Below are 116,633 nucleotides of genomic sequence, written 5' to 3'. Positions count from 1 at the left end.
AGAAAAAAAATATTTGGTGCAAATAAAAACAAGCACCATTTCTTTATATATCTGTTTATAATAACAGTTAAAGATCAGATCTAGCAATACTGTTTCAGTTGAAAGATTGACGAAAGTTTCGTCTAAAGCAACTCAGTGATACGAGAAAAAAATATTTGGTACAAATAAAAACAAGCACCATTTCTGTTTATATCTGTTAAAGATCGGATCTAGCAATACTGTTTGAGTTGAAAGATTGACGAAAGTTTCATCTACATCAAACCAGTGATTTTTCTCAAGTTCAACAATTGTCCCCTAAAAAATGAAATAACATAAAAAGAAACTATAACAACATATAATTCTCTTTGGACCCTCCACTAAAAAGCAGGAGATAGTGAAGAAAACACCTGTGTAGTACATTCTATACAATCACGGTCCTTAAATTAAATAACTCCTAGACTCTCCCAACCCAGATCACTTAAATAAAACAAAATAAACAAGACATAGAGAATGCTTAAACCTTGCAACCCACAAGTCTAATTTGACGTCACTCACTGACTGTGGCCAGCGTTGGTACGGCTGCGTCCAAATAAACATTTATCTTAAATTACTTTAACTATAATAATGTACCCAAACTTAATCCTTGTAATGCAGTACATTATAAACGAAACAACAAATTTAATCTAGAAACATTTTTTTCAGTCGGTACTTTATGTCTGTGATAAACAAGTTTATAAGTTCTGTAAATTTCACAAATGTTTTTGACACAATAAATGTCGGTCACTACGTCAAATGTGTAATCTTGTTTGTAAACGGAAATGATTTATTCTTTGCATATTAATGTATAAACATGTAAAATAACAGCTATTTTTACTGCAACGTTAATATTAAGAGAAAAGTGAATAGTTTTCAATATGTATTTAACTGCGCAGATCTGTTGTCAAGTAAATTACTGAGTTTGAAGCTTCACTGGTTGTTATAGCTGGTCCTTCTTCAAGAATATCCTTGTCCCTAACCCCCCTGCCGTAACACAGCGGAATCTCCGCGGACTTAACAATGCTAGAAACCAGATTTCGATGGCTGTGGGGTGGGAGAGCTCAGATAACACTTTGAGTAGCATTGTGTTTAACTGTAAACAAAGATAAACACCTTCATCAACGCTGTTAGATACCTATGCAGATGCACGTTAGATATTTCTTACAATTTATAAGGCACGCTGTTCAACGTCAGCGGCCCCCCTCCAATACAGCGGTAAGTCTACGGATTTACAACGCTAAAATCAGGGGTTCGATTCCCTCGGTGGGCTAAGCAGATGGCTTGATGTGACTTTGCTACAAAAACACACACACTCTCTCTCAACGTCAGTGATAAATCATTCAGGAATGAACGTGAAAAATATTGCATAAGAGAAAACTATTTGGAAAGATGTTTAATTTCAAACTTTCGGGCCAAGTTGAAATTAGGGTGATAAAAGTGATAGTTTTATAAACTGTAGCATGGAGCAGAATAAAACCGGCAACTGAACTACAGAAAGTAAACATACGAAGACGAGCATATAATAATACAAAGAGACGGAGCACAAGAGAAAGTGTGTTGAAACTTGTTTTCAGAATCTGTTTGTTTGTTTTGTGAATTTTGCGCAAAGCTACTCGAGGGTTATCTGTGCTAGCCGTCCCTAATTTAGCAGTGTAAGACTAGAGGGAAGGCAGCTAGTCATCACCACCCACCGCCAACTCTTGAGCTACTCTTTTACCAACGAATAGTGGGATTGACCGTCACATTATAACGCCCCCACGGCTGAAAGGGCGAGCATGTTTGGTGCGACCAGGATTCGTAATCCACGAGTCGAACGCCTTAACACACTTGGCCATGCCGGGCCCTTCAGAATCTGAGAGTATATTAAAACAAAATGGTTATGTACCTCCTTATCCTCCTAGAAAAATGTTTGTTTTTTTAAATTTCGCTCAAAATTACACGAGGGCTATCTGCGCCCTAGAAAATTGAAACGTAACAAAATTAATTTGTTTGTTCGTTTGCTGAATTTCGCTCAAAGCTACACGAGAGCTATTGTCGCTAGCCTTCCTTAATTCAGCAGTGTAAGACTAGAGGGAAGGCAGCTAGTTATCGCTAACCTCTGCCAACTCTTGGGCTACTCTTTTACTAAGGAACAGTGGAATTGATCGTCACATCATAACGCCGCAATGGCTGAAATGGCGCACATGTTCGGTGAAGGAATTCGAGCTAGCGACCCACAGAGTATGAGTCGAGCGCCCTAACCACCAGGTCATGCCAGGTCACAACTAATCATTGTTCTGACATGCTTCATATGTATAATCCTTACATTATGTGTTTGCCTACCACATCATTGGTTCACTTCTCTTATACTGCACTATTTCATAAAGAAACCTTATTGTTTGTTTGCTTTTTTATTTCGCGCAAATCTACAAACCAAAGAAGGTTATTGTAATACACAAAACTCTATATGTGTACACTATTACGATACATTGTAGTGTTTCTCAGTATACTAAGAACGCATGAAAACAAGCAAGCACTGTGGGCTTCATATTATCGTGATCCCAGAGAGCAACAGTATACTATATTAAAAGTGTGACATTATTCGAAAGTTGTACTCACGTTTTTCTCACGTGCGGAGGAGGGATTCACAGTTTAGCAGCTTTTCCAGCATGTACGAACTGATCAGCTGACGCCTAGGAAACATCCTCTTATATTAAACCTCCTATGAACCCCACCCACGGCAGGGTGGAGCCTTAACCCAAGTAATCTTTTAACATCATATTGCTCTGTGTTACTCACTTGGCAGGATGGATTTCTGCGAATCCATAGTCATTCATATATCACAACGCCAGGTATTACAATACGTGGTATTTGATTTAAAGGAAAAACCCTGTTTCAATTATTAACCAGAAATATAATTCATTAAATAGAGTTATTGTTAAAGGAGCTTTCTCCGAGAGTGCATTACAGCAAACGTTCCTTCAGATTTCCATTCAGAAATATTTCACTATCACTCCAACAAAACAGAGATTTTGTTCTTTCTTTTAGTTGGAATACCGTAACTGAGAACATTAAACTCGCATCATATGTCGGTTCTCAATGAAATTTGAAAGGAAGGCCGTGCTAGCGTACCCACAGTTATTTAACTTTTAATGTATAAGTTATGCTTCTCTGTTGTTTTATTTACAGCTGATTTAAAAAGGTATGTCATCAGGAAAGATATAACTGTTTAAAACAATTCAGCCTGTTCAAATTTGGCTTTATGCCTTTGTGAAAGCAATACAATGGACTGAGAATGTTAAATATGTTTTAAGTGTAAATACATTTTGCACTATAATTATATGATGAAATAAGAAATTCATTTATACATATACATGGGACACGACGTCTGTTAGTTTTAAATACGATTCAGATGATATTATTGAACGAAACCCGTCTATTCAGGTAGGTGCACTGAAATAAAAATAACGAACATATTAATTTTTGTACTAAAGGTTTTAATACATACTCATTAGTGTTTCTCTAAATTCTTTTTGCTAGAAACCCTCTAGCGGTTTGAACACCATTAAACGCATTGCAAGACAATTTCATTTCCTTATTTAATAGTAAACTAGTAATCTCAAGCCTGATGCACTACATCGTGGACTTGTGGGTTTACACCATCTTCCAAAAAGTACAAGGTGAGATTATAAGGTGAGATTCTTTCGTAGTGATGTATGTCGTGTCTTCTATAGGCACTATTTATGTATGTCGTGTCTTCTATAGGCACTATTTATGTATGTTGTGTCTTCTTTTGGTACTATTTATGTATGTCGTGTCTTCTACAAGTTACTATTTATGTATGTTGTATCTTTTACAAGTAATCTCTGTGTATGTCATGTCTTCTACAAGTACTATTTATGTATGTCGTGTCTTCTGCAAGTACTGTTTATGTATATTGTGTTTTTTGCAAGTAATCTGCATATGTCGTGTCTTCTACAAGTATGTTTTTGTATGTTGTGTCTTTTGCAAGTAATCTCTGTGTATATCGTGTCTTCTACAAGTAATCTCTATGTGTGTGTCGTGTTTTCTGAAAATAATTTTTATCTATATCGTGTCTTCTACAAATAACCTTCATGTGTGTTTTATAGAAGTAATTTCAGCGTATGTTGTGTCTGTTACAAGTAAAATGTATGTCATGTTGTTTACAAGAAATCTTTATACGAGTGTTGTGTCTTTTACAAGTAATCTCTGTGTATATCGTGTCTTCTACAAACAACCTGCATGTGTGTCGTATTTCCTGGAACTAATTTTTGTTGTTGTTCATGTCTTATGCAAGTAATCTTTATGCGTATTGTGTCTTCTAAGTCTTCCCAAAAAGGTTTGCCTTCCAGTGACACAGCAGTAAGCCTGAAGATTTATAGTGCTGACAACCGTGTTTCGATACCAGTGGTGGACACGGAACAGGTAGTTTGTGTAGGACTAGAGGGAAGGCAGCTAGTTATCACCACCCACCGACAACTCTTGGGCTACTCTTTTACCAATGAATAGTTATTAAAACGCTCTTACATCTGTTATGAAGGAGAAAAGTATTACTATCTTGACGTAGCTTCATGTATAAAAATAGAATACACAACAGTGGGTTGTGTTAGAATATTAATAGAATTGGTTTATCCTTTAATCAAAAGATTTGGGAAGTTCGAGTCACAAGAGTTTCTACCTGTGTGAGGTGAAAAAGAATTAGCATGACAAACAAATAGCAAGAAAAAGTTCAAATTAACTCGCGAGTAATCTTAACAATAACCATACAAGAATTTAGTATTCGTCTCACAAAAATATAATTTAGATAATTAAGAATAGCCATAGAAGAATTTACTGTTCATTGTACAGATTTGTTAACTGAAAATAGCCATAAAGGATTTTAGTGTTATTTCACAGTTGTAGTTTTTAATAAATAAGAATAGCTTTAAAGAATGCAGTGTTATCTCACAATTATAGTTTTTGATAATTAAGAATAGCTTTAAATAATGTAGTGTTCTGCTAACAATTATATACTTTTCGATATCTAAAAATAGCCTCTAAAGAAGTTGATATTTGTCTCAAGTTACAGAGTCTTTTAACACCAACAAGTAAACTTTTATAGTATTATAAATACTGTTTCTGTCCTACTTAGAAATGTTGTACCAGACCTAGCGGTTAGCGTGTCCAAATTGTGAATCACATGGTTATTGCTTAAGTCCCGTTGGTCCAGAACGTATTTCGTACATTGTAGTCGTGGGTGCGCCATAGCGATGGCCAAGTCTAAGTATTAATCCAGAGAAGAGTAACCCGAAGAGATGACAATGAATACTAACTCTTGTCTAGCTGCTTTCCCTCTAGTCTATTATGCTCAAAATTAAGAACAGTAATGTACAGATAGGTCTTTTAGTTTTTGCACATAATTCTAAAAGAAAAAAAAAAAAGAACTACCAATGATTCATTTGTAAACTTTCTGCATATATTTGCTTTTGGTATGCATTGACTACAGAGACGTCCAGTGCAGACTTTCCACAATCACACACAAGTCACATAATTCCGAGAAACTCAATGGATTTTAACGCAACATATTATGTTTCCTTTTCTCGTGCGCAAAAAGACAATGATCGTGGGAAACTTTTGGTACAGATTGGAACTGAAATAGCTAAGAATAATATAAACAATAACGAAGATAATTGATTATAAAAGCCTGACTAGATATGTAGTAACTCAGGTCACCTGGAAACTAAATCTTCGAACTGAATTATGAAAACTGATATCTTCCATATTTATTCTGGTAGTTCCTGAACAGTCTCAAAAGATTAGATTGGGAAATACAGGTTAGTCCTAATTCACATACATTAAGCCAACGATGCACATTAACCTACATTTGTGTAATTAAAAGTGAAGAATTATTCAAATTGTAATAAATTTTATTACTTGTAAAATACATATAATCGTTAATGACTTACTATTTAGAACCATACAGTTTATTATCGCAAAAAGTACAGGAATATTTATAAGCATTAATGTATTTATAATAATGCACATCCTATATTACAGAATTAGTTAATGTTACACACATTTCTAAAATTTCTAAAACGAGGAATGCGACACTTTAATTTATCTAAACATTTATCTGTTAACCTTTAGCTGACATGAAATATGTTTACCTATTGATATCTAGCTGACACTTGAAAAAATTACCTGTTCGTTTCTGTCTGACACCTGAAACGTTTAGCTATAGATTTATAGCTGACACTTAAAAAAGTTTACTTGTTAATTTCTATCAGACACTTAAAAAGATTACCTCTTAATCCCTGGTTGACACTTATAATGTTTTTTTATTTATCTCTAGCTGACAATTAAAGAGTGTACCAGTTGATTTTTAGCTAACTGATAAAAATGTGCTCACAGATTTTTATCTAGCTCACATTTAGAAAGTTTATTTATTAGCCTCCATCTAACACTTAAACGTTTACTTAACTGATCTTTACCAGCTAACATTTAAAATGTTTATTTATTTACCTCTATTTGACACTTAAACGTTTACTTAACTGATCTTTACTAGCTAACATTTAGAAAGTTTATTTATTAACCTCTATCTGACACGCAAACGTTTACTTAACTGATCTTTACTAGCTAACATTTAGAAAGTTTATTTATTAACCTCTATCTGACACGCAAACGTTTACTTAACTGATCTTTACCAGCTAACATTTAAAAAGTTTATTTATTTACCTCTATCTGACACTTAAATGTTTACTTAACTGATCTTTACTAGCTAACATTTAGAAAGTTTATTTATTAACCTCTATCTGACACTCAAACGTTTACTTAACTGATCTTTACTAGCTAACATTTAGAAAGTTTATTTATTAACTTCTATCTGACACGTAAACGTTTACTTAACTGATCTTTACTAGCTAACATTTAGAAAGTTTATTTATTAACCTCTATGTGACATGCAAACGTTTACTTAACTGATCTTTACCAGCTAACATTTAAAATGTTTATTTATTTACCTCTATTTGACACTTAAACGTTTACTTAACTGATCTTTACTAGCTAACATTTAGAAAGTTTATTTATTAACCTCTATCTGACACGCAAACGTTTATTTAACTGATCTTTACTAGCTAACATTTAGAAAGTTTATTTATTAACCTCTATCTGACACGCAAACGTTTACTTAACTGATCTTTACCAGCTAACATTTAAAAAGTTTATTTATTTACCTCTATCTGACACTTAAATGTTTACTTAACTGATCTTTACTAGCTAACATTTAGAAAGTTTATTTATTAACCTCTATCTGACACTCAAACGTTTACTTAACTGATCTTTACTAGCTAACATTTAGAAAGTTTATTTATTAACTTCTATCTGACACTTAAACGTTTACTTAACTGATCTTTACTAGCTAACATTTAGAAAGTTTATTTATTAACCTCTATCTGACACGCAAACGTTTACTTAACTGATCTTTACCAGCTAACATTTAAAAAGTTTATTTATTTACCTCTATTTGACACATAAACGTTTACTTAACTGATCTTTAACAGCTAACATTTAGAAAGTTTATTTATTAACCTCTATCTGACACTTAAACGTTTACTTAACTGATCTTTACTAGCTAACATTTAGAAAGTTTATTTATTAACCTCTATCTGACACGCAAACGTTTACTTAACTGATCTTTACTAGCTAACATTTAGAAAGTTTATTTATTAACCTCTATCTGACACGCAAACGTTTACTTAACTGATCTTTACCAGCTAACATTTAAAAAGTTTATTTATTTACCTCTATCTGACACTTAAATGTTTACTTAACTGATCTTTACTAGCTAACATTTAGAAAGTTTATTTATTAACCTCTATCTGACACTCAAACGTTTACTTAACTGATCTTTACTAGCTAACATTTAGAAAGTTTATTTATTAACTTCTATCTGACACTTAAACGTTTACTTAACTGATCTTTACTAGCTAACATTTAGAAAGTTTATTTATTAACCTCTATCTGACACGCAAACGTTTACTTAACTGATCTTTACCAGCTAACATTTAAAAAGTTTATTTATTTACCTCTATTTGACACATAAACGTTTACTTAACTGATCTTTAACAGCTAACATTTAGAAAGTTTATTTATTAACCTCTATCTGACACTTAAACGTTTACTTAACTGATCTTTACCAGCTAACATTTAAAAAGTTTATTTATTTACCTCTATTTGACACATAAATGTTTACTTAACTGATCTTTACCAGCTAACATTTAGAAAGTTTATTTATTAACCTCTATCTGACACTTAAACGTTTACTTTACTGAGTTTTACTAGCTAACATTTAGAAAGTTTACTTAACTAATTTATAGTTAACACTTAAAAAGTTTAATTACTGATTTCTAGCTCAATTAAAAGTTTGTATGCAATGTTATCCTTGCCACCAAAAAGTGTTTGAAAGCAATTACTATCGAGATACTCTCTTGTAGTCAGAGTTGCACTTTTGACACACCTGCTGATTGGTTGCCTGAGAGAGAAAGATGATCCGATCATGGACGATGACGTCATAGTTAAAATAATTGTCACCAAAGGGTGCGTTGCTTAGTCGCCATAACAGACGGCCATGATGTTATGGTTTCATGAAGTGGAACCAGTATAAATTTGTTCAAAATGACTATAATCAATACAGTCAGATGATATCACTAATTCATTATTCAATTAATTTCACTAATCATTTAAATCGTTCTGAAAATTATGCTTATCATTAAATTATTAATTACGTTTCCTGACCATCCAAGTTGTCCTAAAAGGATGATGTCATGAAATAATTAAAACTTACTGTTGGGTCTCTCAATGTGATTGTGTTTAATATAATCGGTTTAAAACACTAAATCATTAGTTAATTACATTTTCCTACTATATTATGCATTAAACTTACTTGTTTACTAGTTTGACTTTATGCAGTAACATGAGACAATAATTCATTAACACGTTTGACAAAAGTAGATGGCGTTCTATATACACATTTTTTTTACTAAACCAAATTATTTTTCAATGAGTCTCAGCATGCAATTACATCATTAATAAAATGTTTATTAAATATTATGCAATAATTAAACTTACACTTTTATTCGACATATGATACTTTATATATTTATCTTCCACGAGTTTTGCAAAGGCAGACGCTGTCCTTCCACATATGACCAATATCTATATTAAAAATATTATTTTAGTGACTGTTAATAGGATTTTAACAAATATGTTGTGCCAAAATATTTCCGTTGTTGTTTCTTATGAAGTGCATTATGTCCTACATCAGTGATTGACCTATATGTTCAGATGTAACTTTAAAATATTGTCGTTTGTTTAGTATAGATTAAGTACAAAGTTATGTAGGTTTATATTAGGGAATCTTCGATTACTTTAGTGATTGTCTGCTACGTTTACTCAGCCTGAGACCTCGAGAATGACATATAACACTTAGTTTCTAACTTCGAGAAACTATGACATCATGACTGCCTTTCATGGCGGCTTAACAATACATCCTTGACTTCGTGGAACTATTACGTAATCATCTGTCATGGCCGCCGAGCAACGCACACCTGACAACTTGCCCTCTGGGGAAAATTTGTGGAACTATGTTGTCATCGCTTTGATACCACAACCTTCCCTCTGTGGGAACCAATCAGTGTGTACTCCAAACTATTCTCTCTAGATGGATTTACGATTATATCCGAACAATTATCACCTTTGATATAAGCAATCTAATCTACATGTTCAGCACTTTACTTAATGGTGTTAAAATCCTGTCCAGTTTAGAGTTTTGGGCAGTACATGTCCGTTAAACAATAATTTTATAAACGATAATACGGTTTAAATCATAGATTTAATCAATGCTCAGTGACAACAAGATAACCTTTAAAACATCCACGTTTTTAAACATTCGGAGGTTCAATTAATGTACACATACAGATTTATTACAATGAAAACGAACTGTGTTAGTGTAAACAATCTTAATTACATATATCAAAGTTTTGAACTCGAAGGAAGACACGATTGAATATATATTGAGACCTTCAAGCCTTTTTATTGTGGAAAATAAAACCTCTTTGACACAGAATCTGTAGTGGAACAAAAATATATTCCCTATTTTATATTTTGTGCTTATTAATGACATTCCTAGAGATTAATTTGTCTATTTTCCTCATGTGATTTTCTCTAATAAATCTACGTGCCTGCAAAATTTAAATTAATAAATTATCTTTATTAATTAACTTTATATTTAAGGAGTTATACATGAACTGAACATGTCATGTGTATGACATAATGTAATAAATATAAAATTAAAAAGTTAAGTAGTTACTCCAGAGTTACAAAGTAATGTAACTGTAAAATATTTCAATTATATAAAATCCAACTCGAGTAACATAAATACGAACAATTTACTTCGCATATTTCATATTCTGCATCCATGGTATAATATTTAAAATATGCTACCATTAAACTGGTTACTTATCGGAAAAGGCCCGGCATGGCCAGATGGTTAAGGCACTCGACTCGTAATCTGAAGGTCGCGGGTTCAAATCCCCGTTACATCAAACATGCTCGCCCTTTCAACCGTGGGGGGATGTTATATGTGACTGTCAGTCCCAATATTCGTTGATAAAAGAATAGTCCAGGAATTGACGGTGGGTGGTGATGACTAGCTGCCATCCTTCTAGTTTTACACTGCAAAATTAGAGACGGCTAGCGCAGATAGCTCTTCTGTAGCTTTGCGCGAAATTCAAAAAAAAAAAGAACTTATCGTTAAACATCATTTAAAGACGCAAGTCGTTTCTTGTTTTTGTTATCTCTATTTCAAAGTCTATTAGCTCAGAATTCGAATATGAGACAGTGACAACTCGTTAATACTGTGAAACGGTACTACAAGTTTGGGTTGCTTTTGCTAATTCATTGATGAATATTTATAAATATTTGCACTGTGCATTCAACTCTATCATGGGTATTCAAATACATTTTAATTTGCCACGTGTAGGCATTTATAGCTGCAACAGTCAACGGTTCAAGAAACGTGTGGTTTATATTGTTATAAACCAAAAACATGCTCAACGCCGTTGTTAGTGAGGGTAATTTTAAAATTGTTGGCAAGCGTCTCTCGACTCAATAAGAGATAGAGTTGAAGTGCAAATTGAAGTAAAACAAAAAAGAAGGCGTGACAGATAAAAATTGGAAAAATAAAATTAAAAAATGAATAAATCACAGGTTTAAAGTGTATAGTGGGTGAAATAAAAGTCTTGTCAATTCGTTTAGTATGCTCGCATCTATTTAATTCTAAATATGTGGAAATCTATTCAGTATCGAAACGATCCAGTCTCATTGAACTGAAATAAAATGCATTAAATCATTACTGTAAATAATTAACAAATAATGTTTCGCGCCAGTAAATAATTAACAAATGATGTTTCACGTCAGTAAATAATTAACAAATAATGTTTCACGCCAGTAAATAATTAACAAATGATGTTTCACGCCAGTAAATAATTAACAAATGATGTTTCACGTCAGTAAATAATTAACAAATGATGTTTCACGCCAGTAAATAATTAACAAATGATGTTTCACGTCAGTAAATAATTAACAAATAATGTTTCACGCCATACCGCTGTTTACCTTCTCGTGCATGTGTCGCTGTTTAATTTCTTGACATACGTTTGAGCATAACTTAAGTGTCTGAGATCTTAATGTTACTGAAAAAATTTAGCATTTTATCTATTAAAAATTAGGGTTAATAAAATAAGCTGTGATTGTACGAGGAATATTGAAGGCCGTTAATACAGAAACGCACTGAATATGTATTGCCTAAAATCCCATGAAGAATGGAAATATTTCTATATACCCACTACAAGTGTAATCATGTTTTTTCACAAACTATTTTTGCATGTTATTTCTAAATGTAATTGTAACAGACGCATAAAGTAAGAGTCTAAAACGTTCATGTAGATTCCAATGTACTTCTTCTAAGAAATACAAGGTAACTACAATAAATAAGGTGAAGAACGAATGATATCGCTGTGATATATTAACTTGTTTGTTTCAGAATTTGGTGGAAAGCGTCACAATAATCAAATGCGCATACCCGTCTCCAAATTCCAACTGATAGGCTAGAGCAGGGGTCACCAAACTACGGCCTTCGAGGTCATTTTGTCCGGCCCGCCAGCAGCTAGCCGCTTGGAAATAGAAAGTGACATTTCATCATATGTCCGACTGTCATGACAAAATAAATCACACCGATTGTCGCTTTAAGCTGGCAAACACAAGACGTTATGATAAAAAGAAACAAAGCTGTCACGCGCATTTTTAACCAATAGGAAAATTCTTCTTTCGTCCTTGCTGCCAGTTTATTCATATCGAGGCACGTATATATGAAAGTATTAGGATTTCGAAAACAAGTACAGACTTAACCCTCGTCCTATCAACTCGTCTTGTAAATTCAGTGGCCTAAGGGTTACCGCTTCAGCAAGCCCATTTCTCTTAGTAGTCGGGTTATGCGCTTTTTGTAACTCGTTCTTTGATAAGTGTCGTGACAAACGTACGTTTCAATACATTTTGTTTGTGCGTTCTTGGACCAGTACAATACTTTTCTCACAGCGTTCTATGTTTTTTATTTTCAGATCCTGTTTTTTTTTCCACCCATCGTTATGGCTGCTTTTAAAAGAAGAAAAGTGGACTCTGAGTGTCGTGAAGGATGGGGAGAAAAGTACTTCTTTGTGGAAACAAAAAACCAGAAAGTTACTTGTGTGATATGTACCGAAAGTGTTGCCGTTTTGAAAGAGTACAATCTTCGGCATCACCATGAAGCAAAACGTCTATACATATATTTGAAATTTTCGGGAAAGTTCCGTTCTGAAAAATTTGAATCCATGAAACGTGTTTTTGAATCTCAAAAGAATCTCTTCACGAGAAAGTTTGCTGAAAATGAATCTGTCATTCAAACAAGTTACAAAATAGTGCATAGGATGGCAGAGCGAGGAAAACCTTTTACTGACGGCAACTTCATCAAAGAGTGTATGATGGAAGTAGCAAATGAGCTGTCTCCTAAAAAAGCCAATTTCTTTGAAAGTATCAGCCTTTCAGCAACTTCAGTTGTACGGAGAGCAAAAGATCTTGGAGAGAACATCGCATTACAGATATGCCAAAAAGCTAGAAACTTCCTATGGTATTCTCTGGCACTGGATGAGTCTACTGATCTCTTGAGTACATCACAACTTTTAGTGTTCATTCGTGGAGTTAGTTTGGACTTTCAGATCACGGACGAGTTGGCATCAGTTTGCAGCATGCACGGAAGAACAACTGGAGAAGACATTTTCATGGAAGTGCATAAAACTTTGCAAGACTATAACCTTCAGTGGAATCAGCTTAGAGGGGTAACAGTTGATGGAGGAAAAAACATGGCTGGAGTAAAGAAGAGTCTGGTGGGGCTGATCAAGAAACAGTTGGAAGATCTTCAACTCCCAAGCGCTCTGTTCATACACTGCATCAAACATCAGCAAGCACTCTGTGGAAAAGACTTAGATATTTCTTTCGTACTGAAACCAGTCACATCTGCAGTGAGCTTCATTTGGGGTTATGCACTTAATCATCGCCAGTTCAAGGCGTTTCTTGAAGAAATTGATTCGGATTTCTGTGACTTGCCTTATCACACGGCGGTGAGGTTGCTCAGCTGCGGTAAAGTCTTGTCTTGTTTTTATAAGCTGAGAAGAAAAATAGATATATTTCTTATCTAGAAATACAGAGCCGATCCACTTCTGTCAGATCCAATCTGGTTGTCAAAGTTGTCATTTTTGGTTGACATCACATCCCACGTGAATGAATTGAACTTGAAACTTCAGGGGTGAATAACCTTGTCTGTGATCTCTATAGAATCATTAAAGGATTTTGGAGAAAGTTGTCATTGTTTGAAGCACATTTGGAAGGAGGTAACCTCTCTCATTTTCAGTGTTTCAATGAGTTTCATGCTGGAATCACAGACGATGTCAACCTGGAATTTCAGTAAAAGATTATTAGTGATTTAAATAAGCATTTTTAAAGAGATTTTCGGATCTCGACAGAATCGAAAGTGACATTCTCATTTTTCAGAATCCTTTTGATTGTGTCATTGATGACGTGCCAGTGGAACTTCAGCTGGAGGTCATCGATTTGCAAGGAAATGACTTGTTGAAAGCAAAACACAGAGAGGGGCAACTTATTGAATTTTACAGCTGCATACCTGAAGATGATTTTCCAAAGCTGAAGCAGTTCACATCTGGTATGGCATCAGTGTCTGGAACAACTTATGTCTGTGAAAAAGCATTTTCAAAAATGAAGTATGTGAAGTCGGTACATCGATCAAGGTTGACTGATGAACATTTGAAAGCAATTCGCATGATTGGATGTATCAATTCAAAACCGAAAGTTGAAGATATTTTGAAAGCCAAGCGCCAATTTCATAAATCTCACTAACTTTTTTGCATCTTAGTGAAATTCAGATATGTACTCACTATGTGCGATGTGACAATTGTTTTTGCTAATGTCACCTTCTTTGATAACCTCTTGGTAAATAAAAATGTTGGTTGTATTTCTGTTTGTTTTTTATTATATGTGTGTATTGCATGCTACTCCCACATGGCTAATGTGGCATCCTAAACTTAGTGTTAAGTCTTTTACAGAGAGCTTTCGTTCTAGCTTATGAGTGTTGAACATAATGATCATGTGGCCCGTGCTTCTCATTCCCCAAGTAATCTGGCCCCCTGTGAAAACAGTTTGGTGACCCCTGGGCTAGAGGGAAGGCAGGTAGTCAATAAAACTCATCACCAGCTCTTCGGCTACTTTAACCTGATAGTGGCGTCAAGTTGCGAAGCACGTGTTTGCTGCTATGAGTTGTAAACCTCGAATCCTTGGATCCACAATCCGCGTACGCTAACTACTATGTAATACCCAAGTTCTCAAAGACTATTATATATGTAGACGTTGGTTTTAGTGTCATGTGTAAGCAGATTAAAAAAAGAAAATCAGTGGAGTTACATCGAGAAGTGAACAGGTGTGTGATTAAGTGTTGTTATTTGTTTTAGAGCATAGCCACATTGAGCTATTTGCTTAGTCCATCACGAGGAATCGAACCCTGGATATCAAGTTGTAAGTCCTTGAAATTTCCATGTCATACTGGGTAAAATGATCAAACTTATTTGTAGTCTTGCGAGACCTTCAGAATCAGTCGTTTGTTTCTATTTGCTTCCATGATCCGTAAAACATGCACACATTTCTTATTCTGATACTCGTGTCTCCCAGTGGCACAGCGGTATGTCTGCGAACTTACAACGCCAGAAACCGGGATTTCGTACCCGTAGTGGGCAGAGCACAGAAAACCCTTTATGTAGTCTCGTGTTTTACTTAAAAATAAATTTACACACAAGACAACTTTTAACTTCTGCACTTGTAACTGATTAACTTTTTTTCAATAACTAACGTATAAAAGTAATTGTTTTCCACATTTTCTTGTACAGCCTTTATGTGTCTAAAACTGTCATTTTATTCACATCAATTTTTTATGCTTCAATAAATATTTAGTTACACGTACCCAGACACGTCCATTCTGAAGTTACGTACCATTTTAGCGGGTGATTTTGAAACTATTATTCGTATAGAGTCGTACGAAAACTTTATCATTAAGTTTTTGGTTTTTTTTCACTTTCTACAACTATACAAAATAAAATTTTAAATTATGAGAAAAACTCTCAATGATTTTTGTGGTTCGGCAATACTTTGGTGGTCAAATTCAAAGTATTAATTCAACTACAGCTCTAAAATAAACAAGATGTTGTCAGAAGTTTTCCTCAGGGGACATTACTCCTCTGACGACCCACAGTAATTCTGCAACCTCACGAAGCTAAAATTCGGGTTTCGATAGCTGTTGTAGTAGGAGCACATTGTGTAACTTTGTACTTAATAGTAACTGAACCAGCTTTTTCTGATTAAATTTTCTATAGAGCCGTAATTATCGTCGGAGAGTTAATGGAAACTGAATGGACACTTTTAATTAATAACTATTGAATCCTCTGGGAACAAATGTACCACAACAGGTAGGTTTTACTTATTTTACATTAATTTATTTACTTTTGAACTACCATTATTTCTCAAGTACATGAAGGTATTTTGATTAATAATACGAACCCTGAAGGGTCAATAAGTTTATGGACTTACAACGCTATACTATCCCGAGCTCACTTCCCTACAGTGAACAGAGAGCTGTTAACTCATTGTGTTGATTTGCACTAAAATAAAAATGGCGACAACAGTTAATGATATGCTCTGTGGAATCTCATTTATGTTAGCATCCAATTAAATGTAAAATAGGGTGATGTTATCCAGTTGCTGTACTATCAAATGGAATTTGTAATAAACACTATTTCACCATAAAACTAAAATTGTCAAAGCAACACACTGAAAACACAATAATTTATTAACGTATCGTATAGTGTGTTACATGTAATAACTAAGATTCTAAAGATATATATTTCAGTTACTAGCTTTGAGTCATGTTTACGTATAAACTAGAACCCTTGTTATGTAAAATAATACATATTTAAAAGATATATTTCTTTATCTCTTAGATAACTTCTCATAATTACTACAAATTTTGTCTAAGTCATATATTGTTATAGGTTACATATCGTTATTCACACGTTTGAACTGATTTTGTTTATATTATTGTGTTTTTATTATTTGCCATAGATGAATATATTACCTGCCCGATAAACTCATTCTGAAGCCTCTGGACGAATTCGGTAAATAGGGTTCCATAATGATAAGAAAACTAAGTAGATGATAAGGCATAGTATTAGGAGGCCCTGAGCCATTGGCCAGAAGGTAAAGTTGCCTATGAGTGTATGTTGTTGTTTTTTATAGCAAAGCCACATCGGGCCATCTGTTGTGTTCACCGAGGGGAATCGAACCCCTGACTTTAGCATTGTAAATCCTGAGATCTACTGCTGTCCCAGCGGGAGACCCGCCTGTGAGAGTATGGTTTAATGATTAACTTTTATGATCCTGAAAGTATAGGAAAACAGTTCAACTGAATAAAACACGAGTTAGGTTAGAATATTACCATATAGCGAGTCTGTTGCTTAAGTTTTGTGGATATTGAATTTCTATTTTCATTTACTAGTCATCACACACTGACAAACTTCCTAATTTTGTGATTAAAAACAAAATACTCCCACTAAGTTCATATTCACGTGAACGTCCGTGTGCTCTACGTTGATTGAATTATTACCCGAGGTGAACACAAACTGAAGAAAGGCCGAGTGAGCTACATAATTATTTAGGGCACTGCTATCAACATTGAAACCGTATGCAAGTTATTTATGAAAAGGCACTCTAGAAGAATGGAGCATGCTAATATATTACTACAGTAGTGCATACATGCACGATAGGTAATGGTTGATATGTCTATTATACTAATGTTGTACATAGCAGTTTAAATTATTAATACAAGTTAACAAGTAATAACTACTTTGTATGCAGATAATACCGGACTTTACTATAATAAAACACATATTTTGTGTTAATTTAAGTCTAGCATCAGAATTATCATTAGTTAATTTTTTATTGGATGTTTATGGATTTTTTGTGAACAGCCAGGCAATTGTTTAAGCTATATTTTATACAAAATTTCTTCCAAATTTTACCTCACAGCCTCCGCTATTTTCTGGGGGACATATTCTTAAAGTTTTATTTCTTACGAAATTTTAGTTTTCTTTCTCAGGAATTATCAGTCATTAGTTTTCACCTGTTTAACTGAGGCCTCACATCACGCGATTTTAAACAACTTCTGATAAAACTCAGCTCCGAAAATAGCTACAATAAAAGTTTAAATACCCTTGGATAGAGCAAATTTTAAATTATTTAAATCATTGTACTGTGAATAAAGTGGTTTAAAAAGTTATATTTTAGTGGGGGGATTTATTAGGTATAACTTCCTTAAAGAAGAACCATAGAACTTAATGGGACACCTACAAATTCAAGAATAGTTTTGTTTGTTTGTAATTAAGCATAACGCTACACAACGCTATCGAAACCTGGTTTTTAGCGATTAAGTCCGCACACACACCACTGTGTCACTGGGAGGTAATTCAAGAATAAATTACAGATTTGGGAATGTTTTTGTAATTTCAGAAATATCTTCGTATTAAATCCTATTTGTTTGAAAGATACGGAAATGTTCTTGTACAATAAGACATCAAGAAAGTTTAGTTACGCTTAGGAAAAATGGGAGGTTTGTTTGGTTTGAATTTTCGTGTAAAGCTACACGAGGTCTATCTATACTAATTTATCAGTGTAAGAGCTAGTCATCACCATCCACCGCCAACTCTTGGGCTACTCCTTTACCAACGAATAGTGGGATTGACCGCAACATTATAACACTCTCATTGCTGAAATGGCAAGCATGTTTGGTGTGAGGGGGATTCGAACCCGCGACCCTCAGAGTACGAGTCGATCGCTCTAACCACCTAAGTACGGCAAAATATTTCAATGAATCAGATCCTTACATACTGATGTTATTTTTAAGTTTATAGAATTCAAACACCGGAGATGAGTAAAACAAGCTTAATTTTGGAACAAAAACTATTGATTGATATTTACATTCAGATGTCTTTTATTCTTCAAAAACAGGTCCACTGTACCTAGCCAAGTACCTCTAAGATTTGTTTTTTTGATGAGAATTTCACCCCTAATTTCGACCAAGAATATTGTAAGCAAAATTATTAAGTAGATGTTGCCTGATGGCGAGATGTCTGGTCGTAAGTTGCAGATAATTTTTGTTACTTTTGCAATGTACTAACGATTTATAGCCAAAAATTATGATTATTCCAAAAAGTTAAATTATCAAAATAAATATGCCCACGAAAATTAATCAAATTAACACTAGATATATTAAATCTTTCTGACTAACAAAAATTAAATTATAAAATCAAAATAATGTTTATGTTTTTAAAAGGGTGTATAACAAATTTTAGAACATCAGGTGATAAAAAGTGTAAACAAACTTGTGTGATTTTCAAACCGAAACTAGATGTTATGTAGTAAGTTTTCATGCAATTTCATTGAGTATTTCGGCTTGTTTTAAGTCAAGCACAATGTAACACAATGTGCTATCTGTGCTCTGCCCACCACGGGTATCAAAACCCGAATTCTAGTGTTGTAAGTCCAGCAGAACATACCAGGGGGCAAGTGTTTCAGTGTGAAAATGAAAAATGACATATACACTATCTCTTTCCTCCTAACTCATTCAAATTATTTCAGAGGAGTGACTTGAGGAAGTGTCTGCAACATGTTTAAGAAACATACTTCAGAATAATACTCGTGTATTCTGAGGTTTTACTATTTAATGCATCTATTGCTAAATTAAACGTTTCAAATTTTAATCAGACAGATGAGAAAAACATGATTTTAAATAAAATGTAGATTGGATTATTTGGGTGTTTTTACACATTCAATTTCATATGTATGCTACATTTTCAGATTTGGCAAAATAAGTATCTGCATTTACATAGAAAGTAATTGGTTTGTTTTGAATTTCGCGCAAAGCTACACGAGGGCTATCTGCCATAGCCGTTCATAATTTAGCAGTGTAAGATTAGAGGGAAGGCAGCTAGTCATCACCACCCACTGCCAACTCTTTTACCAACGACCCACTGCCAACTCTTTTACCAACGAATAGAGAGGTTGACCGTCACATAATAAAGCCCCACAGCTGAAAGGGTGAGCATGTTTGGTGTGACGGGTATCCGAACCTGTGACACTCGGATTACAAGCTGAGTGCCTTAACCACCTGGCTATGCCTGGCCTATGTAGAAAGAAAACAGTACAAAATCAAATAAAGTTTGAACTCTTTCACAAGTAGATAAATATGTGGTAATTACAGAAATTAGGATTTAGAAACACGTGTAGTTGTATAACATTTTAGTTATAAATTTTCTAAAACACTGAATTAATTCAATTTAGTAGTTATTTAAACTGTAGACATCGAATAAGCTAAAATATTTCTTTCCTATTCTCTGTTTTTGGCTGTAAATTACTTACTCAATTAGCCTGTTATTATATAGTTTTAGTAATTTTATACATCTGTATAAGTGAGTAATTGCACTGTAAAACAATAACGGTGGCAATCAAAATACTTTTTTAGACAAACATTTGAAATGTTTGATACGTGACAAAGTATTTTCTTTATAATAATTTAATGTGCTTTAGTGTACATGTAAGCCATTATACAAAAGCACACAGACCAAAACGTTATTAAATATTCATTGAGCAATATTAAAAGTTATTTATTTTGTTAATGCCCGTAATATGTTTTTCAAATAGAAATACGATACATTCAGCTTCTCATATTTGCTTCACTCAGACTTAGCTTAAATAGCGTTTTCAATACACAAAATTAAGCAAGACCTTACTGCTCTGACATATATATTCATTCAATATTTTGTATTTCTTCCTTAAATAATAAAAGAACCACTAAAGAAGCAATACATATACAGGCCTTTCATTTCATGGGACATGAATGGGATAAAAAAATAGAAATGACTGGAAATTTATAAGTTCTGTATTTAGGCAATAACTAAATTTGTTTCAACTAAAGTATGAAACAAGTTATTGCACTTGTAACTACAAGGGAATGCTTTTAACACAAAAACAGTATTTTGCATACAACAAATTTTTATAGCAATATACATCGGTCTTAGAAAATACAAATCTTTATTGTTTCAAGTTTAATATTTACCATTTATGGCACAAAGATATTAATATTAACATTGGTTGTTTTCATAGATCTCAAATTGTGGTAAAATCATACAATAATTAAAGTGCAAACCCTCAGCAAAACATATATTCCAAGAAATGTTGTTGAGCAAAAGACAATCAACAACCGTGGCCTGTATGTATCTTGCAAAATGCCTCCCCCAAAACACAAAAACATGTTATTATTGAAAATATCTTAATATCTGCAAAGATATGTTTTTAAATATTAATTTCAGTATTTTCATTAAGAATAAATTTCTTCAATGATAAGTTACATCCACTTATAAAACTCAGGATGAATTTGGTTGAGCACTTAGAATGTGGTAAGTTTAAAACTTACATCCATATTACACACACAAAAGAAATAAAATAACTTCCTACCAACTATTCTAGCTGCAGTAAGTTTTTCATAACAAAATACAATATTTGGAAACACAAAAGCTAAAACCTTTAGCCCATCAACATATTTTCTTTAAGTTGGTGCATGAATTCTTGAAGTTCCAAGCAATAAAACAAACAAAAAAAAAAGAAGTAAAAAAATATATATAAACAATAAAAGTACCAGCTGTATTATCATATAAATAATAATGAACTTTTACAAAATCAAGTGATTTAAATGCTGTTTGAGAAAATGTAAAGAGCTTTCGGAAACACAATGAAGCACGTTTTACTGAGGCATGTAAAACTTGTTCCTGTGGATTACATCAACGTAAAAATAAGTTCAACAATTAGAAGTAATTTTAATGATGGATAAGAAGGAAAAAGTAAACACACAAGTTGGTTGAAATTATGTTTTTAAACCTAAACATGTGTTTGAAACATACTTTGGTGTGTCCTTTTATGACTTTTAATATCTATCTTTCAATTTCTTGTAAACATGTACATACCAGTTCAAGGAAAGAGTTCATTTCAAACAAGGGATAATTTGACTCCATATTGAAGTAGACACTTTGAGATTCTTAAGCAGACACGGAGAATGAAGTCTACAAATTCGGTCTTTCTTAGCTAAAAGACCCAAGTTTTATGAACTTCAAATGTGAAGTCTTTAGACATGATAGTTGGCTAAAGCAAAGTATAAATCAACAGACTTAATTTAACAATTTTTGCAAGTTCCGTGTGTATTCATTGAGACATTATGAAAGGAATTAGTCAGATACAAGTTAATAAAAGATAAACTGTACAAAATATAAAGTTTCAGTTACTCACATAGGAAAAATAATAGAAAAAACAGGATAAGTTATATACGAGATTCAGATAATACAAAAATACACTTTTGTAGTATAATTTCAAAATGACAAAATATTTAACTGCTTCAAAAATATGAAATTAGGACATATAAACAACATTACCAGAAAAATATTAAAAATTCACTGAATTTTCAGGGTTATAATACATTCTAATGGCAGATTAATCAACAAATATTTTTTCCCAGTGAAAAATACAGGGATAATGAATGAGGTATGATATAAAAATATGTTAGTCAAAAACAAAATTTAATACTAGAATTACATTCACAAACACATTAATTCACCAGATACTTTTCTGACCAACCATATCAAATGATAACTAAAACACAATTTCATTCTGTAGAGAGAGACTCATTTTTCTGTTTAAAATGGACTGACTTGCTGCTAATGTGTATTGACTATTGAAAGCCATGCTCATCTAGTCAGTTTTAAACAGAAACTAATATAGCTGACAAAACTGCTTCTTTATGAAACTTAAGGGTAGATAAGAAGAAACTGTGGAAACAGAAATACATTCAAGTTTACCCTAATATGAATACAAAAATAAACAAAGATAGAAAGTATCAAAAGTCTCATTGACTACCTAATACATATGAAAAACCAAACTTTTCATTATTGCAAGTAATAGAAAGAGATGTATATCAGCAAACAGACTAGTTAATTTCACACTACTCCATTCAACATTATTAGCTTGACAAACTAAGTATGGTGCTTCTTAACATATCAACATTACTTGTAATGTCACCATATCAACCTCCAATAAAAGTTCAGCATGGTATTAAAGTCATGTTTTAGAACTGAGGAAACCATAACGTTTCATTTTTCTGCAATACAGAATTACTATCGTTTATATAAAAAATCCTAAATGTTAACTTATGTTGGAATAAAACAAGTTACAGTGTAAAAAAATTGTAAATCCAGATAAAGTAAGAGCTTTCTTTAATTTGTTCATTTAAAACACAAAACAAAGTTTTATTTTTAGGGAAATTTGTAAATAATTATAAAGGAACATCTATATGTTTATGATTCTGATTTACAATAGACTGAACAGCACACACAGAAATTATGCTCATGGAATGTACAATTACTTCTGGTCTACCCTGCAAGTTTCAACCAAAAGAAAGTTCAAAATTATGTACAATTTACAAATTGCTTAACTAATAGGTAGAAAGAACATTAAACTGAGTATTTTGTTTCTTGGCTTATTTATTTGTCAATACAAGCAAATATTATCTGATCATTTAGATATGGCAAGCAATGTCAGCTTTTGTCAGGCACCTGAGAAGACACGACAGGACTGGCATTACTTCCTGCAATGTCAGTCTCTGGTAATACTGGTTCTTGACCAAAAAGACCTAGTTTTAAGAAATCATCAGTAACTTGTGTTATAAAAGTTTCCTGGTTATTGGAAAAGCTACACTGATTTCCATAGCTTTCAGTACTAGAAGAAAGTTCTGAGTGAGATCTAGGTGGCAAATTCCAAGTGGAAACATCTGAAAACTGATGTATGTGGTCCCTCTGGTGGCTCCCAACAGAAATATCAGAAGAGGATTTTTCATTACTTGTTAGAGGTAGGTCTAGCATTGAATAGGGTTCCACTGTTGTTACAGGGAAGAAAGAAGCAGCAGTACTCATACTGTTAAGTCTCAAAGGTAAAGTATCAACATTGTATGAAGTTGTAGTTAGAGGTTTTGATGTTGAACACAGCAGCAGATGATTCGGACTGAGATTCCCATTAGGCTGGGAAACACCAGTAATATCAGAAAAATTATCCTGAGAATTATTATAAGATTTGGACATTTCTGAGCTTGTTAAAGACACTGAGTTATTGATTCCAGCAGACTGTTGCTGTTGTTTCGAGCTGCATTCTGCAAAAGGACTGTCTAACATAGAACAAGGCTGAATGGATTTTAAAATTAAGTTTCCAGAAGTATTGGAGCTTGCAGTAGAGTCCTTTCCTGTTAACTATTAGAAAAAAAAAATCTCAGTTCCAAAAAAATAAAATAAAATTATATACCTTAGCCATGACATATTTTATTACAATTTACATTCAGTATGTTTAAAATGGAAAAAGAAAGGATGATAAGACAAATGTTCTAATTCATCCTTATTTCGTATTACTATAACAAGTCGAAATTAAATAACAGAATATATACATATATATATGCAAAAATTAAATTACGATATTTTGGATATATTCATAAGATTTTCAAAGTTAATAACTCCTCCCATATGTTGTTTGGATTATTACTGTTTTTCAATTTCAACACAAGATTGGTTTATATAGGGTAATCACTAAATGAAGGAAAGTTGAGAAATAAGTTACAGTTTCATACAGAGCTTGATGGCCTTTGACAAGCCAGAAAACAAAACCATACAATTTTTTAGTCATTTTTTTCTTATCATTATTAACATTTTAATAGAAGCAAACTACATTCAACAAAGAAAGCACACACCTGATGAGAAGTGACTCCACCCAAAACACAATGTTCATCTGGTTCCCACTGGTTAGCTTTCATCTCCAGTGCTCGAATGTGCTGTATTAAATTCTGAACGTGCTCCAACAGCTCTTTATTGTGTGCCATTAACTTATTGTTGTGGGACTGGAAAGTAATAGAAAATATGAACATTCAAAATTATAAATATTCTTCTTTATAATACTAAAAGTACATGTTAAACATCTTGTTTCATCAGCAGTTTGAGCAACATAAACACTGTACGACTGGAATTTCTGATGTACTGCAGTAGAAACTAGCTTAATGAAGTTAATTTCTGAAATAAGCTTTTTACAATCCAATGGCTTTGCCAATTTGATTTCAACCTTAAAATAAACAGGACCTACTAAGCTTGGGCAACAACTCAAGATCGAGGCCACAGTTCTCTTCATTCCAGAATTAACTTACATAATCAGAAAAATTACTGCAAATTCAACATTTAAGTGTATTCTGAGTTTGGTGAAACTCTAAGGTACATTTTAACATTACACTTTATATACAGCGACTCAAGTCTGTTACTGAATGAAACTTCCCTGGATTTCTTACTGGAAGGGTAATATCTGTATTCTATGTTTTAGTTAGCTCCAGTATCTTATTCACATGATGGTTAACAATACCCCATGATTAATGGTGATGTTATGGAGTCTTACCATTATTTCATAAAATCAAACACATATTATTCACATACATAATTACTGTACTAATATCCACAAGCAAACATGTGAAACTAACTTCCACTCTCAATCTGTTTTTAAATGCCACAAAAAATTCTTAACAAACCATGTATTTCTGATTTAATACCATAATTTTTCCATACTATTGTAAAATATACAAGGTTATGATGAAGTTTACGCAAACAATAAGAATAAGCTAATTTATGTAATACAGATGAAAACCCAAACCATAATCAAAATGATTTAGCTTTACATAGTTAATCAGAATAATAAATACCTAAAATTGAAAAATAAAGCTGTAACAGAATAGTGCATGAAATGATTAGCAACGTTTTTGATTGTTAATTTCAGTGAAAAATAAAGCTGTAACAGAATAGTGCATGAAATCATTAGCAATGTTTCTGATTGTTAATTTCAGTGAAAAATAAAGCTGTAACAGAATAGTGCATGAAATCATTAGCAATGTTTCTGATTGTTAATTTCAGTGAAAAATAAAGCTGTAACAGAATAGTGCATGAGCTGATTAGCAATGTTTGTGATTGCTAATTTCAGTGTCATATTAAATAAACAAAATTAAAATCTTACTTTAAGTTTCAGGAATACTGTTTTCAAAATCTAGTGTACATGATTTGGCAACTACACTTTTTTTATATTTACCATATTTTGAACAGACTATTCATTATTTGTACTACTTTATATGACTTATCTTAATATTTATTCTCCAAAAGACCAAACATAAAAAACACAGCCTTGAATTACATTGTAAAAAACAACAGACAGACAGACATGCCATAAACAAAATTATTACTCACTTGTGCTTCCACTCGAGCCGAGATTTCCGCAGTCAGCTTATTATTTAACATGTGGACTTGTGAAAATGCAACCTGAGTCTGCTGGGACTGCTGCTCTAACTGTTCTTGGAGTAACTGTATTTGATGACAAACACTAAGTGGCAATCCTTCAGGTAGACTACTAAACCCTATTCCATCACACAGTGGAGAAACATACATTTCTCCAACCTAATACAGAACAGTTGTTTTGTTAGAAAAATTCCAAAAAAACATATATATAACTGTATGCAATAGTTTTAAAAAACTGAGATTTCAGTTTGTATAAATAATACATTAAAGTATTAGTTTTACACAACTATTACTTCTATGTAAAAAGTTCATTTGTAAACACAAACAGATATTGTTCAAACCACTTAAATGATTTATGTTCATCTAATAAAAATAATGTGAATGTTAACAAGTTATGCATTCAAGCCATTCACAATCATCTGATGAATAAACATATCTTGTTCTATTACGTAGTACAAATAAAACTTATTGAAGCATTAAATAGAAATTATTTCAAGGCCCAATATAAAAGACAAGCAAATATATTCAGATCTGTTTAATTTACTATAATGTAGATGTCGTTAAGGTGAAAAATATATTAAACATTAAGATGGATGAAAGTTATTGTACTTGAAGATCTGTACAAGGAGGAACTATTTCTGAAGACTGTAGAGAAGTGGGATGTTGTTTGGATAGTGACAGGACAGTGCTGCTATGAATTTGTTCCCCAACTTGAGTGCCAAAGCCACCAATTTCTGAAGTAACATCTTTGTTTAAACAGCCTGGAAAAGATAATCTTAATATAAGAAATGTAAATGCAAGTAAAAAACATTAAAAATTAATATCAATATTTTTTTTTTCTGGTGCAGCAGAGGCCCAAATAATTTGAAATCCACCAATAAATACTACTTAAATGTCCTACAAGAACAGCAAGTTAAGAAATATCCTCTTTATGTAGAACTCAGAACAAAAAAGAATATTTTTGAAACTTGCATTAAAACTTTTTCAACAAAGGCAGTTAATGGATATATTTTAAAATACTCACCAAAATATCAGACCAATAGCATTAAAGAAAACATTTTGCTACAGAAATAAATTAACAATTACTGACATCTGGTTATCTATGCATGAATGTTCTTATCGCTCTACAAAGATACCTAAATGTAACAGATGAAGCAAATTTTTCCTAAAAATGTATTATTATATAAATACTAAAAAATTATTAATTGTGTACATTCCAAACATCTAATTAAACAGAATCTCTAATTAAAATGGTTAAAAAAAACATCTATAATTTCCTGATCAATATGAATATGAAAGAGAGAGAGAAAAGAACAGGAAATATTACTTTTATCTGGTGATTGTAAGACGTCACTACTTTTGTTGTCTAGTTGAAACTCCTCTTGACTGTCTTCACTTGAAGGTGCATAGGTTTTACTGAGCTTATGACAAACTTCAAATGCTTGGCCAACAGTACGCACTATTCTCATGGCTTGTGCCTGGAACGGTGTCAAAAATTTACAAACCTTTAGCAAATTTATCAGTCCTAATGTTTAACATTAATTTATTTAAAAAAAAAAAGCTTTTTTAAAAATAATTTCATAAGGCATGGTACTATTTGTATCAGAAACAACACTTAGCTTGTTAACTGTAACAAAAATTATTACAAAATAACATCCTACAAAGTTTGTATTTTTTTCAAATATGTGCTAATACTCTTGAAAGAATAATGCACTGTCACTACACCTCCTGTAATCTTTTGAGAAATACAACTTGTATTTTAGAACAATCAAGAGAAGTTATAGTGTCACAGCACAGAAAACACACACAACCACCAGGTGTTTCTTTGAAGTCACTTTTATTTTCATTTTAATGTCATTAATACCAACAAAAAAACAGGTAGATGTAAGAAAAATATGCAATGAAATTTAATAGTTCTGATAAACACTTAAACTGAGTTGATGTGAAAATAATGAAACCTTAAACATATTTTTCAAAAACAACAAATGAGATCTAAAGAAAAAAACAGGCTTCGTTCTAACCTTCTTGACAAGTGTACATTCTTTAGGTGTACATATTTTTCAAAAACAACAAATGAGATCTAAAGAAAAAAACAGGCTTCGTTCTAACCTTCTTGACAAGTGTACATTCTTTAGGTGTACATATTTTTCAAAAACAACAAATGAGATCTAAAGAAAAAACAGGCTTTGTTCTAACCTTCTTGACAAGTGTACATTCTTTAGGTGTACATATTTTTCAAAAACAACAAATGAGATCTAAAGAAAAAACAGGCTTTGTTCTAACCTTCTTGACAAGTGTACATTCTTTAGGTGTACATATTTTTCAAAAACAACAAATGAGATCTAAAGAAAAAACAGGCTTCGTTCTAACCTTTTTGACAAGTGTATATTCTTTCGGTGTACATATTTTTCAAAAACAACAAATGAGATCTAAAGAAAAAACAGGCTTTGTTCTAACCTTCTTGACAAGTGTACATTCTTTAGGTGTACATATTTTTCAAAAACAACAAATGAGATCTAAAGAAAAAACAGGCTTTGTTCTAACCTTCTTGACAAGTGTACATTCTTTAGGTGTACATATTTTTCAAAAACAACAAATGAGATCTAAAGAAAAAAAACAGGCTTTGTTCTAACCTTCTTGACAAGTGTACATTTTTTAGGTCTTAGGCAATTACTTCTCAAAGATTTATCCAAAATGGTAAAGTTCAAAAAAAGTTTCAAAGACAAAAAAGTAAATATACTTTTTGGTATTAAACAGGTACTTATAAGAAATTTCATCACATCATTATTATTAAATGAAAACAAAATATTTTTGATGGCTGAACATTAATTGCAAGTTGTGTATATACTGAGCATAAGATTACCTTGTACTTTGAACAAATACTGTTAATTATGTTACCAAATATATATTACAGGTATCAATATTCAAATAAATTTTTAAATCTCTGATTTTTCCTGTATTTATTTTACACACAAATGTCTAAAATCAAGTTGTTAACCTGAAGATGACCTTAGAAGGTCAAAATGTTGTTCTTTACTTTATTTTAATAAAAGTGTTAATACCCATACCAGCAGTCTTGAAATACATTTTTACTTCAAGTGGGTTTCTCATAATCACAAATGGCCTGTAATTTGTACCGTATCATCACAATCCTGCACAATATCGCTTGATACCAAACATTATCACGTTTCGTTTAACTATGTTCTCCAGGAAACACTATTTATTACTATGATTATTCTTCCACCTTTACTTTGCTGTTCAAATCTCTCATCTAACACTAGTATAGCATTTTACTTTAAAGTTTTCATTAAAAGTCAAAAATCATTAACCCTTTCAGCATGGTTGGCGACCACAGTCGACTTGAAGGCTCAGCGTGGCAGGTGATCTTCCTTTATTACTATTATTCTTATGTATTGAATTTAACATATATAGTATTGGGTACAATCACTGAATATTTCAGGGACTTTTGTTAAGTTATTGCCAAGATATCATGCTTTTAGTACTGATACCGTAATTAGTTGAAGTATCAAAAATATATATTCAGTGCCATGCCAAACATTAAAGGTTGTTATTCAGTGCCGAAAGGGTTAGGAACCTAATAACATTAAACAAAATACACAAGTATTGGAAACATAAACGGCTGTGCTCATTTTTAATTCAAAATAGAAGTTTGACAACTACTTTGGAAAATAACATTAGTCTATTTCAGTGATTCTCAACTTGAAGACCACGAGTTATAAGTTGACATGGTAGAGACACTATGATTGCCCTAAACCAATGAGTTATCAACTGCACATGTAAGCCTTTACAACAGAGCCCAATAACTAAGAGGACCTTCAGGTGCAAAGAGTTGCAAAGTGGTAACTTGTACAATTCTACTTGCTTTATTTTGCCTCTCAGTGAATAAACATTTTACTTTTTTCTTTAAGAAAGAAGACATGCAATTTCTTCCCCCATGTTTTCCAAGAAAAATTACATTTTTTGTAGCAAAAGTGGAAGAAAAAAATTACATCACCTGTTATCAGAAGTGAAAAACACTTATGTGATGAGTTTTTTTACGTTCTTTATCCATGAACTGAAAAATAGCAGTACATTTGACAAGGTATTTAAAAAAAGAAATGCTCATAATTATATCAAATTTATAAATTGTAACTTTTGATACAAGACAGGTAATGTAAGGTAGGTCTTTTACTTTTCTGCCATTTAGCTTCATTTGAATCATTTTTTCCCCATGAAAATATAAGAAATGTATGTTGAAGCTAACAAGGATAACGATTCTTAAATTGTAAAATTCTGTCATCTTAAAAGTTTTTGATAAAGATGCTCCAGGAAAAAAATTTGTAAACCTCATATACAGTCCGAGCCCAAATAATTTTTCACTTGAACTAGGTTTATATAAGGCTTGTTAGCTATTTTGAATCAAGTTGATAGTTTGTATCTCTTCAACTTTGAAAGAAAATTTATGCAAAAGACACATAGTAATTCTGAGCATTCCTCACAAACCTTGTACAATTTTCAATGATGATGAGAAAACCTACTTGTAGAGAAAAATATATGTAAAAGCAGCTGGTATGGGTTGAAAAATTTGTATGTAGAGGAGCGAACAACGTTTCGACCTTCTTCGGTCCTGCACGTAAAAATTTTCTCAACCCATACCAGCTGCTTTTACATATATATTTTTCTTGTACAATTTGTTTAAAGTTTATAATTACCTCATACACAAAAATAGACATTATTTATTACACCTTTCTAATAAAAATATTTATTTACAGTAATCATTTGCACTCAAACTATTAAAATAGTTTAAACGCAACGCGACTTTCATATTAAGTTCATAATTTCAGACCTTTACCTTTTCACATATAGTTAACTTTTAACACTATTTTCCTTTGTGTTTTATTACTTATTATTAATCTCAAGACATATCAATGGTGCCCTCAAGCAATATTATGGTTTCTCTAGCAGACATGCATAACTTCTCAGATAAATATTTTAGCAACATAATATTATAAGCCTTGAGAAATGATGCAGAGTATAATATATATTTTTAAGATGTTTAAACCTTTCAATTGTGAATTGTGAAATTTCATCTCTCTGTATCTTCTCTTCACTAGTTTATTTACCACCCACTCCCACAAGGTGTCAAATTTAATATAATATTTATAGAGTTCAATCATATTTGATTACAGAGCCATAAATTAGAAAATTGAATCCCTCTCAATACACCCACCTGTCACATCCTATCTTGATACTATATCAGTTATAACCATAAGAAAGTAATAGTTTTAATTCATCAAATGACAGGTTGTTTCCTGTACAGAGAATTGCTCATTTCATTTCCAGTTCAAACTTTATTCCTATGAGAAACATAGCAGCGAGTTAAGTTATTAACAGCTCTTATCACACAATTAGAAAGCCAGAAAAACTGTGATAGTTATAGGACATTATCTGCTTTTAGTGTTCTGTGTTGTTATTTAACGAAATAGTATTATCACTGTAAACAAAACGTATTGTTAAATTTCACTGACTATTGGCAAAAAAAAAATTTAAAAACTCAAGTAAGTTACATTTCTTATTTTCACATGTATATCATAGAAGTAACTAAAATATTAAAATTAAAAATTTTAGGTTAGATGAGGTATGATAATTCAATATAGTAACATGAGGTACACATTTGCCAAATGACTCACGTGTGACATGAATATTAGTTAGACACTTCAAAGGGTAAAAAAACAAGATTTAAGTAGAGATTTATGTATACTGTTACAAGTTTAAAGCTGTTTAAAATAAAAATGTTGTTTCATGTTACAATTTGTAGTTATTCCAGGAAAAATGTATGCTACAAAAACTTGTTTACTGAAAGCTTGTGATTTTTTTTTTTTGAAATACACAAAACATCTTGGAAATTGAAAAAGTATAAAGATGAGGTGGTGTCACAAACATGGTCACCAAGCCTGCAGCCAGAAGGTTAAACACTTGGAAAAGTGATCAGTGAAAACTGAGAAAATCTATTCAGTTCGTGTTTTCTCAATTATAAATAAGTAGAAAAATGTGAAGGTAAGAAAAGAAAGAAACTAGATTCTTAGAGAAAAACCACCTTTGCATCACTATGGTAGTATTTTATTTACTTGGTGATATTTTGAACAAACTCTGTTTCAAGCCAAAAACAAACATGTCAGTTTTGATATCCGAGTATACTGTTAAAACCTGAACCTTTTAAAGATTTTTTTTTTTTTTTTTACAATTCATTCCTTCAACTTTTAATTGTTAGTTTAATACTTCTTAAGTTAATAAGAATAAATAACTAAATATTTCAGTTGTATTTTTATAAAATATGGGCTTGTTCACCTGACCCTCAAGTAATTCCACAAGTATTGGCAAGTTTACTACATTGAGTTCATTAAACACTTTTTTTTTTGCAGATAAAACCTCATTCCAGTTACTGTCAATAGGTGACATGGTTGTTTCTGCTTAAAAAAAATCGTGCTTGCCTGAAACATTGCCAAGGGAATAAATTACCACCTTAGTGACTTAAGGATGGTTTTTTTCTAAATGTTTAATAAAACACAATATAGCTGTGTTTCTGCTCCTACTGTTTTACTTTGTGAAGATGTTTATACAAGCTAGCTGTCAATCCACTGAATTTATCAAAAATATTGTAAATAATGAAGCAGTTGCTATTCTGAGCATCAGTAAGAATAACATCTTTGAATAAGTATGCTAAAAGTACAATGCTAAAATACATATGGAATCATTACTAATGCTTTGTTATCAAACTTATAAATTACTTACTTTTTTCTTGGACTTGAATACACTGCATTTGAAAATATTACTTCCACCCTCTCTTGCAATGTAACTAAAGATTTTCAAGTCTTGGGAGTCATGAGAAACATAAAATATCCTAGAAAATTCATAATAAAATTTTTTAATATACACATGTAGACTTATTAATAATTTATACAATAAAACATATTGCAAAACTCATTAAAATTTTATAAATCTATTTTACTATATAAAACAGAAAATACAGGTGAAACAAAAACCTTTATTGTAATACTCCACAAACGTTTCAAACTTAAAATAACTGTTTGACTGAGTACTCCAAAATTATACATGAATTAATAAACAAACTTGTTCATTATTTTGTAATGGCTAATCCTAAAATTTACTTGGCAAAATACATGAAAATACAATAGTTTATATCAACCATACATTGAAGAAAACATAGGATAGAAACACCTCATCCTCTGGTGAATTTTTAAAAGGTTTCAAAGTTACTTCATTTCTAAGCCTAAAAGCTTATTAATATAGAAGCATTTCCAGTACATTATAAAATAATGTATTTTTTATGACAACAATGGAAACATTCAAAGATTTAAAGTAAGAAAAATATAACACTTTTTTTAGTCAACATTCACTTTTTTGATGAATACATAGTAATCAATATACCATAAAATATCTGCAAAACTCTATAAACTGGGTGTTTATCCTAGATAATGGCTATAAAATTATAAACAACATTTTAACCACTTAAAAACATTGTTTTTTTACAGCTTCTGTAAACCTGCATAATAATGACAATAATTAAAAGGGCATAGGTCACTTTAAGATTGTTTAAATTTTGAAGAAAGTATATCAACATGTTTATTACCCTTTCCTTTCTAATGTGACACAGTAAATAATATGAAGTGATATGTTTATGTCATGTTAATTTAATGTGTGTTTGTGTGTACACATTACAGGTGTGGTGATAATATACTCGTATAATTCTGTGAATCTATGACAAGATTTTCTTGTTACATAATCTGATATGATATGACTCATGTAACTTTATGAAATTTGTTAAGCTTCCAGTAAACATTGCAAGTCTTTTGTACAGAAAAAAATCAAACTTTTTGATAAAGTATTTTTGCTAAATATTAATGACTCAATAAAGGAAGATAAGTATTTATAGTACTACATGTTGTCTTCACATCTTTTATCAAAAATATTACATACAAAGTAACAAACAAGTTAACAATAACAAAATAAAGGTATTAATTTTTATTTTACTTCTCATGTCAACTGCCATTTAGCTGATCAAACTTGAGAATTTGAAAAAGCACCGTAAAGTGTGAAATATTTAAATAAGGCAAAACTTCTGTATCTTGATACCTATTATATTGCTGCATCAGTATCTAAATACACATGGTATCAACTGCTATGGTGAGTTTTGTTTTGTTTTTGAATTTTGCACAAAGCTGCACAAGGGCTATCTATGTTAGCTGTCCCTAATTTAGCAGTGTAAGACTAGAGGGAAGGTAGCTAGTCATTACCACTCATCACCAACTCTTGGGCTACTCTTTTACCAACAAATAGTGGGATTGACCATTACATTATAATGCCCCCATGGCTGAAAAGGAAGCATGTTTGGTGTGACAGGGATTCGAACCCATGATCCTCAAATTACAAGCACCTTAACCACTTGGCCATGCCAGGCCCCTACTATGGTGAGATATGCACCCCTAATATATATACAGGGTGTCCCAAAATAACGTTTACACTCTTTGAGTGTGTATAACTAATAAACCGTTTCTTTTGTTTCAGATTTGACTTGTGTCCAAGAATGGCGGATAATCAGCTTACAAACCACAAAATATTCATTCTCAAAACTTTTTGGAAAGTCGAAAACAAAGCTGAAGTGCAAAGATGTTTTACTAGAAAGTTACATATGGATGTGCCAGCATTTCATACATCATCGCCAAGTTTGATGAACAATGTGCTTTAATACCAGATGTGATGGTATTTGATGTGTGTACTTCCATTTCTTCCCATTATGAGATGTGTCTGGAGCAGAACAGATTTCAGTTTGAACACCTAAAGTGAAGCAAGCAAATTGTGACATTTACAATTTCAACCAAGGAGAGTTTTCCTTGGGAAGAATTTTATTTGTTATTTTTTCTCTTGATTTCAGTATCAAATCTTTCAATAAATCCTTTGGCTATCATATGTATCTTGTTTCATTGTTAAAATCAATAAACAAGGCAAGTTATAATGATCCAAAGAGTGTAAACATTATTTTGGGACACCCTGTATATATATATATATATATGTGTGTGTGTGTGTGTGTGTGTGTGTATATAATGTTCAATGTTAAAAACTCAATTTCTTCTGTTTTTTTTATCTGAAGAGATTCATACTCATATTCATACTCATTAAATTTCCAGAACAAATTTAAAGTTAAGAATGAATGAACACAAAATAACTGTTAAAAACAATATTATTACTATGTCACCTTCAGCAGAACATATTAATGAAACTAAATGCACACTTCAATGGGAAAAACTATAATTTTAGCACAACCTGGAAATTTATTAGCATGAATATATGTCAATTTTTTGATATAATTAAATGTTAAAAAAAGTAAATTTAAATTACTGAATATGAATAACAGACCTCATGAAAACATTAGTTTACAACATGAACTTTTTTAACATGTAATTTGATGATCTGGTAGTTGTATAAATTATTATTTTTTTGCAAAATGTTACACTCCTGAGGATGATGCAGTGATATATATATAATATCCAGACTGTTTTCTAGTCTTGTTGGGTTTTTACTGATTTTTATCCAGTACAGTAGGTTATTTGTATTTTATTATAATCTTGATACAGGTACACCACCAATTTTTGAGCACATGTTTATCTGGCACCTTCTTTAATCCAGACAAAATTATGAGAGTGCACTTGAAATTCCCATGACTGCCAGACTAGTTCACTGGGCAACCACAGATAGCACTGCATGTGGTGCATGCTCTTTTGGGATGTGCTACTTACTGACTTTACATGATTTAATGTATTGAAGGAGAAAGTTGTTGTTCATGAGTTATTGAGTATATAAAAAGTTTTACAGGAACTGTTGCCATGTATATAGCAAATAAGCTTCACAAAGAAAGTCTGCTTGAACAGATGAATGTTGACAAAGAAACACCTGTTGTTCATCACTATACTGATTATGAAATTATGGATATTATTCTGAATCCTGATAAAAAAAATGAAAGCAATGAAGACAGCAGTGATGGAGATAAAATAGATGTAGCTGAAAGACAAGTTATTATGGACAAGTTAACTGAGTTGACAGATGAATTAATCAATGGACTAGAGCAACAGAACATGATCTAATGACTCATTTGCTCTTTGAAAAATTACACAGGGAAAGATCAAAGCACATAAAATGACTTTGCTTGGATGAAATGTTTAAAAACATAGGCAAGAAAAATGTCAGAGCAGTGGTCCTACACCTGATAATTCTGTGGCTTCAAGTACCCCCTACAACATTACAAATCCATGATGAAACAAGGTAATCCTGAATGCCCTGAACTTCCAGACCTTTGTGATTAGCTCTACAATTCCAGTTAAATTCTAAAATTTACCACTTTGGAAGCAGTATTACTGCAACATTCTTTGTAAGTACAGTAACTAATAAACCTGTTATCGTTTATACTGTACTAATATACCTGTATCGTTTATACTGTACTAATGTATTTAATTGACATATAATTTACATGTAATATTTATTTAAGTTTCCATCAGTTCCAAGTGCTTTAGGAGATATGGGAGGGGTATAATCAGTGAGACAGAGGAGTATAGTTGTATTATTATTATGTTATTATCTCACCTCTGTTGGTTTGGCAAGGATATGGAACCAAGGGTGTTGAAAAATCAGAGGATTGCCTGTACTGGAAATGGTCTCATTTTTTAGAATTGTGTACAAACTAATAATTGTTTAAAAAAAAGTTTTTAAAATAAAGTGTTTGACTAAGCACTTTAAACCAGGCTACAGACTGGTTTTTCTCTCTGACAAGGGCTAAAGCTTGTCTTCAGAACACACACTATGAAACTTTAAAAGCACACCACTCTTCATACTTCTGTAAATACACAGTCTATTTCCTTTGTAGTAAAGTATATCTTAAGTTCTTGTGCATACATACAATAAAAGAGAGTCAACCAAATTTCCACATCTGATATTCTTCACTATTTCAATGTCTTTTCGATCAACTAAAATGTACACAAACAGAGCTTCTATTAATGTATATACAAGTATGTTTTTCTACGACTCCCAAAATTTTTTCATACACATGTACTGCATATAATATTTTCTTCCTAGAAATATAGTGAATATAAAGAGCTATTTATTTATAATTTGTAAAACAAAATCAAACTATGCCTAAAAAATTTCACCACCAACAATTTCTGGATTCAATGTTTACAAAGAATTTGAAGCTACATGCAATTAAAATTTTCATTTTGTCTCTAAAATTAGTTTCATTATTAACTAATGGTATTCAAAGAATCAATCTCATTTCCAATTCAAGGAACTTTGCACTCCATAAACTCATTCTTAATGACTTTTGACCAAATTTCTGTCAAAAACCAGTGGTCTTCAAGAGCCTGTCAACAGAAACTGCTTTATTACTTATGCTAAATATATTTAGTTATCAACACATTCTATTTCTATCATTAAAAGAATCAACAAATTTCATTTGTTTTCTCTTCCTGCTGTCTGCTATTAATTCAAAATACTTTATTAACCCTTTTGTGACAGGTGAAGGGCAAAAAGCTGTCATTATGTTGACTTGCATTCAAAATTTTATTGAACAAATATGTTATGAATTTATGTCTAAGTTTGGTATCAAATTGTAAATTAATATTTCAAACTTCAATATTATATACGAGTTAATTTCTACATTTAAAAGTAAATATTAAAAGAATGTAGCATAATATCAATTTTATGAGTCATGCAGCATGTTGAATGCAGCACTGGTTAAAATTAGGTTTATGAAGTTAGAATACAGTGTATAGTTTCATATGAATTAAGAACTCAAATTACCAATATTGACAAGCTAGAATATAAAATAAGAATTTCATATCTTTTTATCTTGCTGAGATGTGGCTTATGTACTGAATCAAACATGGTGGTCTTGTTCACCTCTTAAATATTTTTAAAAATGGTTCCTTATTTACACTTCATCAATTTATGAGATGCAAATAATCAAATGACAGCTTAGAATGTTCTATTGGTTTTCTCAGCAATTTTAATCTGTTAAAAGCCTACCACATTTTTTTCCAAGGAAGCAGGTTGTGTCTTTAGTCAACTCAAAGTTTCATATCCTTTTTGTCAACATAAATCCAACTTAGTTTCTAAGCTCAATAAATTATAGTGGAACTCTATGGTAACAATATAGTAATTTATGATTTTTTGGTTATTCAACTATACATAAAAAATACTTTACTTCATATTGTCCACATGCAAAATTTTAAAAGGCTTAGCAACCTAAGTCAAACAGCAACAGAGTTCAAAGGTCATAGCTAAAAGAGATAATTATTTGCTTTACTTCTTTATTTATTCTTCAATATTTTAAGAAAAATAGATTTGATAGCTTATTTCTAAACAGTAATAATATATATACAAAATGTATACTAATTGAAATATGATAATATATTACAAGTCCACTAAAACACAGCCAAGATAGGATCACTTTGTATAAAGGTCAGTTTTATGCTATTGAAAACAGTAATATGAAAGCACATTAGCTACATCAATGCAAGTTATGTAATGTTGGCCAGAACCAACTAGAATGTCAATATAATAAAAAATAATAACTATACACATATATTTAACATTATGAGACTTAACCTACTTAAACTAAGTATCTGTATATTTGTGTTATCATCTGTAGTCATTGTTGCACAAAGAAAAGCATAATATATACTTCCTAATTCTTTGTTTCTTTATGATGGTTACGAGGTCTGTCAATTGGGAGATTCCATATAGTTAGGAGAGGGAAAATAACAGAAAATATAAAATCTTACTGAAAACAAAACTTTGAAATGTATTTAGAGTATTAAGAAATTACACAAAACATTTGAGATTTATGAGAGAAAGAATATATATTTTTTAAACATAACATAAAACCACTTTGCACATGGACTAGTCACAAAACAGACTTGATATTTTCACAAACAAATCTTCAGCAGAAATACTTTAATAAACAATATGATTTTTCATGTACAAAAATACTTGCAATCTTTACTGAAAGCCTATCAATATTGTGAAGATACACATACTGCAATAAAAGTTACAACATATAAACATTTAATTAATATGTGCAAATGTGTATATGAACTTGTGTACACTATACCAAGCTCACTGCGAAACAGTCAATACTCTATGAAATACATAAAATGCATTAGTGTTTAGAAAAAACATATAAAACTTTGGTTAAATAATTCAATAAACATTCATACTTTATATCTCTCATCTAATGCACAACATTCAGTTTTGTGAATGAATGAAAAAAAATTTTATCTTAATTTTAAAAAAATAAAAAATGAGATTTTTAAAGTCCTAATATATCATCACTCACAATGCTATCTGCAATGCGAGTCCCAGCATATCATCACTCACAATGCTATCTGCAATGCGAGTCCCAGCATATAATCACTCACAATGCTACCTCCAATGCGAGTCCCAGCGTATCATCACTCACAATGCTACCTCCAATGCGAGTCCCAGCGTATCATCACTCACAATGCTACCTCCAATGCGAGTCCCAGCATATCATCACTCACAATGCTACCTCCAATGCGAGTCCCAGCATATCATCACTCACAATGCTACCTCCAATGCGAGTCCCAGCATATCATCACTCACAATGCTACCTCCAATGCGAGTCCTAACACATCACTCACAATGCTACCTCCAATGCGAGTCCTAACACATCACTCACAATGCTACCTCCAATGCGAGTCCTAACACATCACTCACAATGCTACCTCCAATGCGAGTCCTAACACATCACTCACAATGCTACCTCCAATGCGGTCCTAACACATCACTCACAATGCTACCTCCAATGCGGTCCTAACACATCACTCACAATGCTACCTCCAATGCGAAGTCCTAACATATCACTCACAATGCTACCTCCAATGCTAGTCCTAACATATCACTCACAATGCTACCTCCAATGCTAGTCCTAACATATCACTCACAATGCTACCTCCTATGCGAGTCCTAACATATCACTCACAATGCTACCTCCTATGCGAGTCCTAACATATCATCACTCACAATGCTACCTCCTATGCGAGTCCTAACATATCATCACTCACAATGCTACCTCCTATGCGAGTCCTAACATATCATCACTCACAATGCTACCTCCTATGCGAGTCCTAACATATCATCACTCACAATGCTACCTCCTATGCGGTCCTAACATATCATCACTCACAATGCTACCTCCTATGTGAGTCCTAACATATCATCACTCACAATGCTACCTCCTATGCGAGTCCTAACATATCATCACTCACAATGCTACCTCCTATGCGAGTCCTAACATATCATCACTCACAATGCTACCTCCTATGCGAAGTCCTAACATATCACTCACAATGCCTACCTCCTGCGAAGTCCTAACATATCACTCACAATGCTACCTCCTGTGCGAGTCCTAACATATCACTCACAATGCTACCTCCTATGCGAGTCCTAACATATCATCATTCACAATGCTACCTCCTATGCGAGTCCTAACATATCATCATTCACAATGCTATCTCCAATGCAAATCCTAACATATCATCACTCACAATGCTATCTTCTATGTGGTAGATATCAATGTTACTTTACATGCTGCAACATGCTGGGACCTAAAAGCTGTATCTCTCAACACTTAACCCAAGGACCCCAAATTTTATGGTTCTCAAACTCCGAAGCTCTGACCAATTCACATCAATAAAAATAAATAAACAAACTTACCTGTATATAGGATGATGCATTAATAAAAATCTGTTGTCATTTAATACCCAATGATTTTTCTAGGAGAAATAAAACAACAGTATATCAGGTTCATTTCATTACAACAAAAACATACTACAGTTGTGTAAAATGAGTATATAAATATTTATTGTAACATTCAAAATTGAGATTTGTTTAAGCATTGTTTTTAAATGTTAAAAAACAACCCATTGTTTTAAATACTGAAATAACTTTCTAAGTATATAGAAGTTTACTGAAATACATACCCCTATATGGTGATATGTCACAGTTGAAGTTTACACATGAAGCTCACACTTTGACAATGATATGCCATTCTCTTAAGGTTAACATTAAGAAATAATGCACATTCTTTCCCATAATAAAGTCAACTGTTATGGTTGATATTCACATAAGGTACACAGAATACACCATATATGTTGGAACTGATAATGAAATACAGCTTTTATCCACTAAAGAAATTTGTTTCAAATTTCATACAAAGATACACAAGATTATCTGTGTTAGCTGTCCTTTATTTAGCAATGAAAAACTACAGAAAAGGCAGTTAATCATCACTACCTACCACAAACTCTTGGGCTATTCTTTTACCACCGAACAGTTGAACTGACCATCAGATTATAATGCCCCCATGGCTGAAAGAACAAGAATGTTTGGTGGAACAGGAATTCAAACCCACAACCCTCAAATGGTGAGTTGATCACCCTAACCACCTAGCCATGCTGGGCTCAGCTTCTTACAGTTAATATAACATTTAGACAATACATAAATACTCTATGGCACTACAGACTGTAAAAGTTAAGACTATAGCTCTCCATCAATAACAGAGTGGCACATCCTCCATGTGCAGTAACCAGGGGTTAAATTCTCAATAAAATATAAATACTCAACTGGGGAAAGTGGATCTGTTTTTGAAAAACAAATGAAATCTACATGTAAACATAAACAATAACAATAAATCCTGGTAATGGTACCACCTTTAAAAATAAGGTTTCGGTACTTAGTACTGGGAGTAATCCTTATGAGCACTAGCATTTGAAAACAGGCTTATTCTTGATGAGGCAAACTAAATACAATGTAAGTGGAAAGAAAGGGTGGGAGATGGTGGAGAGAGGTGGGTATCCATCTGAAGTACATTCCCAAGTATGGAAACTGCTAATTTCAGAAATGCTACTCACCTATCTTTATATCACAATAGCAAGAATCCCATATTAAAAGAGGTAGAAAAACCATGCACATATACATTACAAAGATGAGCCCCTTTCTGAAAACATCAACAGAAAGAGAAGGCCCACAGTGAGTAACATCCATCAGTGAAGCAGCTCTAGGTGTTAAACTGTATTCGTCTCAAGCAAGGAATACTCTTCATCCAACAGAGGTGGCAGAGCAGAAGAAATTGACATAAGAATCTTATGCTAAGTGTTAATGTGTCACTAAGGTTGGCAGATAGCTCAACCATTCATTGTCGTACAGACAGACAACTAAATATGAATGTGTAATGTGGCTGGGGTTATGAATCTGACCTTTTCATATTGTAAAAAACACTTATGTAAGATATTTAACATATAAATAAGATAAAGGAAATAACATTCCATACCAGTGTACCAAGGTGAACTCAAAATCCATCCAGTTGGACTTAACCATAAGAAAAGGCTTGGTTTGGAACAGTGTATGCTGACCTTTGCTACACTATTAGGTCCTACTCCTCAAATAAAGGATATATTCACTCAGTCTTATAATAATAATAATATTAAACTGGCTGATGAGGAACTCTTATACTGACTTCCTCAGTGGCTTGGGACTGGGTAAGCAAGAGTTCTCCAATACACTACTAGAAAATAAAAGGGGGAGTGAAGGAAAACATTGAAGAGATATATGGATCATTGACATCAAGCATAATCATCTGAAATTAGGTCCCACACTGAGATAGTGCAATGGGTTACCACAACTAAAGAGAGCAGTCACAAGCAAGATGTAAGGATGAACACACTACAAATGTTTGTCTCACCATACCGTGTGAGACAACATAAGCTACTTGGTAGGTTCCTCTGTAACCATAATATAAATATATAGTTTGAATAAGGTGGTTGTGTGACCTATAAAAGATTAAAACAAACAATTCACCATTAGAAGCACTTCAAATATGGAGAATTGCAAGTAAATGGAGATGAAAACAAGAACTGGAAAACCCATACATGCTTTACACTAATTTGACTAATGTGTCTGGAGCAACCCCAAACCTCATCTGCAGGATCTCATACAGAAGGCATTGCTAACTTGTAGTCTAAGATTGGATATCACAGGAGTAGGAGCAAGGAATGGAGAAGAGGTGAAAGGCAGTAATGATAAAATGCACACAGTGGGAACAAATCCACTGAATATTATCATGGAAGAAGAAACTGTTCAGTGGCAAAGGTCTAGACTTATATATGATAGATAATCAACTGCCAAAACCTGAACTTTTGAGAAATAACAGATCAACAACTGAATGTGGTGATTGTGGGTTCAAATGAGAAAGTTTAAAGTCCAGATAAATAGAGGTCTTAGCAACAAGTGCCCCTTGTTGGAGAAAGGAAAGAACTCCAAGGGAGGTTTATAAATGGATAATCATAAGAAAACCAAACAGACGAGCCAAAACTGATGAAAAATCTGGGAAATAGCTGCCAGTTCAAGGACATGACAGAGAAAATCCACCCCTGAAAACTAGACACAAGATGCTAGAAGTTGTTCAGGAGTCCAGAATTACACTTCTTTAAGACAGAAAAAGTTGAATTTGTAGAACTGGCTGCAGTCAATCACAAAGTGCTACACTCACCAGGATATGAAAACCTATATAGGTAAGCTGAAGGAACCCATTTACTGACTTCTGAGCCATGGAAGGCTCCAAGCAGATACAACTCTGGATAAGGTAGGGAAAAGAGGGATTTCCATGATCGTGCAGGATTGAATGAGCCATCCGAGCCTCAAGAGATGAGAAAAAGATGGTTTATCTCTGGAGATAGCTGTATTGATAGACCATAAACCAATGAAGTGAACATGTATGGAGACAATTAAAAGTAATAAGGAACACAAAAGAAAAGAATCCTAAAAAACCTCTTGCAGGAAATGAAGAATGTACGAGAACCATTACGTCAAAAACTCCATGTCACTAAGATTTAAAAAAAAAAACTGACTAACCTTGTCCCACATTTAGTTAGAGAGATACTCAAATGAATGGAATATAGGGTGGGGCTCAGATGGAAATGAGGAGCTGGACCAGCCATCCCAAATAAGTCAAGTGGTGTGGTCTGGACATGGCAGTCTTAGAATGTAGCCTTCTGCAATGGATACACTGCTGAAGAGTATGGTCATAGACATGGCAACATGGACTACAGACATGTTGAGACTTTAAAATTATTTTAATACATCTTACTTAACATCTGTTAAAACACTGATTCTCAGATTTTAGGCTTGATTAAAAGATCCTCAGTTTTCAGTTAAACCTCAATTTAAATATTATTATAATACTTCTGGATAAAAGGGCTTGATGGAAAGATATTTTCAACAAAACTTTAAAATTCTAATTTATAAAAATATAGATTAACTTCTCAGTGTACAGCTCAATGCAGAACCACATCTTAACCATTCAGACTAATGGCCAGGTGATCAACATGATCGCCAATGACCATCAATTACACTGATTAGTGTCAGATAAAATACCTGAACTCAGGATTAAATCCTTTGTCACAAAAGTAATTGATTGCACGTGGAGCATCATCACCCTCCTACTGGTGGATGACTAAAGTCTAATGACAATTACATCATTGGCTGGTGCAATACATGTTGACCCATACAGGGATGGGAATTGTGTTCAAATATTGCAACATGCTCACAAATTGATAAATATGTTCACACAAAGTAATGTAGTTTTCTTCACAAAGATGAAAACTCAATACCTATTTTTACAGCTTCATTCTATATGAATTCTAAATTGGATACTAGAAAACTCAGCATTTATGTATACTTGCACTGTACTTCCTACAATCATTGTAAAACGAATGCACTTTGTTCCAGATCTTTTCACAATTGAATTATCACAAGACAAATATAATTGATTTAATGCTGATAGTATAGACAACAATGTGAAAGTCCAAAGTCAACTGAAGATCAAATAAGTAGTGTTTGAAGTAATCCATTATTTAAAAGTTAAATTTCTAAGAAGTAAAGAAAGATCACCAACCTATCTATAACTTTAATCATCCTGGGCTCTTACTGTGTTTTTTAATCAATCAGTTTAATTAAAGGCTAATCTTCTAAAACACAAAATCTATGGCATAATGGTTTTGGTAAACATTGGCTGTCATGTTACACAGTACACTCTTACGGATTGTCAGTGATGACTTTATTTGATAAATGCATTAAAAAGAGACAAAGTACATAATATAAATAAGCCAGGAACACAACCTCATTATTATCACATATTAACTACCCACAACAAATATATAGCTTTTCAGTCCACTCTACACACTACTGGAAAGATATGGACATTTATGTTCATCAACACTGTTATATTGGTATTGTTATATTCAGACTACTGTACTAACCTTTTTTCCTTTTTTAAGGCTAACTTTTATTCCTTCTACAGAAATGTTTATATTGACTTTTCTCTTCTTCATACCTTTGACCTTGAATTCATACTGCAAGAAAAAAAAAACACTCTATAAAACTCTCCCATTATCCAAGAATAAAATAGTTCTAGCCAGAATATATAATAGAGATTAGTAGACCTCCACCTATTCAACTTAACAATTAATCCAGGATCCTTCTGTATACTATTTTTCAAACTTGCTTACTACGATAAATGATTGCTTCTGAAAATGTTAATCATTGAAAATAATCCACAAAAAAGTAAAACATTCTGCAGGCTTTATTATTACATTTTTATACCAATCATATTGTTTACCAATTAGATATTTTATAAAATGTTTAGAAACATCCAAATTTTGTGGTCACTCAATTAAGAAATGCTTAGGTTATTTGAGTAATGTACCTTACATATACTTTTTAACAATACTATTACAGTACTAAAGTATGTATGATGTTTGTAAAACCTTTTCTTATGCTTTATTTATATATATATGTATAAATTTTGAATAGGTTTAACTTTAACAAATATTCACTAAATATTGTTGGTTTCTGTTTAGAAAAAAAATATTAACTTGAAAGAACTTAAATAATTTTTTTTAAATATCTTACATAAACATGTTAAATAATGATGTAGAAAATCTGTCTAACAAAAGATGATGCTTTAATATCGAGACTAAAAAGTAATATAAAAAACTATTAAAACCAAAAGAGAGAATTAACCACATGGCTACTTATGAAGTAGGTTACAACACTTCTTGTAATACTATATGGCTTAGCAGATTCATGAATGAAAGGAAATTGAAGTAATGGCAATTACTTTATCAAAACATTCCCCTTACACCTTCAACAAACACAGAAAGCTATCAACCATAGAAACTCATACATCACACAAGTAAGAAATCTGTAATTTAACATATAAAGAATAAATTGAAGTGAAAATAATAAAGTAAAAAAAAACTCCTGCACTCTGTAAGTTTATAATTGCACTCATAAAACATTCGATATTTTGTGGCAATTACATCAATTGAGCAAGCATTACTGCAAAATGAAAATGTTGTTTTCTGGAAACATTTAACTACAAAAAAAACACCAGTAAAAGAAAATAACACAACAAAACAGTATGTAGGTATAACAGTGAGAGAAAAGGGGTAGGCTACATGCATATTTCTGTAACCCAGCACCAGACAAACCCTACACCTGAAAACTTCTAATAATTTACACATTTCATGAAATTCATTCAGAAAAAGGAAGAAAACATTGATTTCTTGTAAAAATTGAAAAACACAGTAATCACTGATAAATGTATATGCCATACCAAAAATATTTAATTTAGGTGGTATTAAACTTCTAACAAAGAAAAACCAAAGATGTGAGTGCCATATCTCCTTACCCTAATACGCCTCATGACAGCCACTATCTCCAACCTATTACTAGGTCGTGGAACATCCAGGGTACCTATATACTTTAAAAATATATTCACAGTCAACTTCATGCAATATTTTGCTATTACATAAGCAATAACTTTTCAGAAATATACACATTCATTGTGTGTGTGTGTGTGTGTGTGTGTGTGTGTGTGTGTGTGTGTGTGTGTGTGTAACTGAAATTCTTTCTACCAGTTTGTAGGACATCGAATGACAAACTCTAATACTCATTAAGACTTTTTCCAGACTCTGATCTAAGTTTGATCTGTGTGCAGTTCTCTTTACAAATGTTAATTAACTATAACAAAGCTTGAGTAATATATCTTGTTCTGCAGACACTAATCAATGTAACTGTACTCATTACATAAGTAAAAATTAAAGAATTGTCTATATTACAGAAATATATCTTCTAAAGTGATTTCAGTTCATTCTAACAAACTTTCCCTTGATAATGCTGTTAAATAAACACAGTAATGCTGTATTTTCAAATTAAAACTGATATTTTCTTTAACAGAGCAAAATTTTATAAGTGCATTTTCATTAAATTCTTTAATTCTATTTCTTCAAGTGTAAATAGTGATATATAAAAATAAATTGATAACAGCTTAACTACTTTACAATGTTGCTATTTTGTGTTAGCCTTCACTAGATCGTTATAAATGGTAGTAGAAATACTTCAAATAAAAATCATAATAAACGTAGTATAATTATTTTATCATTAAATCTCTAAAAATGATAAAGCTGATGTTTTAAAATCAAGACTAAAATAAAAAAATATTAGAACCAAAAGATATTATTTTCCTACATGGAAAAAATATATTCCCCAAAGATACTTACCTCTAATACAAAAGGCCCAGCATGGCCAGGTGGGTTAAGGCATTCAACTAGTAATCTGAGAGTCGTGGGTTTGAATACCCGTCACATCAAACATGCTCGCCCTTTCAGCTGTGGGGGGCTTTATTATGTTACGGTTAATCCCACTATTTGTTGGTAAAAGAGTAGCCCAAGAGTTGGCAGTAGGTGACAATGACTAGCTGCCTTCACTCTACTTTTACACTGCTAAATTATTGAGAGCTAGTGCAGATAGCCCTTGTGTAGCTTTGTGCAAAATTCAAAAAAACAAACATATTTATTGCATTATAATTTTATTGTTCAGTGCCACCCTCTATAAGAGCAAGTGCTTTTGCTCACCACGAGCATTGAAATTCCCACCTGCCTCATGTTTCTATGTGGCTTAGCTGCACTATAGCATGCAAAATAAGCATATGACAACCATTCACCAATAGGAGCATGATACACACTTTTGTTACAGTTGGCTCCCTCTGTACTGAAGAACCCAATCTTCACTTTGGCAGAAAAAAAAAGCACCTGAAGTGTAAGTGGAGGCATCTATCTACCAGAAATATATTTTCAGTGTAGCAAAATGTTAACTCTCTATACATTATCTTACATCTGTTCATAATAACTAGAATCCCATCTAGAATTTATCTCGATGAGCACTCTTTGGAAAGCATCTGAAAAATGCCCATTGAATATGATTTTGCTTATTCAAGGAGCACACTCATGGGAAACTGCACCATACCTGAACCTGGTATATTCTTCACCCTCAATGAATGCTCACATCTCTAAATGGGCAGCAAAAATGAACATACAAAAATTAGCCATATATACTCTTGGTAAAACATGGATAGGGCACATCAAACTACAACCAAAAAGTCAATTACAGCCCAACACCAGTGGAACTAGAAATGGATCATTTCCTCCACAGTAGGAAAAGATTCCTCACCCATCTTTATTCAGACTGTAAATGTGAGGTAAATTCCATTCTAAAACCAGAGTATTTGGGAGTAGGTAGCTAGTGTAACCATAGTGTACAATGGCTAACTCCAGTCCAAAACCATGCAGCATTGAGAATATATCATCCAGTCCACAGTAAAAGGAGGGTCCCAATCCACTCACATGTGAGGACTTGTATTGGCTGGTCCAGCTTCAACCAATACCCATCACCTGGAACTGACATCCAGGCAGCATTAGGAAGAAGGATTCCTAGCCATAGGGATGAACTGCATATGATGGGAAAATCCAATCCAAAACTGTACAGCATAATAAATTGTGGGTCCACAGTAGGATTTCAATTATCAACATTGGTGGAATACTATTGCCCTACTCTTAACTGATTGGGGATAAGCATGCTCAGGGAGAAGCCTCCATGGTCCTCCACACTAGTTGTTAAGAGTTGGTAAGTGGCAAAGGCTCAAGTACTACACTGGAAGAATGAATTAATAAACAGCATGATAAATATAAATTAAAATAAAAGTACAAACAAATCTTAATACTACTATGTCAAATCGAGAAGTGAAGATTGGGTTCTATAGTATACAGGGAACCATTTGTGACAGAAGACTACTTTCATGTTTCTTTTGGAGAAGGGTCGCAAATTTTTTTTTTTTGTATATTATAATGCAGCTGAATCACAGAAATGTGGAGTAGGTGGGACTTTTATAGCTTGTGGTATGTGAAAAATTAGCTTTGAATCAGTGAGAAAATGCTGTAGAAGCATGATTTGAAACTGCACAGGTTTAACAAACATGGAAAGTCTAATGTGTAAGTGGCAACAGGCATGTATCAAGGCATCAAAGTATGCCAAGTGCAGTCCATCTAGACAAAACATCCAGTGAAAATGCCTTGAAAAAGATATTGAAATCTTTTTCCTCTCAGGTAAAAAAAAAAACATCCTGGGGAGGCACCATTGATACACAGAGTGAAGAAAAAAAAAATACAGACATGAATGTGATTTTGAGGGTTTTCATAGCCATCTCGTTGTCGACTGAAATGTCCACACATCAAGCCATAGTAGTAATAGTAAGCAATGGTTTGGTGCCATAGAAGACAAAATAACTAAGCGTGGTAGGACAATGAATCGTATATGAATAGGCTAGGTGTGGTCCACCTGGGCAAAAAACAATTCAGAGGAAATACCTTGGTTACATAATAGTCAATAAATTGGTCAGTCAAATGTGATCCACCTGGACAAAAACATCCAGTGAAAGCACCTTTGGATACATCAAATTATGCTAATTGTGGTGATCCATCTGGGCAAAAAAACTTCCAGTGAAAGTGCCTTGCATAAGATATAGAAATCAACAAATGTGGTCTACCTAGACAGAAACACATTGTTCAGTAACGAATATAATGACAAAAACTCTTCTTCCCAAGTGGGTAGATGATATATACAGTCTGATTTTGTGTGTTATACAAAATCTTCAAGAGAAAACCTTTGTCTACCACATCAGTGACTGGGAACTGAAAGTGGCAAAGACTCCCATAGTCCACTACAAGAGAAGGGGGGAGAATACTCATTGGGGTATCCAGAAGAACAATATACTAGAGAAAGTACTATGGGTGTTTATGATACTCAATTTTAAAAATCAGAAAGATTAGAAGAATTTCAGATCAGTAGGGATGGGCAGAAACCTCCATATGCTTTACTCATGAAGTCCATTAAGATAGTTCTTTACATATCAAACAATAATAAATATACACATACTACTAGATAAGCAGCCAGAAGTCTTGAAATAACAACTCATCTCAACAATGGGCACTACAGAAGTATACAGATTTAATGCTAATATTAAACATACCTAACCAGTCAACACCCACCACCAGGTGGAATCCTGAAATATGATGTACATGAACTAAATAAAAAATAATATGTCAACCTTCCCCAGTCAAAGATGAACAAAAGTATGTAGACTCAACACACAAGTGTATTGGGTGTTGTCCACACACCAACATGAATAATCTCCTCCAAAGGATGGTAGATTTGAGCATTTAAAGACATAGGTACTGAATGTGGTGCAACAATACATTATATAAACAGCAACCTTCCACAGGCAAGTCAGAATACACCAGTCATATGAGTTGATAAACCCAACCAATGAGTGTAACAGAGAATACATCACTGGATCAGAGGAATTTCATGGAACAAAGAGACAAGAACCACAAGAGGAGGCAGTACAAACCCCATAACATAACAGGGAATAAATTGGACAAAGTTGTCAATGTGGATCTGAATGGGAGTACAGGTGGGAAATAGAAGATAAGGAAATAGGATAAAAGGTTAAACAACATTATTAGGGGGCCAATATCTTGGAAAGGAAGGACCAATCCAGATAAAAGATAACACACGAAAAACAGTAAAGGATGCAAAAAGAATTAATGGCATGAGTATTGCAATGAAAACTCCATGCCAGGAGGAGGAGGAAATAGGTTCAAACAGAAAACCAGACAGGGTATGAAGGATAACATTCAGGTCCAAATCTGACAAAGCAAAAGGATATGGTAGACAGACCAGATAAAAGGAATAGAAAAGGAAAAAATAACTGGAGAGGAGAAGGCATTTCTGGAAGTGAGAGAGTGAAATTGGTTTGACACAGTAACCTTACAACTAGCAACAATTGATCCAAACAAACCCTGAACAAACACTCAGGTAAAGAATTGGTTCAGATGAGGAACAGGAGTACTGGATTGGCAAATGCCACAGCAAATGGACCAAATTTTGAAGGCATACCAATGCCTCTAGTACACTAATAAGGAGGAAGGTCAAAAGGTATAAGCAATGAAATATGCTATACTAGAGGTGAGTTCCTAAACTGAAACTGCCCACACCATGTCTTAAGTCAAAGTGGAGAAAACTGGACCCCACAAAGATGGAAATGAAATAAAAATCCTTAAAGGAATAAGAGATTAAGTGGCATTAAGAATGGACCTCTCCAGAAGTAAGCAGACATGAACGGCCAAGTGGGCACAGAAAGAGGGAAACAGGAGCAAGTTGTTCATGAAAACCAATCTGAAGATCCAACGAGTGAAAATGACTAACAAAAGAGTATATCACTTGACTAAACACATGGAGCCAAAAAAGGACCAAATGGCAGTTCTTGGAACTGGAAGACATGATCCACATGGATGAAACAAAGAAAATGATAAGACACTGTAGCAGTTGAAATATAAGAATAACCATCTGTCACAATGAGTTGTTCATCCAAAGTCCTGTAGAAAACTTCCCAGAAATGGGTGGTAGAACTCCATAGTGAAGTCAGGTGACTTCAAATAAAAGTAACTGGGACAGGTCTATGATGCTCTCCAATCTCCTACATCCCAAGAGACAACAAATAGAAGGAAGTAAAATCCAGGTTGAGTGGTCACCACCCAACTGACAGCCATTTTGTGAAGGAGATCAAGAACAGATTAGGCAATGCAGCTGGAAGAAGTACAATCCCAAGGAGGAAGAAATTTGAAAAGTGGATAAGGGAAGAGCATACCTAAAGGCAGAAACCTTTATATAAAATCCACAGAACCCATGAAATTCTCATGAAGTGTAGCCAAAAATACACACAAGCTACACATACTTAAAAAAAATACTCAGGAATAATAAACTAAGAAAACTTAGAAATTCATGGAGGATACAAAGTACATAAATATAATTAACCTTCAAAACAGTGAAATTCAACATAAAACATAAATCAATAAGCAACACCTAAAGTGCAAAACCACTAAAGGGTCTTAGCTTGTGTGAATTATTTACAAGTCCACTCAAAGGCACAATAAGACAAAAGGACACAAAGGTAAAACTTACTCTGAAGATGAGAATAAAAAGACACCCAGTTAGCAATAAAAATTTGTAACCCAAAACTCAAATTGAATTCCCAATTCGATGGGAGTGGTTGTAAAGAAAATCAGAGCTTACAAATACAATAATAAACAGTGAAAAGAAGTATAAATGAATAAGCAACCAACCCATCCAAAGTAACAATTACCCACACAGTAACTATCATGAAAAACATGCACACATACCAAAAATTAAAAACTGCTAACAATCAAACTCTAAGCACAAATATAAAGTAAGTAGATGGTTGAAGAATTATAAAAATCAGACTTGTCAAATACTAAGCAGAGAAGACATGAAAAACCGAAATTATGTGTAGAAACTAGATCAATCAACACAAGCTCATATAAAAACTTGATAAATGTAGGTATACCTACTGCGAGTGAGAAATACACACTAAAAAACTTACCACAGGTTTTCTGGAAAAGTGAACAAAACTTAACCCAGGGGATTAGATGGATGTGCTACTAAAATTTGTGTTTCCCTAACAAACACTGTTGACCCTGATACACTCTCTACCATTACATCACCTGCTATATTAAATCTCAAATTCACATTAGAATTCCAAAAGCAGAAATACTTCTAAAACAAACGAGTAGAAACAATGGAAATCAAACACAAAAAGTCAAAACTGATATAATTTTTTGTGAACAAGCATAATCAAAATGTTGCATTCACACGGAGAGTTAAAACACACATTTACATATCAGACAGGCCCAGCATGGCCAAGCGTGTTAAGGCGTGCAACTCATAACTGAGGGTTGTGGGTTTGCATCCCCGTCACGCCAAACATGCTCGCCCTTTCAGCCATGGAGGCGTTATAATGTGATGGTCAATCCTACTATTCATTGGTAAAAGAGCAGCCCAAGAGTTGGCAGTGGGTGGTGATGACTAGCTGCCTTCCCTCTAGTCTTACACTGCTAAATTAGGGACGGCTAGCACAGATAGCCCTCGAGTAGCTTTGTACGAAATTAAAAAAACAAACAAACAAACATATCAAACTGTCAATCAAAAAAGTTAAAATTACACTAGAATAGTAGATGGGGTTGTACTAGTATGGAAGGCACAGTACATTTGGTGGAGGGTAGTTTCAGTTCTGAATTGACATGAAACTGATGGGGTATAAAATACTGTTGCACTGTTAGCAAAAAGTTTTAGCTATGCTTCGGGAGCAGTCCAGGATTGATGTAGATTTGGGTGAGAGCGAGTTAAATAATTCTGAGAAAACAGCTTATTATTACATATAGAACTCATAAGTTTACAACCAAAAAGTAAAAAAAAACAGGTATCATGCATATTTAAAAATATACTGACACTCAAATACCACAATGTGAGGTGTCTAAAAATTACATTTTTTTTAATGAACAACATGTATCATAAGACAACATTATTAGGCTTATTGCATTTTTAAACACTTTGATCCCCAGGGTTTTCCCAAAAGGAATCTGTGTAATAGCATTTCAACCACACTGTGACAATTACCTAGATATTATGTTTAATTGCTGAAATTACTGGCAAATAAGCAAATGAAATTTACAAAATAAAGTACTTATTGCATAATCCACTCACTTTTGCTTGAAATGCAATTCCATGATGAAAAGCTTCTTCATTATGCAAAGGAATTCGACTATCAAAAGCATCATCATTCACCAAATTGTATTGCTTCTTAGATGGCATCTCTGAAGGCACTGTGCACAGAATCTTTTGTCAAAGGTTCAGATTAAGATGTCCTGCTCTTTTTTGGAAGTTTGCAACTTTAATACATTTCTTTGCAATACATTATTAATGAATATTTTGACTTTGTGTTTGGATGGAATAATTATATATAAATATTAATATATGTATATATTGCAAATTTACATAAAAATACAATGCAAAAATAGTATTTAAAATATGTCTACACACAATAAGCTTAATATTGTTATTATTACGGTGTTCAGTTTCAATAACTTTGGTCAAGGTTGTATAAAACTAATTTGAAAGTAAATGATTTATATTTTCTCTACTGAATTTTTGAAACAATGTCATATGAATGGTCTTTCCAACACTATACACTTTAATAAACATAGTGAACTTTTTGAGGATCTATGAATATTTTACTCTCTACTCATTCCTTGTTGAAATAACATTCCTGTAAAAAAAAAAAAGAGCAATAATTAAACAATTAAAATCAAGTATTATTTGGGGCATTGTACAATGTAAAAACAAACAAATACAACAGTTAAAAAAATAAAAGTTTTGTATGATGTACAATGTTTCTTATCCACTCTACAAATCACGATATAATATTAGCATACAACTCTTTCCCCTACTACAGGTACTTATCAAAGATTAATGGAAATCACCTGTAATATTCTGATTAAACAGTGTCAGCAAATAATACATTAAGTTTAACTATACGCAAATCAGTCTAAAGTCAAATAAAATACAAACAAATGAAGATGCATTATGTGCATGTAGTAGTAAGAAAATCATTGTGTATTTTACACAATTATCAACAGTAAATTAATCCCAATGTAATCTCTTCTAGATATTTCAGTAAACTTCATATCATGATTAAATATTTTAATTGCAAAAGAATTTGGTAATTATATTTATTTTAATACACATTAATACAGCTTTTTTAAATTAACAGCTTGAAAACTTTCTAATTATTTGATCTGGAAATTCAATTCTTTTTGTCATATGAGTCAGTTTTTGAAAACAATAACAGTATTACCATTAGTACCCATAAAAGTTTTGGTCATTAAAAGAACAAATGGATGCAGAAATTATTTGGTCCTATCTTTCCAACTGTTTTATAGTAAAATGAGAAAGGAATTTAAAATAAAATAAAATGTTTACTTTGCAGATATAAATATAAAACATGAACATCCAGATACATGCACCTACATCCACATGTAACATAATTAACATAGTTTAGTATTTGTTGTTGTGGTATATATATACTCAAATTCAATCATGCACCATAAATTGCAAAACAAAATTCAATTTTACAGTCTTACTTAATACCCTAGTTGTGAATAATGGAATTTCTATTATACCAAATTACTGTGAAGGATATGGTCAACATTCAAGCAATATATATAGAACTTTACAAAGGCTCTTACTGGATGTAAAACATCAGCTGACATCACAGGAATAGCAGACAATGATACTGCATAAGCACTACACTGTTGACAAGTCAGAAATTCACAGTCCACTAAATATACATGTGTTAAACATGCTGTCCATGGCACAAAGCTTACATTTGCAGCAACATGCCAGTGCATTAGCAAAAAGTTTCCAAATTTTTACAGCCCACAATCACAAATGTTTAACTTGATGCATCTGCTACATGGTTTATCACATAACATGAAAAAACTAAAAGATGTTATAATTTTCCTATACTAAAAATATATTTCCAATAGGTACTTCCTTCTACTTAGAAAATTTGTTCACTGCTGTCCCCTATATGCAAACTTTTTATTTATGCATGCCACAAGCCCTCTGCTCCCCATATTAGTATCAAGTGATTCTAATGTGCATCTCATGTAAATCATGCATCACCACTCCCACCAGCAGAAGCATACTATACTCATGTGACACACGTGACTCCCTCTATGTGCCTCTACTAAACTATTGCTTCAAAGTTGGGCAGAAACCATAAACACTAGAAGATTGTGAAGAGGAACGGTAGAAAGTTTGAGAAAAGGGAAGTATCTATCAGAAATACACTTTCAGTAAAGGAAAATCATATCTTATGATACATTACTCCTCTATTCTCACAAGATTAGCAAGGATCCAACATCAATCAAAAAGAGGAACTATTTTGAGGGAGAGCAGATGTACGTCCCAAAAGTATCCAAAGGTGAGTCAACTACATTCAAGACACAGGCTGTTAGGAACCGACACTTACGCAAAGATAAGATGATCATACCATCTTCACATGAAGCCCCAACTACCAGAGGGAAGCTAGACTCACTTCAACCCTAAAGGCATGACATGTTATTTGAGGAATATCTTGTTCCAAGAATCCAACATCCAGAATTAAAAGGAAGTCTAAGTAAATAAAATCTACTCCAACAGTTAAACTGACTACAACCATAACTAATAACGTTCTTAGATAAAGATACACAAGGGATACAAAAGGAATTGAACTAAAACTTTCTTTTACCCCGTTGTGACCTACAACACCAGGGGAGCAAAACTGAGGAAGGAAAACAGACAACCTTAATCATGTATAAGACATGTGCTGATTAATTCACTCTAAATCCATAGCCCAGCCACAGGGTACTAACATCCATGTGAGAATAGGATGACGGCCTCCAATCAAAGGGGTTACCAGCATTTCGACATCTCACTCTGTAGTAATTGTATAAGGCATATTGGAAGATAGCATGCTGTCTATACCAGCAAAATACCATCTCCCTCCTTTGTACTGAATAGTATTATATTTTTTGTGTGTGGAACATATTTTTTCCATGGTTGACTACCCCAGGAGCTTGAAACTGGTAAGTGATAAGGACTCTCATACTCCAGTTGGAGAAAGGGGTGGTGAAAATGTATAGTAGTGTCTGGAGGAATACAATCAATGATCATAAAACCACATCTGGAAAAGCAGAACACAATTTATTTAATCAAGGTATGGAGGGATGGGCAGCTATCCACATCTGCTCTGCCTATGAATTCCATGGATGGTATGGCCTGGATCAGGCAAACATCATGAGGTTATTCATCTTAAAGCAGTTTTGCAAAATACCAAATCTCAGTGTGTGTGTGTTTTTGTATAGCAAAACCACATCAGGCTATCTGCTGAGTCCACCAAAGGGACTAAAACACCTGACTTTAGCATTGTAAATCTATAGACTAACTGCTCTATCAGCAGGTGACTCTCAACAGTGACATATGCAAAGATATAGAATGGGAAGCATGAGTAAAGTGTCAAATTTGATGAAAAGTGACTTTGAACAAATTCCTGTCAGAAGGGAATAATAACACTATGTAAACACAAATTTTGTTCCTGGATAGTATGTTATTTCTTAATTGCTTATGTTGTAAAAGTACAGAAAAAGGTCATTATTACCTTCAAACTTTGCTTCTGTGACCTGGATAATGAAATTTAGAAAATAACCTATTTTCTATGTAAAAACGGGCAGATTTGCACATTTTCATTTACGTAAGGTCTGAATAAAACAATATATGAATTAAGATTTACAGGTATTAATACTACAGTTATATTAAAATGAACAAAAATGTTTAGAAGTGAGTAGTGTTTCACGATTTGTGACTGTAATGTAAATCACTTTCACGTATCAGCTCCCAAATATAGTCTCACATCTTGTTTTTGTTATATGCTCCCAGGTCACAAAAGCAAAGTTTGAAGAGAAAAATAAAGTCTTTTCCCTTTACTTCAGGCATAAGCAACTGGGAAATAACACTTTCTGTCCAGAAACAAGAAAAAGTAAAAATGTTGTTACATAGTGTAATGAATAAGCCAATTGGATCAAATGACAAACTCAACTGGTTAGGGAAGAAGAAGATAGATCTCTAAATGAAGAAGACTGCCATGGTATAAACAGTCAGAAACAGAAACTACAAAAGGAAACTGTTTGAGCAATATAGCAAGGAAGGGCATGTACCAAACAGAGAAGTCTATCCAGATTAAGATCTGGATAAAGATAAGAGACAGGGGGAAGGGAAATAGGTGAAAAGGAGTTACTCTTATGAGCTGCCATGGTTTCGTCTTTCCTTTAAAACATACTTCCTTCTCTTCTTGGCCAGTGATCATCGGTGGTCTAACTTGTTCGCCACTGATGTGACACCCATACTTTGCCACCATACCCATCTTTTCCTTTATCCAGATCATTCCTTCTTCCTGAAACCTAAAAAGAGGTTCAAATGGAGATAAAGTACTGGAGTGAATGACCACAGTAACATCCCAGTCTAGAAAAGTAGATCATCAGAGAGGATGATAAATTTGGAAAAAACAGATTAATATGGTAAGAACTTGTGAAGCAAAAACTCTTTGGTAACAGAAAAGACAAGTAATATGAGATAAGGCTGTTTGATAAAGAGAAATTGAGACCCAAGATTCCAAGTTGAAAACCATGTCAGAAACTTGAATGCAGCAGCTACAGTGGATTGAGCAGATAGAAATCACCCAGCATAGGACCATGTATGAAAGACCTTCCAATTCCATTTATATACTGCCATGGAAGAATAATTTATGGGCAAAGCCAAAATGGAAATCCATGAAATGGGAAAAAAACCAATCTCCTCACCAAGGACTGGACAACAGCCAGGTGTGAAGACAAAAGAACAAGAACTGCAAGATGTAGAACAGGTAAATGGGGTTAATTAGACAGGGCATGAAATAAGTAAATTAGTACAGGATGGTATAATTGGAGTTGGTGCAAATGAGGAAACCATGATTAAGCTGGTTAAAAAGGAGCTATGAGAAGGACCCAGCATGGAGTGGTATGAATTAGAAAAATGACTTGATGAAGCATGCAGATGGGAAGGTAAACATAAAGGAATTTATGGGATCAATCTTGACTGAAGGCAAAGATTATCAAAGCCTGAGGATGAAGCACCAAGGATAAAAAAAAGGGGTAATTTGTGATTCAGAGTGGTGACAAATACATTGATGTTAGGAAAACCCCATTAGAAAATGAGAGGATCAAGGGACCACTAAGTTGGATAAATCTCGTTGGGCAGGAAAGACAATTCACAACATAATTAAAAGCACCCAGAATATGACACGTGGTTAAATAAATGTGGTGTATGTAGGCTGCGTGGACCCATCAGAGGAGATTCAACATACAAAAACAGAGGTATCTCAACTGCATGCCACATTCATGATTGATATATGCCAACACCACTGAATTGTTGGAATGAATCATCACCAGACAAGGCCTAGTTTGAGGTAGAAAGTGATCCAAATCCTGATGTACGACTTGAAGCTTGAGCATGTTGGTATGTAAGGACTGCTAGTCGACAGAACAATAACCCAAAGATTCCTGGTTATCGATCCTTTCACCCCAGCCCTGAAGAGATGCATCCATAAAGAGATGTAAATCTGGAGGAGGAGGAGGAAGCAGGATGCACATTGATATATGAACCTTGTCCAATTATGAAAGCAAATCATCCATTATGGAAAGATGAAGTGCAATAGAAGCAGCCAAAGGTCTTGAACAAGGTTCTTTTGATCATGCAGAGTCCAGTGAATGGATTATATATGTGTTTGACTTATAGGGACCAGTGGTGTCCTGGAAGACCACATCCCCAAAAGTGATAGAACCTCATATGTAGAAAGTGAGGGAGCATACAGGGTATAGTGACCTAAAAATTCCATGAAACAAAGTCACAGACGAGGTTGGGTCTGAATAAGATATATGTTGAAAAAGACACTGAAATGGACAAGGAAGGACAATTTAATTTAGTAGCCCATCCAATCAATGACTTGAAGGAGCTGATGAGTGTAATTGACAGACTCCAGTTCAGAATGGCCCGAAGAAGCCAGTTACCCATATAACAATGGAAACACAGTAACAGGGCAATAAAATGACAAGCAAAAGTCCTGACCACCTGAGAAAACATAAGGTGCAGAAGCAAGCCATAAGGGTAGGGCACATAACTGGGGCATTACTTCATGAAGAACAAACTGGAGATATGGACGAAATGGTTCTGAGATGGGAATATGCAGATAAGCATTGGCAACATCCATAACCCCAGAGAAAATGCTAACCATAGGGTGAGATGGGATTCTATGGTGAAACAGAGAAAGTGAGCAAAGCAACTGAGGAAGGAAAAACTGACGAGAAGCCTCCAGTCCCCAGTTTTCTTAGGAACAACAAATAGTCAGGAATAAAAACCCATTGAATGATGGAGAACAAGTTCAATAGTTTGCTGAGTGAGGAGGTCTTGAATAGCCTCTGACAGATGCTGGAAAACGATGAAAGTAAGAAAATGGTTACAGGAGACAAAAAAGGTGCAGCAAGAAATGGTATCTTGAATCCTTCCAACAAAACTTGAAGATCCTAAGCATTGTTGATCAAAGGGCACATCTGATGGAGAAAGCCTGCAAATCAAGCTTCTACTGGACCACAGCCCACCAAGTAATTACCAGTACTGTTGGCAATGTGCATCATTGAAGCAAATAACAAGCTGTGGCACCTCAAGAAGGAGGAGGGGTGTATAGGATAGAAAGGACAGGAAACTGTAATGGGTGATACAGTTGACTCTGGCTGAGACAAACAAGCTACTAGATAAGAAGGAGCAGACTATAACTGGACTGATGCCATCCAAGGTTCCAAAGACTCTAAGTTTGTATCAGAGACAAAATGCCATAAAAAAACAAGGTCATACACAAGCTGTGAAGATAAAGTGTACATAAAGAGACCCTCAACAGGACAGCATCCCAACAACAGAAGGTCCCAACAACAGAGAAACCACATTTGTAAAGCTAGAGGCAAAGATGATAAATGAGGCAATGTAGAAGCAAGGAGGTTGATGATGTCTCTAGAAAAACCCTCAGGTTTCCTATGAAGAGCCTTAGATTGGAGATGAATAGTGGAAAGACTGCAAAAAATGTTGAGGGTAAGATGTAGGCAGAAAAATTGAGCATGGATAAAACTGATAGAAGATTTGGGCTCCCTCTCAAATAGGCAAAACAGAACCCAAAAGTTGCTGGTCAAAATAAGGACAGTCTGCATGGTTAAAAGTGAAGGGAGATTAATCTAAAGCACATAGGAGGCATGCTGACATTGTCATTTAACTGCCAAAGTTAAGATACCAAAAGTGGTGAAAAGGACTTTTAAATTCTTTCTTCAAGAGTCAACAAAAGGCAAATGTTTTAAAGGAAAAAGGAGACTTAAATGAGGCAGAATTAAAGAAAACTAGGTAGTTGATGAAGTAAAAGCACTCTGTGAAGAAACTGCATCTCAAACTGAAATCAGGTCAAAATAAACATGTTCAAGCACAAGTGCTGTCAAATGAAAATAAATTCCAATAGAAGAGAGCAGAAGACTTGAGGCATGTAAAAAGAAAAAGGTTGACAAATACAGGGCAGCAATGAAGAAGAATAACTATTCTTGTGAGAGGATGGAAGTACCATATCAAAATTCACAGATATATATTAAAGATTTAAATTGCTTTTAATTTATAAAACTGTAAATTTTAATCAGTGTTTGGAGTTAAAAAATACCACAGACCAAGTCACAGTTCTTAAAGTAATTTCCATACCATGGAAATTATTTTTATTGCAACAAAATAAGAAATTAAGTTATTTTTAAAATGAGAATCAGATTATTTCATTCAACACAGTGGTACCTCAGTTCTTGAACGACTCCTTTCTCGAACAATTCAGTTTTCGAACATATTGTTCGAGAAAAAAAAATGTCTCAGTTGTCGAACATAAACTTGGTTCCCAAACTAAACTGTTGTAGCCTGAACACCTGAAATGACCCGAACGACCCTTCAACCATTTTCGGCCCACGCCAAGCTTGCCCAAAACATTTTACCTGCACCTGTCGCTCAGTCCACACACCCACTAAAATCTGCTGTGAACGTTCTTGTTTTCCTTTTGTTGTTGTTGTTGTTTTTCAAAATATTCTGATTAAATAAGCCACCTTGGAATCAAAGAAGGATAATGAAAGCAGCAAACCAAAAAGAAAAGTTGTTAGAGCCACAATAGAGGTGAAAAAATATCCCATAGCAAAGTACGAGAGTGGTGTTTGCGTGTCTGACCTAACTACACAGTTTGGTATGGCGAAGTCTACAGTCTGCACCATTCTGAAAAATAAAGAGGTCATCAAAGGAACTGATGTTGCAAAAGGAGTGACAGTGCTTATGAAACAAAGATCACAAACAATGGAAGAGGTAGAAAAACTGTTGTTGATTTGGGTAAATGAAAAACAGTTAACTGGTGATACCATTTCTGAGACCATCATTTGTGAAAAAGCAAAGCAGTTACATGCTGACCTCCTGAAAAACACCCTGAAATGAGTGCTGATACAAGTGATGCCTTTAAGGCTAGTAGGGGGTGGTTTGAAAAATTTAGAAAGAGAAGTGGCATACATAATGTGGCAAGACATGGGGAGGGTGCCAGTTCTAACAAAGATGCTGCTGATAAATTTGTTAGGGAATTTGAAAACTATGTAGCAACTGAGGGTTTTATTCCCCAACAAGTTTTCAACTGTGATGAGACAGGCCTCTTTTGGAAGAAAATGCCAAAGAGGACCTATATCACCAAGGAGGAGAAGTCACTGCAAGAACACAAGCCAATGAAGAACAGGCTAACTCTATTGATATATAGAAATGCAAGTAGGGACTTGAAACTTAAGCCTTCACTTGTGTACCATTCTGAGAACCCGAGGGTTTTTAAGAAAAATAATGTCCTGAAAAGTAAACTAAATGTCATGTGGAGGGCTAATAGTAAAGCATGGGTAACTAGGCAATGTTTTATGGAGTGGGTCCATGAAGTGTTAGCCCCAAGTGTAAAGAATTATCTCATAGAAAAACAGTTGCCACTCAAGGCCCTTCTTGTAATGGACATTGCACCTGCTCACCCACCAGGCTTAGAGGATAGGTTGGTGGAGGAGTACAGTTTCATTATGGTGAAACTCTTGCCCCCCTAACACGACACCTCTCATTCAGCCCATGGACCAGCAGGTCATATCGAACTTTAAGAAACTCTACACCAAAGCACTGTTTCAAAGGTGCTTTGAAGTGACCTCTGACACAGAGTTAACCCTCAGAAAGTTCTGGAAAAATCACTTTAATATTTGCCATTACTTGAGGATCATAGATAAAGCCTGGAGGGAAGTGTCTTTGAGAACCATGAACTCAGCCTGGAAAAAATTGTGGCCAGACTCAGTAGCAGATAGACTTTGAAGGCTTTGAGGCTGAGCCTGTTGTCAGGATATTGTCTAACTAGGCAAGTGTATGGGCTTGAATGTGAGTGATAATGATGTGGAGTAGTTGGTGGAAGACCACAACACTGAGCTCACCATGGAAGAACTCCACAACCTTCAGAAGGAGCAGCAACAGAAGGCAACTGAGGAAGTGTCTTCAGATGAGGAGGAGGGAAGGGAGGATGTTCCTAGTTCACTAATCAATGAAATGTGTGGAAAAGGGAGAGAGTTACAAAGTTTTGTGGAAAAATTTCACCCTGCACATAAACCTTTTCAATGACAATGCCATTCTTACTTCAGAAACATTTTAAAATGCAGGCAGAAACAAACCCCATTAGACAAGTTTTCAGTGAGAAATAGGTCCAGTGAGTCTCAAGCAGGTTGTAGCAGTGCAACAGAAAAGAGAAAGAACCCCAGAAGGAGAGTTACCTGACATTTTTATGGAAGGTGACTCCCCTTCCAAACAATAATAACCCTCCTACTCTCCACGTTCCTTGCCACCTTTCACTTATGCCATCAGCTGTCCTAAGCACGGGTAAAGTGCAGTTAAATTTTCATTTATTGTTTACAGTTTTTGTGGTTGACTTTATGCATGTAAGTATTATTATACAGGTATAAATAAACAATATTTTTACTTAAAATGATTCATAATGCATAATTTTTGGAGGTCTGTAACAGATTAATTTAAATTACAATATTTTTTATAGGGAAAATTTATTCGGTTTTCGAACAGCCTTCTGGAACGGATTAAGTTCGAGAACAGAGGTACCACTGTATATGTAGTAAGTTTTAAACCCAATTTAAATGTTCAATTAAATCTATAATTTTCTCTGTCCATTCAGGAAGTAAGTTAGATCTATGAAGATTAATGTTAACACAATGTAACAAACTTGATACACAAAATGCATAGTGTTCTAATTAAGCCTACTTTATCTTGTTCTACAACAAACATTTATTTTTTTATTATATTGCAAAACCATAACAAAAAATGTAGTATGAAATGACAGCAAACTTTCTACAAGTCTTAAAACCAGAACTGTACTTGCAATAGAAGTTTTTTGGGTTTTTTTCAGCAAGATACCACCAAGCTACATTGTTATCTCTTCATTCCAATTGCTAAGGTAAATTTGAAGCCAAGAGGCTCATAAAATTGAAAAAAGTACAAAAGTGGTTTTATGAAATGTTAAGTATTTGTCTTCTCAAAGCTGAGATGTAGGTAATTTACATAACATCATGATAATGAAGGTTGAAAATACAATGATTAGTTTAAATAATAAAAATAATTTATAATGAAATGCAAAACTTGTATTATCAAAATGAAAACTTTTCTATTTTCCTCTTATGGAGTTATGAGTGCCATATGAAACACAGGAAAAAATTCTGAAAAATCACAAATATTTTTTTTATCAGTGTAGACTCAACATTAAATCAAAATCTCACCATTTTTTATTTTTATGTAAAAAATATTTTTACTGGATACACAACTTCATCATTTAACAAAAAGCTATAAAAGGATGATCACAAGTATATTCTGTACACATTGTTTAATTCATTGGTGCAATTCCATAATGGATACACTGCTGAGTAGTAAACAAAAATCATTGATAGAATTTCTCTTTTCAGATGAAAGCACTCCTAAAAACTGTGCAATTTGATTTAGAAAAAAAACTTTAATAAGGTGCCTGAAAAAAACCAACTACATTATATTTTACACAATTTTGTAAACAGTTAAAAGTGATTAGATAAATTTCTGTAAACTTAAACATATGTTTTTCAGATACTGAAGTGTGTTGATATTTTCAATTACTTTATATTTTTATTGAATAATTTGTAATTAGTTATGTTTAAACTAGTTTTTTGGGGGTGATCTCCATAGACCATTTTTTGTCTTATATTATTTTGAAAAAGGATAAAAAAGATATAAAAAGCTTCAAAATTGAAACATTGTTTATTCTGTAAGTACAGAACAAATTAATTTGTACATACTTATTGATACCTAAAACCTTTGGCTTGTGTATTTTGCTGCAATAAAAATGAAATGAAAAACTGTAATCTTTGTGAAATTATTACAAACTTCTACAAAACATTATTTTTAAAACAGGATGATTAAGTTACAAAATCAATTCACTTCAACAGTAATGGGGTTCAAGGAAAGAAACAGATTATATAGTCACAAAGTGCAAATTGAATTTATTTTTTCTCAGGATCAGGAGCATCCCTGAAGAACTAAATTGTAATTTTAAAAATTAAATGGGAGAATTTATGTTTCCATTGTACAGGGTGGCCCATAAGTCCATACCCATCTATATGTTATTATGTTATATTCAATTTTGCTTGTATTTTAATGTTTCTTTTTTTCAGAGAAATATGGCTAATGTAAGCCCATTTACACTTGAAGAGCGTATTGTGACAAGTATGCATAATATTATGCAGCGAGAATGAGGGACAGCACACAGATACACTGGATACACAAGATATATGAATGGGTATGAACTTATGGGCCACCCTGTAGTATAAAAATAAGTATTGGCACAATACAAAGAATTCAGAAAATGCGACTACAAATACTCTGTATAAGATCCAAAATAAGTGCTTAACATTGTTAAGAGCTTGGATCAAATGCTACTGAGAGATATGTTTGAATTTGGAAATAATTTCTGTGTTTAACCCACTAACTGCCAATTCGCTGTGTAAGACATAATCCACCTTCACCAGCTGAATCATGTGTGCTGTATATAGTGTGCATCTTGCAAACATTCTGCATGTTTAAGGCAGATGTAGTTAAGGGTTAACAATGTTAGAGACTTGGATCAAATGCAACTGAAAGTTGTATTTGAGGAGAGAAATAAAATTATGAAAAATTAAATATTAACCCATTAACTGCAACTTCATTGTGTAGTGAATGGTCTACCTCTGGCAGCTGAATGCATGTGTGCCATACATGGTGTATGGCTTGGAAATATTCACATACATTTAGAGAAGCCACAGTCAATGGGTTAATGGTAACACCCTAATAAGTTTATAATTCTGTAGCTCTGGCTAAGAGTTTTTCTACTACAATTTTTGGTAGAAAAATTCTGTTGGATTTAAGTTTATACATGAACGCGATGTAAAACTAACATTATATCAGTACCATAATTTGCCTGGTAATTTGGTGTGCACTTTGAATCGAATGGCCTTCTGTCATTAAGCCTAAGCTTTCTCGCGTATTCTTGCTCTCTTGTATCTATAAATTATAACTTTTAAAAATCAAATTCATAAACACAGATATTAATCATAATTATTAATTTAATTACTAAAAATATAAAACACAACAGAATCAACCTAGATTCCAAAATGCATCAAGACTCTGAGGCTGTACTGTAAGGGAGTGCCTTGGAAATTTCACTTGCAAACTTTGTGGTAGTTACTTGTCAAGAGTATTGCTATTGATTTAATTATATTTAGACTTAGCGTTTACTTTTGACATAACTAACTAAAGGTACAATACCTTATTGTAAACATATAATTTCAAAACTTTTCTTTATAAAAACGTATTTTACGATAAGCTTACCGCCACACACAAAAAGAAGCCGTAATCAATTCCACACCGATAAAACTAGGTAACTATGTTTTTTAATCTATTTGATTTGGCGTCTCCAGTTTGAAAGCGACATCTTCCAGAAAGTTCCATCCTTTTGCTGATACCGGAGAAATATTACAATCACAACTATTAAAAGTTTTGTGTTGCTACAACTTTGAACTGCAAAATTCTAAACAAGCTATGTCATATGCAACTGATCGTGTTATATTGATTATCCACAATAAGCATCATGTGATGCAATGTTATTGCGTATAAAGTTTATTGGCGTTTTTCTAAAGCAGCTTGAGGTAAATCTGTACAATTATATGGATTGAAAACTAAGTAAAGAGCTTTGGAATTTATCTCATTTTGTAATTTTAATTTTAAATATTGATGTTATCACTCGCTTCATTGTAATTTACTTTATTTCTTAGTATTTTTTGTTGTTTTGCTCATGTCTTTGGCAAAAATTGCATGAGAAGTGTATATAATAGCTTTGCATTCCAAAAAAGAGTATATCCTAAAAATCTAATGCAGTAAAATAAAGTGTAATGTCTCTCCTGGTAAATCAGTTGTAAGTTTACAAACTTACCAAACAAACAAACCAAAGCGATAGGCTATCGCTTTCAACATATGAAATTTAACACCTGTGCTTTATAACTATCAAAATCATAAACTGCCGCATATATCTAACACAGGTAAAACCGATTTCTCGATAAATATGAAATAGGCAAATCCACAAATAACATAATATTTCATGAAGAATCAATGTGATACGGAATCTAAACATTTTTTTAATTTCTATGCTACTAAAGCAATTAAAAAACATGATATTTTAAACGTGTTTTAAAATGTGTGCATATCTTTCTTGATGTATAAGTTGTTAGTTTTTGCAACATGTTAATAGGAAAAGTTTAAGTTTAGGAAAAAATATAAAAAACACAATGTTATTCATTTTATGCACGTAAGCTAATATACATATTACACGTGGCAGGAATTAATGTCTAAGATACATTTTTACCACGAAATTTCAAGCGGCCACTAGATTATATATATGATTTTGGTTTTCTAAACCATAGAAAAAATATATTTTTAATATAGTTATAGAACAAACAAAGTTGATATTAAAATGTAAACAACTTTTTCTTATTTATTTTCTTTTATGGCAGTGACGTAACTACGATTTTAGTTCACACCCCTTCCTCTTCAACGTGGATCTCAGCCGCTCCGTAGTTACGTCACTGACATAAGGCCTCCATTGTAATCAAACAAAAATACATAGCCGTATAACCCAAATGCTTTTGAAAGGTGGATAATTGAATGTTTTTAAATCTATGTGATTCCCTACCACCATAAAACCAAAGTAGATAACAAAGATTTCAGACGTTGCATTGTGAAACAACATCTCAAACAAAGAAAATACGTGCTCAACGAAAACACGTCATTTCTTCATCAAACTTTTTATATAAAATTCACTCAACAGTTTGAGAAAAATCTCGTAATTGCAAGTATTATTAACATTGTAATGCTAGGTGTACATTTTAACTGAAAGATAAAAGAGATTGAGGAATACCAGCACTGATGAAGTACAGCACTAGCAGAATTGGCAATCCAAAATTAACACATCAGAAGTCGGAGGATTTCTTGTTTTATATTCATACAACTGCTATTTTGGTAACTAATTTTCTCGTAGGAGCTTTTCTTTAGAAAAATTTCGAAAACTTTATAAGTTTCTTCAAATGTAGAAACATACTATATAGCGTGCCCCCCGCTACTACAGTAGTATATGTACGGAATTACAACGCTAAAATCAGGGGTTCGATTCCCCTCGGTGGGCTCAGCAAATAGCCGGATGTGGCTTTGCTATAAGAAAACACACACACTGTATAGTGTTATGATCAGCTCTGAAGTTGTACAAGTAAATTCATTTTATATGTCAGTCAAGGTATTTCCTTTTGAACATCATTGCAAGGTTTACCTAGACCTACAACTTACAAAGTGTATAAGCCTGTAAAGAAAAAATAAAATGGAGGAAAAAATTAAACTGTTGTTTGATTGCTTTTCTCCTTGTTGGATTTATGGGTTTGTAGATCAGGGAGGATTAGGTTCGATTGGACCTCTTCCACCGTTAAGATTACATGAACTGGACTTTATTGTCAATAAATGATTTAAAAGCACACATCAAGAAAAGAACAACGTTGCAATAACACTTTCACAATTACGGTGAAATGCAGTGCAATTAGAGAAAACGAAAACTAAATAATTCAGAACTGTGAATCACCACCACCCTTGAGAAAAAATAAATAAAACCTGAAAGAAAAATACCTAGTCTTGGAATTATTGAATTTGAGCTTAATTCTAATGTAAACGTATTGAAAAAGAAGTCAGATAGAATTTTTTTCATTTATTACCTAACAGCAGGATTAGGCTTATAAATAAACCTTAAATCTCGGTATTGTAATACGATAATATTGGACAACATTTTTGAAATTTGACTTTATCCGATAATTATATGATAAATAATATCTTATCTCCCCCACCCTCAGTAGCACAGCGGCATGTCTGCAGACTTATAACCCAAGCAATGGGGTTTCGAAACCCGTGATGGGCAGAACACAGATAGCCCATTATGTAGCTTTGTGCTTAATTTCAAACAAAAGAATATATCATTTAATGTTGTAGCTTTTATACCTAGGCCAACTACCAGTACAGTGGTAGATATGAGGGTTATAATGCTAAAAACCGAGTTTCGATACTCGTGGGGGGGACAAATAGCCCATTCTGTAACTTTGTATTTAATTATAAGTAAGCAAATAAATTTGTAGTTGCGTCGAAATTGTTGTATGTAATAACATTTAAAATTAAATATAGACAAGTGCAAATATTGTTTATAATGTGCAGGTTAGATGGCAAAAGTATTAAACCTTTTCCTGAGGGCAGAATCAGAGGACATCTGTAAACTTACATTCCAGAATTTTATTGAACTATTATTTTGTTAAGATATGCCAACTGATATCAAATTTTAATATTATGGATTAGTTGATTTCTTACTTTAACTGTAGATATTAAAATAAATTCCAAAATGTTGATTTTGTGTTTCATGTGGTATATTGAATGCAGCTTTTATTCAAATTAGATCTTTCTGATGTTTTGTTTGTTTTTGGAATTTCGCACAAAGCTACTCGAGAGCTATCTGTGCTAGCCGTCCCTAATTTAGCAGTGTAAGACTAGAGGGAAGGCAGTTAGTCATCACCACCCACCGCCAAGTCTTGGGCTACTCTTTTACCAACGAATAGTGGGATTGACGGTCACATTATACGCCCCCACGGCTGGGAGGGCGAGCATGTTTAGCCCGACTCGGGCGCGAACCCGCGACCCTCGGATTAGGAGTCGCACGCCTTACGCGCTTGGCCATGCCAGGCCTTCTGATGTCCAAATACAAAACCTATAGTTTTTAAGAAATGGATACTCAAATTACTGACAAGCTAGAAAGTGAAATAAGAACTCCTATCTTTTCTTTTTGCTGCAATATTATGATACTTTAGCGAATCAAACAAGTTAGACCTGCCAACCTCTTCCATCTTTGAAAATACTTTTTTCTAAGCACACCTTCTGTGAAGTATTCATAACCAATCGATAGCTTAGAATTTTCTCAAAGTGTCTTATGCAAAGTGTGTGTATTCGTCAGAAAAACCCATCTTTTTCGTTATAAACTAACAGTGAAAAGGTAATATAAAATGATGCTCGATAGCGTTATTTTGTTTACTTAAATACAGCTTAGTTAGTAATCCTGATGAATTACAATGAAATTATGTGGTGTTGATATAGTAATTTATGAATTTCTGGCATTTCAATATGTCTGTAGAAACCCCCCCAAAAAACGTATTTTGCTTTACACATTACACGTACGAAATTCGTTAAGGTTCTGTGAGTTCATACTTCGTAAATGGAATAGATCATTGTTTTTAATGTTTTTTTATTTGCTGTTCTATGTTTTAAGAAAAATAACTGAAATATAAAAAGGTATTTGTAAATAATAATAATCATATATACGTATGTAATATATTACAACCGAAATGTAATTGTATTCAACAAAATAGTGGTCCATTAGAACAAAGGCCAGTTTTACACTACTGAATACGATAACATGAAGCTGCACGTTCCTGTGTGCAGTTATGTAATATTACTATTAGCCAGACACAGGTTAAAGGTTAATAAAATAAAAACAAGAAATGCTGTATAATGTCATATATTTAATCTATTTAGAATAAACATCTGTAGTTTTATGTTATGATTTGTAGTCATTATGGAACGAAAAAAACTCATCTAGATCTATTTCATAACGTTTATGGTGTTTTATGAGATCGGTCAAATTGACTCAACTTGTATAGAGATAAGACATATAAAAAACACATACATAAAGTTTTAGTGGAAGAAAAAAAATTATATTTATGAAGGACGTTTAGGAGGTTACACAAGCGAAATTATAGATTTTTGAGACAAAGAAAAGTATCTTTAATCTTAATTCAAAATTCAGCATCAAGACTAGTAATAAAATATTCACTATATTTCTGAACAAATCTTTAATAAAAAGCTAATTGATTAACAAATTTTTGACACAAATGTTTTTCAAATCTACTAACTTTTGTAAAGGTAAACATAATTTATTAAAAGTTATAGTATGAACAGTTTTAGTTCCAGTGAAAGTAAACCCATATTGATTTTTACTTATGATATCAAATTTCACCAAATAATTTTCTAAATTTTTTTCAGACTCTTCATAATTTTTTCTACTACTGACGTAATATTAAATGATATGTCATTTCTATGGTAGCTTTTACTCCCATTTTATAAATAGAAGTAATATAAGGAACTCTCCAAATTTTAGGCACCTGCTAAATTCTTCAATGACCAACTGAAAATAAAGCAGGGGCTCGCTTATCCAATTTCTGAACTCCTTTAGGATCCCGAGAAAAACTTTATTTGTTTCTAGTGCTTTATATGATTTTTATATTTTAATCTTTCTACATATCTCCAAGAGATTAATCTACAAAATTCAATTTAATTTCAAAATTTCCCATAGAAGGTATTTGCTGGTTCATGACATATTTTTAAGGATAAAAATAAATACATTAATTAAGATATATAGCTATCTGTTGTGGTTGAAACGTCTGGCTGTTTGTAAGAATATTTTACCAGTGTATTTATTGTTATCACACATTATACATTAATTAGCTCTTATTATTTTTTTAATGTGCAGCTTGTTACAAAACAAATGCAACTGAAGATGTTTAAAACACATTTTAAGTATTTATAATAATCTTTAAATCCTTTTTCAGAAAAAAAATAAACTGTGGATTTATGATGATTAACGTAGGAAATTAATTACGTTAAGACTGAATTTATACGCTTTAAATAAGTTTTAAAGTTTACTGCTCAGAATGCTGGGTTGAATCTTTCCTCGAATTGACAAATTTTACATTATATAAATGGAAAATTAAAAGAGACTACAGACAGTTTTAAAAGCATGGCCTGCCTGGAAAAATTAAGTATTTGTAAGCACTCCTCCAAACGTTAGTATCAGAGAAGTTTTGTAGATTATGGCTAATTGAACACTATTTGTACCACAAAAATAGGCCCGGCATGGCCAGGTGGGTTAAGGCGTTCGACTTGTCATCTGAGGGTCGCGGGTTCGAATCCCCGTCGTACCAAACATGTTCGCTTTTTCAGTCGTGTGGGCGTTATAATGTTACGATCAATCCCACTATTCCTTGGTAAAAGAGTAGCCCAAGAGTTGGCGGTGGGTGGTGGTGACTAGCTGCCTTCCCTTTAGTCTTATACTGCTAAATTGGGAACGGCTTGCCCAGATAGCCCTTGTGTAACTTTGCGCGAAATTCAAAAACAAACAAACAAACCACAAAAATTGATTTACGTAGCGATCGAAGACAGGCGGCGTATAACGACTAAATTATTCGGGTTAATTAAATAATTGTTTGGTGCAAAACTACGCAACGGTCTATCTGTACTTATTATGCCCACAACAGATGTCGTAAACCTAATATTTTGCGTCATAAGTCTTTAGACTTACCGCTGAGCCACTGAAGGGCGATTCGGGTTAGAATATGACAGGTTTAAAATTTAATTCGGAAATTGTTTGAACTCTCATTTTAGTATACGAATTTATATTTATAAAATATTCTAAATATTAATAAATAAACTAAGTTTTTAAGATACTTATTAGTGTGTTCGGAAAGTCTATATGTATATTTTTTCGAACATTTTCTAATTTAAATATCTTATGGGGATTGTTAGTGCGTGAAGTATTATATTTTATTAATGATGAAAATCTGCGCCATAACCTCTATGCCAGCTGCAATGTACGTCATTTCAAGCGATAGCATGCTGATATCTCGATGACGTCATAATCTCGAATGTCAGCGCCGAGTTTGAGATGACAAGTCTGGTTACTGGGGTGCAGTAAGAAGCTGTCGGTAATTGATTCTGTAAGTCGAATCAGGTGGTCTGTAGTTTGGCGGTTTTTTCGAAATCCGTTTTGAATTTCTGGTAATTTTGAATTTTCTTCTAAGTAAACTGACAGACGATTACTAATTATCCTCTCTAATACTTTGCCAATACAACTGGTTAAGCTAATCGGGCGGTAGTTGTTAGGTTTATGAACATTAATACTATTGCTTCCTTCCAAGAAACGGGGATATATCCAGCTGATAGTGAGAGATTAAATAACGCTGTTAGGTGTTCATATAATCTCTGAGTGCCTTGTTTTAGGAGGATAGCTTGAATACCATCTTCTCCAGGAGCTTTGTTTTTTGTGTTTTTAATAGCAGTTACTACTTCTGTAACAGTGATATGTTTTACCAGTTGATGAGTGCTCCAGTCTTTTGTTTTTTCTTGGTGTGTAATATTGTTGACTGGAAATTTAGGTGTAAAAATGCTTCTGTTTTGGTCAATAAAGTTTGTGACTGTATTATAAAAGTATCTGTTCATGTCTGGTTCATGACGTGTTTTGAACGTGTTTTCTAGGTGTTTTTAAATATCTCGGCTTTTTCTGTGTTAGTGTATGCTGTTTCTCCATCCAGTTCCAGTGGTGGATATACTGTGTTTGTTGTTCCTGTGTTTGTAAATCTTTTCAAATGTGTCCAGAATTGTTTAGGATCAGTTTTATGATTTAGATCGGAACAGAAGGTGTCCCAGTTTTCTTGTTTCTGTTGTCTGATTAAGTTTCGTATTTTATTTCTTATTGTGTTTATCTGAGTTTTAAGTGTGGGGTTTCGATTTTGAATGTACTGTCTGCGGAGTATACGTCTGTTTTTAATTAAGTGTATTATATCTTTATGTGGTTGCCATGAATGAGTTGTTGTGAAGTGTTTTGTTTCGGTATCGAACTGTTGGCTGCATGTTTTAGACACTCAGAGATGATATGACAGTATGCATCTATATCTGATGCGTCCGCGGCAATATGTAGTACTTCTGGAGGTAAGGTTTCATTTAATATAGTTTGGAAAACTGGCCAATTAGCTTTTTTGTAGTTCAGTTGGTCTCTCACTATGATTTTATTTAAGTGGGGTGAGATTGAAGATACACCAAACTGGAAGGTGGTCACTATCTATATCGTGACCAACATGAAAATTTACGAATTTGCGACTCATATTTGACGAACACAGGCATAGGTCCAGTATTTCACTGGTGCCATGTGCGTACGAGATATGTGTCGGTGTTGCATCGTTTAATAAAGTCATGTTTGATTCGTCCAGAAATTGATAAAGTAATTTGCCATTTGCGTTTGAGCAACGACAGTTGAATGCTATATGTTTACTGTTTAGGTCGCCGATAATAATAAGATTACAGTTGCTATTATACAATATATTCAATAGATTTACATCTAACACGGTACTAGGCGAGCAGTAGATGCCCGCCACAGTAACGTCTGTCTGATTTTGCGTTTTACATTAATAACTATAGATTCATTACTGGAAGGGATAGTAAGTTCCTGAACTATAAGTTCAGTCTTATACAATAATAAAAGACCTCTGTTTGGATCTCTATTATCCTTCCTGTCATGTCTAATAGTAGAGTAGCCGTTTAATTTAAATCTATGGTAGTTATATAGAAGAGTTTCACTAATTATGATTACATCAGGTTTTATGGAGCTTGTTGTATCTTCAATCTCATGTTTCTTGGAAGCAAGAGCACCCTGGATATTGATGTGTAGAACTGTGAAGTTATCCATGTCTAGTACAGTTTATGATGGAGGTTAAAATTTGCGGCAAGAACTTGTGTATGTTTTTCAATATGATTTTAACAATTATGTCTGTGAGACTGTTGGTGTTTGTGGGATTTGTATATTCTGCCATTATTTCCGAGAAGGTGGAAGTTATGGCAGTTGTCAATGTTGTTTCAATTGTTGTTGGTTGTGTATTTTGAGGTGGTTTTGGTATTTCCTCTTCACTTGGTAATGGTTTTCATGTCGGGATGATGAATTTTTAACCACTGCAGCGTATGTGTTTGTCTGTGTAGTTGTACTTTGTGGTGCTGGAGTGGTAGGTGTGGGTTCCTTAATTGTTCGTGGTGGTGGCGGCTTGTTCATGTTGGGATTTTAATTTCGTATAAGTGTGTCTTTATGGATTTATATTTCTGGCAACCTTTATAATTTGCCGTGTGTTCTTCCCCACAATTGCAGCATTTGGGTTTGGGGTTCTGTTTTGTACACTGTGTAATGTGGTGATTCTCCCACAGCCCACACAACGCGCATTTGCTTGGCATGCTGCTGCTACATGTCCAAACCTTTGGCATTGGTAGCACTGTGTGACAACCACTGCTGGTGTTTTTGTTTGTTCCACTGTGTACTTATGATACCACATAGTGATACCATTATTTATGAATTGTGTAATATCCTGGCTGTTGTCTGTGACTACTTTGATTAGGTTTGTGGGTCTTTTAGTAATATTTGAAATTATACGCTCAACTGAAATGTGTTTTATGTTTTGTGTACTTAACTCTTCCTTAACGTCTTCTATGTCTATTGAATTATGTACACCTCGTATCACAAAAGATTTCGGTGTTGGTTTAGTTCCTGGTAGGTGTATTGTAATACTTCCTGTTTTGAATGCGTCTGCAGGCCAAGCTTTTAGTAGACTGTTTAAGTCAGCGGGTTCCTGTCCTTGAACCAGAACACCGCCTCTGGGCAGACGCTTAATATTAGTAATCTTTGTATTAGGTTTGCACCTGTATATTTCTTTGGCCAATTGTGGTTGGTTGTAACTACCAGGAACTCCTTGGATTATAACTGCGTGCTTAGGTGATTTTGGTGCGATTTGTGTATGTGTGTCTGTGGTGGTTGTTCTTTGTTTAATTTGTTTTTCTGACTTCGAGTCTGCACAAGCGTGAAGCCTTCGTCGTCAGAAAGTACTTCGTCTTTGTCTGAACATGTTTGTTTTTGAATATCCAGGGTGGGGTTTGGGTTGCTAGTACTGCTAGTTTTTGGCATATTAAAGTCTATAACCGTAGTCTTAGGTACATTGTCTTCACATGCTGAAATCATAATATCTTTTACTAGTTTTCGTTTTTTTCGAGTCCTTACAGTATTTTCTTTAACCGGCGTTAACTTAGCTTTTAGTTCTTTTTCGGCTATGAACATTAAAGATTTTAATTTTAAATTATCATTATCTGTTTGGCCACAGTCACTAGACTTACATTTTGTCCCTGAAACAGACGGGCTTGCTCCCTCAGTCTCAGACGCTACTTCGCTTTCCCTGGTCTCCGACTCCCCGACCGGCATGTCGCCTCGTTGTTTAGCGAAGGGGTATTTCCTGTCTTGGGCCAATTCAAATAAGGTCTTCTGTCTACTGGCGTAAAACTAAAATTCGAAAGTGAAAAGTAAAAACACTAACAAAATATGAAGCAAAATATAACACGTAGAAATCTAGAGCCTTTCAGAGGTATGTCCTTCCTTTACCCTGTCCAAGCGCAGAATCTCAACAAAAAAGAATGCACTGTAGCTTGCTTTCTCGACATTGAGAAAGCATTTGACACAGTGTGGCATAACGGCTTAAGACATAGATTGCTTGAAATGGCATTACCCCAGGAAACTATTCGCTGGCTGTCCAACTTTTTGGATAACAGAATGTGTAAAGTAAATGTAAATGGGGCCCACTCAGGGTCCTTTTCACCCAAAGCAGGAGTCCCGCAGGGAGGGGTTGTTAGCCCAATATTATTTATCATGTACGTGAGTAATATGCCTCTGTCGGACCTAAATTTAGGTTATGCATCACAGTTCGCTGACGATGTAGCAGTCTGGAAAAGTGCCCCCACTCCGTCAATAGCAGCAACGAACCTACAACCAGTCCTAAATAACATCGAAGAATACTGCCAGAAATACAGAATCAAAATTAATATTCCAAAAACCCAAGTCATAGTATTCAGCAGACTGAATAAGCTGAAAAAAGATCCACCAAAACTCTATATGAATGGATCACTTTTACTGACTGCTACTTCTGCTAAATTTCTAGGTCTAACCTATGACTCAAAATTAACGTGGCTACCACATATTAAAATGTACTGATACGAATCTGGAAAAGAGCAAACTATGCAAGAAGTCTTTCAGGTAAAATCCAAGGAACATCACCAGACAACATACTTAAAATCTACAAAACGTACATTAGACCAACAATAGAATATGCATCACCTGCCTGGATTAACATAGCACCCACACATGTACAGAAACTTCAACGTATACAAAATTCTGTACTAACTTCAGCATACAAAGTACCACGTAGCACCTCAACCACATTCATGCACAAGTATGCAAACATAGATACAATAGCTGAAAGACTCTTGCATAATTCTCTAAAATATTTCAATAAGAATTGGCACAAAATGACTTAATGTGTGATCTCGACAGATATCACGTACATGATGTAAATGGTACTAAATACCTCTCCCCTTTTAACATATATTTAAGAAATGTAACACAAGCTGGCCACTATGCACTAGACACTTAGTCCTTGTTTCTTTTTATTTTTATAATTATTATTTTCTTTTTTTAATCATTATTATTATTTTTATTTTCTTCCCTTTTTGAATTATTATTCAAGTATTGAATAATAATAATTATTATTACTTTCTTTTCTGTGTGAGTGTTTGTGTTACTACAAGTAGTAGTAGCATTCTCTCAATCGAGAAAAAGGAGAAAAACAAAAACAAAAAAAAAATATATATATATATATGAAAATACAAAAAAAAAAATTAAATGGAAAAAAAAAAAAAAACTTCTTGTTCGTCCATGCATGGACTGAGCCCTGAAATGGACCTGAGTATGATGTTATACTTTTACTCTGGCCCAAAGCTTTAAAAAAAAACCAAAAAAAAAAAACCCTAAAGACAGACGCTATAATCGTTCGGGAGGGAGGAAGAGGTCAAATGTACCTGACCCTCCTGGGTATTTAACAACATCAATACCCAAATACCCACACAGTCAAACTTGGTGCAGTAAGAGTTTGTTTATTGTGAGATGACGTTAATTTTCAGTGTTAACCTGAGTTAACCTGAGAATTTTTGTGAGTATATCAGTACTTTTAATTTATTGAAGGGCTATGTAATTAATAGTTTAAAATTCAAGCATTGGAATGTTATGGTTGATTTAACGTGAATTTTATCGCTTTAAGTTATGAGAGTAAATTTATTTTTTTTCAAAATACATCTTACTAGTAGTAGCCCTAGTGGCACCGAAGCTATATGTAAGTAATTAATTAAAAGTAAACTACCAAACGAGTTTATAAAATATCAATTGTTACTCTGTTAAAAATTATAGCATTACGTCTTCGGAAATATATTAATTATTATGCGGCATTAATTGCAACTTTTCAATTTAATTTTAAGCAAAAAATGTAAATAATAAACGCAAATATAAATTTACGAACTGTGTACCAGAATTTACAAAAGTACATTTTGTTTCAGTAACTTCATATATTGTATATTTACTTTCCTCCATCACAAACCGTCATTAAATCAGCTTTGTAGAGTGTAATGAACAGTCCACAACTTTGCCATTAAATACGTAATGTTATGTTGATATAATAAGCACTATGTATCAGGTCATCCAATAAATAATGCCCGAAAATTTAATAAAGAGAGTGTATCGTCATTTCTGTCTTTGTAGAAGGCTTTAATGACTAAAATATGTAGTAGGACATGTATAAAAATGTTAAGACAAATAAAAGAAACTAACTCAGCTCTATTTTTGAGATCATTAATCAAGTAAACACTTATGAAGATGGATGTGTCTGAGGAGCACATTAAAAATATAATTCTTTATGAGTTTTAAAAAGGCAATAGTACAGCAGAAACTACATCAGACATTCATGGTGTTTATGGCATGGAGTCTCTCAATGAAAGAAAATACCAAAGGTGGTTTTAGAAGTTCAGGTCAGGTGACTACACCTTAAGTAATGCGCCACATTCAGGTCGTCCTGTTGAGTTTAATGATGACTTGCTGCTGGCTGCACATGATGAAAGTTGTGCTGTAACAGTTGCATAACTAACACAAGCTTAATTCAACCCATTTAACAGTTCATCATCATCTGCAACAGCTTGGAAAGGTGTCAAAACTTGGGAAATTGATCTCCCATGATTTGACAGAAGCCAACCGTAGAGCAAATGTGGACATTTGGACTTCTCTGCACTCTCGTGAACATAACTCACCTTTTTTGGGCAGGTTAGTGACTGGATATGGAAAATGGATATTTTATAAAAATGTTAAGTGCTGCAGACAATGGCTCGGGGCAGGTAAACTGGCTAAAGCACAGCCCAAAATGGACCTCCACCCTAGGAAAGGGTGTGGGATATTGTTGGTGTGATCCACTTTGAGTTGCTGCCACTCGATGTAACGATTACATCAGACTTGTATTGTCAACAGTTAGAGCACTTGAATGTTGCACTGAAATAAAAGAGGCCAGCTGTGATCAATTGTAAAAGTGTTGTGTTACACAAGGATAATGTACGGCCCCATATGCATTATCACATCTGCAAAGATTGAAGAGCTAGACTGGGAAAAACTTTCACATCCTCCTTATTCTTCAGACCTTGTCCCATCTGATTATCATCCATTCTGAAATTTGCAGAACTATCTTGATGGAAAAGAGCTTGGAACACATGAAGATGTCAAGACTACCCTCTCTACATTCTTTTCCTCCAAACCTCAAGAATTTTATAAAAGTGGCATTCAGGAGTTTGTGAATTGTTAGCAGGAAGTAATTAATAATAATGGAACATACATTATTGATTAACTAACATTAAAAGTATTTGAAATCCTTTCTCTTTGCTGAACCTAAAATCAGACATTACTTAAGGGATGACCTGATAATACGTCATGGCATAGGTATTTTGATCTTCATTCTGGAACATGAAGTTAAGTTACAAAATTACATTTTGTGTCTCATACAAACAGTCATTTATTAATTTTTGACAACTTTAGTTCAACTTAGAATTTAGCCATAATTTATCATTCCTTGAGATTTTGCTGTTCAGATTTTAGTGTTCTCATGGTATTTAAATTGAAGGATTATGAAATTAGTGGTGAAGAAGTAAATTTACAATGGTATAATACTTGTTACCTGTGTGCATATTTTAAATTCTAATTTCAAGGACATAGTATTTATATTCATAACTGAGATGAGTGGAAATGAGAGGCTATTCTTATTTATAAATGTAACTTACTGAACCATTTATTACTTATTAAGCCTAAAATGATTTTATCTGAGTGGGTCCTTCAGTCCCACTATTAGTTAAGTAAATGATACTGATAGCCTCTTGGACAATAATCCTTCTAAATTCACTGATCTTATGGTGTTGGAAAGAGGTTTATTATGTTAATAATGCTGCTGCTATTTCAAAGAACCTTAACAGTTTAGTAAATGAGCCAAAAAATTAAATTTTATATTGAAATAATGTAAATTTGTACATTTTGAGTATGGAAATTAATTAGTTCTCAAGCAAGAGGAGTGATGGTGGTGTGGATAGAGAGTTTATATTGTAGCTCAAAAATACTTTGCTGAAGGTTTTGTTATGGTAAAAGAAATATATTTCACCTTTTTAATTATAAGAATTTTAAAAATAAGAATAACTTATTATCATCCATCTTTCCTCTAATTTTTTCAGTTCTTGTGCAGAATGACTGATACAGATGTGTGCTACCAATTATGTTTTTGGGCATGGGTGGTGTTTGTAGACCATTGTTTCTGTTGGATTATTAGGCCACTTTGTAATGCTACCAGTTGGTTATTTGGTCTTTAGGCTTATCGATTGTCAGGGTCATTTAGGCCATCAATATGTTGAGATTTCTCATCAATGAAGTGTGCATGGTATTTGATTGGTTGTTGTGTGACTACACAGTTTAGAGAGAACACTGATCACCAGGTGAAAGAATTGCTACATCTGGTAATTAAAGAAAAATAACTGAATGTAAGTTTAATTTGTTACAGTTAAATAATCCATGTGCAAAAGCATCTTTTATTGAAAATGAAAAAAACTATAAGACAACATATAGACAGGATGGATATATTCAGGATTGACAGCAGTTTTTTATTAGGACTTACTGTTTATTTTATGAGGTGTTATTTGATGTTGTACTTTCAATTATGCAAAAGCAATAGGGAATTGAAATGAATGTACATCAGGCTGTGACTGTATCTTGTCAGGGATGACCACAGTTTCCATTTTGGTTTCTTTGTACTATTAGTGATATAGTTGTTTTTAAAAAACACTGTAAAACAATGGACATTTAGGAATAGTAAATGTATTTTTTGAGAATACTTTTAAATGGAGAATACCATAAATGTTTATAATAAAGAGTGGGAACAAGTAAAAGGAATTTACAATAAAGTTTCTCTTGTATGCTAACATGGACTTCAAAAACAGTAATTTCCAGAAAGACAAGTGTATGCCAGTGTTATCTCATTGTTGATTTATCAATGTATATATATATATATGGTTGGGTTTGGATTTTGGTATTTTTTTATTTTCTCATTGTACATTTTTTTTGCCAGGAAAATAAGAATACTCAAAGGACGAAGACAGCCATAGAGTTCGAGCATTTTAGTTAATAATGTGTGGAAGAACTGCCTGGTATTTTTTTAATATTTATTTTAATGTATTTTTTAATTGGAAGAATAACATTTTTGAACTTAATTTCTTTAACTACATTTCATTGCTAAAGTGGTACAATGTCCAAGAGTTAGATGTTTTGGATTAAGAAATACAAATAATTAAACCATCTGTAAAGTGGAAAATCGTGTATATGTGATATGAAAATGTTTTATATTTGACAGTTCTTTAATGGAAAGTTTCAAAACCAACCCACTGTTATTCTTTGTAGCCAAAAGTTTAGTCCATAAGTGATTTTTTTTTTGTGACACTTGTCTGTTCATAACTACAATATTTAATGGCTTTATTGCATTATTAAATATATTAACATAAGAAAATTTGAGTTACTCAAAATATCTTTTATTTGTAACTTAAATAAAATTAACACTATATTTTTCAATTCAACTATAGTTTATTCTGGCTATTTAGGATGTTTATTTAATACAATTAATTCCTGTTAATTACAAGTGTAATTTACCAGTTTTTTAATCAAAACTGAGCAAAAGTTACAAATAGCAGTATTTATAAGGATGGCTGTAGCTGAAGGACAGAAAGTTAAATTAACAGATCTGCATACAGTGGGCTTTAAGTATAGCTGACATCAGGCAAGTCACCTCATAGCTTATTTTTTATTTAATACAGATAACGTTACAAAATAGTACGAATAACATAATTTTCTTGATCAGAGAATACATCTAGTTTATACAAAAAATTCTAGAATGCTTAAAACTGGCTAGACACTATAAACTGTTAATCATAACCACAGAATTCAGGAGTTTTGTTATTGACAATTCAATAAAGTTAGTTACTTGACTTTTGTCATAGCTCTTTATTGTTAAGTATAAGTAGGAATTAACAGTGTTAAGAGAGCTGTAGGACTTACTTTTGCCATATCAGTTTTATTTTCATCATATCAGCATTAGTTTTTGGGGTAGTGGAAAATAAGGTGGATAAGCACTGCATGTTAATTTTCACAAAAAGTTGTAATTTATTCCATTTCTGACTAAGAATATATGTTGGTCAAGATTGTGTGCTATATTTACTTCTAGGTATTACTTTCTGTAGCAGGGCCAAATCATAGAAAATATCTTCTATTTGTGGGGTATCATTATTGAGGCTTTCTTTACTTTTGTGCATGTGGAACTGCTCTGTGATCCATAGATACAACTGAGTTATTATAAACCGTTTTTCTGGTGGGTCAGCTACTGAGAGAATGTTAATTGAAATTAAGTTTGTCACTTTCAAACAGACTTGTTTTTGAATTATTGGCATAATCTTTTGTCTTCTAATAATTGCTGATTGCACATATTTTGGTTTATCTTCAAGTAAATTTTATTTCATTTGTTTAAACACATGGTACTTTTTGGTTGTCTTGTACTCACCATGAAGAACATATATTTCTATAGTATTCACCATTTGTCACTAATTTATAATAGTTTAGAGAATTCTACTCTTCAGTAACTTTGGATAAGAATAATTGGAAAATCCAGACTTGGTTCTTTTTGTGGTGGACTGTATTATACATATGGTGTTTTATATGTATTTTACTCACCACAGTGAACTTATATTTGTATAGAATTTGAAGAACGTGTAGATGTTCTGTTATTTTGATTATATTGTGGCATATTCAGGCAAAAACTGAAAATTCTTAGAACAGTAGGTCTTCTTATTAACAAGAGATCTATTAAGATAGCTGCTACTGAGTTTGTCTGAAAACCAAAGTTTGAGAGAACAAAGTGAAGAGACAGGGACATGACGTAAACATAATGAAAAGGTCTTTATTGTATTACAGGCACTGTGGGTACTTGTTTGGTTGACAAAGGACAGTCACTTCTATTGGATCAAAAGAATTAACCTTCTTTCAATGGCTAGGTTAAGTTAGTCCACAAGACTGTTTAAACCTAAGGCTCCTTAATTGTTGTGTATTGGATGTATCCATAATGACTAACAAATCCACATGGTTAGTCATTCTCGTTCAAGGATGAGGGAGGTAGTAATGTTGAAATATCTCCTGAATGACCATTGGAAGGTACAGCTGTGGGCTGTCTCCATTATTGCATAATATGGAACCTTGCATTTGACAAACAATCCAATGGGAAGAACAGGTGTTAACTCCAAAGAACAACAAAGAAACAGCTTGACAGAAAACGACTTTCTTGAATATGTGTTATGTAAAAACTACATGAACACTGAATAATTGATATATTTCAAATAATATTTAACTCAGAAGGTAGAAAATTGATATGTTTACATTCTTCTAAACTTTTTTTTGTAGTTTAAGTGTAATTAATAGGAGAACAAGCTAAGGTACCCATTCTTTGATCGTGTTATAAACTTAAAAAATATGTGGGTGGTTGCTTTGATAAATAACAGAAAAAATTCTAACTTTCACACAATGTATTTATATACAAGTTATTACACTATTCATTATTACCTCACCAAAAGATTTGTATAAGGTATAATAACTCATTATTATTATTATTATTATTAGTTAAAACATGGTATGAGGTGTGTGATCATCAGGGTGACTTTGTATTAAAGGCAGCAGCCAGAGTAGTGGCAGTAGGGGTGTTTTCTGTTACCCAATTTGAACACCCAGCTCCTAATATCTTTCCACAGTGTTTCACACGATTAAGTAATTGATGATTATTGGCTACAGAAAGGTCTTTTGGATCAAAGTTGAAGTGTTATGAGTCTAAGTAGGAAGTGTGTATAACTTAAACAGCTCTTCAAATCAGCCTTATGGTGACTATTGGAGTAGAAACTTCAACTGAGTTTATGTATTATTGCAATAGTGATGGCCATTTTTCATTGCATTCCTCCATAGAAATTGCTAGTGCACTTTGAGATATATCAGATGTTTGTATGCCCTTCCCCACATTTTGTGTATGTTGATTTATAGAAAATTTAATTTTTGCATATGGATGTTGCACTTATTTATAAATGTTAATGTTAACTGACTTCAAAGATAATAAATGCTCAATAACAGCAATAATAGGGGTGAAGATGGTTGTGAACCCCTCATTAGCATGTCCCTTGTTCCAAATTATTATTATTTATTGGATTAGCAAACTGGGAATAGATAAAGGACAAAAGAGAGACTGTGTGTGTGTGTGTGTGTATATAATCTTGTGAATGTAGCCCACTGAAGTTTTGTGGGATTAGTGTACTATTATTTTCTCCAATGCTTCTTTTTAAGTTTGTTTTTTTAAACAGATTTTCTTCACCATGATTCTCGTACATTGTGTTTTCTTCAAAGAAATATTTGTTATACTGTTGATAATCTTCATTGTAGAACGAAATTATATTACTGCCTCTTCCTCATTCTTACATAAAATTACTATAAATGGCAGCAATCTGCTATTGGATTTGTTTAATTTGTGTGTATGGATTATATTTACATATAATGAGCATTTAGAGGGAACTTGAATGGATATCGAGGAAAATTTTATTACAAGTTTAAAACAGAAATAAGTGTACATTTCAACAAGGGTTTATCTTCATCTTTTACCCTTGTTACTCTGTTAAATGTATAATGCTTATTTTTTACCCATTCAAGACATCTCTTACCATTATGAGTCTCAAATTGAAGTCTTAATCATCAGATTTTAATATCCTTTTTATAATTGTTTCCATACTACCTCTAGTACACTTCAGAAGAAGAGTATTTTGAAAGCCTGCCGGTACCAAGGCTTCTCCGGAAAAGTCACTCCACAGTGGAAAGATGTGAATGTGGATCATACATACACACCTTCATACAATTTAGCTCCAAGTCAGTCTCTGTAAGTTTTTAAAGTTGCATGTTTTACTTTTCTGAGATTCTTCAAATGTTGATCCCATATTTTATATTCTACTTTGTTTTCCATTTCACCTTTTAATATTCGTTTTTTTTTCTGTTGAATGTTCTTTTATCTTAAATATGTTTATTATTTGGTTTATTTTCTCAAGCAAAACAATAGTGTAGTTATTAACTATCAGATTTTCCATCTACCAGAAACCATTCTCTTGACTCATCTCATAATTTCAGCTTCAGTTCATCTTTTTTATTTTTTATTATAAAACTATTTTGCATTGTTAGCTAAGTTGGCTGTGCCAACCTCAGCTGAGTTCAACTTGTACTGTGGTAGTTCTTACTAGGAGACTGGTCTGAGCAAGTGAAACTTATTACATTGTGCTACTTTTACATTATAATCCCCCCAGCTAGTACAGCGGTAAGTCTCTGGATTTACAATGCTAAAATCAGGGGTTCTATCCTCCTCGGTGGACTCAGCAGATAGCCCTATATGGCTTTGCTATAAGAAAACACACACATATACATTATAATCAAAATACTTTGAACAGTATATTCACCTAACTGTGATTATTGCTGAGTATATTTGTAAGATTTGGTCTGCATAGGTAGCTTGATTTGATCAGAAGTTAATATTAATTTGTGTTTTTTATTAACTAATGTAGAAGTGACTTTTAATCTCTAGTAAGTTTGTGAGCAGGAATTATAAATAAGGCTTGACGACCTTTCTTAATATATCTTTTAATATGTGAAAGAGAAGTATATAAAAAAAAATTTACATGTTTTAACATGAACAGAGAAATTTAAAACTTAAAGAAATGCTATCAATGTCTGTGCACCACAAAGAGCTGTTATCTTTTGTGTAATCCAATGTAAATTCTTGTACATGCCACAAGCCTTGAACAAAACTTTCATCCCAGCATGTCTCAGTCTGTTGTATCAGCCTATGATATAATTATTAGACTATAGTCCTTCATCAAAATGAAGACAAGAAATCCTCTATGTTTAGTAATCCTTATGAGCACTAGCATTTCAATACAGACTTATTCTTTCATCAGGTGTATTTTTTATTGTAAGGTTTACCAAAGTGTTGTGCTTATTGTTTTAACCATTTATTATTATTCATTGTACAGACTTCCTTCTTTTAAGGGTAGGCATCATGGTGTGAAAGTAGATGTTAAAGCTGTTTTGGAGATAGTATTAAATACCGTATATGATATGTATATTTGATTTAGCAGTAAATGCTCTAAAGTAAGGTAAATTTTTTTGTACACATTCTACTGTTCTGAGAGCCTTTTGAAATTTATAAAAAACATGATTGGACTTCCATTGTCATTTCCAAACAGCTTGATGTACAGCCATAATATTTGACATTTGGCTTTTCTGTGAATAATTATTTTAATATAGTAGAATTGATATATTATCAAATTTTTTTATAATTTGTTTTGAAAATTATATTGTATTGGAAGTCAATTTTTTTTAATGAAATGCTTTACTTACAAATAAACTAACATCAATAAAAAATGTGTATATAAGAACTATAGATCTGATAATGGTCTATTAAAAAGGATAGGTAACTATCAATAATCATTAAAAATTTTATAGAAGTTATTGAAGTTTTTATTTTATGAACTGTCAGTTAATTGTAAATGTAGTTTTACAAATTGTTACTTGATGGTAGACATTGCATGATCATCTTGTTATTGTAAATTATTAAATTTATTTGATTTGAAACCCACTAGTTGGCATGTACATGTTTTATTAGTAAATACAACTGAACCAAATCAATAACTCTAGATGTATCTTTCAGGAAACTTCATATTTATCAAAGTGACATAATTGTTTTTATGAGAAACTAATTTTTTATGTCACTTTGACAAATATGAAGTTTCCTGAAACAGACATTTACAGTTATTGAATTGGTTCAGTTAAATATAGTAAAACTTACAATTTCATTACTGCTACATTTTTTCAGGTAGCAACAAATAATGTGGCAAAAGATTATTGCAGATGTGATAAATATCATGTACCTGAAATAGTAATATCAATGAATACACGACTGATTTTTGTCTGTATATTTGCTTATGCTGTCATTGTATTTCAATGTTCTTCTCAGTTAAGCTATACTACAATAACACTTTCTAAAATGTTTGGAATTTACAAAACATACCACTGAACCAAATCAATAACTAGATGTATGTTGACATACAGCTGTTCTTTGACCTTCACTTTGCCTATCTAAATATTGGTCTCACTTGCTCCAGTTTTGTATACCCCAATTAAATGCTCTTGGTGATTTCTGGTCTTGTGACACTCTCAACCTATGACAATGTGTCCTCTATCTAGGTACTGTATGTAAGAACCTCGCTTGGATAATGTAACCACTTTTTCTCAACATAGTGTTTGGTTGTAGTTTTCTCTGTGAACTAACTGTACTTCATTACATTGTGGTTTTGCATTGCTTTGTCGATTTCTGTACAGTTATAATTTCCTAAAAAATAAATGCTATTTTTGGGAATGAATTCCCATATTACTGTTGTAAGCACAGAGACTAATCAAACCTCTTATTTCTCTTCTTTTATCCAGCATCTCTCTATGGCCAGAGGGAGGGGGTTACTCTCAGTTGAGACTGATTTCATCTGTTGTGAGATGAAGACGTATATTCAGCTTGGGGGTTTTTCTCTTGGGAGTTCTGGGCCTGCTTTTCTTGATGATCCAGGACATTTTTGAGGAGTTCGTACTCTGTTTTTCTAATGTCTTTCTTTACTATATTGGCTTCTTGTGAGGTTAATTTGGATCTACTGCTTTCTGCTTCTTTTCTTCAGTTAGTCACTTGGGTTTGTGAGATTTTAGGGCTTTCCTCAATTGTGTTTGAGTCTACTCTTTCCTTGATGGTGGAAAGGCTCAGGGGAACCACTTAGTTTTTCATCTTTCACCTGATATTGTTGGTTCATGCTGGGAGATATACTGATTTATTCTGTGATGGTATAAATATGCCTTGTATCTTTGTTTGTCTGTTTGCATGTTTTGGCTGACTACTGCCCACTGGACATATATTTTGATTCCACAGGCTAGATCTGCTTTTGGATAAGTAGAGTTCTAGACTGAATCCTTTGATCACTTTGAACAGATCACAGTTTATGTATTTGTTTGATCCTTATTTGCTCTTAAGTATTTTTTGGAAGCCTTTCAAGGGTTCTCACATTAACTTGAAGATGAATGAGGTCTTCTTTTGACTTCTACCTTGGTCAGTTTTTCAGATTATTTGTTTACTATAGGTTTTGGGGTCTGTAAGAATGTAGTTACAACATGTGATGAACACATAATATTTCTTCATTGCAGATCCATGGGTACTTCAGGTTCTGGTGTAGGGATTGGTCTTTCTGTTCACTTTTTCACCTCCATTATTCTCCCAATCTGTAGCATTTCCACCCCTAACTGATCAGTGGAGCATGGATTTTCATTCCAAGGGTATCAGAGAGGGATTGTTCAAGGGGGTGGTAGTGAAAGTCAATCTCATTCTTCAGGAATTTTATTTCCATTTATTTGTTATGCCAGAGGCAGAAGGAGATTGTTGGATGACTATAAATGTTTCTCATCTCAACCAATTCTTCAGTTCTTCCATCATTTTTTTACCTATTTTGGCATTCTTCACCAGGTTTATGAATGACCAAGTTTGATTTTGTTGATGTATTTCTAGTGAATTCATTCTACCATTGCATTCATGCACTGGTGTTAGGCTCTGCTAATCAGAGATGTATCTTTTGGTCTAGTATCCACACCACATGTTTTCTGCAGGGTTGTGTGAATATTTTGGTGTTTTAAGCTGGGCTTGGCCAATTCCAACATGTCTCCAGGTTATAGAATGAGCAGTCAGACTCTTACTTTGTGATTCCTTCCATCAATTTCAAAAGTGGTCTCTTAAATTTTTTTCATCATGGGAGCATGGATTTTCAGGACCTTTGTTTTCAAACTTTTGTTATTTCTCCATGGAGCTCACTTCCTTCACATCAGCTTCTTAGTTTGTTATTTTCCTGGAGTGATGAATTTCATTTGTAGCTTTATCAACTGCTTTTTATTATTTTAAACATTGAAACAGTTTTTACTCCTTGGTGCTATCCAGTTTTCTCTCATTATTTAGCAACCTTCTTCCCAAATAGTCTTTCCTATCAATTAGGATATTAGGGTGGTATTACATGTTATTTCTTGACATCTGCTCGAGCCTTTAGTCTCATTTACCATGTATATCACCTTTCCCTTAAAGGGTATTTTTGTTTCTGTTGATGTGTAAATACAGTAGGTCAGAGTTGTTTTCATTACATTTGCACTGGATGTTTCATCACTTCACTTTAGGCTCACACCACTAGAAACTGGATTTCAGTACTTGTGATGGGCAGAGCATGGATATCCTGTTATATAGCTTTGTGTTTAACTTCAAACAAATATTCCACTTTGGTCATACTACATACTATACCCTGATAAGTTCTTCTTAATTCTATGGCAGCCAGAGAAGGGATAAATCCTTCTTATCAATTCTTTTGCCAACTATTTCTCATCTGTATGACCAGTTTAACACTGATCATTTGTTGTGTCCCATCAAAGCCCTTAGGAATTATGTGGCTTTTACTAACTTGTTAGGAGGTAATGGTACTCAGTTCTGTATTCGTGGGGATTCTTTGGTTTACAGAGATTTATCGTGATGAAGTGGATTCCCAAATATCCATATTACTTTTTCTATACTTTCTTTACAGGTGAGGAATCTTCTTAGAGTTGCATCTCATCACATTTTGACAAAAGCTACTGGATTATAAAGAGGAGTGATTATTTTTGCCTTCCTTTTGCTTCTTTACTTTCCAGAGTCCCTTACCTCTTTTTTTCACTGAATTCCACATTGTTTCCACACTATTTCCACACTAGCAGCTAATTTAACTATACATTTCATTACCAGTTGCAATAGGCTCTGTAGAAATTAGATGTTCCATAAGACCATCTAGTTGCTCACTAGATGGTATTTCCATATTTTTCTGAATTGCCATTCATGGACTGTCATGAGTAAAGCTAAATGGGATTATGCTCAAACTCTTTTGATCATTTGATTGAATAAATGGGGTCAGTTTGCTTTCACACATTTAGGGAAAGTGGCTCAACTATTTCATTGTTCCTTAGGATTTCCAAATGTCCATTACCCTTCAGATTCTGTTAGATGAGCTAAGGACTCCTTACCTCACCCACTTTCCAGTCACTGAGGTGGTAGAGAGAGGATTTTCCTCATGAGTCTTTGAGTGTTTTTACCACTCTTGGAAAAGAGGACAGAGTTGGAGGCCCTCCTACCTGGGTCCTTGGATGTTTTTCTCAGATGTTAGTAGAAGAAACACCAACATCTGTGAGAGCCTACTTGTAATACCACATCAGATTTAACACTAAGCTGTCTGGTTGGGGTGTGCATAGCCCTTCTTTTTGATCAATATCAATATAGTACATTGTTCATGGAAGGTGGTCCACTATCTCTTTTTAATTCTGAATACAGAGTGGTCCCATTCTAGATCCTTGATTGAGTACAGTGTTCTGTGTTTTTTCCATAATTCCAGAGGCAACTAAGTGAGCAAGGACGAATGTTCATAATTCCAACCTGTATGGGCTTTGTTTCACTGAGTAAGACACACATGATTTCATCAATCTGAGCCTTGGATGTTGCCTTTCAGACTTCTTCAGGTGGAGAAGAATGTTTGTCCACTTTGGTGTTGCTTACTTTCTTGTCACTCCCCAATCTGAAAATAATATCTTCTAATTTTCTTGTCCACTGTGACAAGTGAAAGTTAGAAAGAAGGTACTTGTCCCCTTCATAAGTTATTTTTGTTTAATCCACAGAAGTTACAACAGATAGAAAGCAATGTCTACAAACTGGTTTTATACAAGTTGAATAACTCATATTTTAATTGCATTGTTATCTGTAACGAAAATACAGTGTATGTAAAACATGATTTTTAATATGTATTACTGACCAAAAGTTATATTTTTCATATTAAATCAATTTTCACAAGTTTTATATTTATTAACATATTTATCTTTTTCTTTTCCTGTGTTGCTTTTTCCAATCAAGCAATTATGTAATTCAGTTTTAAAAAATCTTGCACAACTGATAATGAATTACTGTTGAATGTCATTGCATAACGTACCATAGTCAACTGCTGCACCAGTGAGTGATAGGTGTAGTTATCAGAATTTTTGGAGTAGAGAAATATGGATGTTCTATTAAAAGTAAAATGATCTTAACTTCTTACCAGCAATGAGAAAAAGGCTACAAGTAACAATAAGAAACTGTTAGGTTTCTAATGATTTGGAAAGTACTTTTAAAATCAGCATGTTCAATCTTCGAGTGCTACTTCACCAGAAAACCCCTTTAACTTCTGAACATCAAAACTTTCATTACAGGTAATTGGCAAGTTTAAATTATTATGATGTTTAGGTTCATTTCTTTACAATGCTTTTTGAAAGTTTGGGATAACCAACTTTCCAAATCCATTCATCCCTAACCAATTTTTATCAGTCCAGGATTAGATCTGGGCAGCTAGTGGAATATTATGATCAATTAATTGTCAGACTTAAATAATTGGAATAATTCAAAAGAAAATCTGAATAATGAGTTTCAATTAGTTGATTATTTTTGTAGTTTTGACACTATAAGATTAATTTAAACAACTTTTGAATTAATAAAATATAATGAGAAATCATATTAGAGATATTTTGGTTTCTTGGATAGTTGGAATAATTGAAAATAGTAATAATTAGAAACACTAATTTAATTGGTTGAATGTTTCATGACACTTATTGTTTAAATATAAATATGAATAATTTGTAATTTTATGGGACATTGACTCATAGTTGTTGCTTGTAGGGGATCAGATAATTGAGTGAATTCACACCCTGTTTATATAACTTCCTACACACATTGTAAAGTTTCAATTGCTGGCATTGGCAGTGGTGATAACTTTTTATATTGAATTTATTAGTGGTATCAACTTTATTCTGGGAGTGAATGTGTAACATATGAATAATTTGCATTAAACCTATAAAGAGTGAAGATAACCTGCATTACAGTAGTTTTTTTTTTTAACAAATGTGGTGTAATTACTGTTTTCAGATTATTTGAATCTAGTATTTGTAGTACAGGGTGTTTGGAAAGTCACTATGCACTTGTATATTTATTCACAAACATGTTTAAATATATAGAATACAGGAGGTAAATATGAATGAAAATTATAAACAATGTTGAAAGTTACCCCCATTTGGCATCAATACAGGCTTGGATCCTTCTTATTTTGTTTCTAAACACCGCTATCAGTTGCTGGCTTGAAATAGGCTGAATGAATGCTGTTACAAAACTGCACAGTGACTTTCCAAACTCCCTGTATTTCATATGGACTGAAATGGCTAGCAAGCATTACACGGTTAATGTTTACCCATATGAATTATAATATATAAAATATGGTATTGATATAGTAATTTGTAATTTTTTTTGGTTATTCAGCTGTATAAGTAAACCTAAAAGAAAAAGTATTTTATTTCATGTTGTCCATTTGTGAAATTTTATAAGGTTTAGCAACCGAGTTCAAAAGTTGTAGCTAGAAGGGATAATTGTTTGCTTTACTTTGTTTATTGTTCTGTATTTTAAGAAAAATAAGCTTAATAACTTATTTCTAAATAGTATAATCTATATAAATATATCATGTATAACAATTGAAACATGACAATATATTACAAAATACATTAAAACACTTTGCTCGCCCTTTCAGCTGTGGGGGCATTATAATGTGATGGTCAATCCCACTATTCATTGGTAAAAGTTTAGCCCAAGAGTTGTTGGTGGGTGGTGATGATTAGCTGCCTTCCCTCTAGTCTTACACTGTTACATTATGGACAGCTAGTGCAGATAGCCCTTGTGTAGCTTTGCATGAAATTCAAAAACAAACAAACAGACTTCAAAGGCAAAAGCCTAGGAGGGGTTAAAGGTCAAACAAACTTTTCTCAAAACACCAAGTATATGAATCAAAATTGGATAGTTTTAGAAATACAATGAATTCAAGAATACATTGTTTTCAGTTTGTTTTAATGTATCGTCTATTTATTTTGATACCTCATCTGCATTATCTTCTGTTAGTACATTTTTTCCTTCTTCTTAGGCCTGTTTTAGCAACTATAAGTACTTTGGATAATGAAACTGAGAACAGCGTGAGATCTGTATGCCCAATGGTGTGGGGTCTTGTTCCATTTTGGCATAAGGGTAACCCTATGGACACAACTTACAAAACATTTAACTGTCGTGCTGATGGCATCAGGGAGAAACCATCATACAGAGTTGCATTTTCTAAAGGCCAACGATGTGTTGTTCTTTCAGATGGGTATGTTTTATCATGAGAGCATTTAACTTCTTTTTAATTTCTGCAAATAAATTTTGATCACCTCTTACGTTTAATGTGTATAGTTTGTTTACATGTATTTGTATGTGTTTATAAAACATTTTCATTCACAAACATTATTTGTACTAGCTGATTACCTGTGATATCAGTGCATTAGATTTGCATGTGACATATTCATGATGGGAAATAGAGGTAAAACAGGACAATCATGACCCCTATTGCAAATCTACATGCACACAAGACAAAAAATTTTGCAAAGCTGGGGTGGTTGGATTTTGTGTAATAAAGTTTTTTCCAATATCATACATATAAGCAAGAGTTCCATTATAGTGTGATTTTAAGTTAAGAAAAATATGCTTGTAGAATAAAAAAAAAATTGAATAAGTAATTAACATACACTACTTAATATTCATATTATTAAGTCCAAATTAGAAATGCAACTGAGAGTATAATTCCACAGCCTGCAACAGCGGCAGAAGAAATTCCTATTGATGAAAGGTGTGCATGAAAAATAGGTTAGGTAACCCATTATGGTGTTGGAGAAAGGAAGAGATCAAATTCTTCAGGTACCCACTCAGCGGACATATCAGTGAGATTGGTATTTTTGCAAGAATGTTATAAAACTTGTGCTACCTAAGAAGAGAAGTCAACTTCACTTACAAAATTGCAAATCAGCCAGGTGCAAATGTGTAGATGACAAATGTGGTTGTGAAAGATGTACAAATAGTAAGATTTGTCTGAGACAGGTGAGGAGAGGGGGAAATTGTGGTGGAGCGGGTCAGCGTGGAAAATGGGACAGTTGATCGTGGCCAACATTCAAGAAAGAAAAACTGAAGAAAGTAGGAATAGAGAAAACATTTTTCTCTATGAAATAACAATTCAGATAAAGATGATCTGAATGCGACCAAAAAAAAACAGGAAAACTCTAACAAACACAAGTTGTGAAGCTGAGTCCCATTTTACCTATAGGTACATGTTACCATAATTGAAGTGCTAGGAACTCCAAAAACACCTAGATGGTGTAACAAGGGTAGGAACTCCTGATATTTATTTGTAACAGCCAAAATCTCTGACAGAAATAATGTGAGAATTGGATATGAACCTCATGGGAAAAGATTTCCAAACACATTACCTTAGCCATGGAGAGAGGAACTGGCATAAATATCCAAACGTGGAGGAGGTGGAAGAAAAGGGGGAAGCTATAATGAAAAACTTGCAAATAAGCTACACACGTGGAGGTGATAAAGAAAAGAGGAGAAATTTCAATAGACAATAGGACTGAGATATACTTCATGAAGAGACACGAATGCAATGATGATATTTGAAATAAGCATGATTCATGAGAATTGCCATATAAAGAGAAGCCATCATTCCAAAATCAGAAAGTATGTATTAAGTAAATGGAGAAATATGTGCAGCTGAAACTTAAGGGATTTTAATGCCAAAGGATGTGGGTGAAGAGTTTCTTAGAGAGTTTTAATATTCAGTTTCAGATGAAAGAGATATTAGGTAGGCATTAGCTAAGACTTGATCATATGAATAGTTCATTTCAGAGAAGAAATTAACTGCAAGGTGAATTTAGTGGGAGGCAATCACTGAGCAAGAGTTTTCTAATTATTCATGTAATAATAACACTAAGTGTGTGTAAAAGACCAGTTGTTGGTTTGACTGCACTTTTGAAAACATAAAGTGCTGAAGCCAGGTCATCAATAGAGGACATCAACTGAGAATTCACTCCACCATATGAAAAACAAAGATGGGTGAATCACGATAGTAGATGAGCAGATTTATGAGAACTTATCTTCTGAAGGTATTTGGATGATGAATGAGGAATATCTAGATAAAAAATGAGACAGAATAGGTTGAAGACCAGACTCCAGTATTCTGTTGTCCTTGGCATCACAAAGAGGCAAGAGTAGAAACTCTGAAGAAACATTAAGTTCAACATCAGTATTCACTTATTTGGCTGTTTGTGTGACTCATTGGTCATTTTTGATAAAGATGAATAGGAGTCTCTGGTGTATTGTTTTTCATTCCCTACTGGGACAGTGGTAAGTCTGCAGATTAACAATGTTTGGTTTTTTTGGTGAACACAGTAGATAGCCCAATGTGGCTTTGCTAAAAGAAAACAAAACAGTATTTCTTTTTCCATAATATACATCTGGGCTGCTCTCCTGAGAACTTTCTACTGCATTAGAAGGTCATGTTGATCCTACTTGTTTATTCCACCACCCATATAACCCCTTGTACCCTGCTGGTACAGCGGTAAGTCCATGGATTTACAATGCTAAAATCAGGGGTTTGATTTCTCTCGGTGGACTCAGCAGATAGTCTGAAAACATACTCATATCCCCTTATTGGCTCCACAGTCTCAGTATACCATTGCTACTCACAAAACTGACCCTTTTGTTTGAATTAAAGAGCATCATTAGCATTGAGGTAGTCTGCTGTGAATAATGCTTTCTTTCTTAGTGTTCTTAAGTTTAGTTTTTCTGTAAGATTGGTTTGCTTCTCTCATTTTCCCTCCAATCCAGTTCTAAGATTTTTTTCTGGCTCTTGGGTCTACTTAGACTGCTTGACTATATACTTTTTGAAGTCTGGATTATCATTACCCTGGCTTGTAGCCTGTAATTTTATATTTCTGTTTCTTTTCATGTTCTTGGGTTACCTCCTCCTTCATATTTTGCATATTATGACTATTATTATTACAAAGATAGATCCACCAATTTGATTTTACATTTCTAGAATTCAAATAAATTTCAAACAGTATTTACCTCTGAAATACCTTTCCTTCCACCTTCACACAACTGAAATTTCATCACAGCTGCAACTTTCAGTAAAATCTAAATTATGATAGGAAAACAGTTTGTGTATGATCTGTTGATTTACACGGTAAGTCACATGGGTGATGAGAGAGTGGAGAATTATGGTAAGTGATGTGTGCTTTACAATGCATAAAAGACCATTGGATAGTTTCAGTGATATGTTTTGTTGACAGTGTGAGTCAAAATTAAAAAAAGTTTTCAGGTGTAAGGTACAATATCATATAAAATATGTTACATGATACTGTTACACAGTATTGTGTTAATGCATTATACTTGTATGTAGACCAATATTTTTGGGCACTAGGATTTTTTTGAAACTATCACCTACTGTATAAAATCCTCAACATACTAATTTTTGCATTCATAATTGCTTTATAATCAAGACAAATTTCCTGCCTGTTGGCAGTTCACACATTATAGATATGCTATTGACTATTCAAGAGATGGATGCAAATCCAACGAAATAAATTTGTGATATAAAGGAAGGAGGAGCTAAACTGGAGGATGAAAACAAAATTTTCCTGAATATGCCATGGGAAAACTTTTTCATTTATTTTTAATTATTATTATTGTTATAAGTCCCAGAAATAGACACTGAGTTCATGGTGGACTTGTCTATGTTTGCCATTAACATCTAGAATTTTTCAGTCTGGTCTCTTCTCATATCTGAAAGCTTTGAAAAAATTTTAAAAGTATAAAAATAATAATTTAAGAAAGTTATTTCCATCAAATAAACATCATGCTTTCTTTACATGTATGCTGAATTTTTTTTCCATTGTTTGTATTTAGTTGCTGAATTACACTCATCAGCTTACACGATTCCAAACATCAGGACCAGTAGAATATTTGCTGCTGAATTTCTAAAACTTTAGAAATTTGCAAAACTTTTTAGAGAAGTTACTATTTTTTTTAAATACATTTTCCTTATTTAGAATTTTCATAACTGAATTATAATATGAATAGCATATCTACTAGTTACTTTGATTTTGATGTAAGCTTTTCAGAAAATGAGTGGCTTATATTTACAGTAACATTAACTTACAAGTATCTGAATAATATGACAAGTATATTTGGTGCCCATAAAAATGTAGTATTTGGTTACAGATTTTTTGAATGGAAGAAAGTTAATGGCCAAAAAGAACCATATTTTATCTACTTTCCTCAACCCAAAAAATTAAGCATGAGTGAGCGTAAGTGGACCAGTGAGGAAGAAGAATTCTGGGATGTAGATGGAGAATGGAAAGGACCAAGGTTGCTAACTATAGCTGGAATTTATGACATTTGGAAGTCCCCAAAAGTACAGAGGCTTTGTTTGGAAATTCTTTTAAGTTTCTTACAGAGTGAAATATAGATTGTGAAATACAATTTTTAGATTCTATAAATTTTACAATAAAATACAGAAATAAAACTAAGGTTAAAATTGATAAATATATGTATAACATTGGACTCTATTGTATCTGTACATGACCCACAAATATTGAATTTTTTTATGCTTACCTCCTTCACTCAGTCAAGCTTATTAGATATTAAGTTTTAGATTATTGTTTATTTAAATTATTTAAAATAAAGTCTGTTATTGCTAGTTAGTAGATTCTGTCACCAAAGCATCTGGACTGTTTTGATTGTTTAATTTTGTGTGTGTGAAATATGAATGATACTTTATCGTGTCAGAAGTTTAAAAATGAAAGTGAATTATTACAGTATTTTCTCATTTTGAGAAGTGAAAAAAATTCTTGTGAAGCAAAATTAAATTTTAAGTAATGAAAAGTCAGTTTTATGAAGGTGTTGAACAAGTCATAAATATTTAATGCACACAAGAACATGTTATTGTAGTCATTGTCTTATTTTGTTTTGTTAGTAACCTTTGTGTAGTACATTTTGTAGGATGGCCATTTGCTGTACAGCTTCACGATCATTACTGTTGATGCTAGTAATGAAATGAAATGGCTTCATGACAGGATGCCAGTAAGTATGATACTGCTGAAATAAGATCTTAATTTTTGAGTTGCTATGACACCAACATTAGAATTAAGAGTAATTTATATGCACAGCTGACGTGGTTACGTTAGGCTCATGAGCATGCATGATTCCAAACGTGAAATTCGAGAGCTCTCAAAAGTGGAGATATTTACTTTGGAAATGATTTACAACTTACTACAGGTTGTATCAGATTATGATGTATAGTTTTGATATTATGGATATTAAAAACAGAAAATAAACGACTTGTGTATAGAAGTTGTTTTGGTACATAAGAGCTCTCTAGTTGTTTTCAGAAAATGTAATGGTTTATACTTACAGTAATAGTAACTTACATGTATCTAAATAGTATGACAAATGTATTTGATACCCCCAAAACTTTAGTACTTAGTTACAGTTTTTTTTAATGGAATAAAAAAAAAGTCTTTTTAAATCAGACTAGGCTGTACTTGATAGTTAGAACTGGCACATGTGATCATTTTGAGGTAAATACTAAAATGTCCTTTCCTTGTTGATGATTCTTCATTCTTTTATATTTAATGTAACTTATTACACAAGCATCAGAGAACTGGACATCAGCTCTGTACTCCTGCTGGTGGTATAGGTCACTTGCCATGACTCTCTTTCTTATGCAACCATTTTTACCACTATTATAATTACCTTCATCACATCACTGATCTTCAGTTTCAGAATTCCATTTAATACCTTTATTTACACTGCATGCTTTGTAGGATCAGTCTCCTCTGAGTTTTTTTACATTCAGTCCAACACCCATTTCCAGGCTTTCTGGAATTGTGCATAATTTTCACTAAAGACAATTAATATAAAAACTTAAAAAGAACAAAAACAGTAATTTAATTTACTTTTCATATGTATAGAGATTTTATATTTACATCGATTCATTCTCTCAGGACTCTTCACACATTCTTCGTCCTCTGCACTTACTCTGGGTAACCCTGCATAGTGATCTCTGATTTAAGTATTGGGAATTTGTATTTACACATTGGTGAATTGTAGTTCTGTTTCTTAGTTATTTGACTATTTAAAATCTTCACTATTAGGCTAATAAATTGCGTACAAAATTTGTTTTTAAAAAGGAAACTATAATTTTTAACAACTTGCAACATACTTATTTTCTTGGATTTATAATTTTAGGTGTTGATGTATCATAGTAATAATAAACAAGAAAATCTACCTAGAATTTTCTGTTCATTACATTTTCAAAACAGCATACAATGTTGCATTTTTACAAGTGCTCTAAACTTGTCATTAAACATTTATGTTGTGAAAGACTTGTACGTGCATGGAATGAACTGAAAGAAAACTAGTCTATTTTTTTCCATTTAATTATATTTAGTTTCTTTTGTCTTTCTTTATTTAGTCATTCTTTATTGTGTAGGATATTCTTACAGGTTTCGTAATGCATGGAATGAACTGAAAGAAAACTAGTCTATTTTTTTTCCATTTAATTATATTTAGTTTCTTTTGTCTTTCTTTATTTAGTCATTCTTTATTGTGTAGGATATTCTTAAAGGTTTCGTAATGCATGGAATGAACTGAAAGAAAACTAGTCTATTTTTTTTCCATTTAATTATATTTAGTTTCATTTGTCTTTCTTTATTTAGTCATTCTTTATTGTGTAGGATATTCTTAAAGGTTTCGTAATGCATGGAATGAACTGAAAGAAAACTAGTCTATTTTTTTTCCATTTAATTATATTTAGTTTCTTTAGTCATTCTTTATTGTGTAGGATATTCTTAAAGGTTTCGTAATGCATGGAATGAACTGAAAGAAAACTAGTCTATTTTTTTTCCATTTAATTATATTTAGTTTCTTTTGTCTTTCTTTAGTCATTCTTTATTGTGTAGGATATTCTTAAAGGTTTCGTAATGCATGGAATGAACTGAAAGAAAACTAGTCTATTTTTTTTCCATTTAATTATATTTAGTTTCTTTAGTCATTCTTTATTGTGTAGGATATTCTTAAAGGTTTCAGTAATGCATGGAATGAACTGAAAGAAAACTAGTCTATTTTTTTTCCATTTAATTATATTTAGTTTCTTTAGTCATTCTTTATTGTGTAGGATATTCTTAAAGGTTTCGTAATGCATGGAATGAACTGAAAGAAAACTAGTCTATTTTTTTTCCATTTAATTATATTTAGTTTCTTTAGTCATTCTTTATTGTGTAGGATATTCTTAAAGGTTTCGTAATGCATGGAATGAACTGAAAGAAAACTAGTCTATTTTTTTTCCATTTAATTATATTTAGTTTCTTTAGTCATTCTTTATTGTGTAGGATATTCTTACAGGTTTCATAATGTTTGAAAATACGTTTATACTAACATCTCTTATCCAAGAGTAGCATGCAATTAGTTAGAAGATAACATTGCAAAATCAGAAAGAAGGAATATCCTTGGACAGTATTTGGTATAAACAATGAATTTATGTATTATTTATGATTGGAGAAAAGATAGCAAAAATGGAATTACAGCATTTTAAACAGTTTCCACCAGAGCTCTCGAATAGAATCACAGTCTTTTTCTAATTTAATATCTTGTATCCACCATAAGACTTTTTCAAGTAAGATTTAGTTCTCTGCTTGAGCTAGCACAATCATTTCTAATAATAAGTGAAATGATTTTTGCTGTGTTAAACGGAGTAAAATTTTACACATGGGTCTTTGAGAAACTAAAGATAATCATAAAAAACATCATGAATTATCACATTTTACTCAGTGATGTCGAGAAAACCCACTTGTAGAGAAATATATATGCAAAAACGGCTCGTTTGGGTTGAGAAAATATTTTACATAGAAGAGTGAACAACGTTTCGACATTCTTCAGTCATCATGAACCTGATGATGACCGAAGAAGGTTGAAACGTTGTTCGCTTTTCTATGTAAAATATTTTCTCAACCCAAATGAGTCGTTTTTGCATATATATATCATATTTTACTATCTTTTTTATGGCAGTTAAAAGATAGGTGTGGCAAATTTTTCCCATTAAAGCTTAAGAAAATGGAAGTGTTTTATCTTTTTTAGTTTTTTGTTATTTCCATAAGTTTTTTTCAGTTATAAACTATTTATTGAATTGGAGATAACGTTATTTACAGTACTGTGCATAAACTGGAGATTACTGAATCGTCATCTTGTATTGTAAATTCAAAATATGGTGACTTTATTTTAATGTAGGTTTTTTTAGAACTTTGTTATATCTGAAGGTAAAACAAACACATATAAGCCAAATTCAGAGTTTCTTTAATATTTTGTGCAATCACCTAATTTCAACTCGCTGCCTAAAACCGTTGAAGAACATTTTTTTGAAGTTTTTGAGATATTTACTGAAAGTAGAATTCTAGGTGTCTTGAAGTACTTCTCAGAGATTATCCTTTGGCTTTGCTTTTTTTTTTTTAAATGAAGGTTGACAGTATTGAGGAGTGGATTCTATAAAAGACATACTAAACTTGTAAGGGTCCTATCTCCTTACTGTATATTAAAATACTAATTTGCTGCATCTATAAATATAAAGAAAACTGCATGTTACTTTGCACCCTAACTCTTATTGGGTGAAGTTCAACCAAAATTTGTATATAAACACTATGAATGATGAGCAATTTTCCAAGGGGCTGAAAATTGAACTTAAACCTATTTATATTTTGTAATGCCTGCTGGTTAATCACTTCTAGCCTACTGAATCAATTGTAAGTAGTTTTAGCAGGCTGAAGATTTAAATAATATTGAATATTCTGAAGGGATTAAAATTCAGAATTGCTGGATTGTTTCTCAAACAGCCATACTTTTCTCATGGTTAGTGATATGTAGGCTGTTTAAAGGTGCAATCACATCAGAGTCTCTGTTTGTTGGTAGATGGAAATCAAACTGTAAATGGTGTTTATGAAGAAGCATTCATAAAAAAAGAGCATGGTGAATGAATATTTGCTTATATTTGGCATAATCCAGAACTCCATCAGTATGTTAAGATCACCAATTCCAATTGTGGTTAAACAGGTCTATATTTGAATGCTTGTCCATCATGCTTAATTAAAGTCTGTAGACAAAGAATTCCTTGAATAATTTCCTAGTGGTTTTTGTAGTTGAGTGGTAAAGCAGCTGCTAAATTTCACTTGTGTCTGAGTGAAGTAAGTCTGAAGAATGTAACATCTGATCAGGAAAGCTTAACTGGTCTCCTGAGCTTCTTTTTGTCTTCAGTGGTTACCAGCTTCACATTGTATCTTTAGATTATGTATTTGATTTTCAGTTTTGGATATTTTCTTTTTTGCAGAAATATTCCACTAATTGTAGCCCTCTTTATATAAAGCTATTATGCTTATTTGTATATCATTAGAAACTGAGCACCTTGAAGCCATATTTCATAGTTGAAGATAGAACTGTCATGATGGAGTTAGACTAGGGAAAATTTCTATATACTTTGCACAAAAGAAAATAAATATGCAAAGTTCTATTTGATGTTGGACGTCAAGATAATAGGTGCAAAATTACAGCTTTTAAAATCTGCTTGTTTCAGTTGTCAGAAACAAGACTATTGTCAGTTTTAATATTATTTGATTCAATATTTTAGAAGTAATGAAACCAAAAATATTACTTGAAAGGTATTTAAATAAATAAGGGATTGCATTTGAGAATTTTATCATATTTCATTGTGAACACCTTTTGTACAGAACAATGGTGGCTTGTGTTTTATACATGAAAGTTTATATACACACAGTGGTATATAGTACTGTCTGTTAGTCAGATAAGTGTACCAGTTAGAATCCTTACTTTAGGCTATATATTAAATATTTAATAATAGATTATTATGACTGAGGTTATACCTCTTTATTATTATTTGTGAATGTCCTTGCTGTGAAGCTAATAATTCAACATTAATAATGATTATCATATATTATAGGGAAGTCTGGTTGTCTGTTACTTCTGACAGGTTCTGTGTTATAACATATTTGTAAGGTTAACCTTTATAACCATATTGTATATGTATATCACAGGTTCTTATTTTACATTTGATGAACTGTATGATGTTCAGTTACAGTGGATGCTTTCCTAATCAGATGTGAGCAGGCATGCTAACACAGAGTTAGAATATTTTGATTTTGTATATAGTTTTAGCATAGTATTTTAAAATATATAATTGTCTTTTGTTTATTTAATACATGATAAATTGTTTGTAGCTCTCAATAACATGGTGTTTCAATTATTTTTTTCTTGAAATGCATTAAAAAACCTAAACGTTTTATCAAAATACAATTGAAAGTTATAATTTAAGGTGTCTTTTTCATATTTATAAGTTTTATGTTTAATTATTTAGTTTGTAATTTAATTTTAGGTTGTACTCAATGGAGAAGAGGCTATCAACATGTGGTTAGATTCTGAGAATGTGTCACCAGAAGAGGTTAGAAATGGTTACTTGTCTGTGCCACGATTAACATTTAAACAAGTTTATATGTCCCATTGATTTATACATGAGGAAAGTAGGTTCTAATTATTTCAGAATAAAAGACTGTTTTCCTTAAATGTTTATTTTGGAATTCCATCAAAACAAACTTGGTAAGCTTTATCACTTTAAACTATGTAGTAGTAATGTATAAAATATAATTAATGGAAGATCTGTTGGAACAGGTTTAGTTCTTTAACAGAAACTTGTGTCTAAAAGTGGTTTCAAATACCCAAGTAAGAATGTCCTAGTGGAAGGTGAAAAGTGTTTCATTTTACAGACTTTTCCTTGAGACTTACATTATTTTTAGCATTTAGTATAATTCAGTTCTGTGTTAATTGGTTCTGTGATAGGATATTTATCATAAGTAGTCTTATTCTACTACTGTGATAAGGAAGTATTTGAAACCTTGCTTTGCCTAAGACAGTTTTGCAAGAGTACTTGTTTTTTTGTTCATTGAAGTAGTCTTTGTACTCCATTTCACAGGCACTCACTTTGTTAAAACCAACAGAGAACCTTGAGTGGCATCGTGTTTCAACTGTGGTGAACAGTTCTAAAAACAACACGTTGGAGTGTGTTCTTCCACTGAGGTCAGTTTAAGTAAACAGTACATCATACCTGCTGATTAATAAATGATTTCATTAATAAACATATGTTAAAGTAAAAAAAAATTGTGTGAACACTAATGTGTAATATCACAGAATTGGATAATATTTTTTTGAAATATAGTATTATGCTGCTTTCTTTGTTCCTATTTTACACTCCATTGTGTGTTGATGCTTTTGTTATTGTAAAAAAACTATGTTATTTGTTTTATTGAAGTTTTTATTTTATATTTTTTATTATAATTGCTTATATTTGGGTAATTGTTCATAATGTATCTAATTGGCTGTAAAATAAAATTGTTTTTTGTCCCTTGAAATTCAAAACATTGCAGTGTCTTCTTTGGTGTAATGGTTTTCTACTACCAGTGTCATATGTAAAGTTCTTCAGTGATATGTATTACACTTCTGATTCACCCAAGCAGCTGTTATGACTTGCATAGTTCTACATCTGTGGCTCACTGGGTTAGTTATCATGTGGATAAGTTTGTTTTTATATCCTTGGAACAGTGGGTTAACCAGAGTTTGGGTAAGCAGGTAATATCACTGACTTGTGTTTTATACACTAGATGCATTGAATTAGCCAGCATATGGGTTATCTTATGTGACTTACTTGTTTTACACACTTGACTTACTGGGCTATCCAGCATGCGAGTAAGCTAATGTGATTGACTCGTGTGTTAGTTTTCTAGTTGGCTTCAGCTCTATCACATGTAGAGATGTGAGCCACAGCAAATGATAGATTCAATAATCTAATAAAAATATTTCATCATCAAATTAATTTTAGACAAAACATGCAGCTGATTCTATTACTAGTTCCAATATATAGTTATGTATGTGTATCATAAACCATGACAGTGGCTGATAATAGGGATCAACGAGGAATTTCACAAAAATTGTAATATATAACATATGGGCTAAAACCATTTTAAGAAGCAGACTTGCTCCTGAAACAACACTCAAGACCTATCTCAATCACTAAGGCTACTAAAATATTGATAAGAGCAAAAAAGTTGATTTCCCAATTGTTAGATAAAATTAAAAATTCGTCCTTTTTTTCTTCACAAGCCTACAGAAAAAATGGTTATGAATATTTTATTCAAACCTGGACAAATTCCTGTGCAGGTCATAGGATTATTTTTATATTGATTCTTGAAAAAAAATGAGATATTTCATCATTTTTTTTTTACTGGTTTTTAATGACTGTTACCAAATTTCTTTTTGAAGCCTAAAGCAAAGACATCTTGGTATACTGCACCAAAATCTATGCACAACTACTACAGAAACTTTTACAAAAGTTGTAGGGCTATTTTTAAGTTGATTCTTGAAAGTTTTTAACCTTTTTTAGAGTTCTTTGCTACCAACATAAGATCTTTAAAGCCATTCAAGTATTGAAGAAATATAGAAGCCATTTAAATACTGTAGACGTGGAGCCAAAATAGGGATTTATAGCTTGAGAAAATAATGCAGACATTATTTCTGGCCTACTTTAATTTTTATTTTTAATTACAATATTCATTAAATGTATGTGCATCCAAAATTTATAATGTTCATTTCAGCTTTGTAGTGCCTTATACAAAATGAATTTGGGTTGGCTTTAAAAGGTGAATGTGCTAAAGAAATTGACATCGTTTCTTGCTTTTGTTATATCTGTTATGTTTTATACCATTAGTTTCTCATACTTCTCTGTTTCCATCAGATTTTAATATTACAATTTTTGTTTTGCCTTTCCAGGGAAAGTAAGGCTACACCAAAAAATACTATAACAAAATGGCTTTCTACAAGTAAAAGAAAGACAGTGAAGAATGAAGATAAAGAACAAAGTCCCTCAAAAAAGATAAAATCTGAGTTAGATTAAAAATAAAACTCGTATTATAAGTAGTTGAAATATTTGTTCTTTGTGTTACTTTAAAATTATTTTTTTGTGTAGTTTGAATATGCAATATATTTTCAGGTTGTTACATATATGATGTTTTATACGTGTATACTTGAGAAGTCATTAAACTATTTCATTTATTTTTAGTCAGATTTTTCATTTGTGTACTGAATATGCTAATATGGTCCAAGAGATTGTTAATTCTGAGTTAATATCGGTACAATTCACCTAACCATTACTTTTTTCCCATTGAAGATATCTAATGTTTTAGTAGAAATACTAATGTCTGATATAATCCACTGAAGTTAAATGGTTTATAGTTTTTAAAATGTTAAATGTCCTTGGTAAAGTATCTGTAGTTTCCAGATTAATAAGCATTAATCACAGTTATAGGTTCTGAGGATTATAGTACACCAACTGTAGCAAACCAATGATACATATACTGTCTCTCTACATGTTGCGATGGCTACCTCTTATAATTATTAGATGAGATTCTCTATATTTCAATTTACATACATACATACGTTGTTGATTCTTATGCTCGAGAATCTTCTACAAATTTATTGAATAGGCCGGAATATTGCAATACACATTTAACAGTACAAGTTGAATGCATTTCTAAATGTATATTTAATTAAAACAAACATTGATATTAAAATAAATATATAACAGTAAACCCAATGCAATATAAATTTGTAAATTTGGCAGTGAAAGATTAGAGGGAAGATAGCTAGTCATCACCATTCACTGCCAACTTTTGGGCTGCTCTTTTATCAAAGAATAGTGGGATTGATTGTCACATAATAATGCTCTTATGGCTGAAAGAGTGAGCATGTTTGATAGGATGGGGATTTGAACTGACAATCAAGTGCCTCCATCACCTGTGTATGCTGGGCCATTCATAACGATAACCATAAAAAAAAGGGAGTCTTTGGTGACAATTTTAATACTTTAATAAAATCAGGTTTAGTTGTACCACACAAAATGTCAGAAATTTGAAAATTTAAATTACTATTTAACTGTCCATTTGTGTGTGAGGACTCAATATCTAGATTAGCAATATAGACAGGTTCATCAAAAACTAGTTCAAGACACATTTATGGAAAATGTAACTATTTGTTACCATACATTTATGAGTTACATAAGATTAAACACAAAAACCTGCTAATTTATAATACATATGGTGTAATAGGACAATTTATGTATTTTAAGTAGCTGTAAACAATTTTGTAATGAGAGCCAACTGGTCTAATTTCATCATAGATAGCTTCTTTTTAATATTTAACAAATAATTCAGTGGATGTCTTTCTTCTGCTTCTATAGGATTTCATTTGCATGTAATCTTTTCAAAATTTTGTTCAGTTTTAGAATTACTATGTTATCCAGTGGGTAGTTTGAGTGCTTGATGCAAGTGCCACAGGTGCAAAGCCATGCTAGGGGGGTCCAGAGGCATGCCCCCCAGAAATTGTTTAATAAAAACATAAAAGAAAAGCCTGAATTATGCATTCTGAGACGACCTTTTTGTCAAATTTCAGAATGGTGCACTGAGGTGTTTGTTTTATTGTTTTAATCATAAACAAATATATAGACCTATATATATAATATGTAACTTAAAGTTATCAGGCCCAGCAAAGTAGGCCTACAGTCCTGTCATCAACATATAAAATATATAGTCACTCAGGAGAGTGCAACATACATGTACAGCGTCTATAATCTGTATTCAAATAACATGGACAGTGTATGTTCAGATTTCCTGGATTTCAAGAATTAACTTCACAAATAAATAGTGGCACTGTGGTCGGCCGGCAGCACCATGGCACTAACAACCATTTGCGCCATCTACAGTGAATTATTCACTATAGATGGCACCAATGGTACTGTGAATGTGACGTTGACAAAAAGAATGTGACTTTGACAAACGGAAGTTGCAAAAAACAATCATTCACTATGTCAAGCTTGAAAAAGCAAAAGACACTGCATGGGTTCCTTAAACCCATTCATGAAGCTGAACCTGATCAATCTGTTGCAGCCATCAGGTTGAATCAGAATTGTCAACTGAATTGTCAGTCATCACCGTAGCCTTCTACTAGTGCTGCCACTACCACCTAAGGTCTAATCTGGGATGTTGAAAATTCTGATGATGTCAGCATTGGTAAATAGGTAAGTCGACTCCTCATTATATTAAATTTCTATTAACAATCATGCAAACACTGCATCATTGGCTTTCACAGTGGAGATGGTTACTCTACAGTCAAGGTGCAAAGGGTGGTTTCTGCAAGTACTGCTGTCTTTTTGCTCCTGATGGTGCTGGTGTTGGAAGCCAGAAATTGGGACAACTAGTGAAATTTCCATACACAAACTGGAAGAAGGCTGTTGACTTCAAGGCACATGAATTGAAACAGTATCATAAAGACAGCAAAGAAAAAGCTAACAATTTTCTACAGGCCGTAAACACAAGTTCATCTGTGCACTTGCAGCTTGATGCAACTTACAAGCAAGAAATTGAACAGAACCGGCAATATTTAATGCCTATTATTGATACTGTATTGCTGTGTAGGAGACAGGGTTTAGCTTTGAGAAGAAAATATGATTCTGGTCCAATGTTTGTTGGTGAAACTGATGAGGAGCCCATCAATAATGATGGTAATTTTTGGGCAGTTTTGCACTGCAGGGCAAAGGGTGATGTCAAGCTTTCAGCAAGCCTTAAGAGCACAAAGAGGAATGTTAAGTATCTGAGTCCTCAAATTCAAAATAAAATCATCAATGCCTGTAATACTCATGTTCTTGATGCTTTGGTCAATAGAGTTAATGCTGGAAAGTGTTTCTCAATATTAGCTGATGAAACAACAGATACTTCAGGCACTGAACAGTTTTTGCTGTGTGTTGGATATTTGCATGCCAATGACATCTTTGTTGCAATGAGAGAAGATTTTTTTTGCAATTTATACCTGTTTATGATGTGACTGGCACAAACTTGGCTGATGTTATCATAACCAATCTGACAAAATATAGTATTGATATGGCTTACCTGCGAGGACAAGGGTACGACGGTGCTACCTCTATGAGTGGGAAATTCAATGGTGTCCAGAGACACGTAACTGATAAATTCCCACTTGCACCCTATGTACACTGCAGTGCCCATTCCCTAAACTTTGCAATTTCTGATGCTTGTAAAGAAGTTCCTGTGCGAAACTGCATGGAAGTAATTTCTAGCATTGAAAATTTTCTCAATACACCCAAACGAAAGCACGTTTTGGCTCTTTTGGTGGAGAATGAAGCACTTGAATCGAAAAAAGAAAGTTTGAAAGGTCTCTGCCCCACCTGGGAGGTTGAGAGGCATGGTTCAGTCTTTGTCTTTCTAGAATTAATCCATGCAGTTGCAGATGCCCTTGAGACCATATCGGGTTGGCAAGACAGAGATTCTGCCATGCAAGCCAATTAATTGTTCTGTTCTATAACACAGCCAGAATTCATCGTCATTCGACTTACCATTGCTAAATTGTTTTCCTTCAGTTTACCTCTGTACAACTTACTGCAGCAACAGAACATTGATTTAGGTGCTGCGATGCATCACGCAGAAATGGTGGAAGATTTAATCCGTTCACTCAGAAATAATACTGTCAATGAATTTAACAACATTTTCTGTGATGCTCAAACTCTGTGTAGTGAGCTTCAAATTGACATCATAATGCCAAGGCAGGCTAAAAGAGAGAGGTACCATGCTAACCAACAAACTACTAGCCCTGAGGAGTACTTTCGTTTTGTTGTATTTGTACCATTTGTTGATCACTTTCTTTTACAAATATGTGACCGTCTGTCCAGTCACAAAACTCTCCTTACAAACTTCATGTGTCTACTACCATCAGGATCTACCACAGAATGGTCAGAACCTACAGCACAAGAATGTGACCAAATTAAAGAGTTGGTCAATATTTACAAGGCTGACATTGACAGCACTTCACTGACTGCAGTAAGTTAACTTAGGGTTTGGTGCAAATAACTTGCGAACAACAGACCAAAAAATGTCATAGATGCATATACAATGTGCAATGCAGAAATATTCTCAGTCATTTCTAAATTGTTGAAAGTATTTGCCACACTGCCTGTGTCAACGAGCTCAGTGGAACGTTCGTTTTCAACTCTCAGAAGACTCAAAACGTATTTGAGAAATACCACCACTGAAGATCGATTGAATGGCCTGGCCTCATTATACATTCACCGTGGTATTAAAGGTGAACCAAACTGTGTTGTAGATATCCTGGCAAGAACGAACAGGCATTTGAGCCTTTCATAGATATTCGATTGTATTTCTCTAGTTCTGACAAAACTTGCTCTATTAAAAGAGTGTTCAATCAGAAATTTGCATTTGACCATTTTTTGTGTGTGAAATTATCTGCTATGCAATCACGGATCTTTATGAAACTTCACAGGTGGCAACTGAACTTGTCTAAAAAGTTTGGGTGCATGGGGGGTTAACCCCCAAACCCTCCTGGCTGCGCCCCTGGTGTGAAAGGAGGAACGTACCTATCCGAAATAGATCATCAGTATAGAAGAGTATAACTTTCATTATATTATTACAGTATGTGGGATACAGAAGGAAAATGCATATGCTGGTTAACCAATCTATATTCCTGATGTACTGAAAATATGATTTAAAATTTTAATTATAAAATATAGAAACGTTCAATATTCAGACATCTTACCCTTTTCTGGCCTATCAAGAAAACAAAAAAAGCATAGAGTAACAAGTGGTCAGTCTGATTCACCTGACACAAATGCAACTGTTTAATTTTACCATCAACAGAAGTTTGTATTCAAAGATAAGTATTTTAGTTGCAGCAAAAATAGTTGCATACTTCAGAAAGTGTTGAAAAATTGAAACTAAATAATTGTACATTTTCATTTAAAGAGGAAGCTAGACAAATTATTAAGAACAAAATTACAGTATAGAATGGCATTATTGCCATGACAATGTTTAAAGTACACATGATCACATACAAGGTTTAATTATCCAAATAATCCATAGTGCCATTAATATTGTTATGCTTTAAACCAATTATTTTTTTATCATTATTTTAGAATAGCATTCATATAATAACAAACATTAAATTGTCAATAATTTTGTAATTACATTATTAATTACAGCATACAGTTTTAACCTTATAGAAATATAAGATTAGAAACATCTGATAATCCATTATGTTTTTAAAAGGTAGAATAATTTTATCAGTAGCATGGTGTAATATGTTCATGTACTAGCACATTAGAGATCTAATGATATTTTGTTCTATTGTTTTAGTGCTTCTGGAACTATTTATACAGCCATTGATGAAGCGATTGGTTTGAAAGTTGCTGTTAAACAGATAAATTTAAACCAACAAGTAAGAAAAGAATTTATCATCACCAAATTATCAGTGCTGAAATAAACATCTAAATATCTTAATTTTACATATTAAAGAGAGTAGGTTAAGGTACTGTCTTTATTTAGTTAAGTGAGTTTATTTCAAGCAACCCTTCATATTTAAGAATATTATTTTACGTATCACTCTTCTTGGTATGAATTTTTTTTTAAATTGTAATTATAAGCAATACTTGAAAGATCTCTTGTAAAAGACTGTAGATTGGAGCCATATTTGTTACAGACACAATAATTTTTAACTGATTCCATATATATGGTTTTGAAATAACTTATACTTCCCTACAGTGTTCCTACTAGTATACTATCTGTCACCAGCACAATATACATCAGTAGCACTCTGTAGTTTACACCTTTGCTTTATCCATCTTCTATGTATGTTTGGTTCACATAGTTTATATGTGGTTGTAGAAATTATTGTATTAAATGTAGCATTATTTGCAAAACTGTAAACTTTGTTTGTGTGAAATACAATAAATATTAAATTTGAAGTTTCTTACACCAAATACAATCCAAATTATATTTTTATAAATGTTGGATATAAGATCACAGCGTTAGTAACTAATATATAAAACAATGTACATTTAAAAAAACATAAACAGTCTTTTGAGGTAAAAAATTAAAAATTGAAAATATAAAAACTAAGATGTTGAAAAGTGGTCACTCTTCATTAACACTCTTGAAATTGAATTTGTAATTTTTTTCAATGAACCACACATCTTTCCAGATAATAAAAATGTAAATATCAAAGAATGCTTTAGAACTGTTGTTACTTTAGTTCCTACCTTATGAATAATTATTTGAAAAACTTTTCTATTTTTATTAGATATATGATTACTGTCAGGATCTTAAATTTTAGTAAATGCATGTGTAATATTAAACTTTGTTTAGGTAATAATGGAATATTTAGAAGGTGGCTGTTTGACTGCAATTATCTACAAAACTTGTCTCTGTGAAAATGAAATATCAATGGTTTGTGAAGAAGTATGTTATTTTGATTATATTTAGTATTGGTTTTGTTATAGCAGAGATCTGATTATTGTAATTTATTTAAATGTTTTCAATAATTATTGTAGTTCCTTGTCAAAATGTAGGATACTTACTTCCATAAACATTCATTTCCTGAGAAAGGACAATGGATTTTATGTCATGTTGCTTAACAAGAAACATATATAGGCTATACCTTTATGTTAAAACTGATTTGAAACACAATAACATAGACATGTAGCAGAGGTGGACTAGGCCCTGTTTGGGGGCCATGCTGTTTCATTACTAGTTAGGACCTATACCATCCCACCAGCACAGAGTTATATATGACCTTTGCACTTCATTCGAGGAGGCCAAAGTACAATGGCACATTGGCCAGTCTGCTTCTATCACATATAATATATCAACCTAATAACCTGAGTATAGTTGTGCACTTTCATTTATACAAAAACATATATAGGATAAACAATGTTTTGATAATAGTGCTTTACAACTACTCATTTTATGTCATGTTGTTTAGTAACAAAATTATAGAGTAATACTGTTGTTATTCCATGCACTGAAAGTATAAATGAAATATATGAAATACCTTAATTCAGAAATGATTTAAGTTAACAGTTAAAACCTGTCTGTCTGAAGTTTAATATTTTGAGCTTACGTGATTATAAAACAAATCAACAACAGATGTATTTCCTTTTCTATATTTTTATTAATTTGTCTGTTGTGATTGAAAAATTACAGGTGTGTAAGAAAGCCATTTAGTTTTATCTTTTATAAACCTCTAATTTTGAATCACAATAAACAAGTTAAGAGGAATATGATAAATGAAGTACATCTACAGTTAACTTGTTTCATAATAACTTTTAGCTTGTACAATATTTCAGTAGTTTACATCATTTATATTGAAACATTTAATGTTTTATACCACATGTATAAATAGTGTTTCAAAGAAAATTTTGTGTCTCACCATCTAACCCAGGGGTTCCCAACCTTTTGGCACTCACGACATGAAAATGTAATTGATGAAATAAAATTAATGTTATCCCAAGCTACTTCTAACAAGGCTACGCAACTCCCCTGCCAAGGCTTTGCGACCCCCCTGCCAAGGCTTAAGCCAAGGTTTTAAGCCAGCTGGTTTTAAATATTTTGTTAATTTTCCATGTTTAACTCATGATTTTTATTTAATTAGATTTTACATTTGTAATACCAGTAATTTCAAAAATAAATATTTTATTACAAACTATTTGTTCTGGAACTAAACAGATTTATATGTTGACAAGTTTTATTTGTACATTTGGATGTTTAAATATTTCTATTTTACAATCAATATTATCAATAGGACCAGAATAAATTGAAATTATAGTTAAAGAATTGAATATTTTTTTTATTAATTTATCAGTAACAAATGACAATAAAATTTTGTTATAAGTAACATTTAACAGATAGTTTTGATATATTGGTGATTTGACAGGAGGAGACTGAACAAAAATAATGAGAAGTTAATGTTGTCATGTGCCCTCATAAAAATGATATAATATACCTGGCTGATAAGGTTAAAGTAGTTTTAGAAATCTTCAACTTTTGTTTGCTGAGTTCAGCCTGATGAACTGACTACAAAACTAACAATTATTAATACACCTTTAGTTTATTGTGTAAGTCTGACTAGAAGTTCTGTACAACATATTTCTGTTTTCCTTTTCCCTCTCATGAAAACTTTGGTTTTCTCCATCACACAACTGATTTTGGATTATGTGCCAAAATATCTCCTGGTCGAAATAAACGAACATCAGTTTTTGGTACTTGTCAGTGGATGGCTCCAGAAGTAATAATAGGGAAAACGTATGGACCTGAGGTTGACATCTGGTCATTAGGTATTACAGCCATTGAAATGATTGATGGCCACCCTCATTACGATGAAAATTCTGACATGGTAAGTGTTGGTAACCAGTGTTTACAGTCAAGGAGTAAGACTAGATTGAATTTCAATTTTCTCCTTATATGAATGTCTCCAATTTTTCTTTTTTTTCACATTGTTTAGGTTTTAGAAGTTATAAAAGAACTGAATTAAAGACTTTGGTATAATGACAATATTAAAATTTGTTTTAGTAAATTTAAGAGAGTCTTTTAGTGAATAAAATTAAAGTCTTTCATGAACAGTTTCAAGTTTTGTTTTTTTGTTTTTTGGAATTTCGCACAAAGCTACTCGAGGGCTATCTGTGCTAGCCGTCCCTAATCTCATCATAAACACCCCCCCAAACTGTTGCACTGCCTCATAGTAGATGCTGTGTGGTGTGATAAGTATCTTTCACCTTTTTTCTGTCTGACATACAACACACATTTTGAATGAAATATTTCTAACCTGAACTCATAAAATGGAAAGAATGACAAAGAATTCCCTTGTCCTAACATTTTTACACATCACTGTTTACAAAGACTAAATTAACATAATGTGTATGATGTATAATAATCACTTTTATTAAACAGATGTTTTTAATTATTTCTTTCACACAGCATCCTTTCATTGAACTGGCAGATGGGTGTAATCTTTATGATCTTTTAGAGCAGTGGTTCTTAACCTGGATTCAATCAAACCCCAGGGGTTTGGTGAGTCAGTCTCAGGAGTTCGGCAGAGGTCAAGACACACAGATAAAAACATAAAAATGAAGAATTGATTGATTGATTTAGTGTTTTATGGCACAAAGCAGCGAGGCTATCTGCGCCAGACATTCGGTAAAAATGTAAAAAAAAAAAAAATAAATAAATAAATGTAGTAATAGACATAAATGGAAATGAAGGTAAAACAAAAAAGTATAAAACCAATGTTGACACCTAGTCTACAATGTTAAGATTGAAGGCAGAGTATAAGAAGTTGTAAGGTATTTACTCTAGCAAAAAGGTAATGATCATAACCTGCCAGGAAGATTAACAGGTAAGTTCAAGAACCACCGTCAATCACCTGAAGTTGGCCTTTCCAGTCCTGGTTCTGGGTTATGTGTCATAGCAGCTATTATCAAAATGTAAAAGAATAAAAGTTTTAA

General features: G+C 32.9%; 2 protein-coding genes across 4 annotated transcripts; one reads left to right on the top strand and one right to left on the bottom strand.

Annotated features, from left to right (window-relative positions):
* Positions 1–20,328: 20,328 nt before the first annotated feature.
* On the bottom strand, positions 20,329–67,229 carry LOC143252137 (carboxyl-terminal PDZ ligand of neuronal nitric oxide synthase protein-like). 2 transcript variants are annotated; one of them, XM_076503818.1, is made up of 11 exons: positions 67,092–67,229; positions 54,213–54,774; positions 46,945–47,016; positions 45,512–45,604; positions 40,911–40,969; positions 32,898–33,006; positions 27,433–27,583; positions 26,715–26,866; positions 26,058–26,264; positions 24,533–24,679; positions 20,329–24,041 (listed from the first exon to the last, which is right to left on the bottom strand). In XM_076503818.1, exons 2-11 carry the CDS (start codon positions 54,318–54,320, stop codon positions 23,337–23,339), a joined length of 1,803 nt encoding a protein of 600 aa, XP_076359933.1. In that variant the 5' UTR covers positions 54,321–54,774; positions 67,092–67,229; the 3' UTR covers positions 20,329–23,336. The 2 variants fall into 2 exon arrangements, with proteins under 2 accessions (XP_076359933.1, XP_076359934.1); XM_076503819.1 differs by lacking the exons at positions 46,945–47,016; positions 54,213–54,774; positions 67,092–67,229 and having other exon boundaries at positions 40,911–40,971; positions 45,513–45,595.
* An 11,353-nt stretch (positions 67,230–78,582) lies between these two features.
* On the top strand, positions 78,583–107,336 carry LOC143252136 (abasic site processing protein HMCES). Of its 2 annotated transcripts, XM_076503816.1 has the most exons (9): positions 78,584–78,673; positions 82,160–82,238; positions 85,904–86,038; positions 94,227–94,445; positions 98,393–98,585; positions 99,173–99,253; positions 104,607–104,672; positions 105,201–105,304; positions 107,051–107,336. In XM_076503816.1, the coding sequence occupies exons 2-9, from the start codon at positions 82,219–82,221 to the stop codon at positions 107,172–107,174; spliced, it is 942 nt and encodes a 313-aa protein (XP_076359931.1). In that variant the 5' UTR covers positions 78,584–78,673; positions 82,160–82,218; the 3' UTR covers positions 107,175–107,336. The 2 variants fall into 2 exon arrangements, with proteins under 2 accessions (XP_076359932.1, XP_076359931.1); XM_076503817.1 differs by lacking the exon at positions 104,607–104,672 and having other exon boundaries at positions 78,583–78,673.
* The last annotated feature ends 9,297 nt before the right edge of the window (positions 107,337–116,633 follow it).

Source organism: Tachypleus tridentatus, chromosome 6 (assembly GCF_004210375.1).
Source record: "Tachypleus tridentatus isolate NWPU-2018 chromosome 6, ASM421037v1, whole genome shotgun sequence".
NCBI classification, from domain to species: Eukaryota; Metazoa; Arthropoda; class Merostomata; order Xiphosura; family Limulidae; genus Tachypleus; species Tachypleus tridentatus.
The sequence above is the reverse complement of the archived record's forward strand: the minus strand, read 5'-3'. Positions and strand labels throughout refer to the sequence as shown.

Coding starts and splice junctions, on each gene's coding strand:
- LOC143252137 (XM_076503818.1), bottom strand. CDS start 54,320: ATGCCATCTAAGAAGCAATACAATTTGGTGAATGATGATGCTTTTGAT. Junction 24,680..26,057: donor CGGCTCGAGTGGAAGCACAA/GTGAGTAATAAT, acceptor ATTACTTTCCAG/TCCCACAACAATAAGTTAAT. Junction 24,042..24,532: donor GTGGAGTCACTTCTCATCAG/GTGTGTGCTTTC, acceptor TTTTTCTAATAG/TTAACAGGAAAGGACTCTAC.
- LOC143252136 (XM_076503816.1), top strand. CDS start 82,219: ATGTGTGGAAGAACTGCCTG. Junction 98,586..99,172: donor ACATTTGGAAGTCCCCAAAA/GTACAGAGGCTT, acceptor TACATTTTGTAG/GATGGCCATTTGCTGTACAG. Junction 99,254..104,606: donor GGCTTCATGACAGGATGCCA/GTAAGTATGATA, acceptor ATTTAATTTTAG/GTTGTACTCAATGGAGAAGA.